Below are 120827 nucleotides of genomic sequence, written 5' to 3'. Positions count from 1 at the left end.
AATGTCCGTGTTGATTCGGTCACCCGAGATAGAAATGGAAAGGTCTAGAGAGGGGAGGGAGGAGTCTGAGACGGTCCAGGTGAATTTGAGGTCGGGGTGGAAGGTGTTGGTAAAGTGGATGAACTGTTCAACCTCCTCGTGGGAGCACGAGGCAGCGCCGATACAGTCGTCGATGTAGCGGAGGAAAAGGTGGGGGGTGGTGCTAGGGACTAGCAATCCTAAGTTTCAAAATAATTATAGAAAAGGATAGGCCTTCATGAACGTTAAAATTCTTAATTGGAGTAAGGCAAATTTTAGTAGTATGAGACAAAAAGCTTTGAAAAGTTGTTTGGAGGAGTAGACTGTTTGGAGGTGAAGTGATGCGACAAAAAAAAGTAGATGCTGGAATCTGAAATAGGCAGAATTGTGGGCGGCACGGTGGCACAGTGGTTAGCACTGCTGCCTCACAGTGCCAGAGACCCGGGTTCCAAAAAATGTGCAGGTCAGGTGAATTGGCCATGCTAAATTGCCTGTAGTGTTAGGTGCAGGGGTAAATGTAGGGGAATGAGTCTAGGTGGGTGCGCTTCGGCGGGTCGGTGTGAACTTGTTGGGCCGAAGGGCCTGTTTCCACACTGTAAATAATCTAATCTAAAAAGACTGGAAGAACATAGCAGGTCAGGTAGCATCACGAGATGGAGAAGTTGACATTTTGGATGTAACACTTCTTCAGGACTGGGAGTGGGTGTTGGGGGGATCACCCTGCCCCCGCCATCCCCTTTATCTGCAGCTCCCCCCACACCCATCCCCAGTCCTGAAGAAGGGTTACACCCAAAATGTTGACTTCTCCACCTCCTGATGTTGTCTGGCCTGCTGTGTTCTTCCAGCCTCCTGCCTGTCTATGCAAGTGAAGGCATGACTTGACACCTGGGAGGCTTTCAAAAGTGTGACAATGAGAGTTCAGAGGGATTATCTTCCTGCTAGAGTCAAAGGTAAATCTGGTAAGATTTGGGAGTAATGCCTGAATAAAGATATTGAGGTTACAGTCAAGAATAAAAAAAACAACTGGGATGAAATGAATCTCAATTATGAAGATTGCAAGGACATTCTCAAGAGGGAGATCAGGAAGGCAAATGGAATATGAGACATCGTGAGCAGAAAAGGTTAAGGATTATCCAAAGAGATTCTACAAATACAGTTAGTTCTGCTGTAATGTGTCTTTCATTAACACAAATTGGCTGTATCGTGTTTGGTGAATTGGGAGCTCTGTTTCTAAAAGGCGAACTTGTAAATCATGTGTTGGCTATAACCCAGTTAGATCACCAGCACTTTGTGTTATTTGTATTGCACAATTTTTGTACAGCGTGGAGTCGCACGAGAACTGAACTATTTCATTATAGCAATGACTCTACATCAAGAGCAACAGAATGACTCGAGAGAGTAGGACTCCTTTAAAAATCAACAAGGTTGTCTTTGTGTTGAACCCCAGGAGATGGGAGAGATAATAAATGAATATTTTGCATTAATTATTATGGAGAAAGAAATCAAGGCTTGAGAACTCATGAAAGTAAATATTGATGTTTTGAAAACAGTTCACATTCAAGAAGAAGTGCTGGATGTATCAGAAAACATAAAGGTGGATAAATCTCTCGGACCTGATCGAGTGTATCCCTAGGGAGCACATTGTGGGATCCCTTGCAAAAATATTTGTATTATCTACAACCATGAATGAGGGCTGGATAACTGGTGGCTGGCTAATATTGTGCCTTTATTTAAGAAAGGCTATAAGGAGAAGCTAGAGAACTGTGGACCTATGAGTCTGATATGGGTGGTGGATAAGTTGTTGGAGTTGATTCTGAAAGCTAGAATTTACATGCATTTGTAGAAGTAAGGAATGATTAGGGATAATCAGTATGGTTTTGTGTGAGGGTAATTGTCTCTGTCGAACTTGATTGAGGGCAGAGCGGTAGATGTGATTGACTTGATGGTGGGAGACAGAGGGTGGTGGTGGAGGATAGTTTTTCAGACTGGAGGCCTTTGGCCAGCGATATTCCACAGGGATTGATATGGGGGTCAAGGGTGTGTTGCTGGAAAAGCACAGCAGGTCAGGCAGCATCCAAGGAGCAGGAGAATCAACGTTTCAGGCATAAGCCCTTCATCAGGAATGACCAGTCTGGAATACTGTCTGCAGTTTTGGTCACCCAGTTTTGGAAGGAAATTATTATCTTGGAGAAGGTTCAGAAGAAATTTACCAAGATGTTGCCAGGAATGGAGAGTTTGAATTAGCTAAATAGGTATGATACACTGAAATTTTTCACCTGAGGTTAAGGACGATTTGCGGGTGACTGTATAGAAGTTTGTAAAATCATAAGTGGCATAGGTGAGGTGAGTAGCAAAAGTCTTTTCCCTAAGGTGGCAGAGTTCAAAACTAGTGGGCATACTCTTAAAGTGAGAGGGCGAAAAGTTTAAAAAGGACATGAGGGGCATCATTTTTACACACAAGGGTTTATGTGTGAAATGAACTTCATGAGAAAGTGGTGGATGTGGGCACAGATAGAACATTTAAGACATTCTGGATAAGTACATGAATAGGAAAGGTTTGGAGTAAAATGGACTAGGCGCAGACAGATGGGACTAGTTTATTTTGGGATTATGTTTGGCATAGACTGGTTGGACCAAAGGGTTTCTTTTCATGCTGTATGACCCTATGACTCTATAAGAAGACTAAAACTGTACACAATATTCAAAATGTTGTCTCACAAATGTCCTGGAAAGTTGAAGTATGACCTCTTTAATTTTATGTTCAGTTGCTCTCGTAATAAAGGATGGCATCCTATTAGCCTCGATAACTTGCTGTAACTGCATATAGTTTCATGCACTAATATACCTAGTTCCTTCTGCACCTTTGAATTTCACACTTGGTCTCCATTTAATTAACATTGTTTTTTGTTCTCCTGCCAAAATGAACAACTTCATATTTTATATATACTCCAGATACTGCCAAATATCTGCCCATTCAATGAATCTATCTCTATCCAATCGCAATCTCCTTCTGTCATTTTCATTACACTTTTCTACTTGTAAATTTAGCTACTGTGCCTTTGTTCCCTTCATCTAAGTCATCGACATAAACTGTGAGCAATTGAGTCTTAGCACAGATCATTATGGGCCTCCACTTGTCACATCCTGTCAATTAGACAAAGATCCATTTACGCATACTTGTTTTCTGCCAACTAGCCAATCTTCTGTCCATGCTAATATGCTACCACTTGACCATGATACTTTATGTCCCATGATGACCTTTGTTGTGACACATGATCAAACACACTTTTGTCAAAATCGTCTGTGTATGGAACCAGTCCTCTACTTCTGCTCATCAAAGTTAAAATCTGACTGTTATTGTGGAGTAAATGTGCTTCATGGTTATCACAGTTAAATACAATCATTTTCAATTTTTATGCAAAAACCTGTTGTGTTTAATGTGTAATGATACAATTTCTGGACTTCTGATTGAGATTGGTATGGGTGCATTTATGAAGAGTGAACCTTGTGTCTTGATACTATACTTGAAGTATTATAACCTCTGTTGAGTATTATGGACTTTATGAACATTTAAGATAAGGATTATTATCACTGCATGTTAATTTGGTTGCTTGACTGCCTCAATGTGCCACATTATTAATCTCTTAAGAATTAGTTTGTTAATGTATTGTGTTCTTGAAGTCAATGGTCTTGGAGGAAAAGATTAGTAATGTAGTAATAATTTGAGTGGTTGAGGTATATAGTATTGCATGTAATTAAATAAATGCATGAGGCAGCATGGAATAGAAGAATATCTTGTGAATTGAAGTAAGGTGAGTGAAGGCTTCTGTGTTGCGTGGGCAGCACGGTGGCTCAGTGGTTAGCACTGCTGCCTCACAACGCCCGGGAACTGGGTTCGTTTCCAACGTCGGGTAACTGTCTGTGTGGAACTTGCTTGTTTTCCCCGTGTCTGTGTGGGTTTCTTCTGGGTGCTCTGGTTTCCCACAATCCAAAGTTGTGCAGTTTAGGCGAAGTGGCCATGCTAAATTGCCCATAGTGTAGGTTATTAGTCAGGGGTAAATGCAGGGGATGGATCTGGGTTGGTTACTCCTTGTGTTGGTGTGGACTTGTTGGGCCGAAAGGCCTGTTTCCATACTGTAGGGATTCTAATTCTAATACTGGAATAGACTTATTGGTCTAAAAGACATGTTTAACTGCAACACAACTCTACGCAGTTGTGCAAAATATTGCTTTAAAATAAGGGAAGATAAATTGACTCTATTTTATTTTCAACCAGTTATCCCGAGATTGTCGAGCCGAGATTCAGAGAATTCTTCATCAACGAGCCTTGGATGTGAAATTGGAGCCTGCATTGCAAGAACGTTGCATCATAGATCTCGGGAAATGGTGCAGTGAAAAGACCGATCCTGGGCAGGTAACAGCAGCCTGAATGGTACTCATCTGCATTATCACGATGTGAGCCAGAGGGTTAAGTCTGCTGGTTGGGAGTTGCAGTTGTAATACTAACTAGGTATTGAACTGGCTTCAGTCTCATTGCTCAGAGGAAGTGCTACGTTCATTTGACAAAAGTAACTGCAAGTATAGCAAACTTACTATTCCTCATACTTGGTTGCATTTATGTTTTGTTTTAATTCACTCATGGGACATAGGCATCGCTGTCACAGCCTGCATTTATTGCCTGTCCCTGGTTGCCCTTAGAGATGGTGAGAACTGCAGATGCTGGAGAGTCAGAGTGGATCTGGAACAAGCACAGCAGGTCAAGCAGCATCAGAGAAGAAAGGGAATTGATGTTTCAGGTTGGAACCTTTCATTAGGACTCTTGAGATTGCCCTTAAGAATGTGGTGGTGAGCTATCTTCTTGAACCTCAGCAGTCCATCTAGTGTAGTGAGATCCATAATGCCGTTAGAAAATTCCAGGATTTTGACCGCAGCAATGAAGGACCCATGATATATTTCCAAGTCAGGATGGAGAGCAGCTTGCAGGTGATGGTGTTCCCATGTATCCACTGCCCCCCCTCCTCCTAGTTGGAGGTGGTTGTGGGTTTGGAAGATGCTGTCTAAGGATCTTTGGCGAGTTTCTGCAGTTCATCTTGTAGGTAGTACGCACTACTGCTACTGTGCATCAGGGTGAATGTGGTGCCAATCACATGGGCTATTTTATCCGTGATGATGTCAAACTTTTTGAGTGTTGTTGGAACTGCACCCATCCAGCAAGTGGGCAGTGTTCCATCACACTCCTGACTTGTGCCTTGTAGATGGTTGATAGACTTCGGAATGTCAGGAGGTGAGTTGCTTGCTGCAATATTCCCAGCCTTTCACTTGCTCTTATAACCACTGTATTTATATGGCAAGTACAGTTGAGCCTCTGGTCAATGGTATTCCCAAGGATTTGATAGTGGGGAATTCCGTGAAGGTAACGCCATTGATTGTGAGGAGGTGGTTGTTAAACTGTTTCTTATTGGAGATGGTCATTGCCTGACATTTGTGTGGCATGAATGTTACTTGCCACTTGTCAACCCAAGCTTGGATTTCCTTGAGGTATTGCTGCATTTGGACATGGACTTGCTTTATATTTGAGGAAACATTGTACAGTAATTGGTGAACATCCCCACTTCTGACCTAATAATGGAAGGAAGGTCATTTCGCATTGCATTATGCTTGTAGTTGTGAAGGCAGTATGCCTTAGACATCTCTGGGTCGTGATGGTAGTACAACCAGCATCTTACTGATGCACTTTCGACTTGGGTTTGTTTGGAGCTGATAAATGACAAACACGTTTTGAATGGAATGCTTGGGGAAATAGGGGTTTGAATTCAGGCAAATGTGCATTCATACAGTTTATAAGACATGCTTGCTAAGCCAATGTATGTGACTCAGTTAGAAAGGAATCCACATGCAGGCTGTCTGTGGAACTTTTGCTGCCTGTTTCCCAGTGTTACTGTTGCATCTGGAATGGGCACAAGGCCAGTATTTGTCTTAATTTGTTCATTAAATGATGGTCATTCCTGGTTTGCATTGCTTTGTTTTTAGGAACTGGAGTGTCTCCAAGATCATCTTGATGATTTAGCAGTGGATTGTCGGGATATCGTGGGTAATCTGACAGAGCTGGAGTCAGAGGTGAGTGAGACCAGCTGCAAGTAACTTGGAAAGTGAGCATATAATTCCAGACTCAGCCACAAGAGAAATATCCATTCCATGCTCTCCTTGTCAAGACCAGATTGATCTAATTGTAATGGAAACACTATATTCTGAGACTTTCACAATTAATTTTCTATAGCTATTGCCAAACATATTGGTGTGATTAGTATTAACTTGTAATTTTCTTCTGTGTATTCGATATCCACTCTCCATTTTGGAGTGAGTGGTTAAAAATTTCTAGGTTCTCCTCCGATATATGCTCCACCCACTCACTCACTCCCTCCCTCAGCTCATGTAGGCTGTATCACAAAACTGTCTCTTGCACTGTTTCTCTCTGGCTCTTGTGGTAACTGTTTCTTTTTGTTTTGACTATTTGGACAGGTTCTGCTTTGTTTGAGAAGCCTTCCTAAAGCATTGAAGTCATCATCTGAGAATGGATGATGGCATTTTTATAATATTTTAATTAGCATCAGCAACAAAGCATGTCTTTACATCAGTTCATTAGCTACATTCCCAGCTCAGTTTTACCCTTTCTGTTGTTTGAGAAACCTGGCTAATGAGTTCTCTGCAGTTATCCATCAACTTATTGTTCACTGATCTGTGTACACATTGGCGTTTTTACAGTTCCACATCCTGTAAGATCACCCGAATTGGCAGTCTGGTGAATGGGACTCATGACATCTTTTTGCTGTTTAATCTCTCTTTTGAGATGAGGCTATCAAAACTATCACTTAAGGTTGAGAAGTTTTGGAACTTTGTTCCTCAAATGGCAGTGGAAACAGAGTCTTTGAATATTTTTAAAAAGATGGTAGATTGGTTCTTGATGAGCAAGAGAGGGAATGTTTATTGGGTAGTTAAGAATGTGGAGTGATCAGCTATATTTAATAGCCCAATTAGCTGAGTGGCCTACTTCTCCTGTGTTCATCTCCTGCATGATAATGGCAACCCTGATGAAATAATTGCTGACTTTATATCACGCAAACCCATGAATGGCGACCAATCAACCTCAGGATATCCTGGAAGGAGACATTATCTCAAACGTTTGAACAGTTGAAACTTGCAATGTCTTACCGCTACTTTGCAGTAAACATATAAGTTGTCTTGTCCATGGACTGAAAGATGCTGTTGAGCCAAAAATATGCTTTGATTATCACAAATGGAGGATGTGACATGAGTATGATGCTACATCCGAGCTATTTGTCCCAATTAAATAAAATGAAACATCCTTTAGGACGTTTGCAGTGGCCAATATGCTGATCGTGCTCAACCAGCCATGCCTGCAAACTTGAGAGCACCATGTCCAACATTGTATGTGATTTTGCCATTGGACAGCATTTACTAAATGAACCTGACAACTCAGAATTGCATCGAAAATCAATTTAAGATTCAGTTGGGCTTGCAGTGTGATATATTGGCATGAGGTAGGAGCTACATATTGTTACGATATGGGGTTAACTCTCCTGCTTAATTTAAAATCAGCACACAGAAAAGATTCCATGTGTAATCTGTAAAAATTCGAGTGACCAAGAGCTATGTCAAGTAAAAATTGACAACTTTATTTCTTAAAGTATAACAGAGAATAATTAACTCACCACTATTTACAACTTCTTTCTCTAACCTATCTTTTATCTTCCCTTAGAACATAGAACAATACAGCACAGAACAGGCCCTTTGGCTCACGATGTTGTGCCGAACATTTGTCCTAGCTTAAGCACCCATCCATGTACCTATCTAATTGCCGCTTAAAGGTCACCAATGATTCTGACTCTGCCACTCCCACAGGCAGCGCATTCCATGCCCCCAGCACTCTCTGGGTAAAGAACCTAACCCTGACATCCCCCATACCTTCCACCCTTCACCTTAAATTTATGTTCCCTTGTAACACTCTGTTGTACCCGAGGAAAAAGTTTCTGACTGTCTATTCTATCTATTCCTCTGATCATCTTATAAACCTTTATCAAGTCACCCCTCATCCTTCTCTATTCCAATGAGAAAAGGCCTAGCACTCTCAACCTATCCTCGTACAACCTATTCTCCATTCCAGGCAACATCCTGGTAAATCTCCTCTGCACCCTCTCCAAAGCTTCCACATCTTTCCTAAAGTGAGGCGACCAGAACTGCACGCAATTCCCTTCTATAATACTAGTCCGATAAAACTCCCAATTAAGATTTACAAAAACAACACTTCTTGTCTCAAGACCGGGCAACTGTAGGTTCTTGTCTTCGAATCATCCTGTGTCGTCTTTTCTCCTTGTTAGGAATTTCTGCGTCACAGGTTACTGACCGAAAAGGTACTTTTAAGAGAGTTTTTTTTTCAAGCTGTCTCTTACATGTGAGGACTTGGTAATTCTCCTCTTAACTGTTCAATTTTCCCCTGGTCTTATACCCTAGAGCATTGGATTGTGTCATTGGCTTTTAAGATTGTCAAATATACTCAACTCAAACTTGATTGTAAATTGGTATTTTTTCGGGGTGCAATTTAAACTGATTGGCTGAATTTGAATTTGTTTGTGTTTCCGGGCAACAAGCTAAGAGTTGTTTGACCCAGTGTTACGTTGTTGTCTTATTGAGAATCGTTGGTGATGTGTCTGGTAGTTCTGCTTTTAACTCTCTTAAAGGTATATCCACATCTTCATATTAATGTACAAGACTCTGTTATACATAAACAAAAGGGAATAGTCTATATATTACATTTTCATTGAGTGAAAGCCTGTGGAAATTGCTGATCTCTGCTGCATTTCCCATGGCTATGTCCTGACCAGAATCTATCTAACTTGCCTGAGTTTCTTCAGCTAACTCAGGTTGACAACTATGTTTGTATTGCATCTCCATACTAGCCATGGTCCAATCAATCAGCACCCTCTTCTCATGCAATATAAATTGATGTTCTCTTTCCAAGTTTGTCTACTGTGTCAGTGCTCATGAGGCAAAGAAATAAAGACGTTTTTTTCTCCATTCTCTATTGTTCTTGGTAATTAGGTTGTTTTAATTTTCCTCTAGTTACGTAAGTTTAAGAATTTAAACTGAGTAGGCTACTCAGCCCCTCTATCCCACTCTGCCTTTAATAAGATCAGGGCTGATCTCTCTTTGTTTTGAATTCCAGATTCACATCTATCCCAACAACCTTTGATTCCCTTGTCCAATAAGAATATATCTACTTTTGCCTTGAAAATATTCTGTGATTCTACCTCCACTACCTTCTGAGACAGTTCCAAACTTGCGCAATCATCCAAGAAAAGAAATTTAGTTAATTTCTGTCCTAGTAGGACGACCCCTCTTTTTTTAAACAGATGCCCTCTACTTCTGTCCCAGAGCACCTAGACGCCTCTGCGCTTCAGAAATCTTCAGTTTACCACTTAAGTAATTTTCTACTTTTGTAATTCTACCTGCCAAAGTGTACAACTTCGCATTTTCTCACATTATGTTCCATCTGCCAGATATTTGTCCATTCACTGGACCTATCAATCTGTATGGACTCTTTTGTTCTGTTCACCACACAGTTGTACGTTCTGTCTTTGTGCTAGCTGTAAATGTAGCAATTATATCTTCTCTCCTTTCATTTAAGACCATTCATTGCAACCTACCCAATTGGAAAAAGTCCCATTTATGCATATTGTTTTCTGGAATCACCCCAATTTTGTATCTAGTGCTAGTATGTTACCCCTTAAACCATAAGTTCCTTAGTTTGTGTAGTAATTTTTTATGTGTCAACTCAATCAAATGCCTTCTGAAAATTCAAGTACAATATGTGGATGAGCTCTCATTTTTCCATAGCACATGTTCCTACTTCAAAAATCTCTACTAAGTTGTCAAACGTTACTTTCCTTCACAACCATGCTGCCTTTTCGGATTGCCTAGAATTGTTTCAGTGCCCAGCTATAAGTTCCATTAATTCTAAAAGGTTCTGCATGATAGGCATCACGTTGAGTGGCCTGTAGTTTCCTGTATGTTGCTTCCCTTTTTTCTCGAATAGATCAGTTATAGTTCTTAATTTCCAGTCTCAAACAGCCCTTCTAAAATCTGGACCATTTGAGAAAATTAACATCCTCCATCTTTTTGTAAAATCCTAAGGTAAAGTCCATTACGATATGTAGACTTGTCAGCCTGCAGTTTGCTTAATACAACAGTCAAAATTTCAAGTTATTTGCTTTCATCTCCTGATTTACACTTGTTACTGGAAGAGTTCTGTATCCTCTGCAGTGAAGATAGAAGCAAGATACTTGCTTGTTATTCTGCTTACTTTCCTCAACTATTATTTATTCCCCATTCTCAAAATCCAGATGATTAATACTCATTTTACAGAAATTAAAAAGAAAAAAAACAGTTAATAGAAACCCTTGCTATCCGTTTGTGCATTTGTAGCTAGCTTTCTTCTCATATTCTGATTTCATCCTTCTGATTAATGTTTTGGTCATTCTCTGCCATTCCTTACATTCTGACCAAGCATCTAATCTATCACTCATCTTCACAAAGTAATGAACTGTTTCTTTAAGTTTGATGCTTCCCCTAACAACTACAGTTAACCATGAATGGTGGGTTCTCCTCTTAAGTTTTACTTGTAATGGAAATATACTATTTTGAAATATTCTTTAAATGTCTGCCACTGCTTTGCTGTTGATCTATGGGTTCGGTTTTTTATTTTAAAGACCAAACTTAGACCCACTCCTCTTCATTTCAAAGTGGTTCTGATATTTAATCATGTTGTGTTCACTGCTGCCTTGGGGGTACCTTAACTCTGAGTTTGTTAGTTAATCCTGTCACATTACAGAAAAATCAAATAGTTGATTCCAGAATGTCCCTTGGAAAAAATATCGAAAGCATTCTGTGAATGCCTGATCCAGGCTACCATTGCTAATCTGATTTTTCCAGTTCATTTGTCAGTTAAAATCACCTGTGACCTGTGATTGCTGCTGTCCCTTTATCTCAAGCACCCAATATTTCTTTTCCCATACTTACTCCTACATTGTTGTTTCTGTTGTCGGGGTTTTTGAAACACCCCTACTTTTCCTCATTTCTCCCCAAAGCGATTCTACATCTTAATTTCCTGAACCAAGATTAACTCCTTAAATGTTACACCAATGTCATCCTTGATTGACACTGCCACTCCTTTGCTTCTACCTAGCTTCTTATTCTTCTTGAATGTTAAGACGCAATTCCTTGTCATCATGCGCCCATGTCTGTGTAATGGCTTTCTTTATTTCTCTGTATCAATTATTATGTGGAGGTGCCGGTATTGGACTTTGTTATCACTTTGTTATCAATCAGTTTAATGCCACGTGTTTATGTAGCCTTTAGTTTTGTCTTTTTATTATCTTTGTAACATTGACTCTTGACTGTGGTGTATTCTGAGGTTTATTCTCTCTATCTCATTCTGCTATTCTCTGACCTTCATTTTTCATTAAAAGAATCCAAACAAGCTTTCCTTCTTTGCTAAGAACCTCAGTAGCCATGAGTACAGAACAACTTTGGTTATCCAAACATCAATTATCTAAATTTCGGATTATCCGACCAAGATCTCAAGGGCGCTGTACATGTATTTCAATTGAAGTAGGAAAATTGTATTTCTCATCCAGTTAATGCATCATGTTGTAAATTTGAACAGGAATGTAGATGCAAGTATGATTTAATAAATAATTAACATCAAATATATACTTGAGACATGTTGTTAGAGTTAAGTCTTAGACATTTTATAAAAAAGCTGTCCGATACTACTTCTTCCCGAGGACAAAGGTTTGTGACTGGGAACACGTGAGAACAACATATGTGCAAGTCCAAGCTGTGTTCTCTGGCGGCAAGATTCCCTCTCAACATTGACCTTCTCCATTTTGCAAACCCAACAATGTTTTTTCCTCAGTTCATTCTCAGTTTCCTCAGTTCAGTCAAAAAATGTGCTCATACTTTTAGCTTCCATTGCTTTTTCCTCTCGTTATCCCATGACTAATATTTTGTTTTTCCAAACAAAAAGTAGTTCACTATCTTGCAGCTGACAAGAAAATTTAATGGAACTTTTTTTTCATGAGGGAGATCTGAGGTCAGCGAAAAAACCTTCCCCCCCCTCTTGTGTTCTCCCTGTATTTTGCACTTCTCTCTCTCTAAGAGATTAGCAGTTGCTGAGAAGGGAGGGACAGCACTTGGTTAATCTGGACAGCAGGACGACACCGAACAGAAAGATACCAGCTGCTGTTGAGGACCAGGATAACACCAAGGAAATTGTCAGTGAAAAATTTCACAGGCTTCCGTGAAACTCTAGCCAAAAAGTGATTTTATTTGTAAAATATCATGAATTTTTAAGCAATATCCAGTATTTGTATGCATTTTATCAATTGAATGAAATAAAAACTCTGTAAACAGGTTTTTTTACATAATTATGTTCAGTATGGCTTTCTTTGTATATGATCAGATCAGTTATCCGAAAAAAATACACCCTGCCCATCTAATTCTGATAATTGAGGTTGTTCTGTATGTAGTATGAGAGGAGAATACATGCACTCTGACCTCCAAAGGCACTTGAATAGAAATGTCTCAGGATTCCAGCAGAATAGCAGAACTTGAGTGCTAGTCCAAGACCAGAGACATTCCACAATGTTTCCGTGGTCCCTGCACTATGGGAGGTATGTAAGTGCTGATATTCTTTGTGCTTCACCTTCAATCTTCTCCTGAAACAGAAGTGTTCAGAAGAGACTGCATCATTTAGTCTGATGCACATAATTCAGAGGCAGGCTGCATTTCTTTTAATCTTAAATGCCCTTGTCTTTCTGTATTTTCTACTAGACGTGAGGAAGTCCTCATCACTTATGAAACAGCAGGTCTGTCTTTCATCAATTAAAAACCTGTCTCACATTCACTCAACGTCCATTCTTTTGGCTATTAATGCAAAGGTGAAGTGACATGAACTGATTTTGTTTCTCTCACCTTGCTTCTAGGATATTCAGATTGAAGCCTTACTCATGAGAGCCTGTGATCCTGTCATTCAGACATACTGTCATGTGAGTAATTGCAAAGTGTTTTCCGGATGGATATTAGAAGCGAAAAGTCTGAAAATCGTCATCAGCTGATGCTTGAAGTGTCATAATTAAGCCCTGTACACATTACGGTGGAAGTAGCAATGCTGTTAAAATGTGGTTGAGTGTGTCCTGTATAGCTATATATTCCTCATCCATTTAATGCATTATTTTGTAAATTTGAACAGGAATGTAGATGCAAGTGTGCTTTAATAAATAATTAATTTCAAAAATATACTTGAGACATGATGTGAGAGAGTGTTTGGGTCCGGCACGCTTGTTTCTCGTTTTAAACAGTGATCTCACTGTTCCTCTTACAGGAGTTAGCAGACAATCAGATTGATAGCGGAGACCTGATGGAGTGCTTGGTTCAAAATAAACATCAGAAAGAGATGAATGAGAAGTGTGTAGTTGGTGTCACACACTTCCAGTTGGTGAGATAAATCTTTATTATGAGGCTGTTTAAAGAATAAATGGGATAAGTGAAGTTTTTCTCTTCTAAATGATGCTCATTGCTCTATAACTATGGGTGTTTTTCCTATAGATTATGTCTATGTCAAAAACTTTCCTTTGTTTGTTTGCAACAAATTAACTATTGTTGTGACCTATTTTAACTCGCTTCGCCAGGTTGCTTTTCTGCTTCATGGCTGAGTTGCACTTAATACTTATGAGTGCCACTTCCAATTGGTGAATATGAATTCATCAAGTAGTGTAAAATTTAATGTCATCAGAATATGAATCCAGTTCCCACTGTGACATCAGCCTGTGGAGGGCTTGCCATTGCATCAAGTCTTAATGTACCTTTAAATATATTTGTTGGCGACCAATGTTGTAAATTCTTAGTGCTTTCACAAGCCATTTTTAGCTTTGAACTGTTTTATTTTCTGTTGTCCTCTATGCTGCTACGATTTTTCTTTATCTAAGTCTGGCCAGTTGTATTGTTTGTTTCTGAAGGATTTGCAGGCAATGTATCTTCATTAGTTGTGCACAACGATCAAAGCAGTCATGATTTGACAAGAAATTTAACTCTGTCTCATGAGGTTGGGTTAATTAATACAATGTCAAAGTTAGGAGCTCTGTAAAGGGGTTTTTATCCAAAAAGTAAACTGCTGGGCTAATGCCAATGAAGATGAGATTTGTGACTCGTCACAGTGTTGCAATTCTTATTTGCCTTCTGCTCCTGGAGATGAAAGGAAAGTACCCCAGCGAAGGGTTCTGAGAGGGCAGCATTGCTCATGAGTTGACTGTTCAAAACTTATTCCAAACTTCACCATTCATGTTAAAAGCTGAGAAAATCTATCTGCTTTTGATTTGTGTAAAACTAGACTTCTACCTCCTCTTACAGATCCAGATGAAAGATTTCCGCTTTTCCTACAAGTTTAAGATGGCATGTAAAGAAGATGTGTTGAAACTGTGTCCGAACATCAAGAAGAAGTAGGTTGATGCCCTTTCAGAATATTCTCCAACCTGTGCTCACCCCTTGTGTTGATGGAACACCATTTGCCGTACACTGATTCTAGTTTCAACATTATAATTTTAAGGGAACATTTTTAATTTTTCGTCCTGATTCCCCAGTGAGTCAGGCCCAAGAGAACAGGACTGTTTTGGGCCAAGTACTTGGTCTGTACTGAGATTAATGAATGCCAATTGATACTGAAGTTGACCCTCAATTTTAAAATTATTCCCTGGATTAAAGTACAGCTGGTGAAGCCAGCATTTATTGGCCATCCTGAGGTACCCTGAGAAGGTAGTAGTTGGTCCCCTGAAAGCTGCGATTTCTGTGATGATGGTTCTTTAAGATGTTCTCAGGGAGAGTGTTTGTGTCCATTGTAGCAGCTCTTGAAGCCACTGAGAGCTTGCTAGAGGATATCTAAGTGTCACTCAAGTTGATACGGGACTAGCTTTCCAAATACACCAGACAAGAATGGACAGCAGGTATTCTTTGTTGAAGATATTAGTGAGTTTTGATGGCTATCCAACAATGTCATGGTGACTTTTACTGGTGCCAGCTGTTGCAGAATTTTTAAATGTGCATTTCGATTTCCACCTACCATGATGGAGGTTTAATTCATCCTTTGTTATTAGTCCAGTACATAATTGTTACACTACCCAGTAGGTACATCTTAGCAGGCAAATGTGGTCTGAATTACCAGTTGAACGTGACCACATCCTTAATTGTGGATAAATTAGGTAAGAATATGATCCCTCTGTGATTGGCCTACAGGCTATTTGACAGTTGTAATGACGACTGAAATCAAACGGTGCTTCTGGAATTCCACATTGCAAAGATCTGACTGAGAAATTTGGCAAACAAGCATGGTGAGAGGAAACTTCTCTCAGAATTCTGAGCCTTCTCCCTCATGATTTTGTACAGGGTGGATGTTGTCATCTGTCTGAGTACCACAGTTCGGAATGACACTCTTCAGGATAACAAGGAACAGCGTGTCTCTATAAAATGTCGGAAACAGCTGCGTGTGGAGGAACTGGAAATGGTAAGTAATGCTTGATACATACGCATTCAATGCCATTGCTTCTTTCTTGTCTTATATTACAAATGAATAGTCTGTTCATATGAAAGCATTCCAAATACTTCCCTGTGAATTTGCTCTTTGTATGAAGATGTATCCTTGAATTTCATGTGGAGTCTTTCAAAATTGACAATGTTGATGTGATGAGGTAATAACAAAAGAAAAGAAGTAGAATTAGCTTCCTATCCCTGTAGAATAGTATTTGGCCAAATAAATTAACTTATGTTCCTGCCTATTTACCCTGCCTTAGATAATGGATTTTAAACAAATTGACTCTCACCAGTCAGTTTAATGTCCAGGAGGCTAATCCAAAGTCTTCTCGGCAGCTCCAGATGTGCATCTGAAGGGATTGATTGATAATCGATGTGTGGGATTTATTGTGTGGGATGAAATCTGATAGTCTCAATTAAGATCATTGTGAGAGGTCCTTCTACCTGTGGCTGTGCTCAGAATGGAGAGCTTTCAACATGTTCCTGGCTATTAAGTATGTGTTTAGAGATATTTGGGAGAGTACATGAAAGTATCTCAGATTGCTATTTGTCCAATGGTCTGAGAAATTTCTCGAAGAAGCAGGGGGCTAATGGAAAGTAGGATTGATTCTTGCCAAGATAATTTACAATGAATTTTCCTAAATGGAGGCAAATTATTTATTTTTATTTATGCTTCTCTCATCCCTCCACAGACTGAGGACATCCGTTTGGACCCTGATCTCTATGTGTCTTGCAGAACAGACATTGAAAAACACTGTCAAAATGTGCCATTTGGAAATGCACAGGTGAGTAACTGAGGAATCAGGGAAACACTGGAAAACAATCTTGAGTTTGAAAAACCAATACAGGAGAAATGGGAACTACCTTCAGTTGTTAGGAACAATGTGCCTCTAATTCTTAGGGTGTTCACAAGCCACTTTATTTTGCATGAGAGCATTTGTACGGTATTGTAAGGAAGCTGAGGTGTGTATCACCTGCATATTTGGATTGCTGCACAGCTTAGAAGGGACATTGGTCAAGGGCACAAGTTATTCCCTTAACCTTCACCAATGGTTTTGCTGAGCCATAGTCTACGTGTTCAGAATCAATTGGTTCTAAAAGTAGTACTTCATGTAAAGCATTGATAATAAGCAGGGTGTATAGCAAGATATTCTGCTTAGTTCATATAAACAAGATGGGTAGTCATACAGCAAATGTTGAATGCAATGAAATGTGAAGTGATGTCTTTTATTTGGAAGCTTGTGGAGAGCAATGCAATCCAAATGGTAGTTTTAAATGTGCTGTAGCGATTAAGAGATCCTGGGGTACATACAAAACAATAATTTGAGCCTCAAACATGCTAAAACCTAACAGAAGCATGAGAAAGCAAAAGAGGACACCAAGCCTCAAGGTGAAATAATTGAATAATTGGTCTTGAATTTCAGAAAGCCTCTTAAAATAGTGAAGTGTACAGAGGGTATTCCAGAGTTTAGGGCCTAGCCACATTTGGAAAAATCAGTGCATTGAGTATAGGAGTTGTGAGGTCATGTTGCATCTGTAAAGGACATTGGTTAGGCCACTTTTGGAATACGGCATTCAGTTCTGATCTCCCTGCTGGAGGAAAGATGTTGTTACACTTGAAAGGGTTCAGCAAAGAATTACAAGGATATGCTAGGGTTGGAGGTTTTGAGCTAAAGGGGGAGGCTTAGTAGGCTGGAGTGAATTTTCCCTGAAGTGTCAGAGGCTGAGGAGTAATTGTATAGATGTTTATAAAATTATGAAGGGCATGGATAGGGTGTATAGTCAAGATCTTTTTCCCAGGGTAGGGGAGTCCAAAACTAGCGGGCACATGTTTAAAGTGAGAGGGGAAAGATTTAAAAAGGACCAAAGGGGCAGCTTTTTCATGCAAAGGTGGAGCCGAATGCTGACAAATTGAACTAGGTTAATGGATGTGTTGAACTGAAGGATCTGTTTTTGTGCTGTCCATCTCTATAGCTCTACATACTCTTGTTCACACATTTTTGTATAAATACAAGAAACACACTTACTGTTGAGTTTGCAATCTTCATTGAATTGCACCTCATAATTGCTTTCTGTTTTCTTAACCATCCTTTCACCCAAAACTAACCTCAATTTCTCCAATCTTCCTTATTCTTTCTTGCAATGACTACATTACTGACTCGAGGCCACATCTCCTTGCCCATGAGAAGATGGTGCTGAGCTCCCTTCTGAACCATTGCACTCGGTCCATCTTGTGCTTCGTTATATTTCTTTGTTGGTCTTAATACTTGTGTTCCAAGTTTTTGACCCAGTCATAAGGAGACAGTATAGTTTAAAGTTGAAATGTCATGAGACTTGGAGTAAATTTGCAGGTAGTGGTGTTGCCGTTTATCTTTTGTCCATGTCTTTCTAGTTGGTAAAGGTTACAAGTTTGACCAACATGTCGAAAAAATCTTGGTGAATTACTGCAGTGGCATCTTGTGCATTGAACAAGCTCTTGGCAGTATGCATTGGTGAGGACAGTGAATGTTGAAGCTAGTGAACAGGTTGCTTCATCCTGAATAGCTTTGAACTTGTGTGTTTTTGAAGAAGTATCCAATCAAGTAGAAAGTATCCCATTGCAATCTTGACTTAAGGCATTCTATATGGTGGACGGGCATTAGGGACTGATGAAACGTGCTACTCAGCACAGAATTCCATATCTCTGACCAGCTCTTGTAACTGCAATATTTGTATGGCTGGTCCAGTTCACTTTTTGGTCAGTGGTAGCTCCCAGGTAGTTGTAGTGGGAGATTCAATACAAGCTTCATTGCATGTGAAGGGGAGATAATTGCAATCCAGCTTCATTCGATCAGAATAAAAAACTTGTTCAGTGTTATCTTAAGATAAAATCTGATAACTTGTAGGTTGGCCTGGGATATCTAGTTTGCTTTATTTCTTAACCATCAAATGTAATTTAAGTCCAGTTTTGATTTACAAAGAACAAAGAAAATGAATAGCCCAGGAACAAGCCCTTCGGCCCTTTAAGCCTGAGCCAATCCAAATCCACTGTCTAAACCTATTGCCCAGTTCCTAAGCATCGGTGTTCCATTGCTCCCCACCGCCTCATGCATCTGTCCAGATGTACCTTAAATTAATCTACCATGCCTGCCTCTACTACCTCTGCTGGCAATGCGTTCCAGGCACCTACCACCCTCTGTGTAAAGTACTTTCCGTGTGTATCCCTCTTAAACTTTTCATCTCTCACCTTGAATGTGTGACCTCTCGTTATTGAATCCCTCACCCTGGGAAAAAGCTTATCTCTATCCACTTTGTCTATACCCTTCCTCATTTTGTCGACCTCAATCAGATCTCCCCATAATCTCCCTTTTCCTAATGAAAACAATTCTAACCTACTCAGCCTCTCTTCATAGCCAGCACCTTCCATACCAGGCAGCATCCTTGTAAATCTTCTCTACACCCTCTCCAAAGTGTCCACATCCTTTTGGTAATGTGGTGACCAGAACTATGCACAGTATTCTAAATGCGGCCGAACCAAAGTCTTGTACAATTTTAACATGACCTGCCAGCTCTTATACTCAATATCCTGTCCGATGAAGGCAAGCATACCATATGCTTTCTTGACCACTCTATCCATCTGTGCAACCACCTTCAGGGTACAATGGACCTGAGCTCCGAGATCTCTCTGCTCATCAACTTTTCCCAAGGCTCTTCTGTTTACAATATAGTTCGCTCTAGAATTAGATTTTCCAAAATGCATCACCTCACATTTGCCTGGATTGAACTCCATCTGCCACTTCTCCGCTCAACTCTCCAGTCTATCTATGTTCTCCTGTTTTCTTTGACACAGCCCTATGCTTTCTGCTACTCCACCAATCTTTGTGTCATCTGCAAACTTACTGATCAGACCAACAGTGCCCTCTTCCCGATCATTGATGTATATCACGAACAACAGTGGCCCCAGCACTGATCTCTGTGGAACATCACTGGTCACCTTTCTCCATTTTGAGAAACTCCCTTCAACTACTATTCCCTGTTTCTTGTTGCTCAACCCGTTCTTTATCCACCTATCTAGAACACCCTGTACACCCTTCACTTTCTTCATTAGTTGACTATGGGGGACCCTTATCAAACGATTTCTTGTATATGACATCTACAGCCCTTTCTTCATCTATCAACTTGGTCACTTCCTCAAAGAACTCTATTAAGTTGGTAAGGCATGATCTCCCCTGTACAAAGCCATGTTGGTTATCACTGATCAGTCCATTCTTTTCCAAATATAAATAGATTTTATCTCTCTGTACCTTCTCCAGCAACTTTCCCATCACTGACGTCAGGCTCACGGTTTGTAGTTACCCGGAATATCCCTACTACCCTTCTGTACAGAGGGATAACATGAGTAACTCTCCAGTCCTCCGGCACTTCACCTGTCTTTAAGGATGCTCCAAAGATATCTGTCAGGGCCCCAGTTATTTTCTCTCTCGCCTCCCTTGGTAACCTGGGATAGATTCCATCCGGTCCTAGGGATTTGCCCACCCTATTATCCTTAGCCTACCCAACACATCTTCCTTCCTTATGTCAATGTGATCCAAAGTAAACCACCTTCTATCTGGAATCTCAATATTCTTCATGTCCCTCTCCTCAGTGAACACTGATGCATGGTAATCATCGGGAATCTCAGGTTTGACGTACAACCTTCCTTCCTTATCCTTTGGTGGACCAACCCTTTCTCTAGTTACCCTCTTGCTCCTTATATATGAATAAAAGGCCTTGGGATTCTCCCTAATTCTACTCGCTAAAGTTATTTCGTGACCCCTTTTAGCCCGCTTGATTCCTCGTTTAAGGTTGATCCTACTCTCCTGATATTCCTCCAAGGCTAGTTCTATTCTTGGCTGCCTGGACCTTATGTACTTTGATTTGACTCTTTCTCTCTCTTTTCCTCCCCCCTCCCCCCACCTAGTAGCATTACTTTGTCTTGGACCCTGTTGGCCTTTAGTTTTTAATGAAAACCTGCAGTATTTGTGCTTATTTGTCAGAAATGGGTATACGAATAGTTTGGAAGGAAATGGTCCGGATGCTGGCAGGTGGAACTAGATTGGGTTGGGATATCTGGTCAGCATGGACGGGTTGGACCGAAGGGTCTGTTTCCATGCTGTACATCTCTATGACTCTATAAATGCTATAATTCTGAGAGTGCAGATTTTCTTGGCCTTCTCTGACTGAGCAACCCTATTTGTGCTCTTACTCAAAACAGGTTGTCGAATGTCTCAAAGATCTTAAGAAAGTTCTGACCACCCGCTGTCATGACAAAATCTTCAAACTGCAAGAGTCAGAAATGAGTGATCCTGAACTGGACTATACCCTCATGAGAGTCTGCAAGCAGATGATTAAGGTACAAAGACAGAAGTTCAGAGGAACTTTCAGTCTGGAAACTTTGCCAGTTCTTCGAAGTAAAGATGGTTCACAAGGCCCAACTTGGACAGAATCTGGCCCTGATCTTGTTATCACAAACCAATATGTTTTGATCTTGAACGGAACTGCTGTGTTTCTAAAGGTGGTGTTTTATTTTATTTTTAGAATAGTAAAACAAAGTTCATGTCTGGAAATGGAAGCAGATGAGATTGAGGAGTAACTAATTTTTCTCAAAATCTTGAAATGTCCTACTCTGTTGAATATTGATGCTTTAGTAAGATCCACAAAGTAAATGTACAATGATGTACCGTATTCCCTAAACTTTAGTGGCTGGAATGTGGAGAAGATCATAGACAAGATTAGAGTGGTGCTGGAAAAGCACAGCAGGTCAGGCAGAATCAGAGAAGCAGGAAGATAGATGTTTCGGGCATAAGCCCCTCATCTGGAATTCCTGATGAAGAGATCCTGACCGAAACATCGATTTTCCTGCTCCTCGGATACTGCCTGACCTGCTGTGCTTTTCCAGCACCACTCTGATCTCCAACATCTGCAGCCCACTTTCACCCTGTGGAGAAGATCATTTCTACAGTAAATCGATCTGCATCGAAACTTTACTGTGCCTTTGGGTGCACTCAGTCTGCATGTAGATCGTCGCCTTTCAAAAATACCCAAGCAAAAACTGTAACACAAGGAAGGGGGTATGTTCTTGTTGTTGTTTGAGTCTCTTCTGTCGACATTGTATTTTTGTAATGTGTTGATTTTTGCATCGTGTATCTCCTCTGCAACCAAGTCTTCTACTTGGCAGAGAAGGAGAAGATAATTAAAAACAAGTCCATAAAAGGGTGTTTGCAACCCACGTGGTTTGGCTGGGTGGCAGCCAAAGAGCTTCTCAAATTTAAATGTTGCAGGTTCTTCATCTAAATCATCCATGACAGGAAACAGTTGGAGAACATCTGTCACACTGTATTCAACCCAACAGGGTATTTGTTTACTTCTGGTCTTCACCATCTGCTCACTTCAGAAGGCAGCTTTGATGGTCAGATCAAGTGCCGCCTTGACCCCTTCATACATAGTTTACAGATTTCCATTGTCACTGGCAATTTGGTTTTCTTAACATGATTAAGCATTTATTTACACAGTTATCTCCTATCTTTTGCACATTTTCATGACAGCATGTGATGATGGCTGCAATTATAGAATACCTTGATTGAAGAAAGGGATGAAGTAGGTCTCTGTGCTTTGCCTCTGATTTACCTCTTCCTCTCCATGCTCCTGACCTTTGCTTTCATTGCAGATTTGGAGGGAATTATCTACCTTTAATAGGTCAGATTGCCAGTTCTGCAATCTGTCAAGACAAAATGCATTGCATGCTTGATGTTATCAGAGAACTTCTCTTCATTGGTGACACTGTCGTCCACACAGAAACTCTAATTAGAAGACTCATGAACAGTCTTTCCCATGTCTTGAATTTGTTCTTACTGTCAAAGTGGCATGAACTTTTTATCATTGACCAAATGTTGCATCTTTGTCATTGACTCAAAGTAACACCTCGTTGGAAATAGTTAGCAAAATCTGCTAACTTGGGTCCATAATGATTGACAATTTGTTCCTTGGTGCAGAACTTGATACATGCGTGTGAAAAATTGCTACCACCTTTGGCTAAATCATGAAATGCACATGAAAAAACACCAAGCTGATCCATAGGACAATGCCAATGGTAATAAGGCTTGTATTCTCAGCTTTTTTTCCCCTATAAACTGTGAAATAAATGCAACCTTGTGCTATTGAGATAAGCTCAACAATTTCCATCTTAGACTGGGTTTCCTCTCACAGTCCAATGATGTGAAAGTTACGTGGATTGGCCATGTTAAATTCCCATAGTGTCCAGGAATGTGTAGGCTAGGTGGATTAGCCATGGGAAATACAAGGTAGGGTAGAGTAAGGGAATGTGTTTGAGTTGGATGCTGTTCAGAGGAGTCAGTGGGGACTCGAAAGGCTGCTTCCACACTAGGGATCCTATGATTGTATAACTGGTGCGACTTATGTTTCTGTCCTGGCAGGACAAAATCATGAATGTAGCAGAGCTCACATGTTTATTAACATTGTAAAACTAAGGCAACTTTGTTGGTTTGGAGATATCCTCAGGTTGGAAAATGGTTGCATGCTCAAGACTTTGTCTGGTGAGGTACCATGAGCTACTCAAAAAGTTGGATGGTCAAGGCTTTTCCTCAAACATCCTTGTAAGCATGAATTTAGAGACCCTAGAAACGAATGATCTAACTACTGTGAAGAATTGCAAATGGGCCTGAATGCTATATAACGGTCAGTCAAAATCCCCATCTTTGACCTAATGTTGAATTGTAGGTAAGTAAGGAACCAACTGAAGAAATTTGGGCCAAGGCTACTAGCCTCATGCTCCACCTTCAATACCATTAACCCCTCTACACTGATCTTAAAACTCTGTGACCTTCGTCTCTGCTCTGCCCTCTGCAACGGGATCCTCAGCTTTCTGACCCACCGACCGCAATCACTGAAAGAACTGCACATCCTCCACAAGAAAACTCAACACTGGAGCCCCCTAAGTATGCGTTCTCAGCCCCCTACTGTACTCCCTGTGCACCCACGACTGTGTTGCCAAATTCCGAGCGAAAGCTGTCTATAAATTCGCTGACGACACCATGTCTAACAACAACAAGTCAAAATACAGAAGGGAGATAAAGGTGCTGCGGTGCAGTAAGTACAAACTCTCTATCAGCATTGGCAAAACTAAAGAATTGATTATGGATTTGAAAAAGAAAGGAGGAGACCACATCCTATCTACATCGACAGAATTGAGGTCGCAAGGGTGGAGAGTGTCAAGTTCTTTGGAGTGACGATACCAACACGTAGTTGTGATGGTCAAGAAGGCACAACACTGCCACCTCTTCCTTAGTGGGGGTCAGGAGATTTGGCACGTCCACAGGGACACTCACCAAATTCTACAGATGCACATTTGAAAGCATATTGTCCAGTGGTTTGGCAATTGCTAATAAGAAATTAAGGAGAGTGGTGCGCGTAGCACAAGCTATCATGGAAGCCAACTTTCCATCCATGCACTCCATTTACGTGGCTCACTGCTGCGGAAAGGCGGCCAACATCATCAAAGACCCTTCACACCCTGGTGGTGATCTCCTTCAACCTCTTCCATCAGGCAGGAGATATAGAAGCCTGAACACGCACCAATAGGTTCAGGGACAGCTTCTTCCCTGCTGTTATTAGCCTATTTATTGGACTCTAGCCTTAAATAATGCTGATCTTGCTAATGTTGATCTCTCTTGTACGCCCTGTGCAATGTTACCTGTATGCCTCCATCTAAATCTTTTGTTCTGTACATCTTTGCTTACTATGATCTGCCTGTACTGCTCGTAAACAAAGCTTTTCATTGTAGTTTGGTACACGTGACAACTAATAAATCATAAATCAACTAACAACTAATAAGTCCTGGGATTGAAATGATTGGCTTGCAACAACTATAACTAACTTCCTTTGTGCAGTTATTACTCCTACTATTTGACATTTCCCATGATTCCCTTTGACATCATACTTGAACAGATGGTGCCTTGATTCAAAACAAAATAAATTACTTCACCTCCTTCTTCAGCTCTTTTCTGTATGTCTGGACGAAGATTATAATGAGGTCGGTATCCAAGTAATGCAGGCAGACCACAAAACAACCATTTGATAGTACCTTGACTACAGCTTCATCACTTTTAGAGTAGATGAATGGGAGTGGGGGTAATTGGTTGTTATAGCTTTCTGCTCTTTTTGTGAACTGGAGATACCTGGACAATTTTACATTATCACAAGAGTAGCCACAAGGGCACAGCTAGTTCTGAAGCATAGGTCTTCTCTACTTTGCTAACATTCTGTTGTCAGGAGCCATGTTCTTTGCTGTATCCAGTGCCTTCAGCCTTTTCTTGATAGTATGTAATGTGATTTGGATTATGGAAAGAAACTAAGACGAGTTGATTGAACAGTTGTGAATTCTCTTGTGATTACAGCGTTACTGTGCTGATGCTGACTCAAAGTACGTGTTGCAGTGCTTGAAGCAGAATAAGAATGCCGAATTGATGGATCCTAAATGCAAACAGATGATTACTAAGCGACAGATTACACAAAACACAGGTATGTGCTGTTGATCTCCGAAATCCTATCAAAAGTCATGGTTAGAAATCTCCTATGTTGGGCCCTGCAGTCTTGTTTGAGAGCGAGGGACTGGAGAAGAATAAAATTTGACACTTGGTTGCAGGCTTTGTGTAGATTTAGGGAGACTCTGTGCTGGGAGCCCCACCTGCCAGAATCAAGGATCAGTTGATTTACATAGAGTATTTATTGTCAGCATAAGGGAACCTTTTTTCTCACTTTACACACTAGTTCCAGAAGTGTCAAGCCCTGCCCTGCTCTCCCCTTATTCAGCTTCTGGTCTGGCCTTTGCACCAGTTGTTTCATGGACAGATTGATTTTGTGCAATCTCTTAGCATCTATTTCTCCACGCATAGCAAGATGATTTAGTGATCCTTTAGCTTGGGTGTCTGGGTGCCATGTTCTCAGTGCTTTAGAAATGATCTGATTCCAGATTGGAGCTCATGGTATTGTGAATGCTGTTTGTTTCTCAAGTGAGCAATTATTCATTTTTCAGTCAGTTTACAATATTGCTCTCAACAGAATGATAAAGCTGAGTTGGTGAAGTGCATTAAAGTTGCAAGAAAGTTATTCTAGTTAGTCACTGTTCGATTTCAGAGGCATAGTACAACTGCATTTATAAATAGCCAGTTATGCAAAATGTAGGAAAGAAGTGGCCGAATTCCAATTGAATTAAATCTTGGATTATCTGTACATTAATTCCATTCACCAATGCCAGCTCCTCCACCCCAAGGCTTGTCAAAGGAAAAGAGTTCCATATCCATTAATAAACTTAGAACAATCAGTGTCAATTTTGAAATTTTCAGTTGATTCCCAGTCTCAACAAATTTGTGCAGGACAAAATTCCATTAACCTTTGGTGCTTTCACTCCATGCACCTTAAAAACCACACTTGTCAAAATGAAGATATGGAATTAACAAATACAATTGTGGTAGCCATTAAGGGCAAATTATTTATTGGGTTTTTAAGTTGTTTTCTCACACTATTTGGGGTTTTTGGGTGGCACAGTGGTTAACACTGCTGCCTCACAGGGACCGGGTTCAATTCCAGCCTTGGGTGACTGTGTGGAGTTTGCATGTTCTCCCCATGTCTTTGTGAGTTTCCACCGGGTGCTCTAGTTTTCTCCCACAGTCCAAAGATGTTCAATTTAAGTGGATTGGCCATGCTAAATTGTCTGTGCAGACTAGATGGATTGGCCATGGTAAATGCAGGATTATGGGCATAGGATAGAGGGCTACGTCTGGGTGGATGCTCTTTGGAGAGTTGCAAACCCGATGGGCCAAGTGCTCTCTTGCTGCACTGATGCTATAGTTTTCTGTGCAGCCATTCTGTCTCCAGCCAGTTGATACTAGTCTGGCCGAATATGAACTAAATAGCTGTAAATTACCAGAGTAAACTTGATTTCATGTCTTCTCTAGGGAAAGCCCCTGATCTCAAACAGTTTCTCATTCCAGTATAGTTGAAATGGCAACCTAACAAGTGAACCCATGTTATTTTACTGCAGCTCAATATTGTGCTCTTTCTCGGCTTCTGAAAAGATTTTAGCTTTAAAATCTACTGCAAGTGCAGCCATATGACTGACGTTCACACCTTGATTAGTTCAACTTCCATGTATTAGTGTGCATTACTTATTTCAACGTTTTGTGCTTGTTTCAGATTACCGTTTAAATCCTGTTCTGAGGAAAGCCTGTAAGGCTGACATTCCCAAGTTCTGCCAGTCTGTTTTGAATAATGTCAAGGATGGCAAAGAGCTGGAGGGTCAGGTTGTCTCCTGTCTGAAACTGAAATATGCTGACCAGGTACTGACAGGACAGGTGGGCCACCAAGGAGACCATGATGTTGAATCACATATTGGTCATTCAGCTTACTCACTATTCTCTTTTGCTCTTTGTTACACGACTCAGAAATAAAATTCTGATAAATCAGATATGGAAGCTACTTTGGTCAAAAATGTATCTTTTTGATTATTTAAATGGAGGAATTAGGGCAGGGATAGCTGGGAAAGAATTCTCATTGCGATGAGGGACTTTACATTTCCACGATTCTGTAAAGTTCAGCGTTTGCTTGCCATGAGTGTCAGCAGGGTCATGCTGTAAATCCAATGCTATTCTTTTTGTGCTCAATTTAGATGACATACCAGAAACCATTGCCATATTTTAGGTTCATCTTTACACTTGCATTTTCAGAAAATGGTGAAAATATTTTTTAAGAATAGAATTCATTGAACTTTTATATCCATTTTAATGTGAATTTACAGAACAATATCAGATCAATATTACAGAGCAATATTTGTGTATATTGTGTGGTCTTGCCCACCGTATCCAGACTTAATTTGTCAGACCACTTCAAGAACACGGAGTTTTACTGCAGATACTTAGAGTAATCAATATGAGGGAATGCTGCTCACAATATCTGAAATTGCACAACTTTCAAAACTTTATTGTACTTTCAAGCCTGCCTGTGCTATTTCTGATGAACATTTATATGTAATTGCATCATTAAATAACTTAATCCAATAAAAAAACGAAACTAGTGGAAAGCACTTGGTAATGCTCATGGGGAAAGAAACATTGTTTTTAATGGTAGATCACTAATCTGGAGCATAAACTCTTGTTTTTAACTCTCTCCAGGTTTTACTCAAATTGAGTGTTTTGCAGCACTTCGTTTTTGTTTCAGGTTCTCAACAGTTGCATTATTTTGCAATCTATGTAATGCAGGTACACTTTAGAAGTTCAGTTAGAGATAAGCTCAGTGCTGACAAATGTTGCAAAGTTTGGTGAGCAAGTATAGCCTCACTGTATTGTTTAAACAGCAGAGGAGTTTTCTGTGTGTTTATGGCCACCAGATCTTGTCATTTTACAAAAGACATGCAAAAAAAAATATTTTTTTCAAATACTACTTCACTAACAATTACTTTATTAATTCAAGATCCAGTGGCTGAGGGTAGCTAATGTCTTAACAGAAATCACTGGCTGCCATTAGTAAATGGGACACCCTGTTGAATTGAATGAATAGGGCAAGTATGTTACGCTAAAGTTGCTTCAGGCTGGAATTTTCTGAGAAAGGTGATGACTCTTCCAAACTTTTGGCACTGACAAGAGTTATCCAAATGGGCGGATATTGTTTTCACAGTGCTCTTTGAACATGACCTTTTATGGATCTTGCCCTGCAGTAAGCAGAAATATTAAGCTCATTCCAATGGTAGAACTAAACCAAGAACCTTCCAAGCTATATTTAGAGTCAGCTTGATGGTCGCATCTCCTGCTCCTCAGATGCTGCCTGACCGGCTGTGCTTTTCCAGTACCACACTTTTTGACTCTGATCTGCAGTCCTCATTTTCTACTAGTTGATTATACCTTAATACGAAGCTTCTTCCAAGGATGTCCGCCTTGAAAAAGTTCTCCTCCTCCTTCTACAAAGATCTTAGTGAGTCTCTCTCACTGCAACCCCCAGGTCATCTCTTCTGCCCTGAAATTCTTCAGCCACATCCTGAAACCGATTCGCTACTATAGCCACCATCCCACCTTCCGCTCTGACCTATCACCATCACCCCCCAACTTTATTTACCTCTTGCATTCCCTCTAGTCCCACTCCCTTTCATTTATCTCTCAGCCCCCTTGGCCTCCCCTACATTCCTGATGAAGAGCTTATACTCAAAACGTCAACTGACTGCTCCTCAGTTGCTGCCTGACTGGCTGTGCTTTTCCAGCACCACACTTTCTGACTCTGATCTCCAGCATGTGCAGTCCTTACTTTCCCCTCCTTGATAGTGACATGGTTTGACTTAAAACAAATTCATGTTTTTCATTTTACAATGTTATGAGAGCAGGGATTATTGTAGCTTGTGTTAAAGTGGCTGAGGTCCATCTGACAAATTTCTCGTTTCTTGGTAGCGTTTGTCTTCTGACTGCGAAGATCAGATCCGTGTGATTATTCAGGAGTCAGCCTTGGATTACAGGCTGGATCCTCAGCTGCAGATACACTGCACTAAAGAGGTGGGTCAAACTATGCTGACAATAGAAAAGGTGGGGAAATATGAGTTATTGTTGGTAATAGTGTCAAAGATAATGAAGCATAATTTGTTGGGGGAGGTCGGGGGCAGATTATAACTAGAATCATCCTGTAAAATTTGCTTGACTACTTTTTTCAGATTAACACTTTGTGCGCTGAGGAGGCAGCAGCACAGGAGCAAACTGGGCAGGTCGAGGAATGTCTGAAAATCAATCTGCTGAAGATTACGGCTGAACCTTGCAAAAAGGTAACGCTGTTGGATAATGCATTATTGCTCTGCAGGTTAATTGTTGAAGTACTTCAAGTCAAGAGAAAGTTAATCTAAATACAGATTCAAAAATTATTGAAAGTAGTAGTGCAGGTTAATAAAGCCATAAAAATACAAACAGTGCACTGAGATTGAGTTCCAAAGACATACAATTCAAAAGTTATGAATTCAGAAGTTATGTGAAGCTTTTACTAAACATTGGTTAAACTAGACTGAAATTCTGTGTAGGGCTTTTTTGACATACCTAAAAGTTATAGTAGTTTTGGAAATGATACCAAACAAAATTTAGAAAAGTTAGGCCTTTTTCTGAAAGAATCAGCAGGCTACTATGCTATGCATCATTAGTGGTGTAGGGAATTAATATTATAATGCACAAGTATGTGTGGGACATACTGGATGATCTTTTCTGACTGTCATAGTTTATATGTTGGCAACTACTGTGAAAGGGTGTGATGCTGAAATCGCTTGTTGTTGACAAATATGGCACAGCATCCACTATATCGTTGATATCAATGTCCTTTCCACTTTGAAAGTGGTCGGTGTTGTTTATTGTTTCCTGGTGTTTACGGCTTATCATTGCACTGCGTCAGAGCCAATTGAAGTTGAGGTTTAAGCTTTCTGTCAGTTTCAGGTCTTGACTGGAGAGCATAGATTGCTTTTGTTTTATTTAATTGATTTTTTTTCTGTAGGAAGTCTTGAATATGCTGCAAGAGAGTAAGGCAGACATCTTTGTGGACCCAGTGCTACATGCAGCCTGTGGCCTTGATATCAAACACCAGTGTGCTTCAATTCAACCTGGCAAGGGACGCCGTAAGTGAATCAAATTCAACTAGATGATGGTAGCAGGCGCAGTGTTTAAATGAGTAGATTATTCTAATCAGCCTTATAATTTGGTAAAAGGTGAGGTTGCTACAAACCCACCACTTAACTATCATGATCTGTGTTTGTTATGCAGCAGAGAAAGGGTTATAAATATATAAATTGTTATCCATTGAAGCTCGTTGATGAGGTAATGTTTGCTGTGGAAATACATCATTGAGGATTAGTGTGGAGGGAGAGTTATCTTCAATCCAAACCTGGCCTGTCATTTTTGTTGCCTCAAGCATGATATCACCACCTAACATATTTCCTCCCATACCGCTTCCCTACTCTGGATTCTGAAGGAACTCTTTTCAAATCAGTGACATACTTGTATACTCTTCAATCACTCCACTGCCTCAGAAGCTGCATCTTCCTGTCTGAATGCAGGAGAAACAACATCTCTGTTAGCTCTCTCTTCCCATTGCACAAATACAACTTTAAGTTCATGTAACAAGTCTTCTTGAAGCAATTATTTGCTTGTATTTTTGTATTCAGTATATTGTTTTCACTGGTCAGGATATAGTGTCCTCTGTGTCGGATAAACTAAAAGGAGCCTTGGTTACCCCTTTGTGACAACCTGAAAGCATAACCCCTTGTTTTCGGTCACCTGTCATTTTAATTTTAAAGCCTCTCTGCCTCTATATTGCTCCAATGAAGCTCAACATAACTTTGAAGAACAGCATCTCATGTTTGAATTAGGCACATGCATCCTTTTGAACTCCATGCTGAGCTCACAACTTGAGTCCATAATCTCTGCCCCTGATTTTTAGGTATCATTTTGTTGTGCTTATTGACAGATTCTCCCCTTTTTGTTTCTTTGCTTTGTTACCATTCCCTTTTGTTTTGGGCCATCCTCACTGTTGTCACTTAATCTTGCCTTATGCCTTATTCGACTTTTCTCCCCCACAATCCTTTCCTTGTCTCATGTCTCATTTGACTGTCTCCCCCACAACCCTTTCCCTGCCTCTGCCTTTCTTAAAACTTGTTACAGCTTTAACTTTGTTCAGTTTTAACTGAAAATCAAAGATTTGAAACATTCACTCTCTTTCTTAGTGCTGTTTTACTTGTGATATTGTTTCCAACACATTGTGAATGCTAGAAATTTGAAGTAGAAACAGTATTTTCTTTAGTGCATTTAAGAAAAAATTTGAAGGATTATAGAGAGTGGGCAGGAAAATAGATTTGAGATCGAGATGAGATCATGATGGAGCAGATTTAAGAGGCTGAATTGCCTACTGCTGCTCTTAGTATTTATGCTCTTACATTTTTGGGCATCCTGAAGTAATGAAAGATGTTGCATAAATGCCAGTCTTTTCTTTAAATTCTAAAAAGAATGTAAGCCCACTATGATCATGTGTTAGTAACCTCCTCTGTTAGTATCTGTAGGCTCACAAATGTTTGTGTAAAAGGCTATAGTAGGCTCTGGTATTTTCAGTCTTCATGGGACTCTAGGATTCCATTCCTTTTTCATGGTAGCTCCAATGCAGCAGGGAAGATATAACAAGCTTTGACTTTCTTTGCTGTGGCTGGTGTAGGGAATACTTCTTCAGTTCCTGAAATAATAATTTTAGTTAACAAAGCATCATTTAACCCTAATTCAATTTTTAAATAAGTTTTATCTTTCATTCAGTGACGTGTTTTTAATATTTGACAGTAATTTATTAATTTATCAGAAATAGTGTTCGTCCTCCTGGCACCCAGTTTCCCAATCTTGTGTTGTTGTTTATTGAACTATATTTTTCTTGTTTCTGCAGAAATGTCTTGTTTGCTGGAGGCACTGGAAGATAAAACTGTGAGATTACAACCAGACTGTAAGAAGAGACTACAAGATCGTTTAGAAATGTGGAGTTATGCAGCCAGGGTAATGCTCAGCAATTTTTGATGGGATCTTCACCTGTGCCCCATTGTCATACTACTTCTTGGAAGTTTGGATGACTAATGTATCCTGTTTTCCACCCTCCTAATCTTCCACATGCCTGTTTATCAGGTATCGCCCTACCTCTGCCTTAAAAAAATTTAAACATATTGCTTCCTTTTGAGGAGAAGTGTTTCAAAGACTCATATCCCTTAATGATAGAATTGACAGTGAATGGATGGCTAATAGGGTGGTCAATAAGGGTGATCTTAAAGAGTGTGGAACTGAATATGTGATCACACATACTTAGGGCAGGATAGGGCGGCACAGTGGTTCGTGCTGCTGCCTCACAATGCCAAGGAGCGGGGTTTGATTCCAGCCTTGGGCAACAATTTGCACATTCTCTCTGTATTTGCATGGGTTCCGTCAGGTGCTCTGGTTTCCTCCCACAGTCCAAACATGTGCAGGTTAGGTGGACTGGCCATGCTGAATTACCCCCTGGTGTCCAGGGGATGTTCTGGCTAGATGGATTACCTATGGTAGATGTGGAGCTATGGGAATAGGTTGAGGATGGGAGGGGATTTATGGTTGGGTTGAGGGTGGGATGCTGTTCAGAGGGTCAGTGTAGACTCGATGGGTCAAAAGGCCTGTATCTGCGCTCTAGATTTCCATGATTCTATACGGTTTTCTTTTATTGATTTGATTTATTATTGTTACATGTACCGAGATACAGTGAAAAGTATTGTTTGTGAGCTGGTCAGACAAATCATACTGTCTATAACATCAGGGTAATAGAGCAGAATGCAGAATATATTGTTATAGCTGCAGAGAAGGTGCAGAGAAAAATCAGCTCTAATATGAGAGGTCCGATCATAAGTCTGATAATGGCAGGGAAGAAGTTGTTTTTCAATTTGTTGATAATTGTATTGTAATTGCATCTGGTTTGTTATTAATGTCATGTGCATTCAGAAACAAACTTCACTTCTATACTTGTGTAATATCTAGCCTTACTGCTGGTGCAACAGCTTTGGTGCATTCTGTCCTTTCCTGTCACACTCTTGAATTGTCATTTTCCTTGTGTCTATCTTTCTTTTTGCCTGGTCTTTATTTTCACTTCTTTCCATATTTAATCCCTTGTCCCCATGATTTAGTTTAAAGAACTCTCTATAACCTTGCCACACAACTCACTGGGAACGCAGCATGGATTAGGTGAAGACAGTCCCAATGGCACAGCTTCCATTTTACTTGGTTTCACTTCCTCATGAATCAAGACCTATTTCTTCCACATTGATCTTTGAGCCATGCATTTAAAATTAATCTTAACTATCCTATGCCAGTTTGCCATGGCTCAGGTCGTGAGTCAGAGAAAATTACCTTGGCAAATTTGATGTTTAATTGGCCCCTTAGCGGAACTGTCTTATCTTGCAGTCTATGCTTTCGCTCCATATAGGTAGCGAGAACCTTAAATTGTATTGACACTTGCAAAGTCTGAAGCTCCTCTACTTTTACCTTTGTGGTTCTTTTACCTCACTTGCAGAAATTACCATTATGCCCCAACCACTGACCAAATCAGAAGATCTCAACTTTAGGATTGTGACTGATTCCTGGAATAAAGTGTCTAAGTAACTTTCCTTCCCAGGTATTTGGCAGTGTCTGCCGCTCGGTCCTCGGCTCAATGACTATACTCTTCAAGCAGCAGGTGTATTTGCCTTGGAGATCCCATATCCCACAGTTACTACACCACATACTCTGTCATCTTTGTGTTCATTCCTTTTTTATTTTGGTTAATTTTTGGTAATTCTAACAAATTTAAGCTTTATGACTGGAAGAAAATTTTACTAAGAAGGCCTTAGAATTACAGAAAGTTATTGTAGTTTCGTAAGATAATACAAACCAAGTACTTGGCTGTTTACCTGTGACATTACAGTTTTGTATCTTTGACTCTCCCAAAGTAATCAGTCCATAGACATCTGGTCTGTCCTTCTGAACTGCTTTTATAGAACACAGAACAATACAGCGCAGGACAGGCCCTTTGGCCCTCAATGTTGCGCTGACCTGTGAACTGATCTAAGCCCATCCTCCTATACTAGCCCATCATCATCCATATGCTTATCCAAGGACTGTATAATTGCCCCTAATGTGGTTGAGTTAACTACATTGACAGGCAGGGCATTCCAAATGCTTAACGCTCTGAGTAAAGAACCTGCCTCTGACATCTGTCTTAAATCTATCACATCTATACCCCTCAGTTTGCAGCTATGACTCCTCGTACAAGCCAACATCATCATCCTAGGAAAAGGACTCTCGCTGTCCCCCCTAACTAATCCTCTGATCATCTTGTATGTCTCTATTAAATCCCCTGTTAGCCGCTTCTCTCCAAATATGAGCAGACCCAAGTCTCTCTCCTTTCCTTAAGACCTTTCCTTCAGACCAAGCAACATCCTGGTAAATCTCCTCTGCACCTTTTCCAATGCTTCCACATCCTTCCTGTAATGGGGCGACCAGAATTGTACACAATATTCCAGGTGAGGCCGCACTAGCATTTTGTGTAGTTGCAGCATAACATTACGGCTCCGGAACTCAGTCCCTCTACCAAAGAAACCTAACACACCGTATGCCTTCTTAGCAGCATTACCAACCTGGGTGGCAACTTTCAGGGATCTATGTACATGGACTCCAAGATCCCTCTGCACATCCACACTACCAAGAATCTTTCCATTGACCCAATATTCTGCCTTCCTCTTATTCTTTCCAAAATGAATCACCTTGCATTTATCTGCATTGAACTCCATTTGCCACCTCTCAGCCCAGTTCTGCAGTTTATCAAAGTCCCTCTACAACCTGCAACATTCTTCCACACTGTCCACCACTCCACCGACTTCAGCATCATCTGCAAACTTACTCACCCATCCACTGATGCCTGCGTCCAAGTCATTTATAAAAATGACAAACAGCAGTGGTCCCAAAGCAGATCCTTGTGGCACACCACTAGTAACTGGACTCCAGACTGAATAGTTTCCATCAACCACCACTCGCTGCTTTCTTACAGAAAGCCAGTTTCTAATCCAAACTGCTAAATCACCTTCAATCCCATGCCTCCATGTTTTCTCCAAAAGCCTTCCATGTGGAACCTTATCAAAGGCTTTACTGAAGTCCATGTATGTCATGTCAACTGCCCTACCCTCATCCACATATTTGGTCACCTTCTCAAAAAAATTCAGTGAGGTTTGTGAGACATGACCTGTCCTTGACGAAACCACGTTGACTATCTCCAATCAAATTGTTGCTTACTCGATGATTATAAATCCTTTTCTCTCAGTTCACTGTTCTTCTCATGCTACTTCACACAGGACTCATTGCACTTTCTCACTCTGCTAGATCTTGGGGTTCATGCTGCCTTGCCCAGTGATTTATACTGGGTTCACTATTTCCTCTCCTACAGCTTCGCACTGGGTTTGTGCTACCTTTCCCAAAGTCGGCTTTCCACTGAGTTCGCTGCCCATTTTGTGTTACCTTACAGTGGGTTCGTGCTCCTTCTTGCACTGCTTTACACTGCGTTTCCCGCTCTTTTCTTGCTCTGCTTCACGACTCTTCATTTATGCTGCTTTACTTTGGATTCACTGCTTTTCTCTGTACGGGGAGGCCAGAAAACTATAAACTGAAATTCCTCTTTTTTCTCTGCTATGTTGTCAGCACTAGATTCTTTTCTAAGTGTGTAGTGTGTCCCAAAGTGTAGCTCTATGTTTCACCTTGTACATCTTGAATTTGAAAACTGGTAGGGATGTTGGACATAAATTTGATTCATTACAATAATCGTGAGCGATGTTGCTGGAGGGTAAATACATTTTTCGGCAGGTCCCCAAAGTTGGTGTCATGAGGACTGTAGCAGAGTTGTGACAAGTCTATGTAATGGTTTGCTTTTTTGTGTTTTCCTCGTGCACTGCAAGGGTTGATTGAAATTGCCAGTCTAGATATCTTCTAGTGAATTCATGTTCATAAAACTATCAGTTATTCATAAACGTCTATTGCTTGGTTGTCATGGTGTATAATCCTGCTTTATGAAGCTCATCTGTTAACACAGCATTGTTATTTTTCTTATAGGTTGCTCCGGCTGAGGGATTTGCAGACTTAGCCTATCAAGTTATGGCCTCTCCATCCAAAAATTATCTTATGGGCTTGTTGGCACTGGGAGTGTGCATCCTATTTCTACTGGGTATGACCTGTGGCAGGATCACCAAACGAGTGACACGGGAACTGAAGGATAGGTAGAGCATGGCCCAAGCCTGCCTTTGTACAGCCTCTGTATAGTCTCCTCAAATAAGAGCAGCAGACACAGTCCAATCCTTCACATTTTCTCTCTGTTCTGCACAGATTTTACCTGCAAAACAAACATGCGAGCCAACAGCTGCTGCCTTTGTTCCAGCCGGACTCCTCTCTTTAGTTTCCTGTAGACTTGGTTCCCATTGTGTATCTGAATCATGTTCACCCAGATCAAACAAGTCTTACTAGTAGCAGTCTCATCCAACAGAGATCCTCACCTGTAGGAAAGGTATCTGCCACAAATGGAACAACTCCAAAGAACTGTCAGTTCATATAGATTGTAGGTTACTTTCGATACAGTCTGCTTTAGCTTCTTGTTGTATTCCTTTTTGATGTTTGTACAAAACTTATTGGTCTTGCTTTTTATTTGAAGAGTTGTATTTTCACATTTTTGGTGATGGTGAGGAGGTGGAGAAGAAAAGCTAGCTACTTTTCCATCCATTGTAGTCCACCTTGGAAATTCAGTGCTGAATATTGGTGGCTGAAAAGGACCTATCTCTGCAGTTTTAGAGAATTGAGCTATCCTCTAAGATGCCGAGAGGTATTGAACTGAACATAATTTGCTGTTTATTTGAGATATTTGGCATTATGTGAAATTGTGATAGCCATTCACATATCCTATGTTTTGATGGTTGACGGGTGGTAGGCTACCTGTCCTATGGCTTCACTTCTTGGGTTGATGACACTCACTCTGATGTCTTTTTTTCCCTTTGTTTCTCAGTTGAAGTATGTCAGGGGGCTGTCTACAAAGTTCGATACCGAATCTCTAAGACAGTTTACCCTGCAAATGTGTAAAAGATATGTCACTTCTGATGTCCTTGGTGAGGCTAGGAACTGACCTTTTTCTGAAGTAAGCCATGGTTCATGAAGATGTACATGTATTTCTCTACATTTGTGCACTTTTATTTCACAGCTGTTTTCTGCTTACGGTACTCTGGGAAAAGTTTGATTAGTAGGAAATAAGGCAGCTGGAAATTGTTGAGTTGAATTTTAGGAGAATGAGGTAATTTCATATAATTGTGTAACTTAATTGTGCAGTCACGTTGGTACATGCTAAGGTGGCATAGGGTGTACAGCATTAAACATTTGCATAGTGGTGTGTTGTAAGAAATACGCTGATTTGGTCTAGAAATACTTCAACAGAATAAACTTCTGAGGTAGTATGTTTGCTCATTTTAAATATTGTATTCAAGCAATTGCCAGAATCTACTCTTTTGAAGTATCTTTTTTCAAGCTGCAAATGTCATTAATGCAGGTTAGTTTGCACAAGTTGTTTTAATCAGCCTCAGTCATCAACAGGATCTCTGTTGGATGTGCTTAGGATGCTACCAATGATCAATACCATTTCACTAAACTGTGTTGTAAATCCCATTGGCCATTGTTCTCTTGACAAATTGCTTCTGAATAACAATCTAATCAGGAAATGTACATTTTAAATACTGATCTCTTGACTGCTAACAGAAGTATCATGCACATTTTATTTTCTCCTTGAATCTTCAGCCTTATTTATTGTTTACTAATAAATTCTAGTAGGGTCACAGCCTGTAATTGTTGACTCTTTTCTGTTGCCTTCTGTTTTAAGTTCTTGTGTGGATTTGCCTGGTTACTTTGGTGACTGCCGTTATGGTGAGGGGGTGGCCTGCATGTTGCAGACTTGAGATGATCTGTTTTTTTTATTTCCTTTGTATTAGGGGTGTTTAAAATTTTTTAATACAGAATATCTGTAGTGAAATTGTGTACAGTGAGACTCTTTGGCATCACCCTGAGTGTTGTACAGACAAGATGCCAAAAGTCGTGCGTTGTACTGCTATAGGTGTTGATGTCACTTTGAAGTAAAATTTACAAACTGTCAGGTTTTGTAAATTTTTTGTGTATAAAATCCGCTTCATGAACGTACAAGATACTTGTTCCCGATCATGCTGTGTAATTCAAAATGTTAATGAAATCCTAACATACAGGCTCATTATTCTGTACAGAAGAAATGGCAGAATTTATTAATAAAATGGTCTGCAGGTTTTTAAACTTTGTCTTTCTAATTTTGAGTTGTGTTCATTGCTGCATTTTTCTTGAAATGGAACCCTCGTGGACTTTGAGCAGTTTTCTCCAAGTAAGTTTCTCTCTGCTAAAAGGATGTGTATGTACTAATGACAATTAGAAGAGGAAAGCCATTTGCCCCATCTTACACTGCAGAATAAATGAGAATTTTAGGACCACAGTGATGTGCTTAGCATATAAATAAATCGGTGGCTGAGTGTTGTGGTCAAGCTACTGCAATGTGATACCTCAAAATAAGGTTATCAGAACAATAGTTGTGCTCTATCACAAGGAGGGTATTAGGTTCAGCAGTGCATGTCTGGTACTCTGTGATAGCATACAAAACCATGGATGTACATCCAATCCATGATGGTTCCCTCCAAAGCTCACCATTCTTAACTTAATAGTTAATCATGGATTTGCTGTTTAATGAAATTACAGAGATGAGAGCATGAATACAGTGAGTTTGTACACTACATTGGTTTTGCTCATGCTGGGTATTAGGTCCCATGCAAGGACTGCACAAAACACTACATAGGACAAACAGGAAGACAGCTAACGATCCGCATCCATGAACACCAACTAGCCACGAAACGACACGACCAGCTATCCTTAGTAGCCAGACACGCAGATGACAAGCAACATGAATTCGACTGGGACAACACTACTATTATAGGACAAGCCAAACAGAGAACAGCCAGGGAATTCCTAGAGGCATGGCACTCATCCACAGATTCAATCAATAAGCACATCGACTTGGACCCAGTATACCGACCACTGCAGCGGACAGCTGGAACTGACAACCAGAAGCGACAGATTCAAACCACTACAGATGCCGGAGGAAAGATCACAGAAGCGCTTCACAGGAGGCTCCCAAGCACTGAGGATGTCACCTAGACAGGGGACGAAACGTCCGCAAAATTCCCAGCTTGGCGAACAGAACCACAACAACGAGCACCCAAGCTACAAGTCTTCTCAAAGACTTTGATCAGGATTGGTCTTCAGCCAATTGAATTTACTCCATGTGATATCAAGAAATAACTGAAGGCACTAGATACTGGAAAAGGCTATGTATCCTGATAATATTCTGGCAGTAGTATTGATGATTTGTGCTGTAGAGCTTGCCACGCCCTTAGCCAAGCAATTCCATTATAGCTACAACAGTGGCATCCACTGGGAAGTGAGAGAAATAGTCTGGGTATATCCTGGACACAGCAACAGCCCAATTCAATCTACTCTGGATCATCAGTAATGTGATGGAAAAAGTTGTCAACAGCGCTATTAAGTAGCACTTTCTTAACAAGAACCTGTTCATTGATGCTTGATTTGGGTTCCTGACCTCATTGTGGTCAAAGAAATGGACAAGAGAGCCAAAATCCAAAGGTGAGATGCCCTTGAAATCAACGCCACATTTGACTGAGTGGGCATCATGGTGCCCGAGCAGAATTAGAGTCCATGGGAGTTGTTATGGACCAGGCCAGATCCCCTCAAAATATTTGAAGAAAATAGCCCAGACCCTAACTTTTCTAGTTGTTTTAAGCAGGTGTAACATGGATATTCCAGGAGGGATGAAGTTGGTCAAACCACTTAGTTTTAAACAAAACAGAATTTATTTATAAGATTACCAAATGAAACAAACAAAAGAGAACAGAATACTGAATAATTTAACCTATCCGAAAACCCAACAGATCATCCCAACTTGATGATGCTGTTCCAAATACTTGCAACAATTCCCATAAACACCCTTTGGCATAAAAGGTAAAATCAAACACTGGGTCTTACAGGAGAGATGTCAGAGAGGGAGAGAGACCTGCTTCTTTGGGTCCAGCAGTTTTTTCAAATGCCTGACTGCTTTCATTGAATAGCCAGACTAAACCAAAAGAAAGAAAAGCTGAGCTGGGAGAACTGGCAACTCCCCTTTCATTGTACAAGTGTTTTTTTTAACTTGAAAGTCTTTTTTCCCTGAGGCAATTTCTGTTTGCTATAATCAAATTGGCCCTAAAACCCTTCACACTTGGACTTTTCGGAGTCTGTCTCTTTTATGACCTGTCTGGGGAGAAAAATACCCGAGGACACCATAACCTTATTAAAGGAGCAGCATCATCACATAATTGTGTGTAAGTTCTGGGGTGGGAGGTTGGACTGTTAGTTTATGGAATTATATAGGGCATACAGGATGACTGTTGTGGTTGATGGTCAGTCTTCACAGTTCAAGGACACCACTGATGGAGATCTTCACACTAATGTCCTCGGCCCAGCCATCTTCAGCCACCCTTTCATCATAAGGTCAAAACATTGGGAAGTACAGTAATGATCACCATTCCTCACTCCTCAGGTTGTGAAGCCATCTGTTTCTAAATGTAGCAAAGCCTGGATGACAATTGGCAACTAACATCCACATCACGTAAGTGCCAGGCAATGACCATCCGCAACAAGAGAATTTTGAACCATCACCCGTTACCATTCCGTGGAATTACTATCATTGAATCTCTCACTATTAATATTCTGGAGATTTCCAATTGTTAGTTCAGTTGCTGATTAAGTAAATACCCTTTACAAGTGGCTCAGAATTTTGCATTGAGGAGCTTGCCACCTGACTCCCTAATACCTGTCAACAATGTACAGCGCACAAGTCAGGAGTGTGATAGAATAAGTTGAAACTTTATTGCTGGAACAGCACAGCAGGTCAGGCAGCATCCAGGGAACAGGAGATTCGACGTTTCGGGCACAGGCCCTTCTTCAGGAAGGGCCTGTGCCCGAAACGTCGAATCTCCTGTTTCCTGGATGCTGCCTGACCTGCTGTGCTGTTCCAGCAATAAAGTTTCAACTTTGATCTCCAGCATCTGCAGACCTCACTTTCTCCTCGTGTGATAGAATAATCCACACTTAACTGAGCGAAGCTTGATACCATCCAGGATAAAGCAGCTCATTTGACTGGCATCCCTAACTGTTTGTGCAAGTGTGGTGGACTGTCATTTTGAGTCCAATCATGAAGTAATGATGTTTTGGGCATATACATTGCTCTCTCTAACCTTGCTGCCTTTAGAGTGAATGTCTCCATAAAAAAAAACTCCTGCTGTTTAATGCCTTGGCCTCCTGATCCTCCTTGAAACCTAACATGAAGAAAACTGGTAGCGAGGATCAAGATTGCTTCAAGATCTACTGGATCCTCACTTCAGATCTTGAAGGCACTTCAATGAGAAAAGAAAACAAAATGTCATCGCTGTGCCAAAGTCAGCCAAAAATGAATTCATCCTGGGGAAGAGTGAACAGTGCAGAAAAAGCTCACCATGTGTTCCATCTTGAAGAAACACTGAGCAACGAGTACCCACGGTCGAGGGAAATGTCATCAGTGAGGGGTGTAGACTTGGAATGAAACAGGTAGCCTCAGGTATAGCTTCTTTGAAACAGGAAGACGTGAAGTAGTGCTAACATTTTTGTGGTACATCATGTTACGTTGGCCCTTCCCATTTAAGGAAAAATGGTGGGAACCTTTGGTGCTGGAAGACTGAATAATGAAAAAATACAGAGCTGAAATTCCTGCACCCGGAGATCCGATTATTTTTGTTCAAACAAACAAAATTGAAGTTTATGTAGTCATCTCTGCGTTCCTGACTGTTAAGGGGGTAAAACTTTTCACCACATGATGAGTGTGATGCCAAGTTCCAAAACGTAGGAATCTTCTCGAACTATTTTTCACCAGAACTATTGGTAATCGTTGAAAGAGCACAGAAACAACCAGCATGAAGGAGCATTGATCTACCAGTTTGTCGAAACTTTAGAGCAATTGGCTGAATTCTGTGACCACTTAAAAGGTGCTGTTGGAGACAGACTGATGTCTGGTTTAAGATGTGAAGCAATCCAGAAAAGATTACTAATGGACAGGGGCCTAGATGTGAAAAAAAAGCATTGGAAACAACAGTCTCACTGGAACTAGCAGCCAAGGACGTTCAATAGCTAAGCTCAAACATGAGAGTTCACAAATAGGCAGCTGAGAAATGAGCAACACAGACTCAAAGCTGCCATCAGTGTGAAGAAACTGGTCACAAAGCAGCACATTGCTGGTATAATGAAGCCATATGCAGAAAATGTGGCAACAAAGAGCACGTTGATTAGGTGTGTTAAGGAATAAACATGATCAACATACAGCAAGAGTACAAAAACTAAAGAGTAACATGAAAATATACATGGAACAAGAAGGAAATGAGAAAAGCCCAGAGCCAATCCAAGAAATTGCAGTTATTAAATTGGCCATTGCTGGCGACACTAATTCATGTTGGGTCACTCCTTTTCTGTTTAGCAATGTGGATCTGGAAAGCATGGAAAAGCATGCAAATTGACAATTGAGGATGAGAATCCAGCAAAACATTGCAAGGCTGTGAGAGTGCCTCATGGAATCATCATTGGTTGAGGCCGAATTAGAGAGGCTGATCATGACTGGATTCCAAATGTGAGTGATTGGGCCATGACTATTGTACTAGTGATGGGAAAAAATGGATTGGTACCAATCAGTGGTGACTTTAAGGTCACTATTAATCTGATACAGTGTGCTGAGCCAGTAATCAATGCCTTATTTGCTGGATTAGCTGGAGGTCAGATTTTCAATAAAATTGACCTTCGATAAGTCTATCTCCAGATAATGTAGATCCTGAGTAACACAAATACTTGACAATTGCAACACAAAGGAATATTCAACATAAACTTCAATTTAAAATCATACCTGCACCTGCATTATTGCAATGTGTCATAGACCAGATTTTAATTGGATTGGAAGGAGTTCAATAGATTATGCTTTAGCCATGGGGAGAAACACAATTCAGATACTACTGAAGAGTGAGGAAAGACAAATGTGATTCTTTTTTATATCTTCCACTGAATATTTAAACCATGTCCTTGATGCTAAGAGACTAACACAAGTCACTTTCAAAAGTAAAAGCCACAACTGAGGCATCAACACCTAAACATTTAAACCAACTATCATTTTTGAATTTGTTAAATTACAACAATGGGTTTGTAGCAAATCTTGCAACCATTCTCGAACTATTGCACAATTTATTATGTCAAAATAAGAATTGGAAATGGGATGATCAATGTGAACACCAATGAAAGAGAATGTACTAAAGTCTGAAGTCCTGATTTATTTTGAACTGGTTAACATTACAACTAGCATGCGATGCACTACTGAATAGAATGGAAGAAGTTGTTTCTCACAGAGAACTTTGTGGTGAAGAGAAGCCAATAGATTTTGCACTAAGATTGTTAAACAAAGCAGAAATGAATTATGCACAGATAGAGGCTCTCGGAATCATTTTTGGCATTAGACAATTCCACTAATATCTGTATGGCTGGGAACTTACCCTACTAACACCATCAACCACAATATTTGGGCATCATGTTTTACCAACTTATTGTATATAAATTATTGTAAATATTAGGAATGTTTTCATTACATGAACTTCTGATGTAAAGGGGGCGGTGTTTTGTGCATTTGTGGGAGTATGATGGACTGTCACTTTGAGTTCTATAACTTGATTTAATATCAATGTCAAAATATCATAAACTTTGCACTTTTAAACTTTTTGACAACTTCTCCACTAAATCTTCCTTTCCATCATTTTTGGTTGAGACAGGAGACTGAATATTCATCTGCCTCCACAATTGAATCTTGAAAGATCCCATGGCACAGTATGGAAAAGAGTAGCACAATCCCTTCAATCTGATCATATCCCTCAGTAAAAATGATCTCCATTTACTTGACATCATTAGTAACTAGAAGGTTGTCAAGCTCTGTCTTGAAATTAATGACTGATTTTATACAGCCACCTGGGAAGGAGAATTCCAAAGATGTAACACCTTCTGCATCCAGCACATTGATAAAATGGCTTTTTACTCTGTAATTATGAGCTATGTTTCTCTTGTGCCATGGTTTTGCTACCTTAGACTAAGCAAGTCATACGATTCAAGTAATTCCATTTTGTTAGAATTCTTTGTAAAACTGCAAAACCAATAATAAACTCAAAGTTTTTAACTATATATAAATTGACCTTGGGATACTAAATGCGTTGTATTGTTTTAGTGTGACTGTGTTGAGACAGATCAAAAACATTGAGGTACCACCTCATTATGCGGCAGCCCAAACAGTATCCTGCTTAAATTCCAGCTGTGCACATTTTAAAGTAAACTGATACTACCAGAAAAGAACTCAGCAAAGGCTGGTGTTATTCTAAGCTGCAGAAATCTTTGTTTGTTTATACTTTTTCTTCAAAAAAAAAAGTAAGAAATATAAAGTTATGCTGATTGGAGAGAAGACAGATGAAAGCAAAATCAAAAAGAAATACTCAATTGAAAAATCAATCATTATTTCTACCAGAACAATTCTAATCCAGCCTCTACACTTTAGTTCTTCATCCCTTGTAAAATTTGTTTTGATCTTGGAATGGACCATTAATGTTTAAGGGAGCAATCTAACCACCTAATTGACAGAATCATGCCATAAAAACATGCTGTTAAACAAACTTTATATAAATTTAAACCAAGCAAGTTGCATAAATGGCAACATGTCTTACCATATTTCCTCCATAAACCCAGTTGTACTTTCTACTCTCCTGCAAACTACCCTCCCTGCCTAAGACTTGCCTGATCTTATGAAGTTTGGAAAGTTTTATTTTATAGAAGAGGGAAGGCAATGTATTGGCCTAGTGGTATTATCACTGAACTGTTAATCCAAAGACACAGGTAATGTCTGGGGACCTGGCTTGGTTCCCAACTTGCTCATGATGGAATTTGAATTCAATGAAAGTCTGGAATTAAGAGTCTAATGATGACCATGACTCCATTGTTGGGCGGGGTAGGAAACCCATCGAGTTCACTCCTGAGTTTCCCTCCCTAAAACAACTATCCTTCCTTGGTCTGACTGACTTCTGACTCCAGATCCACAGCAATGTGGTTGACTTTTAATTGTCCTCTGGGCAATTGGATCAGGTAATAAATGTAGGCCTGGTCCAGGACACCCTCATCCCGTGAACGATTAGATTAGATTAGATTAGGGAACAAAGTTTTTTTAAGATTAGATTACAATCCCTACAGTGTGGAAACAGGCCCTTCAGCTCAACAAGTCCACACCGACCCTCCGAAGAGTAACCCACCCAGACCTATTTCCCTCTGACTAATGCACCTAACACTATGGGCAATTTACCATGGCCAATCCACCTGACCTGTATATCTTTGGAGTGTGGGAGGAAACCAGACCACTCGGAGGAAACCCACGCCGACACAGGGACAATGTGCAAACTTCACACACACAGTCACCCGAGGCTGGAATCGAACCTGGGTCCCTGGTGCTGAGGCTGCAGTGCTAACCACTGAGCCACCGTGCCGCCAGTAAAAAGGTTCATTCACTTTTCTTAGGAACAACCCGGGAGATATGCCACAGCCGTCCAGAATTTACTTGAATTCTCCTTAGTATTTTCAGCTAGTTATTGAGGGAAAATTATCATGATCCTTCTAGTAGCTTTTAGCTGAGTGATTCTCCAATTTGTCTTGGCAGATGTCGTGGTTACCAATTGCTCAGCTCATTGTTTGGATTTGGATATTTTTTTCTGTAGACAGCTTCTACAGCTTTTTAAAAGCTGCTTCCAGGCCACTTACCTGCACCGAATCTAGTCTACTGCATTCATTGCTCACAAGCGTAGACGGGGTAACCAGTTTGCAGAATGGCTGCATTCTTCACCTGCAAGAATGATCCTGAGCTTCCAGTTGCCTGCCACTTCAACATACCACCCTGTTCCCTGGCCAACATCTTAGGCTTGCTGCAGTGCTCCAGGGAAGCTCAACATATGCTGGAAGAACAATACTCATTTTCTGCTTGGGGATCCTGCAGTCTTCTGGACTCAATATAGAGTTCAATAACTGTAGGGCTTGAACTCTCCCATATCCTAGCCACCACCTCCACACACCAGGTCTTATTATCTCATTCTGCTATGACATGCAACCCATTGTCAGCCACTAACTGTCTCTATTAACAGCTAATCACCCTCCTAGCCTATTGTTATCCACCCCTTTTTCTGTCCAACTGTTCTTATATCTCTTTGTATTGTTTACTCTTTACCCCCTCACCCCACCTAATCTTCTGCATATAAACCAACATTTTCCTAGCTACCATCAGTTCTGAGGAAGGGTCACTGGACCCGAAACATTAACTCTATTTTTTTCTTCACAGATGCTACCAGACCTGCTGAGCTTTTCCAGCCATTTCTGTTTTTGTAACTATATTTGCTGACTGCTTTCTGCCTTATGATACTGTGAATACCACTAAATTCCTCCCACTAGCTGCAAATTAGAACAATTGTTCCAGCTGCTTTTCTTTCCCAAAGTCCAAACTAAACTACGTGCTTCTGTCAGAAAACATAAAAGAACTTTCTAACCAAAGTTTCCACTTGAAATCTCTATGGTAGCCTGGCATGCTTTGGGATGATTAATTTCTATCTAATTGATTTTAAACTTTTTCTCTTTCACAGAATAGCTAGCTGTTAGCTTCTTTATAGAAATAACAATAGACACACTGGCTTAACTTTGAGATCCAGAAATGGATCATCTGTTGCCGATTATTTATGTTTTTAACTCTCAGATTGATAATTAACATAGGTTAGCTCGAAATTGTAATTAATGTCAAGTTTGTTGAGAGTGCTTTTATTTCAGGCTTACTATTAATTTCAGCAATTGGTGCACTCATTTTATACAATTTGAAAACATAGTTTTCTGAAATAAATTAAATATTAATAAATTGATTCACAATTAAAATGTGTTAATTATGAGTTATGAATAGTTACAACACTTTCCAGTAAATCTCTTCTGCACTGTCCTTAATGTTGTTCCAAAAAATCTGGTACCCATAATTTAACAGTGCTGTGACTGAATTCTTATCAGCAATTTATAGAATTTTAATGTGACTTTCTTGCTTTTTTACTTTTGTCTGTTAATAATGTTAGGGATCCTAAACAACTTTTTACAGTGTTTTCAGTCAGAGTCACACAGCATGTAAACAGACACTTCAGTCTAATTAGTTCCCATACTAAACTAGTCCCACCTGACTGTGTTTTGCCCATATTCTCCAAACCTTTACTTTTCATGTACCTATCCAAATGTCTTTTAAACATTGTAACTGTACCTGCATCCACAACTTCCTCTGGCAGTTCATTCCAAACATGAACCATTCTCTGTGCAAAAATCATTGCCCTATGTCCTTTTTAAAGCTTTCTCCTCTCACCTTAAAAATATGTACCCAAGCTTTTAACTCTGCCACCTTATGAAATAGATAAGGTGAATAGCAAGGGTCTATGTGCCTCATGATTTTATAAACCTGTACAAGGTCACCTCCCAACCTTCTACGTTCCACTAAAAAAAGTTTCAGCCTATCCAGCCTATTTTTATAATTCAAACCCTCAATTCCCAGCAACATTCTAGTAAATATTTTTCAGAGTTCTCCAGTTTAATAATATCTATAACAGGGTGATCAGAACTGCATGCAGTACTACAGAAGAGGCCTCACCAAATTGTTCTGCCACCTTCCAAGATTTGTATACATGAACTTCCATGTTTCTTTGACTCAGCATTTTATTTAAAATGCTCGCTTTTTAAAAAAACCCATCTCTTCTGACTAAAATGAAATATTAAATCCTTCCGTACAAAATTTCATTTGCCTCGTCTCTCTCCATTTTACCAGTCTTTTTGTCCTGTTGTCTGCTACTATCTCCTTGACTTTTGTTTCAATTTTTAAAATTCTTTGCAAATTTTTAATGTTCTGCATAACAAAGTCCAGATTGTTATACATCAGAGCAGAGAACCAATACTGATCCCTGAGGAACAAGTCTGAAAATTACCTTGTTGGACTGGTCCCCTGTCTGGTTATAATAAAGGAGCTCACCTAAAACTCTGCACTCAGTACCCAAGCATGAATCAAATCTTTTCACCTGTCGTTTATCTACCTGCTGACCAAAGACGGCTGCTAATCTGAAAACACTTCAATTTTAAAATTCTTGTTGTGGAATTCATTTGTGGATTAGCTCCTTCCAATGTATGTGAAGTTCTCCAATCCAAAAGCCCCTCTACCTATCTTTGTATTTTGATGTTGGTTCTTCCCTGATTTTGATTGTTCACCAATAGCAGCTTTGCCTCCAGTTGCCCCATGGCTGAAGCTCTAGTATTTCCTCCCTCTAACCTTTATTATTCACTCAGATCTTTCAGGATAGTTCCAAAGGCCACTTTGGCGAAGGCATCTGGCTGGGTATATGAATAAGAAGGGTTTAGAGGGATATGGGCCGGGTGCTGGCAAGTGGGTCTAGATCAACTTGGGATATCTTTTCGGCATGGATGAGTTGGACCCAAGGGTTTGTTTCTGTGCTATGCATCTCTAGGACTCCAAAACAAACTTTTCACTGTCTACGTGACAACAATAAATCAAATCAGATGGACGTGTTGGTCACTTGTTGTTTGCAAGTGGCTTAATGTCAAATTTTGTTTAATAATTTGGACAGGGGAGCCTTAGGTGGTTTCATAAATCTGAAGCTGCTGTACAAATGTTGTTATGATTAGTGTTAAATCCCCCACTCTTGATTTGGATTCCACAACCACCTGATGAAGGAACAGCACTCCGAAAGCTACTGCTTCCAATTAAACCTGTTGGACTATAACCTGGTGTTGTACTTTGTAACTTTGGACACCAACTCCTCAGTGAAGTCCTGCGCCTGTCAATCATTCTCTACCGGGCCCGGAGGGAAGGGCGGGGTCTCTGACCACACCTCCGCGCTCATTGGGCGATGCGGCGGTGCTGGTGATGCGCGATGACGTCAGTACGTCCTGTAGGTAGAGGCTTGGCTAGGCCCGGCCTGGCCGCTGGTAGCCCCTTGGATGTGACCAGGGGCTGAGGTTGTCGGCGAGCGGCAGGCACATATACCCATAAACACACACCAGCAATCGCGGCCTCGGCCAGTGAACCCCTGGTGAGTGAGAGACCAGCCCAGAGGAGGTAAAGGGTGCCCGGTCTGCCGAAGGAGGAGGCCGGGGTCAGTGTGAAGGGCAGCGGCTGGGACGGACGGACGGAGGGAGGGAGGACCGGGGATACCGCCAGCCTGGCACCTCTGCGAGTTTGGACCTTGTCGCCCGCAGCAGCTCCACTCGGGGTTGGGTTGACGAGCTGCCTTCCGTCAAAAGGATGCCGTTCGGCCCCTTGTCTCAATGCTGGACCTCTCCTGGAGCGCGCGCTTCACCAAAGTGTCAATCTCCTGACTTTTCCCTGTGGTTCTGCTAATTCTTCCTTTTCAGGCGATGATCCAATTGCCCTTTGAAAATCTTAACGAATGCTTTGCTGTTCCTAACTATTTGCTATGTGAGCAAGGTTATCTTCTTATCACTTGCTGCTTTTCACACTTACAAGAAATTTGTATCCTTTGGTTTGCAATCCTTCCACAAATGGGGATAGTTTCTCCCTATCTATCTTATCCAGACTGCTGATGGTTTTGAGAACTTTATCAAATCTCCTCTCAACCTTGTCCAGGAAGAGCAGTCCCAACATCCCCAATCTTTCTCTAAGAAAAGTTCTTCATTCATGGGGCCGTACTCATGAATCATTTCAGTACTGCCTCTCAAAACTTCACACCCTAAAGTGTGGCACCCCCAAAACTGGATGTAGTACTCTGGTTGAGGCTTGAATAATGTAACTTTCTCACTTTGGTATTCAGTGCTCTTATTGGTAAAGATGAGGATGATGCATATTCTTAACAACAGTCTTGAACTGCCCTCATCAAAGATTGATGCACTTGTACATCGAGATCGCTCTGCTTCTGCACCCCCTTCAGATTTGTGCTCTTTGCTGTATAATACTTATGTTCTTCTTACAAAATGAACTTTCTGAACTATCCTCATCATGGATACAGATGTAGTATCTTCTGGATGTTTTGAATTTTTTTTTATATTCCTGATGCTGCATAAGGTAAACAAACAAATGAGGTTAACAGTGTATTTTCACTTTACTAGGTTTTTTTAATAGAATCGGTCAATATCTCACAGAGCTGAGTTTGTATCACATTGAAAAGTACCATGTTTCCTTAGATGAATACTTCATTTGGAGTGCTGTATAGACTTGTTTTAGTTTCAAACCCACAATGTCCTCACTTCTCTTTACCTCTGCAAACTGCTTCAGTTTTCTGAAGTGCAGGGATTGCACTCCTCCAACAATGTCCATTTGCTTTGCTCAACCAATTCTGGTCATGCATCAGCGTACAGTCAAGAATTGCTTTCTCACTCTTCTTTAATATCACTCTTCTCACTCATCCTTATTAAAGGATTGGACACTCTGGAGGCAGGAAACATGTTTCCGCTGATGGGTGAATGCCGAACCAGAGGACACAGCTTAAAAATACGGGGTACACCATTTAGGACAGAGCTGAGGAAAAACTTCTTCACCCAGAGAGTGGTGGCTGTTGTGGAATGCTCTGCCCCAGAAGGCAGTGGAGGCCCAGTCTCTGGGTTCATTAAAGAAAGAGTTGGATAGAGCTCTCAAGGATAGTGGAATCAAGGGTTATGGAGATAAGGCAGGAACAGGATACTGATTAAGGATGATCAGCCATGATCATATTGAATGGTGGTGCAGGCTCGAAGGGCAGAATGGCCTACTCCTGCACCAATTGTCTATTGTCCTTTTAAGACTAATTCACTGTCTGCCCCTTTGCTCACAGCATTAATTACATCTCAATCTGCATCAGTATTTGTCCGTTGATGTGCCTTGGGATGCTGTATTCAGTTAAAGTTGTAGAAATACAAGTTGTTCTTAGTCTATGTATCTAGAATTTGTATTTTGCTATTTCAGATACTATCTATCCTGTTGGCTCTTTCTTGGTGAATCATGAGGAGCTGCTCTGTACCCAAGCGGAGCTGCCTTTGGGCTGAGATGTTCCCTCGGCTACTATCAGATGTCATCTGCCCTTCACAATGCCATTTGCCCAAGACCTGTCGGAGGCGAAGCTCAACAGCACCCGTTTCGAATGTGAGGCCATTACCTTCTCAGGCTCATGTTGTGATCTGTGGAGGAGGGATTGTAGGGTCATCAGTGGCATATCACCTCTCCAAACTGGGCTGGACTGATGTCGTATTACTGGAGCAAGGGCGGTAAGCACTGATCAAAGGCTGTCAAAGTATTTGGTGAAAATATTTTTGTTATCTAATTCTCTAAAGGTAGTTTTAATTAAATGAATTATGATAATTTTGATACCTTTAAAGTGAGGAAAAAAAATCAACAAGGCATGCAATCTGCCATACAATACTTCAATGTAATTGTAACGCTGTTTATATAAGAACAGGTTCAGTTTTGTCCTGTTGGGCTCTTGTAGATTTGCACTTGAGCAATAACTACTTGAATGAACTTGTAAAGTGTGTTAGTGCTTTTGGGAAATGTGCATTTCTTGGAGTGGAGGGAACAAAATACAAAAAAAATCAGATATTCAAAGGAAAGTGTACATCATACACTCAATAATGCCAGGGTTTTACATCCTTTTTGTTATCATTCCAATTCAGATACTGCAGTGGAGGTGAAGTGAGGAGGAGGAAGCAATTATAAATGCAAATGCATTTTTTCTGTCCAGACTAGCCTGAGGATGTTAATAATGCAACATTCTGCATGCATTGTGATTTCTAATCCTCTCCCCGATTTCTCTTGTATGTGGATGGTTTTGGAATTCACACCAGGGCACCACCAGCAAGTGATGTATCACAATGAGGGAATTGGGAAACTGGCAAACTCCTCCTTTGCCCTGATCCAACTCTAGTTTTGTCCCAGGCCTCCCTTCATTTAGTGGGATCGAGGCGATTTCTGATGCTGTCATCACTGTGATTGGCTTCCCTCTTTTTATTTTTAACCTTCTCTCAGGTGATGGCAAGAAACATTTTTATTTTCTTTAGCACATAGCTGAACCACTTCAATTGAACGTGTTAACCAGATCAGAAATGAAGGCAAACTAATTCCAAGGTTTTCCTGAGTAAAATAAAGCAGAGTCAGAGAAGAAAAATGCAACATATGAAACATTAACATCACCCAAGTAATGAGCTTAAAAAGAGCAGTTGCAGTTTAAATTTTTTCTGAATTCTTAAGTTGCAGGAGTGAATCCTGAGGTCCACTGTTTAGTTTTTCTTTGAGAGCAGTGAAGATGGCAGATTTCTTGGCAAAATGTTGCATTTTCATTAGGCGTTGACATTTACAGTTGAGAGAGTCTTCCAATTCTTGCATACACATTGTTTTTTCCTTATCTCTGTCCTATGACCCAGACTTAGCTGTTGATATATGTCTGTTTGTACGTCACCACTCTGCTATTGTTTTTCAAAACTGTGTTATCTGCAGCTAAACTTCCATCTCAATGTATAACTTCCAAAAAGATATGAATCAACCCTGATCTGAGTTTAGTGTCCCTTAAGATTAGATTCCCTACAGTATGGAAACAGGCCCTTCGGCCCAACAATTCCATACCAACCCTCCGAAGAGTAACCCACCCAGACCCATTCCCCATGTTCACCCCTGACTATTGGCAGTTTAGCATGACCAATTCACCTAACCTGCACATCTTTGGATTGTGGGAGGAAACCGGAACACCCGAAGAAAACCCATGCAGACACAGGGAGAATGTGTAAACTCCACACAGTCAGTTACCCAAGGCAGGAATTGAACCTGGATCCCTGCACTGTGTGGCAGCAGTGCTAACTACTGATCCACCGTGCCGCCCGATATTGTCAATTTAATCAACCTGTTCAAAGATGTTAAGACATACATCAAGGGCAGGTGAGATTTGAATTTGGGTCTCCTGGCTCAGAGGTAGGGATACTACCAGTAAACCACAAGAGTCTTGCTGTCCTTTTTTGACATTGCTAATTTTTCTCAGATTGTTCCTCATTGCCTTTTGGTTTGACAAGCTTGGCCGAACTTTGTCAGCTGATCATAACAGTTATTTTGGGTCAGTATTTATCCTCTGTTATCCAATTTTTATTCCATGAAGGTCTCATGTTCAAATCACAGGGACATCGGAACAGGAATGGGCCATTCAACCCCTCAAGCCTGTTCCAGCATTTGATGAGGTCATGGTTGGTTTGTGGCCTAACTCCATATATCATCCTTTGGCTCATATCCCTTCATACTTTGCTTAACAAAAATTATCTATCTCAGATTTAAGCATCCACTGCTGTTTGTGAAAGTGGAGAATTCCACTCATCAACTCCCATTTGTTTGTGTGGAAGTGCTTCCTCACATCTCCCACTAAATGGCCTGGTCGTGATTCCCTAGCTCTAGAATGAAATTAGATCATGGAAGTGAAATATTAACAACCTAGGTTTACCAACATCCTAATTTCTTTTCATTTTCCTTATTAACTTAGACCTGTTAATATCATAACTGAGAGTATATAGATTCAAGAAAATATCATGCAGTCATTTTATGTGCAACAAACTTTGTTTGAACTGGCACCTCAAGAAGCAGTACTCAAACTGGCAAGTTTTATACCTAAACTACCACAAAGTTTTCTGTATTATCGTGATCTTCATGATGTTTGAGTAGTTAGTTGAGGGTGCAATTGAAATAGGATTAGATTTTATTGTCATTTGTACTCAAGTACAGGGGTACAGTGAAAAGTGTGCAATGTTGCCTTTCCTAGTGCTATCTTAGGTACACACATATCTAGGGACAAAATCTTAAATACACAGTAGAAAAATAAGGAAGTTAAAAGTTCAATGTTACATTCTCTCTGCTAGTAAGGTTTACTTAAGACATAATTATTATTTAAGTGATTTATGCTGCAAATAAAGTAAAATAGTATTGTGTATCCCACCTTGCATAACATTTCTATTACTTAGTGTGTGTTTTTACATTCAGTAAGTAGACCTTTTGATCAACTGGCACACTCATGGTCTCATAGGTGCTGGTTCATAAAAAGTTTGTTATATTAGCATATATGGGTGGCCTCTTGAATGTACCATGGCACAGGAGTGAAGGAAGGTGGTCGTGACAGATGTGATAATTCCAGCATTGATACCTTCTATCATCTCCCTTGGTTTTGTTGATGTTAATAGGTTAGCTGCAGGAACTACACGACTCTGTGGCGGCATTGTAAGCACGGTCAAGCACATCAGCATAGAAACAATGATGGCTGACTATTCAAACAAACTTTATCAGCAGTTGGAGCAAGAAACTGGAGTCCAGACAGGTAAGAATTTTGCAATTGCTTGTTTTTCCTGTGGGTTGGACCATACAGACGCCATACGTTTTGATGTCTTGGGCAGGAGTACTTTAATAGATCATAATTGATTAACTGGATTAACTGCTCATTTATCAAAGCTCTTCAACTATATTTGCAACAGGGAATGGTTATAATGTATTGGTGTTTACCTGAGGAGTGGTTACAGTCTTTACTTTGCCATGTTTACTTAGGAAACAGTGAGAGTTACTATTGACCTGGAAAGGGTCAGTATGGTGCTTGCCTGTTGACATGAGTGAACTTCAAGCCATTAGATAAATAAGTTAAATGAGCTTAAAATTGTTTACACTCATTTGAGTCACCAATATTAATACTTCAAGGTTCCAGATACTTGATCAAAGAATTTATGCTGAAATTCCAGTGTAATACTGAGGCTGTGCTGCACTGTTGCTGGTACTGTCTTCAGGATGATGAGATAAAGCAGTCAGTTTTCTGAAGGAAAAAAAGATGGACAATGGAACTGAGAAGAGCCATTGTTCTGGCCAATATGTATCCTTCAGTGAGATTATCGGATTGTGATTGCTTTTCTCTGTCGAGTCTATAGTGTATGAGTTGACTGCAGAGTCTCTTATATAGCACCGATGACTGCATTTGAAAATGTCTTTTGACTGTAGAGTGCTTGACAATGTCTGAAGTTGTGCCATTATAAATGCAATTTTCTTTCTATGGGGAGAGGTTTGTTTCTGTTTACATGTGTACGTGGGTGGTTATAACATTTGCAAGTTGTGCATCATCAAAGCGCACAGTGAATGTGCACAGAACTGCAGCTTAAACTAGGTCCACTTGTATTTACCAGGTTACATTCAGACTGGTTCAATCTCACTGGCTCATACTCAGGACAGGCTCATATCCCTGCGACGTCTTGTCTCACGATTACAGTAAGTAAAATTGGTTTCAGACCTGTAAGAATTAATTTGAAGTCCCTTTGGACAGTTTGTTCAGTGATTTGAAGGAGATTTCATATTTATAACAGTTTCTTTATTTAAGCATAAGTGAAAGTTGTTACATAAAGTATTTGAGCTTCAGCGTCCTTGAATATTTTTAAAGCAGGTGGATAGGCTCTTGTTAGGCAGGGAAGTCAAAGATTATGAGAGGAAGATGGGATCCTGGAATTTGAAACCCAAACGGTTGGACCATAGAATTTGCAGAACAGGTTTAAAGGGATGCGTCATCTGTTTCTGCTCATATTTTATATACATGTAAGTATGATACGCCAAATAATCACACCTTTGCTGAAACCTTTCGATGATGACTTTCTAGCCACTTGAGTGATGGCAGCAAAAACAATCAATGATTTTTTTTTTGGAATGAATGAATGATTTTTTTTGCCACTTGTATTTTAGTGAGAAAACAGTAAAATACAGCAAAGCTTTTCTACTGTTGCCATGATCCAGCACAATTTTGAATAGTTTTAAGCATAAGAAGAAAATGGAAAGATATAGCTTAAAGAGAGTCCATCAGTTCTGAGCCAGTTCATCATCAACGATACCTGCGCCACTATCCCTTCTCCACTGCCCTGTCTCTGGCTACATGGAACCAATGATTTCTAAAGGAAATTGGTTGGATACTTGAAGGAAATAAACTTGCAGGCCTACGTTGATCAAGTAGGAGAATAGGAATGATTGATTGAATCGATACGAATTCCCTATGGATTAATGGGCTGAATAGCTTCCTAATGTGCAGTAATTGACTCTATAAATACTGCTAGGCTTGGTGGTTTCACATTAAAGATTTATTTGCAAGCAGTTTCCATATCTCCTCTTCTCAAGCACTATGTCTGAGAAGGTAGTGACTCCCATGAATGGGTTAAGGTTACTTCTTTGACAGGTAAAGCTTGGAATCTAAATCTTCACCATACTGTGACATTTGACACCTAACATCCTCAGTTAAGTTTGTAAATTCTTAAACCGGAGGGTTTCTTGCTGACACAGTCAACCACCAGGCAGTCTGGGAAACCATGGGTCCCTGTTTGTATCAAGAAGGATAGAGAATCCATTATGACATTGCTTAAGAGCCCAAGGGGTTTGTTTTCAGTGTGTGATTTTCTTATATCACTGTGAGCAAAGATCCAGTTAAGAAACTTTAATGACATGAAACATAATACAAAATATTTTGCTTGTTTAATTTTTTAAACAACTGTCAAAAATGTTTTTAGATGTCTTTGTGACATTTAGTGTAAATTAAGCCATGTCAGTTTCAATAAATGCACAAAGTGCCAATTTACCTTTTTGTCTCTAGCCTTTGTACCTTTTAAAATAGCTTTTACAATAAATTTAAACTCTTATGTCCAGATTTTGAAACACAAACCATGATGGCACAAAAATACTACCTTTTTTTATCCCTGCCAATGAATTAAGAATCAGTTTTTAAAATAACCAGAATTATTACCATCGCTACTAAGAACTTTTTCAGATCATTTCCAAATTATTGTATAGTTGCATTCTCCTTCATTCACACATATCAGTACCAACAGGATAATTCAAGAATTGCTTTGAACCCCATTCAGTTTTTGTCATTCATCAAAAAAGTTAAATTTTTGATTTGTATGTTTGATGGTCTCATGTTTGGAATCAGTGATCCTGAAACAACTTAGAACTAAACTCAGTAAGCAGTTTTTACAATTTATTAGGTTATTTAATATCTACTAGCAGATTTTTTTAAATTAAACACAAATCGAACTCATTCTTCAAGTGTCTTTCCAAATGATTATAATATGGCTGAAGAAATGGCTAACCTTTAGAGATTTTAAAAAAAACTCTGCAGCCATAGCCAAGGGGATCAAAGCAGACATACAATTATTTTAAAGAGACAGTATACTGAAATCTTGCTGCTTTCAGCAGGACGGATGGGATCCTTCCTCTTCTCCTTTAAACACTCAGAATAATTTCGGTCGCTGTGATCTGATTTTCGATGTCTGCTGTTTGCTATCTAACCTCATTTGGAAAAAGCCGATTATAATTGTGACACATTAGTTACCTTTTTGAGACCTACATAAAGGGCAATGTAATCAGTCAACAAATTTCTATCTACTCTACAGGTCCTCTAATATCTTAAACTTTTCAATTCAAAAGATCCAGACAAGGAATGCAGCCAACATTTGTGCAATTTCTGTCCTTGCAATTTAATTATTGAATTCAGCAAGCCATGTTGCACTCCCTTTGACTCCATAACATATGTTCTAAAGTGTGCTGTGATCAAGGCTTTGTACAGCTTAAGAATGACTTCTACCTTTGAGCCATAAAGCTCAAAGTTTCATTCACCTTTTTGATTCCGTTTTGTACCTGTTCCTGGGTATTTTAAGGATTGTGTACCTGAATCTCCAATATTTCTAAATTTTCACTATTTAAAAGATACTTTGGCTAAATTGAATGATTTTACATTTGCTGATGTTGAAATCCATTGTCTGTTTTGCCTGTGCTTTTACCCAATCACTTAACCTGTCAATATATCAGTGTAATTTTGCGTTTCCATTATCATTTGCTCTTCGGGGGGGTCGGTGTGAACTTGTTGGGCCAAAGGGCCTGTTTTCACACTGTAGGGAATTTAATCTAGATTTCTTAGTGCACAACCTATCTTTTTGTCAGTGGCAACTCTGGATTGGTGGCTTTCTAATCAATTATTTAAAAAGTTAATAAATAACCAAATTGGTGAGGCCCAAACACTGGTCTTGTAGGACTCCACTAATTACATTAAGCCAATTAAAATATCTTCACATTTGATGTACTCTCAATCTCATACCATTCAACACATTTTTTCACAAGATCAAGAATTTGCTTTAATTATATGTACGTTATCTTCAGCTAATTATGACTTAGGAGAAATGTGATCACTTACCTTCTGGAAATCTGTGCAAGTAACATCCTTGGATATATGTCTATTCAGTATTTTAGATTCCCCTTCAAAAACTTCAGTCAGATTCATCAGGCATGGCTCAATCCATGCTGGCAGTCACTGCTCAGCTGAATATTGCCTTGAAATTCAGTCACCCTATCCTTAATTGTAGATGAAGGTAATTTTCAAATAAGAAATGTTAGGTTAACTGCTCCGCAATTCTTTTCTTTTATACCAAGTATTCTGAACCCCTCCAGAGTAAAAGTGATGATACCCTGTCACCTGCACCATTCAAGCACTCAGTGCAAAAAAAAATGAAACAATAGGGCTGCTTTCCCTGGAGCGTCAGAGGCTGAGGAGTGACTTTATAGAGGTTTATAAAATCATGAGGGGCATGGATAGGGTAAATAGACAAGGTCTTTTCCCTGGGGTGGGGGGAGTCGAGAACTAGAGGGCATAGGTTTAGGGTGAGAGGGGAAAGATATAAAAGAGACCTAAGGGACACATTTTTTGCGCAGAGGGTGATGCGTGTATGGAACGAGCTGCCAGAGGAGGTGGTGGTACAATTGCAACACTTAAACGGCATCTGGATGGGCTTATGAATAAGAAGGGTTTACAGGGATATGGGCCAGATGCTGGCAAGTGGGACTAGATTAGGTTGGGATATTTGTTCGGCATGAACGAGTTGGACGAAAGGCTCTATTTCTGAGCTGTACATCTCAATTACTGTAATCAGTTGCTGTTGGCCAAGTGAGTAACCAAGGTGATACTGAAATTTGGTCATTTTGATGTTGCCTATACCTTTCAGGCATTTTTTTCATTGTTTTCATTGTTGATTAGCTTACTGTAAATTGGTTTAAAACAATTTTGCCCATTAACCATATTTCCTTTTATTGGAAACTCTAAAACATGGGGTCACTATTTAAAAGTAATTCGTCACCCATTAAGACAGAAATGAAGAAATTTTTTGCTCTGAGGGTGGGGAATTAACAAATCAGCCAGCATCATTTTGAATGGGGGATCCAGGCTTGAGAGGCTGAGTGGCCTATTTCTCTTACTAAATTTAAAAGGACATATCCACTTAATCTATCAATATCTTATTGTAGCTTTTTACTTCAATCTGTGTTGATTACAATACTTTGTGTCATCAGTAATAGTACTATGTAATGTTCAAATTGGTTTAAAATATATTTGCAAGTCTTCAATTGAAACTGCATAAACCTGTATTTTAAAACTCTGAATTAATTATGAAGATTTTGAAGAGTTCAAATTCAGTTTCTACCAGGTGATTGTAACTTCACAATTGAAATTAGTCCTTTAAAACGATTTCTTTGCCTTTTACAGTTAACTGAATAAACAAGTCAAAAAATCATAGCGGCATCTCGAATATTAAATGTAATTCACAATTTTCTAATTGTACAATTTTAAATTGAAATGAATGTGTTCAATTAATCATATTCATTCTTCTATGCACCTTGGAAATATTGATCCATTTAGTTGTGTTGCTGACAAAGGATGTATTTCTGAAGAAAAGAAAACCGTAACTTTATAACCATTCTAAGTGAGGAGACTCGCACAAACTAAAATTCCTGGAATTTTCTTTCAGTCAGTAATTTTTTCTGTTTCATTTTCTTGGCACAAAAGCAGGTTGTAGTTCAGCACTGGTTTCAACTCAAGTATTTTTTTCACATTTTTAACTGTTCAGTTCACTTTAGTTCTCTAACTCTCTGCTCTTTACTTTTATCTGCTGAGAGGTGAGAGCCACTGGAATTGGGTTAGCATTCACCATTCCTGCTTTCTGGTTCCTGGCCTCCTTTTTCCCCTCAGTCTCTCTCATTGCTCTGAGAATTTTTATCATTTTGTTGAGGGCAAACATGATCTGCATATTATAGCAGCAGCCTGCTGTTACTGTTCTTGCTTTTGTTTGGAGTTATTTGGCCCTGGTTCCAGCCTTTCGATCTGAGTCACCTTTTGAATTGTGAGAAAGAGGCCATTGTTATCTGTCACACATAACATCTTGCATTTCTTCGTTTTCAACACTGTGTATGCCATCCCTATCTGTCAATTTTTGATAAGAGGCCAGGCCTCAACTGCTCTGAAATGACCAAGTCTGCCACATGAACTTTTCAAATTTTTAAAATGTTGTTTGTTTGACTCTATCTTCCTGAATTAATTTCCCTAATTGTTCTGATGCACGCAAGTGACTTATGCTCATAGAGTCATACAGCATGGAAACAGACCCTCGGGTCCAACTTTGAGCTGACTAGGATTACAGTGCAAGATATTTTCCTGTAAAGTGATGTTCCATGATTGTTTGGCAGACTCATACAAGAGTTGTCCATTTTGTCTTTTGAGCCTGCTCCTCTATTCTAAATGTATAGCTGATCTGCCTCAATGCCATTTCTTGCATTAACCCCAGATCCCTCGATGTCAATAATATCTATAAATTTATTGATCTATATCTTGAGCACGTTCGTTGACTGAGCTTCCACAATCCTCAAGGCTACACGTTTAATCTTGAAATCAACTTTGAGCAGACCTGACTTCCCAATCTGACCTCGTTCTGTTTGCCAGCATTTGGCTCATAAAACCTCTAAACCCTTCCTATGCATGTACCCATCCTAATGCCTTTTAAGTATTGTAATTGTAACCACCTCCACCACTTCCTCTGGCATCTCATTCCATACAAGCACCACTCCCTGCGAGAAAAAGTTACCACTCAGGTCCTTTTGTTATGGACCAGACCAATCTCCTTCAAAACATGTCAAGGAGATAGTCTGGACAGTATTTTGTTTTCTTATTTTTAAAGGCAAATGCCAGGCGTTGCATTCCAGATGCAATTCGATTAAACAAACTATCAGACTTGAAGCAAAACACACTTTATTCATACACTATAGTTAAAATACAGATAAATAAAAATAAAAGAATTGGCTTAACTGTCAGTCTATCAAAATACTTAACAAAATAATAAACTGCCCATTAACCCTTCCAATATAGTAGTATCTCATAAACACATTTTTGGCAAAGGCAAAGTCAGTCAAATAGATTGTCTCACATGTAATTCTAACAGCAGGAATAGAATCCCAGATTTTAACTGCAACAGAGAGAGGAAAAACAGTTTCTACACCCAGCAACTGCTACTGAAAGCTAAATTAAACATCCTGGTTCTGTGGGAGCTTGACCCCAACCATTCAAGTTGCTTCCATTGTTCCACCTTTTTTTTTAGAAATCCCAAGGCCTCACAAACTGTTTACTTTACTGGCTCTGAACACACAGCTCTATACCTCTGTCTCAACCTCTTTTTATTAAACGTAAAGGACAAAATATACCTCTTAAAGCCATGGTATTTTCACACTTTTTAAACCTTTCTCCTCGCACCTTAAACTGATAACCTCTAGTTTTGGACTCCCCCATCCTCAGAAAAAGACTTTGGCTATTCACCCTATCCATGCCCTTCATGATTTTATAAACCTCTATAAGGTTTCCTTTCAACATCTTACACTCCAGTGAAAAAGCCCCAGCCTATTCAGCCTCTCCCTATAACTCAAACTCTCCATTCCTGGCAACATCCTTGCAAATCTTTTCTGCATCCTCACAATTTTAACAATATCTTCCTATAGAGGGGCAACCAGAATTGTACGCATTATCCTCAAAGTGGCCTCACCAATGTTCTGTACAGCTGTAACGTGACGTCCCCTTGAAAGTTTCCTTAACTGACAAGGAACCTACTTAGACCGAAATATGTCAAGAACTATTAGTCAGCTCTGAGTAGGTCACTGTGTTTGGGCTACCTTTGTTCTGTCTTTTGGACAGGATCATAGCTGACTTCATGTTTTATCCAAGCATAAATGAAACTTGATGCACATTGGTATTTAAGCATAAGCTTACAAAGTACAAATGAAAACACGTCATTGACCTTTTGGTTGTAGGCATGGCCTGATCCTCATTTCTCCCACTGACACATTGACCCCCATTTGGATCAGTATCTCCTCTGGCTCTACTACACTGAGAATGGCCTGACCCTTCTAGGATAATATTTTCCAAACTTGTTACTGATGTGGCCTCATCTTACTATTCATAAATTTGTGTGATTCCCCAAAGTGGGAGTGAGTGGAGGGTGGATGGAAGAGTTGTTGAATGGGTAGTTGGGTTGTCATTGAGCGAGGCAAATGATTTTATACAAATCTTCAGATGAAGACTTCCATAAACCTTGGCGACAAGAATGATGCGTGCGAGTAATGGAGCTTTTGTGCCAAACATTGGGCTGGGGTGTCCCACTGTTTGCCATTGCACTCATTCAAAAAACTTCTCCATTTTAAATACATCATAGAAGTCCCTGATTAATTAATTAGAGAATTGAAATAAAGATTGATCAGGGTAGCACAAAGCTGAATCATTGACAAACCAGTTGCCATTGCAAAAAACACAGGTCAGAATAACATAGGAAAATGTACATCCACATAGCTGTTAAGGAAAGAAAGATTTGCATATTAATAGCTCTTTTTACAATCACTGGACATTTGAAAATGTTTTATAGCCAAGAGAGTACTTTTTTTACAACAGAAATTATAATGTGGGAAATGCATAGACAATTTACGTTTAGTAAACCCCATTGATGTTGGTTAAAGGATGAATATTGGCCAGGACATTGGGAGTAACTCTCCTTTTGTTCTTCAAAATAGTGTATTGAGTGTGAGTTTTAAAGTTCTTGTATTACTATCACAATAGATGCTCCCCTATATTCATAGCTAATTGATCATGAATGTGTTACATTTGCACCAGTCTGTGATAAGAATAGGCACAGATCTTTGAAAAATCTTATTGTGGCACAACAATTCTTTCAGTATAACCTTAACTGCACAGTACTAAATAGGTAAGTTCAAGAACACACTCTGCTAAACTTTTGATTTCGTTGTGCATTTCCCTTTGGTAAGGGAAAGAGGACAATTAGGCAAGTATTTCCCACGGTCATACTTGTACAAGTAATTGGATTAAATGGTGTTCAAACAAAGCACATCTCTCTCAGCTGTAGAGCTCTGTGGGTCATGGGAGGAGCTGAAAGCAGATGTCCAACTGTTGGGAAACAATTCAAAGGACTCTGGCGTAGTGAACATGTTAGGTTAGGTCAGTGATTGTTGAAGTTTCGGAGGATGCAAATGAGAGGATTGGATGGGTATGTATAGTGCATGTACACAATTTCAAGATTTACAAAATAGGGCAAACTGAGTCCAGTTTATAATCAATCTGGGACATGGACAATTGCTTCAAATACAGGAGAAGCCACTAAAATTCGAAATGGAGCAGAAAGAGATACCTAACTTCTACTGGGCGGTAATGTACAAAAACAAACAACATGCAGTGGGTAAAGGCAGCAGCTGTGAAATCACATTTAAAATATATGGTTTATGAACATGCAATCTTTATAGCAGTGTTTATGACATTCTGGCATGAACTAACAGGCCTTACTTGAGCAGACTGTGGCAAACCAGCACCTTGTCGTGAATTTTTTCTATATCTATTTATTGGACGTAGGTGCTACTGGTTAGAGTAGGCCATTCCAAATTACCTTTTGAAATGGTAGTGATGAGCTGATTCTTGAACTTTGTAGTCCACAATTAAATATTGAAGGACTATTTTGTTGGTGATCATCTTGAATTAATTGTATATCCCTGAACATCATTCAGAAGCCTTCTCAATGAAATGCAATGGTCTGTGGTGATATCTCCTGTAATTGTCATGTAATTTAGTTGTATTGATGGCATTCATAAGTAAATGCCAACTTCACTTACCCACTTTGTCTTACAAAGCACAGAATGTTAAGTGTGTTGTTCCATGTATTATTAGGGTAATGGGAATCCCTTGTGACATCATCAGTCCGAAACAGGTAGCCCAGCTGCACCCTCTGGTAAATATCCATGACCTGGTTGGAGCAATGCATGTCCCAGGAGATGCAGTCATCTCTCCACCAGATGTTGTCCAGGCACTTGTGACAGCTGCTGTACACAACGGTGAGTTTCCCTGCTGTTGGATAGCATTTAAATCTGATAAGTTTTAAATGGCAAGCAATTGTAAAACAAAATTGTACAAATCTCCCTGATATTCAGTTTGCTTTTCCCTTACCAAAAGCCTTGAGTATTTACAATTTTCTGACTTCAGTTTACATTGTGTGAATATGAAAGGTCTTACAGATTGATGCTTTGAGCAGGGTTGAACGTGCTGCTCCCTCACTATGCTTTTTACAACACTTGAATCCACCTTTATCTATATAGCTAGTGAGCTTAGCAGCAGACTTACCACATGATGTAATGCCATGGTTTCTCTAATCTTCAACCTTTAGAAGTTACATGCCTTTGAAAAGAAGTTTAGCATTTTTTAAAATTACCGTCAACATGAATAACCTCAGACTTGCCCAACTATTGTTCCACATGCTTGACTGTTTATCTTTGCAGACTCTTTATGTCCTCTTCACAGTTCACATTGCTACCTAGCTTTGTATTGTCAGCAAACTTGGATACATTGCTATTTTTCAACAGACTGGCCACGTGTTGTAATGCTATGGTTACTAAGGGTTTGTTCAGCATTGATAGAGCAAAGTTCTTTGTTACAGTGTTGGTGGACCTGCTCGTTATCCTGATGATTCCATGCTGAGGAATTACACAGGAAATAAGTACAAAGTACAGCTTCATGAACTCCACTGTTCATGCAATTTTGGCTGATCTTCTGCTTCAGTTTTATCATCTGCCACCAAATACCACAATTGCCTAAGATCAAAAGTCATTCATCCCAGCGTTAAATACGCTCAACAATCGACCATCCTCAACTTTCTGAAACATTGAGGAAAGAATTTCTCCTCGTTTCAGTCCTAAACAATCAATTCTTAATGCTGAAAGTATGCTGCTATGTTGCAGATTCCCAAATTAGTGCAAACAACCTCTGAGTTTTCCCTGTCCAACCCCTGCAAAATCTTGCATGTTTCAATAAGATCACCACTCACCTAAAGTTGAGAGTCAATCAGTAAAGGATAGCTTTCATATTCTATGAACAAATCTAGTAGCTTTCACTGTCAACTTCATTGAGCATTTTCTTAGACATGGCACATAGAATGCCCAGGTATGATCTTAGTCAAGTAAATTGTCGAATATTTCCTAATTCTTATACTCCAGTTGTCTTGCAGTAAACACCAACATGCTATTTGTCTTCCTAATTGTTGTTGTACCTGTATGCTAAATTTGTGTTCCTTTTAAGGTACACCCAAGTTTCTCTAATCTTCAACCTTTGGAAGTTACATGCCTTTGAAAAGAAGTTTAGCTCTCTTTTTATTACCGTCAATGTGAATAATCTCATACTTGCCCAACTATTGTTCCACATGCTTGACTATTTATCTTTGCAGACTCTTTATGTCCTCTTCACAGTTCACATTGTTATCTAGTTTTGTATTGTTAGCAAACCTGGATACGTTGCTCGTTTTCATTAATCTAAGTATAGATTTTAAATAGCAGATGTTCCTGTGTTGATTCTTGCAACACTCCACAAGTTGAAAATTTGCCATTATAAAAATGACCTATTTATCCCTTGCTTCCTTGGCATTAACCAATCCTACAGAGCTTTTTTGAGATCACACCAGTGTACAGTTGTGGTCAGTTTAGAGAAAGTTCACTTAGGTTGTTTCTGGGATGAAAGGGTGTCTTCTGAGGGAGGATTGAGAAAGTTGCTCATTGGAGTTTAGGAAAATAGAAGTGATCTGTTGAAACAAAAAAAGATTTGAAGGGATCTTGTGACTCTACATACTGAAAGGATGTTTCATCTTACGCAGGATTCGAGAACTTGAGGGCACAGTTTCCAAATAAGAGATCTCATTGAATGTGGAGATCAGGAGGAACTCTTTCTCTTAGGCTTTTTAATCTTTGGAATTTGCTATCCCAGGAAGCAGTGATAACTAAGTAATTTGTATGCAAGATTGATTTGCACAGATTATTGATTTACAAGGATATCAAATGTGATGGTGAACAGAACACTGAAATTAAGACCATTTTCAGATCAACCAGCATCCTGTTAAATGGCAGAGCAGGTTTAAGGGACCAAATGGCTTTTTCTTGCTTCTACCTCTTCAGTTCTTAATAGACTGTGGTTTTGGAATTGCTTGTTAAATTTCCTCCTGTGTAGATTCCACCATTTTCCCAATAACTTTTGTCAAGGCGAACTGATCTGTTGTTCTCTTGTTAGATTTGCTAGCTTCCAAATCACTGGGACCATTCTAGAATCTGGGGAACTTCAGAAAATTACAAGCGATGCTTCATCTATTTCAACAGCTGCTTGTTTTTGAATCCAAGAATTAAATCACCATGTTTTAGGGATTTGTTGGCTTTAGTTCCTTAACGTTTTTTAAAAACTTGTTCTCTGCTAATAATAATGACTTCTAAGTTTCTCACTCTTATCATCCCTATAGTTATCCTATAATTTAGATTTTGTTTACTGCAAAGGCAGACTCAAAAACGTATTTTCAATACCTTTGCCATTTCCCATGGTAATTTTTCCTGCCTTTACCTTTAAGAGGCCAATGTTTACTTTAGCTTCTCTTCTCTGTTTACTTATTACCCATTTTTCTATATTCCTGACTTCTTGTTTGCTGTCTTTTTGTTCAACTTACTACTGTCCTTCTTCATGTTCTTTTAATCTTATACTGTCCTTATCTTCCCAGATAAATCTCAGATAGAACTTTGTCGCTGAGTTTTTTTTTTAAGAACAAACGTTTGTTAACTTTTTAAGTTATTTAAATGCCACAATGTTTATTTGCTACCTGACCATTTTGTTTTTCTCTGTGTTCCAAACTAAACTTATCTCGGTATGATGAAAGAGTTGGATAATTTGTTTACGTTTAAGAATCTTGTTTTGAGCTCAAAAAAATAGCTGTTCAATCTTTTTCCCTCCCAAACCCTCTTTTATGACTTAAGACCAATTTATTTGACCAAGCGTTTTGGTCATCTTTCTGAATTTCTCTGTCTTGGACTGAAGTCTGTTTTCCTCTTGCTTCTTTGAATGATATTCTTTATTAATGACGCACTTTACTTATATACTGGCATTATGCCAGAGGAAATGCTGGCATTTCCTGTCTAATTTTTCTTATATATATCTCTCCTTTATCTGTAAGTCATTCCTTCAAACCTACCAATTCAATCAAGCTTTTGGTCACTTTCTAATATTTACTTTTATGTACCTTAATGTCACATTTTGTTTGATAACACCCCTGTGAAGCATTTTGAAATGGTTTTACTGTATTAAAGGTGAAATGAAAATTATTGAAGCAGATTTGCTATCTGAATGTAACTTGCTAAATTTTGAGCTCTATTAAATGTTGTTTACTATAGGAGTCCAGATATACGAAGGGGCCAGTGTCAATCATGTGATGGTCGAGAAAGGCCACGTGACTGGAATTGAAACTGACAGAGGCCATATAGACTGTGAATACTTTGTGAACTGTGCAGGGCAGGTAACCAACTCAATCCTTGTAACACTGTCTCAGCATTCTGTCATTTGTGCCGACTGTTCACCATATCTACTCTCTCCCTGCCATTCAGAAAAGCAGCAGCGTGAAACAGAATGCAACCCAGTTTTGAGACAAAATGTTAAGAGTTGTCTTTCTTAAATTGTTGAGATATTTACATTGTTTTTTGCTTTGTGAAGGTTAGCTGAATGTTGCCTTTTAGTTTCCAGTGGATTACAGTACAAAATATTTTCCTGCAAAGTGATGGTCCATGATTGTTTGACAGACTCATACAAACAAGAGTTGTCCATTTTGTCTTTTGAGCCTGTTCCTCCATTCTAAATGTATGGCTGATCTGCCTCAATGCCATTTCTTGCATTAACCCCAGATCCCTCGATGTCAATAGTATCTGTAAATTTATTGATCTCTATCAATAAATCCTCAAGGCTATACGTTTAATCTTGAAATCGACAGTAATATTGTTTCTTTGTAATGTGAAGATTTGTGATGTCAGTACAGTTGGTCATTCCTCTAGCAATTCTGAGATGCTTTCCTGAGCTAGTGCCCACTGTCCCAATATTGTATGTATAGGGCAGGTGTTTGAGGAGATCCTGAAGACCGTGGATTGTACACCAGGGCTGTCCTGTTTAATTCAATTCTCCTACTTACAGAGATGCCTACTGCAGAATAGGACTGACAGCTTCATGGTGATTCTTTCTAATATATAGATTAGATTCTTTTGCCCCATGCCTCAACCTCTCAATCTAGTGTTAAATATTCTGCATTTGATGACTTCCATTTAACATTTGTGGTTGTTATAAAAATCACTTATTGTTGTTATAAAATCGCTATTAGAGCGGTTTTATTCTTTGTACTTACACCTTGGCTTCATACTGTCCAGCATCAACAGTTTAGGACTAAAGGAATTAACACCTACAAAACTGGCTAATATTTTTAATTCTGTAGAACTGAAGTACTAATACACATATTTTGGTCTTGAGTTTGGTATCTGAAGCTAACACTTTTTCCACTCATTCTCTTTCCCTCCGCCTACATGCATTAACCAACTGCTCATCTGTGGCCAGTGGGCCTATGAGCTTGGTTTAATGAGCGAGGAGCCTGTATCTGTACCACTCCATCCATGTGAACACTTTTACCTGGTGACCCGACCACTGGAGCAGGGATTGCGCCCTGATATGCCAGGTGAGGGAGCAGCATATTTGGCTGGAATCAATTGTTTGTTTACACTATTACAGTTTTACAGAATGAATCAATGTGTACTTCCTGAAGCAAGTTGAACATGTTTTTAGGAAAAGATGAGTCTGTTGCTTTCAGTCTGTTGGAGCAGATACCTTAGCTCAGATAATAAGATTCAAATTGGAGATCACAGTATCAGTTTGATAAAATATCTCATTAAGAGCAGGACTGAAGGCAAAGGGGTTCCTTTATTGCTTTTCAGTGATTATGTCAGCAAACCCTTCTTTACAGCCTCCAGGGGATTTCCTGTATGCACATAGACTCTGTTGTTTGACCAGATCATAAGGCACTTGCAGTTGTGCTTCCAGTGGTCACCTGTCAGTGATACATATGTTATGGGGTAGGGGGGTTGCCATTCATACCTGAGAATTGCTACCTAGCCATCCAGGCCAAAACACTCCCAATATCCATGATCACATTGCTGGAGTGGTTGGCACAGATGGGACTCAAACTGTCTCCTTAAGTTTATGAAGCTAACTTTAAGCAAGTGAACATAAAGTATTAATCATAACGTTAAGCTTGTGAGGCACTGATAAGATGCAAAAATCTTCGAGGAGAAAGTGAGGGCTGCAGATGCTGGAGATCAGAGCTGAAAATGTGTTGCAGTCCCTCCTCCCTACCTTTTATCTTAGCCTGCTGGACACACTTTCCTCATTCCTGAAGAAGGGCTTATGCCCGAAACGTCGATTCTCCTGTTCCTTGGATGCTGCCTGATCTGCTGCGCTTTTCCAGCAAACATTTTCAGCACTGATAAGATGCACTCTAGCAACTTCACCCATGCTGACCTGAACAATAGTTTATATTCATGATGTGCCTTCAATGCAGTAAAATAACCAAAGGCATGACACATAGATATTATAAAACAAAGTATGACACCAAGTTACAAAAGGAGATATTGGGTCCGGTGTCTTAAAACTTGATTAAAGAGATCAAAAAGTAGTGTCCCACAGGAGGAAAGCAGGGTAGAGAGATGCAAGTAGGTATTCTAGGGGTTAGGGCTGAGGAGCTGAAGACTCAGTCAGCATGATGGAGTGATTAAAATTGGGGCTGTTCAAGATTCTAGAGTTAGAGGTGTATAGGTATATCAGAAGCTCGAGGCAAAACAAGAATGAGAATTTTAACATTGAGGTTTGAATGACCTCCAGTTAAAGGAGGATAGGATTTGATTGGCTGACTGGTGTGAATTTTCATTTCTAGCAGTAGCAAAGACAGGAGGAATGATGATTTCAGAACAAAGAAAATTGCATCACAGGAATAGGCTCTTTGGTCCTGCAAGGCTGTGCCGATCCAGATCCTCTACCTAAACCTGTCGTCTATTTTCAAAGGATCTGTATCCCTCTGCTCCCTGTCCATTCACATATCTGTCTAAATTTATCTTAAATGACACTATCATGGCCACCTCTACCACCTCCGTTGGCAAACACCACCCTCTGTGTAAAGAACTTATCTCCCTTAAACTTTTTCTCTCTCACGTTGAACTTGTGACCCTAGTAATTGAGTCTCCAACTCGAAGGACAAAGCCTCTTGCTATCCACCCTTTCTATACCTCTTATGATTTTGTAAACCTCAATCAAGTCCCCCACCTCTGTTTTTCTCATGAAACTAATTCTAATCTACTCAACCTCTCTTTATAGCTAGTGCCCTCCATACCAGACAACATCCTGGTGAACCTCCTTTGCACCCTATCCGAAGCATCCACGTCCTTTTAATGATGTGGTGACCAGAACTGTATGCAGTATTCCAAATGTGGCCGAAAAAAGTCCTATACAACTGTAACATGACCTGCCAACTCTTGTACTCATTGCCCCATCTGATGAAGGAAAGCATGCTGTATACCTTCTTGACTACTGTATCGACCTGCATTGTCACCTTCAGGGTACAATAGACTTGAATACCTAGATCTCTCTGTACATCCGTTTTCCTCAGGGCTTTTCCATTTAATGTATAGTTCTCTCTTGAATTGGATTTTCCAAAATGCATCACCTGGTATATGCCCAGATTGAACTTCATCTGCCATTTCTCTGCTCAACTCCAATCTGTCTATATTTTGCTGCATTCTCTAACAGTCCCCTTCACTATCTGCTACTCCACCAATCAGTGTCATCTACAAATTTGCTAATTAGACATCACAAATTTCAATCACAAATGAGCTGAAAAATGGGTGGAGTCAGGCAGTGTTACGGAGATGCTAATGTATAATCTTTATAATGACGTAGGTACATGGTTTAAAGCTGTTCTTGGGGTCAAGCTGTGACCAGTCTATTCAGTCTCTGACATTTGCTGGACAAGAGAGAGGGAGAGATGAGTCTCACACAGTGGTGGGTCCACTGAGTCGGCCAAGTTCCTCCTCCATGAGGCCACTCCCCACTTGAAGGGGTTGATTACATATATTGAGCAACTAACTCACCTCTTGTGGGTGAACGGGTTGCCTCACAAACCTGAAAGGTAGGAATTTATCCTAATTGAAAACAAATATAGTTTTCTACAGACTGCAAATTATAGTGAAATATCTTTTGTCTGAGGTCCAAGAGCATAACTCTTAATCTTCTCCTCCCCACATCTTTCACAGGGCTGTGTCCTTTCTGATGAACTATGTTCCTTCCTTTCCCAGTAATCATGGATCTGGATGGTAGGATCTACGTTCGCAACTGGCAGGGTGGAGTGCTCTCTGGGGGCTTTGAAAAGAACCCAAAACCTATCTTCACGGAGGGCAGAAACCAGCTGGAGTTCCAAAGTATGCTTGAGGACTGGGACCATTATGGTATGTGATTGCAGGGAATGGGATGGGAGAGGTCTCCTAGGGTTTGGAGACTGCCAATTGTGCAAATGCAGGCAATTGAAAGTTGGAACATGCAACTTGGGTGTAGCTGGTTCAAGACTGGAGCTAGTCACACCAATGTATGTATGCTTTAGCTAGCTGTTGCTTCTATATAAGAGTGTTTAGGCTGAGATACAGACAATGTTAAATCAGTTGAAAGTGGGAAATTGTGACAGGCATTAGCAAGTAGCAGAATCTTTTATTTTTGGTCTTTTTGAGATGGGATTAACTTTGGATTCACTGCTGCGGATCCACTGCCTTGATTTTCTGTAAATAGAGAAAGCATTAACAAATCCCCTTCCCCCACAAAATTTCTTCTTAGCTGTGCAGAGTTGACATTCTCTCAGATATCCATTGAGTTATAGTGATGCTGCTGTAGAATTGATGATATTAATTTTGCAATGTTGTGTCTGCGTTTGGGACTGTTATCCTGCAATCATTACAAGTGCTGTGAACATATGGGATAAGAAGCATGAATGGTCAGTCATCCTCCTCCTACCCACCAGCAGCCATGTAAGACATGAAGGCAAAACAATAATACAAGCTCAATGACAACTCTAAAACTAGTCTGTTTGTCAGGCCATATTATGTAATATTTCACTTGCCTTTTATAAGATGTCACTTTTGCCTCTGCCAGAAACTGGACCAGCATTCTTTGGAGGTTTCCAACATGAGCCAGAAAGTATTTTTTGTGGGTCCACTATCCTCTGAACACCAAGTATTAAAGCCAAGTTTGAATTTTGCACAGCTTCAGTGCCTCACACTAATGGGAAGATAATCTTGTCCTTTTATATATTCTATCAAATCTCTGCAGCTATACATCTCCATAATAATTACACCCAGTCTTGTAGGCTGTTCTGTGCATTTAAAGTTATTTAAACTGCCTTTCATCCTAGCGGTCCTCAATCATTCACCTGTCACTAATGCTTGCTAGGATCTGGATCAGGATTGGCCCAAAGTGTACATATAGTTAGGTCAATGTTAAGTCACTGAATCTATCCTCTGCAACATATACAAAGGTTTAGCTTCTCTGAAGGCTTCAGTGGTAAATCAGCACTTGAAGAGGTACTGGAAATCATTGCAGGTTTGATTCCCAATTCATGCTGCAGGTAGCTGATTTAAACCATGCAGGTGGCTGATTTGGACTATGCAGTTGGTCTGAGAGCATTTGGTAGAGAAGACGAAAGATCAGCCATGGGGGTGCTGCTCCTAATTCTCATCCAATGACTACATGGTGAATAGCTTGATAATGGCTTCTTGATAGGGGTAGTTGTACTATTGGAATTTTATCACAAAGACCCAACCTATTTAGAGGGTGGGGTGCTTCGAAATGAATACAAGCACTGTGAAACGCTTAACTATCAGACTGCAGTGATATGATATTGAAGGATGAATGCAATTAATTATCCTATTTAATATTGTGATTATCCTGTGTTGCCAGAGCCACTCCTGAGTGCGTTGCTGCGACGGATGCCTTCCCTGGAGTCAACTGAGATCCTGCAGCTTGTGAACTGCCCAGAATCCTTTACTGCTGACATGCGATGCATCATGGGAGAGTCAGCAGCTGCACAGAACTACTTTGTTTTGGCAGGAATGAACTCCAGTGGCACGTCCTTTGCAGGTGGAGCTGGCAAGTGAGTAGCTCCCCGATGCTGGGAGGGCTACAGTTACTTTGTATGAAGATAAATGGTTGTAGCATCTCATAGCAAGTGTGACCAGATGTGGTTGGATACTGGGTTTACTGGGAGGGGTAAAATTCAGAAATGTATTTCTTCTCTAGTCTGCAAGCTCTTTCTGATGAGCTGATCATATGCTTCACAGGCAAGTATAGAAACTAGTCCTTAGGTCTGTGTCAGAGAGTTGTATGAAGTACGTGGTGGGAGTGTTGGTAAAAGTGACTTTATTGTGCATTTTCCCCTCCAGTAAAACCCTTGACTCAATTAAATTCAAAATATCCTGATTGCTACTGAGAGTTTACATTTTGTGTTGTGCACAAGTGTCAAATTTTTAGTCCTTACTAAATTGTACTCTTTTCCCTGTTAGAAACTGTGCATTATATTTCATTAAAGTATGTCTGGACATCTGACAGAAATTGGGAGGAAGCTGAAAGAGGAGGAAAATGCAATATCTGTCTCTAGTTTCACAAATCTTTTCTTTCTTATCGAGTAGATATCTTTTGCCAAGAGTGCCACCATATCATTCATTCCAAAGTTTGTTAAAGTAAAATTGTGTAAATTATAGTGGCTTTTAGTTGTCTTGAATTCAGTGCAAAGTTAGTGCAAATAGTAGAGGTCTGAGATGCACTGTATTAGATTTACTCAGGCCGACCTGTTGTTCACCGTTCAGCTTGAGGCCTGAGATGCCTCCATTTGAATAAAAGGTGAAATGTTCAGATCCGATTAGTTTAGCAAGCTAACTTATTTGAGGAACCTTAATTTTTGTTTCCTGAGTATACATGTTAGAATTGCAGAGGTTACTGGGTTGTGACACCTACTACTGTTCCTCCTGACACCCATATTGGTATTCTGTCCTGAGTGTGTACAGTTGGACTTAGAGAGTCTCTCAGTTACTTGTGTGCCATGTGCTTTGGCTTGATAGAGGTATTTTCTCTCTGTTCAGGTTGCTTAGTTGCAACAAGAATGTTTTATTCACGGGTGTTTATTGTGAAAATGGTAATGCATCCCAGACCACTGTAGTTTTTTGATTTGTTCATGTTGATGTTCACTGATGAGATATTAGGATGTAATGTTGCTGATCATTTGAATAGAGTTGAATTTCTTTCTTGACTTCAGTTATTACATTGTTTTGATTTTCAAATAATCAATTACTGGAGACTGAATATAGGTTTTTGTGATTTGTTTTATTTGAGTGAGGCAAGTTATTAGATTGAAGTAAAACTCTAATGCTCACAGAGAGTTGAGTATTTTATGCTATTAGCATGCTCTTATCCACATTCCAATCTCTCTTCGTACTCAAAAAATAAACAGATGCCCCTTTGTGTTATAGGTTAATGTGTCAAGTCTCTCTCACCCAGCCAGGATGTAAACAATGAATTTTGCCCTGGATTGCACACTCTTAATTATCAGTGTCTGTCAAACTATCTCCCATCCCACTCTTAATGTTTTCATTAACACCGTCTCCAGTTTACAGGGATCCCACTGACATTAGACTCCAAGCTACATAACGTTCACTTCATATAAAGATTAACCTGCCTTCTACTTCTGAGATGGAGTATTATTTAACCTTAGAGTCTAAAAATCTTAATTTCCTCAAATAATTCTGTGTTAGATCCTGTTCTCTATGATTTAACAGCTTCTGCAATATCATAGATGGGTTTGTGTTTGTGACCACTAACTGAAAGTTTTTGACTGTTCAGACTTGGTCTTCTTTCCTTCTGTAGATACTTGGCTGAATGGATGGTTCATGGATACCCTTCAGCTAATGTCTGGCCATTGGATATTAAGCGCTTTGGGGCGCTCCAAAGTAGCCGCACATTCTTACGTCATCGTGTCATGGAAGTGATGCGTAAGTTTCCAGGAAACTGATATGTAAAGAGATAATGACTGGGAGCAGGAACTGATGGTGTTAAGTATGTAAGTTAGCTCGCTGATCTGCAAGGTTTGTTTTCAGGTGTTTTGTCACCATACTAGGTAATGTCATCAGTGAGAGTCTCCAGTGAGCGCTTCCAGCTCAGCGAGCTAACTTATATACTTATCATCAACCTGAGCTACAAACCTTCTCAAAAATTGCTGACCTGATTGTGCTGGTGACCTTTATCTATAATGAATATGCCACATGTAGGAAACTGAGTACTGGCAGAGTAATGAGGCAGAGTAAAGAGATACAGGTTACTGCCAACTAAAACTGAGATTTCTTTAAGACTGGTGACATTGTTGTTGCAGCTCCTGTTGATTTGGATGACAGGTATCTTTGTAGAGCGACCAGAAAAATGAGAACTTGGATGGCAATGATGCATTTTCTTGTTTGTTGTTTCTCACTTCAACCAGGGTCCCATTGCCCACAAGGAGGCAAGACCAGGAGCGTATTGGGCCAATCATCATCTACTTTCTCTCCATAGGGCAGTGAAGATGTGTCTCTGGACTCAGTGTTTGGCTGCGTACATGGACAACAATGCTACCCTTTCTTCCTGGGTTGTACATGGATTTTGATACTGAAATTGGAAAGAAAGAAATGAAAGAAAGTAACACAAAAAATAGCCTAGTTCCTTTCCATAATAATCCGGTGCAATGCTGTTTGATTTGACACCAGATAATTTGACTTATTAAGAAATTCAAAAGCCATTGCTTTATCAGGCACAGTGTGTGTTATTTAAACTGTTGCTCAGGTTAACGGTTTTTTCCCTCTTTGGAAGATTACTAAAAATTTGTAATCTTGTTGCTTTGTTCACTGCTTCAGTCAGATTGAGAGAGAAGCTGTATATCTTGGTATCTGTCATTTTCTTTTCCCCCAGCCACTTTGATGATCAGTGCATTGTGACTGACCGAAGTAATAGAAAGAAGCTTTAGGTCAGATACACCTTGATAAAAAAACCTCATTTTTGTTTCTCTTTCTGACTGTAGCTCTAATTTATGAACTGAAAGTTCCTCGTTGGGATTTCCAGACTGGCAGACAGCTCAGAACCTCTCCTCTGTATGACCGCTTGGATGCCCAAGGAGCACGCTGGATGGAGAAGCATGGTTTTGAGAGAGTCAAGCACTTTGTCCCTCCTGGAAGAGGTCAGCTATGAACATCATCATTGTGTAAAACAGCACAGTTTGCTAATGTTGATATTGTGGCTATCAGGCCTGGCTTTGAGTGATTAAACAAAATCCTTGAACTAAATCTGCACCATCAATGGTACAGGTTACAGCATGATCAGGATAATGTTGCTGATCATACGATGATAGACTGGAATAAAATAATGTTAAACTTGTCTTTCATGACCTCAAGATGTTATAGCTAATGGAACACTTTGGAAGTCTATTTGCTGTTCTGTTGGAGGATATCTACATATGTTGAATCTTCACATCCATTCTTGTTCCAGGTTTCAGGTCTCGCCTCATAATTGCAGTTTCCCATCATTGGCATTATGCTGTGGAATCCACAATTTTTGTAGGTTCAATACCTTTTCTACAATGCAGTTCCCAAAACTGTATGCATGAGCCAATGATTTGTACAAATTTCTAATTACTTTCTAACTTATTTATAAAAGCCATTACATGACTTCTATTTTTTAACTTGTTCTTTCAATTTCTGATTGTTTGTTTATTTAATCGTCTAGATGCTTTCGATCTACTCCTCTATTTTAATGTTTTTATCTCAAATTACATTACTTCACATGAATCCATATTAATTTGCACCTGTTTTCTTACTGCCGAATTAGCAAAACAGTCTCTCTTGCAAAGTCTTATTGTCATCCTGGCTACTTGTCAAATATACTACTTCTATCTTGTTAGGAACATCAAAGTGATGCAGTCTACACCCAAATATAAATCCTATATGTATACTGAGAACAAAATGGGGACAAGCATTGACTCCTAAAGGACGCCACTTCCAACCCTTCACAAGTCTGACCAACATGGTTTTGATATCCATGTCTTTGTCCACTTTCCTGTTGTCTGCCCCACATTGGCCTGTGGTCTTTGGCTTATGCACCTTCTCCACTTATCTATTTACATTAATCTGAAATTTCAGCCTCTGAACCTCTACCTTTTCTCTTCCTAGATTTGTTGGAGTTGGACCAGAGTAAGACCTTCTACAAACCAGACTGGTTTGATATTGTGGGAGCAGAAGTCACGTGCTGCAAAGAGGCTGTTTGTGTCATTGACATGTCATCTTTCACCAAATTTGAACTCAGTGTAAGTTTCTGCCAAAACAGAAATCTGTGTTTGGCTGGATCAGTACTCATAGTCTTCAAAAATACTTCTTAAAGTTAAAAGGTATCAGTGGCGGTAACACTGCAGTAGGACAGTGTGTAACTAAGCAATGTGAAGTGCAGGGTCAGCACTGTTAGAAACTCTTCAAAAACACTTGAAAAATTAAAGAATATCAATGACAGTAACATTTTATATAACTCAGCGATGTGAAGCACTGGAATATTTCTCAGTAGATCTGGGAATGGGAATTGAAGAGTGTGGTGCTGGAAAAGCACAACTGGTCAGGCGGCATCCGAGGAGCAAGAGAATCAAAATTTCAGGGGGCAAGGTAGCTGGGAATGTGATAGGTAGATGAAGGTGGGAGTGAAAGTGATAGGGTGGAGAGGAGGGTGGGGCAGACAGGTCGGAAGGAACATAGGAAGGACAGTTCAAGAGGGCAGTAACAAGTTGGAAAGTTGAGACTGGAAAAGGTAAAAATAAGGTGGGGGAGGGGAAATGGGGAAACTGGTGAAATCCACATTGATCCCATGTGTTTGGAGGGTACCAAAGCAGAAGATGAGGCGTTCTTCCTCCAGACGTCAGGTGGTTAGGGTTTGGTGACGGAGGAGGCCCAGGACCTGCACGTCCTTGGCGGAGTGGGAGAGGGAGTTAAAGTGTTCAGCAGTGGGGTTGGTTGGTGCGAGTATTCCAGAGATGTTCTCTGAATCGATCCGTAAGTTGGCATCCTGCCTCCCTAATGTAGAGGAAACCACAATGGGTGCAACGGATACAGTAGATGGAAGTACAGGTAAACTTCTGGGAGTGGGAATTCAAATATGACATTGTGAACAGCTAGACGTTTCAAACTGTAGATCTTTACCACATCTGCACTACAGAGATCATTGAGTTGACAGCATATGGTTTAAATTACCAAAGCTGTTATAGAGACTGTAGGGCGAAAAGAGCACATAAATATAGGCAAGAATAGGTTCGCTGGCCCCTTGAGCCTGTTTGGCCATACAGGAAGATCTTAGTTAATCTGATTGTGACTTTCGATTTTACTCCTCATTCCCCATAACTTTTGCAGATCAAAAATCTGTCTAACTCAACCTGAAGTATATTCAGTAGCAGCCTCCAGTGATCTCTGATTAGCGGCCATCTGTGAAACTAAATTTTCTTTTTCTTCATTTCAAATGGGAGACCGGTTTTGTTTTGAAACTCTGCCCCAGTTCTAGCTTCCTCACAAGAAGAGAAGTATTCTCACAGCTCTACCCTGTCAGGCCCCATCAGAACCTTGTGCCTCAATAAGATCACCTTTCATGCTTCTGAATGCCAGTTAACGCAGTTTAAACCTGCTCAGTGTTTCCTTGGAAGACAGCACTCTTCATCCCAAAAATTAATCTCTCAAACTTTCTCTGAGCTGCTGCCAGTGCAGGTTGAAGATGATTGTCGGGGGTGTTTGGGAGTTTCTGAGACATTAGAAACTTGGTGGCTATCAATCACTAAGACAATGGCAAGTTCTAAGGGTTACACCCATATGAATTAATTCACTATAGTGGGCTACACTACAGTGCATGACACTAAATGTTATGAAACTTAAATAAATTGAAGGATTTAGGAGGTGAGGTAAGTCCACATAGTCTCAGTGATTTAGGACTCACCTTTAAAATTTCTGAAGATGAAGAAATATGTTTTGCAAACAAACACACAGTTAGCAAGTGAGAGAAGTGAGTGAGGAAATTATAGAGGTTCTGATGAGTGTTTCGATTCTACTTGAATATGGAGGCTGTGCCAGAGGACTGGAGGCTTGCAAAACCTTTATTTTAAAAATAGGAGGGGGATAAACCTGGAAAGTGCAGGCAGATGCAGTATTCTTGCATTGGTGATAACTAAACCTTTAGAGTCAATAACAAAATTAATTCTTCTTTGGAAAAGTATTGTCTAAAAAAATTAAAGTCAGCATGGGCTTGTATATGACTAATTTGCTTGAGCTATTTGAAAGAACAGAATTAATGAATGTAATGTGGTAGGTGTTTTGTATATTGACTTTCTAAAGATATGATTAATAAAGCACCACCTGATAGATTTGTTACTAAAATACATGGGATTAAAGGGATATTGACAGCGTGGATACAACGTTCACTAAGGAGAAGAAATCAGCGGGTAGCAAGAGTTTATGTAATAATCCCAGGGCCTGGTATTAGGACGACAGCTCTTTTTACACCTGGAGCAAACTTCAGAGATCACATGAACCTCATACAGAGCAAACATTGAGAAGAATCAGGGTATTTGGAGCTTAAAAGGCTATTCTGCCCATCAAATCTTTACCAGGATCCCAAGGATGAATCCAGTGAGTTACCTTGCCCCAGTTCCCATTGCCCTGATAGTTTAGTTCTTCAAATGCCTATTCAGTGTCTTCTTGAAAGCATTGTTTCCACTTCTACCTCTCCACGTAGTATCAGTGTTCAGTAAGTTGGAGAGACAGGTGAAAGAGGTCCACAGCAGAAATGTAAATTAATGATTTTCTTAGGATTGAATAAAGAGCAACTGCTTACAATGGCAAAAGGATCGATAGCCAGAAAGTAACTTGGAAGAAACTGGCATGCACAGCCTGGAGGACTGTTGTCCACTGAGTCAATGGCAACATTTGAGTTGATGGCAAAAGTATGTAAATCGAAATATTAATGGAGATATTGTGCTGGCAACTAATTAATATTGTACTTTGCTCTTTTCCCAAAGAGCCTGCAGTGACTCAGTGTCCTCTTTCTATTCTGTCTACTGTTTTTGCATTTTACTGTTTTTTTTTAAATTGCCATTCTTGTTTCTTCCTTGTCACTCTGCCAAGGTTCCCACCTCCCTGCCATTCTGTTTAAGTTCACCCCAAACCCACCAGCAAAGCAAATACCATCATTCCTGGTCCTGCCCAGGTATAACCTGTCCATTTTATACTGGTCTCAGCTCCCAGAACTGGTCGTAATGTCCCGGGAATCTGAAACCTGCCCCCGTTCCAAATTTCCAGCCGTGTGTTCAACTGATGAATCTAAAATTTCACCTTTGATTAGCAAGTAGCATTGACAGTAATCCGAAATCACTATCTGTGAGGTCCTACTTTTCAACTTACTTGCTAATTCCCTCTTTTTGCCTTTTGGGACCTGCACTGTCAGCCTAGTCCTCATAGGCTGCCTGGTGGTTACTCCCTTTCTCCCTGTGGATTCTTAGCTTGTTGTGGACCACCTGTCTGACCATGCTATCTCTGATGCTGTCACTTTCACAAATGCTCCACAGTGACCCAGCCACTGCTCCAGCTCCGAAACCCAGGTTTCCTGGAACTGCGGGTTGGACATGCTTTTTGGTAACATGTTGCTGTGGGCATCATAATGTGCCCAGTCTCCCACATAGAGCAGGAGGCGCAAACAGTTTTGAGCTCTGATGTCATAGCTTAGCACTTTGAATTAAACTTTTAAAAGGGCTCTTAAAATCAAATAATATTGATTACTTTCTTCCCTTGACCTTGTCAAACACTTAAGTCCTTAAAGAAAACTATAAAGCACAAAGCAGACTTGACAAACTATGAGCAATAGTAATTGTACAAATACTCACTTTCTGTACTCCCCCAATCAGCAGCTTCCATTTTTTCTGGGTCACTTTTGAATCTTGATGTCCCCTCAGGAGCTCTACCTCTGGATTGAGTGAGGTAATGTAGAGCTGCTACCTTAGATGTTTTCCTGCTGCTCTGCTCAGGTCCTCCTTACCTGATTTGTTCACTCTCTGACCTCCAGTGCTCTGTACAATAAGAATTTGTGAAGGACACTCTTTCCCCTTGTGTCTCTAAGACCTTAGTTTGATGATAATGAGCAAAGTCCTCACTGATGAGCGAAAAGGAGGGATTGATTGCCCCCTCCCTATTCCACCGAATTCCTTGTTTTGCCAAATTACCTCAAAAGCTTTCACTGTTCCAACATATAAAGTACATAATTGTTTTTTGCTTTATTGCTCTTGGTTGTTTCACATTAAGCCAAGATTTTCAGAAATGCAACCATAGCATTAAGTGAAACATTGCTTTCTACAGGAATCAGTGTTAAAACTGGAGGTTCTTATCAGAAAAAGACAAATGTCAAAACATAATACAGTCGGTTCTGATATAATGCGATAGTTCTGTTCTTGTGCAATCTCACATTATAAGAAAATCATGCAATAACCGCGCCATTTAAACTAATGGGGCCGGAATCAAGCGATAGCCAGTACAAATAAGGAAAGTTCACATTCTATAAGTAATGGACTCAATTCTTCTATCACATTAAAACCAATTCGAGTTGCAGAAACCCATGTTACAGCAGAATAGTCGTTACCTTTCTAAGTTCAAATATTTTGCAACAGTGACTGAGATGAGAGGAGTGTCCTATCTTTCTCCAGTTCCACTACTCCATGGGTCACTTAGGTCCCAGTCATTATCATTTTAATTTCAAAATCAATCCATTTTTTAAATAAATAAAATATATGATAAATCAAAGGCTTTTCAACAAAGGTGTGAAATTTGTTAATACACAATTTATAACAAGAAGATTGTGACAACTGCCCAAGGCCCAAGGGGAATCACTCATTAATCTCCTCATGGAGTTTGTGGAGTATGTGTTCCCTTGGTTACAGACAATGGCTTGTCCAGCTGGAACTCATCGCCTAACCCCATTATGGCCCTCTTGTGGTACGGTGGTAGCTGAGAGACCAGGGTTCAAGCCTCACCTGCTCCAAAGATGTGTAGTAATATTGATTAGAAAAACAGGATAAAACAGACCCACCTGTCTTCTGCAGTTATGTTTGTGCCAAGGTGTTCTTAGAGAGGGAGCATGCTGTGTCAATCATTGCTCTTGATGTCTTTAGAAAGAGTGGGTGCTGTGGGAGGATTCAGTACTTTATTTCTCCCTGCAACTCCATTTTGATTTTGCCCTTTCCCTCTTTCCCTACCCACCCTCACTTTTGATGGTTTGCAATACCCACGATGGGCTTTGCATGTAAATATTTAATTGGCTGCGTTGCTGATTACTGTGGTGGTGGTTAGTAATTTACAAAACAAAAAATCATTGTGATTTTGGTGATGGGTAGTTTGCTCAATTCTGTGTGATAACACTTCTGAGTATCTTAAAGGAGACCCATCCCTCTTCCATGGTTATTGTTCGTGCCTGGGTGACCTTGGAGAGGGAGCATACAGTGTCCATCAGTGCTACCGATGCCTTTCAAGAGTGGTGGGCGACACAGGGTTTACAGTGCTTTATTTCCTTCTCCAACTCTGTTTTGACTGAGTCCCTTCCCACTCTCCCTACCCACCCCCTCACTTCTGATGATTTGCATTGGCCATTATGGACTTTGCTTGTAAGTATTTGACTGGTCAAACGGGTGATCGCTGATGGTGGTTAAAAGGAACAAAAATGAAAAAAAATGTCACTGTGATTTTGGCGGTAGGAAAGCTGCTCAGTTGTATATGGAGTAGGAAAAATAAAAAAAACAAACAGGCCCTTGTGATGCAGTGGCAGACGCTAACACTGGGCTACAAGATCCAGGTTCAAGACCCACCTACCCCAGAAGTGCATAACATTTCTGAAGAGGTTGATTTTAAAAATATATATGTGAAGCAGACCCACAGGAAAGGTGGTGGTATATTGGCAATGTTACTGAACTAGTAATCCAAACAAACTAGTAATCTAAACTAGACTTCAGGCTGAAGTTCTGAAGGGTTCTTTTAGTAAAGTGATAGTGTCCCAATCGCTGAGCCAGAAGATTTCGGTTCAAAGCCCCATCTGCTCCATCGGTGTGTCATAATATATCTGAACAGATTAATTTTAAAAAAAAAATTAAAGCAGAACCAGTGACGACAAAAAAAGCAGACCGGTGGCCTCTTGTAGTGCAGTGGTAGTGTCCCTATCGCTGAGCCAGGAGACCCAGGTTTCTGTCCCACTTGCTCCAGAGGTGTGTAATAACATCTCTGAGCATTTGATCAGAAAATATCTATAAAGCAGACCTAGTGGGGAAGGCAATGGCCTAGTGGTATTGTTGCTGGACTATTAATCCAGAAACTGAGTCAATGTTTTAGAGCTGTGTAAGAACATCTGTGAAAAGATTGATGTATTTTTAAAAATGTAATAAAACAGACCCAGTTATAGTGATTTAGTGAGTGGGAGAAAAGAAAGTTCAGTTGTGTATCATAGTACTTATAGAAAAAGAAAATAAAGCAGACCCAAGAAGAATCTGTCGAACTGTTCGTTCTGAGTTGGGACTAGCCTGTACATGTTATGAGTATTAGAACACCCACAGTGTGGAAACAGGCCCTTCGGCCCAACAAGTCCACATCGACCCGGTGAAGAGTAGCCCACCCAGACCCATTCCCCTATCTATATTAACCCCTGATTAATGCACCTAACCTGCACATCCCTGAACACTATGAGCAGTTTAACATGGCCAGCTCACCTAGCCTGCATATCTTTTTTGGATTGTGGGAGAAAACCAGAGCAGCCTGAGGAAATCCATGCAGACACTGGGAGAATGTGCAAACTCCACACAGCCCGAGGTTGGAATCGCACCCAGGTCCCTGGCACTGAGAGGCAACAGTGCTAACCACTGAGCCACCGTCCTGCTCTGTTTCAGTGTTCACCAATAAGTACTGTTTATTTTCAGTCAAGCTTCCAGAGTTATTACAAAAATACAAAAAACATTTCCCTCTAAATAATCAAAATACCAGTGTATACATGGTAAAGGGGAAAAATTGATGGTAGTCTGCAGAAGTTCACTCTGAGGGGAAAACAAAAGCACTTCTGTTCAATAATTCTTAGTTCTTGAAGGCCGAATGGACAAGGTGTGAAATGATCAAATTATTGCTGTTCTGGCATGTGTAGAGTGTCACCAGACATTGGCACATGTCTCTGGGATCTTGGCAAACACGGCTTCCAAGGAAACTGTATCAAGGAATGTTTCACAATCTGTTCAAGAAAATAGTCATGTTCCTCCTGGTTTCACGACATTGGATTTTATAAAAATAGAAGAGCCAGTGAGACTGGGCACCCTGTCCTTTATCAGCTTCTGGTCCTAACTGAAAATGTAAAAATATCTCCTACATGTCCACAAAACAGACCAGCTATAAAACCCAGTCATAAAAACAGTCAGGTGTTTTCCATTAAGTGAACTCAAGCATACAAGATCGGCAATTACCTGGAAGCTTGTGGTTTCCAAGAAATTCCTTGTCAAAAAAAAGGTCCAGTGTGTCCTTCTGTTGACCTTTTCCAAAAAATGAATTTCAGGTATCTGCAAGTGCACGAAAATTGTTATGATGGCTTCATAATTTCTAAAGTGAAAACTTTTAATCAAGAGAAATAATTTTAATATGCAAGTTAACATGTAAGAAAGTAACTTGATGTTTAGACTGCATGTGCCTCTTAGAATCCTTACAGTGTGGAAACAGGCCCTTCAGGCCAACAAGTCCACACTGACCCTCCAAAGAGTGACCCACCCAGACCCATTTCCCAACCTTATTACTCTACAATTACCCCTGACTAATGCACCTGACCAACACATCCCTGAACACTATGGGTAATTTAGCATGGCCAATTCAACTAACCTGCACATCTTTTTTGGATTGTTGGGGGAGTGTGCAAACTCCACACAGACAATCACCAGAGGCTGGAATCGAACCTGGGTCTCTGGTGCTGTGAGGCTAACCACCGAGCCACTGTGCCACCCCCGTTTGCTGGCAGTCCTGCTTGCCCATCCACCATATCCCTAAGCCTCAAGATTGCTGCAGAATCCTGAGTTGTAGTTTCACCCTACTCCTCAACGTTCTGGATTGTAGCTTCTTTCCCATGCCCACACCTCCTGAGTAGTGGCCTCTTACTATTTCCTAACTTCCAAATTGGTCCTCTTCCTCCTCCCTTACTCACCTCTCACCGCTTCCTTCTCTTCCACTTGCATTCTTTGCTCTAGAACCAGATTAAACCTGAAACTAGGTTTATATCCACTATTTTTGAAGAGAGAGCCCTCATGGTTCAGAAGTGTATAGCTAGGGCTTTTACAGTCTGTGTTTTATTTAAATGCTCCCAAGTGCATGCTGTGAGAGAGGGCTTGGGAGAAGAGTAATGAGGCTGGAGTAGCTTTGAAAGATGCACAGAATTGTGGATTGCAAATACCCCAGCACCTCAAAACCATTTGGACCTCAGACACTGGAGCTGCAGTTTCAGATTTAATCTGGAATTTTAACTGGAAATCAAATCCAGGAGTGGAAAGTGATATGAGAGAGTGAGAGAGAGAGTCCAAAAAGGAGAAGTGGCTGCACCTTGGAGCATGGGCAGGGAGAGTAGCTGCAACTCTTAAGTCGGGGAACGGCGAAGGTGCCTATCGCATAATCCAGGAATCCACATTAAAATTGATCTCATGGCACTCAACAAGATGACAAGCCCCATTATTAATTAACCAGCTTTAAAGCAAAACGTGTTAACTTTAAATAAAGAACTAGCTGTGCACTCATGGCTTGTTCTGTTCTTTCACTCTGTTGAGGGTCTTAACTGTTAATGATGTCTTTGTGAGGTATTCAGAAAAAGTGTCATATTGGGTTTGAAACATTTACTGTTTCTTATTCCACAGATATTGTCTTTTTACAGTACTTTCTGTTTTCATTTCTTTCTCGTAACCATTTTTACTTTTTGCCATGATGTGGAGATGTTGGTGTTGGACTGGGATAGACAAAGTCAGAAGTCAAATGACACCAGATAAGAGTTCAACAGGTTTATTTAAAATCACAAACTTTCGGAATGCTGCTCTGAAAGCTTGTGGATTTTAAATAAACCTGTTATACTCTAACCTGGTGTAGTGTGACTCATGACCTTACTTTTTATAAAATTGAGTTGCCTCTTCAAGCCACCTGCTCACTCCACTAAACTGTCAAATCTCTGCCCTGTTCCACCAGGCTGAAAAACATCTTTTTATGCCTGGGGCTATCTTCATTCATTTCTTAATACGGTCCTGCCCAGTATGTTAGCCATTTGAGAATTCAGATATGACTAATTGCATTTATGATAAATAAATTGATGCTATTCAGTAGGGCACGTGTATATTTATCATCAACTTTTTGTATGTCTATGGAAAAATAGTAAGTTGAAAAGTAAAGTGTATGTCTTTTAAAAATGAGTGTTTATTTCGTGGTGTATAGAATGGTTTTTTGGTGTTTAATAAGTTATTGAACATGAATGTTAATCTGTGTGTGTGAATGTCCTTAACTATGTTTCACAAGTATTAGAATACATGGTGAAAACAATATTTTTGCAGCTATATCTGTGGCCAATCAGTTTTTTTTGGATAAGACTGTGTTAATCCATGCAGTTTACATTCCCTTTAATACCTGTGCCTAAATTCCTTTGAACAAGGAATCAGATCAAATACCTTCTGAAAATCCACCAGCACACCATTTGTCATATCCACTATATCTCTACACTCTGGCCTTTTCTTGGAGAGTTCATTTAACTTATTTGAACATAAGCTATCCTTCAAAAATCCTTTTCAGATGCCCCAGCTTAGCTTCTCTGTGTTCACTCATTTCAGAAATTTGCTGACACAGAGAAATCTAACTGCTGTTTGATTTCCTGACTCATCCACTTCCCTCTCCTTTGATGTCCATTTCGGTAAGTGGATTTGCCTGAGGACCATGGAGTGGAATTGATATTTTTCATTGTCAACCTTAATTTAGAACATTAAATCCAGACTAAGTTTGAGGGATAAAACTTACTCAAAACAAAAACAATTGAAGTCTTTGAGTATCTTTTCATGCCATTCTGTTCACTTGTAGATTTCTTTGTGTCACACCTTTTTCTTTTTGGGACAGGAGCAACCTCTTCAGACTATGACGTACAACTGATCAAGTGTAGATCCAAGTTATGTGACTAAGGAGGCCTATCTCTGTGGATTCTTATTACATCCCAGAAGTGTGAGAATGCTCATTATATGCAGTGCGTTGCTTTGAAGCAACTGATGTGGGTAAAGATGGTAGTCACTTTATGAATAGGAACTTCCCACCGCATATGCTCGTGGTCACTTCTTTACCCTTTTGTGATACTGATGTGACTGTAGTTAACCTGTTTCTATTGCTGGTGCTGAGAGATTGATGTTGGCCAGAACTTTTGTTGCCTTTGTGTGGCTTCATAGTTGTGCAGAGGCCTTGAACCTAACTGTACAGGGACAAACAAACCATACACAAGAAGCTGATTCTTTAAGTGAATTGCAGCAATCAGAAAGGGATCTTGCATCAGTGCAACAAGCTGTACTTTCAGGAGGCTGTGGTTAGCACTGCTGGCTCACAGTGCCGAGGACCAGAGTTTGATTCCAGCCTTAGGCAACTGTTGTTGGGGTTTGCACATTCTCTCCATGTCTGCAAGCATTTCTTCCGGTGGTACAGTTTCTTCCCATTGTTCAATGATGTGCAGGTTAGGTGGATTTGCCCTGAGTGTCCAAGGTTTTGCTGGCTAGTTGGATTAGCCTTGGGCAATGCAGGGTTACAGGGTTAGGGTCGGGAGTAAGTCTGGGTGCAGTCCTGTACGGAGGGTTGGTGTGACTTAATGGACCAAATGGCCTCCTTCCACACTGTAAGGATTCTGTGATTAGAAGGTACATGTGAAAGATTGGTTGCACAGGTCTGATAATTTCAAAACATCAGTAACCATTAACAAGTTTGGCAGTTTTCAGTTAGGTGCTAAATGGAAAACTTGGGAGTTTATCAGATGCACATCTGTTTAAAAGTGAGTCTTTTTCTCCAGTGTGTACCTGTGTGTTGATCAGACTTTCTGCTTAAGTCCTCAGGTGGCCAGGCTCTTGAGATACTGCAGCACCTCTGCTCTAATGACTTGGATGTTCCTGTGGGACATATTGTACACACAGGAATGCTGAATGACCGAGGTGGCTATCAGAATGACTGCAGCGTTGTGCGCCTCAACAAACGCAGGTACCATTCACTTCTTTGTCTGGAGTGCAGCAAAGCTCCTCACATGGCAGTATATACATTGTAAAATAAGACCTGGCATTAGAATATCATTACAGCTTCCTTTATATACAATAGCTGCAACAATGTTTACTGAAAGAATTTTAGCAGAAAGTGAGACTGTTTCTGCTCCAAATCTTCTGTTGTTAAATCTCTCAAAAAAACAATTCTTGCCTTGCTTGAGCTCTATATTTGCCATGCTGACAAAACCCATCATTAACTCTCTTGATCTTACTGATTATAAATGATCAGATTTTAAAAATCTAACATCTAGTACTTGATGAGCAAAAGTTTCTTCCATTTAAATACTGTGCAGATACCTTTGTTTGTTTCTGCCATCGGTTCTGATCCCTCACCATTAATTCCTTCCCTTTTCCTAGCAACAGTCTAAAGCTGAATGACCTTGTTCCACAATTGCTGCTCTGCTTTAGTCTCACTCAACTGCTGAAATCCTCATCCGTGCTTCTTGACTACTTTAAGACATTTCTTGCTATCTTCTCTTTTGTCTTTCATAAACTTGGAGTCACACAGACTTCTCCTGACCCATCCTTATTCTCACTAAGTGCCAGTCACCCTTACACCGACTCATTGATAGCTTTTAGCTCCTATTTGAGTGATACATTGGTTTTAAAATGCTCTGTCCGTGTCATCAACTCTAACGCCACAATCGTTTGATGTCTGCACTTTGCCAATTCTATAGTCTTTAGAATTCCTTATTTTGAATTGCTGCTCATCGGTAGCTGAAGCCACCTGTTCTCTGGAATTCACTCCCGAAATATTAGGTGTGTCAAAATCTGTCTATTCTCATAAGACTCTCTTTAAACTTGCCTCTTTTGACCCAACTTTTTGACTATCTTTCTGAATATATTATATTTGGGTTGTGAATTGCTTTGATAATGCTCTTGTAAATCACTTTGCAATGTTTTATGTACACACTTTTGCTTGATGTTAGAAGTAAAATGTGACACAGCACTCTGAGGATGGGAAATTCATCCTAGTTTGTTTAATGAGATCCAGTCAATTTTCAGAGATTGGCTGCAGGTTGGAATAGTGGTGTATTTGACTAATGCATGCCCAGGGACTGTTGATATTTTCTCTGATCCCCAAGATCCACTGTGCAATTTTAGCAGAACTTGCTTGCCATGCTGGCATTGCCTGCTAGATGAAGGTGTCAGTGGAGACTCTATTTTGAGCTGGGTGCATCTGTGGCTAGATCTTTCAAACTTACTTTGCTACTTGGTCACACTCCAGTCAATTATGTGGTGATGTTTGACGTTATAGAACCAGACTGGATGTCATTGGGATGCTGAATTAATGTGAAGAGAGTTTAGCTCTCTCTCACCAAAAAAAGATGAAAGTGTATCATTGTATTGTTTAATGTATCATGATGTTTGGCTTTGTTGTCACATATCAAATAAACTTAAATTTTCATTAATTTATTACCCAGTTTTGTTGATCAAAACCAGTTGTACTGTAGCAGTATAATATCAGTACTGTACCAGAGTGTACCATCAAGTGTGTACCAGTTCAAATGTCTTCTGATTTTGCAGAGAATTCCTGTGTAGTGTGTTGCAATAAAAGCAATTTTATCTTCTGGTTTGTGAATGACCTGCACAACTGGTAGCAGTAGGAGAAGGAAGGTTGCTTCAAAGAAAAGTTATAATGACTGACATTTAAATAACAGAGAAAAAATCCCAAATCAGAGGTTCCTTAGAGTTGGAAGTATCGAGGAAATTAAAATCTAATTAACTTTGTCCTGAAGCTTTTCTCCGCACGTTTCGAGTAGTGAGTTGTTGGGAGGTGAGTTGTTGGGTTGGCAATCTTCTCCACAGTAAGATCGAGCCTTTTATGTGCTGTCTCTCATATAAATGGTGATGGGATTAACATGTACTTTTTTCATTTCTCAGCTTCTTTATCATCTCACCCACAGACCAGCAAGTTCATTGTTGGTCCTGGCTCAAACAGCACATGCCTAATGACAGTCAGCTACAGCTGGAGGATGTTACTTGGAAGTACACAGGTATTGCACACTTAGGGTCGCATACTACATCTAATATGGCTGTTCCTATAGGCATAAATTACACCAAACTAATTTAAGGACAGGTATTTCCCTCCTGATTTATAGATGTGGTTTTCAGAATGGACAGCTTCCAGGTTTAAAAATGGCGTGCAAGAAATGTTCTCAGTAACTTCGCAGCACAGTACTGATTTTTTTGGAGTGCCTGACACTGAAGAAGAGATAAACAGAGCAGTTGAGGAGAAAGGAATTCCTCAAACTTGAAGTACGTTTTTTTTCAGTTAGTGACTTGCCTTTTCTCCTGGAGCTTCTTGAAGTTGAAGGGAGTCTAGTAGTTGCATTTGAGGCTGGAGTGAATGATATAGTATTCTTTCTTTAATGAGGCGCAGGAGTCTGTGGCGATTAAAGATCTAGTTGATCCAAGAGTTGACTTAACCAGTTGTTATAGCCAAGTGCTTTAGAAGTCAATTACATAGTCAACTCCAGTCATTAGGAATTAATCCAGATTTTTCAGATTGTGGACTATTTCTTGTTCCACTATAATCCTGTAGTTATAAAATCTAAAGTTCCTGCTTCTCCATATTGACAAAGTAATATAATCAAGCAGCAAAGTTCCAGATTCCACCAAGCATCTTGGGACCTGTTACACGGCATGTTTTGTGATGGCCAGTGATTGACTGTTTTAAGCTTGGTATAGTTGCTGTCATTTGACCCTAAGATATTATAGCAGAATGAGGCCGTTTATCAGTTGAATCTGCTCTGCCATTTAGTCATGGCAGAAATGTTTCTCAACCCCCTTTTCCTGCCTTCTCCCTCTAACCTTTGATCCCTTGACCAGTCAAGAACCTAACTATCTCTGTCTTAAATATACTCAATGACTTGGCCTCCGCAGCTTTCTGCAACAATGACTTCCATAGATCTGCCAACCTCTGGCTGAAGAATTTCCTCCTTATCTCCATTCTAAAGGGTCATCTGTTCACTCTGAGGCTGTGCACTCAGGTCCTAGTCTTTCCTACTAGAGGAATCATCTTCTCCAGATCAACTTTAACTGAAGTTCTGTAAGTTTCAATGAGATCCCTACTCAACTCCATTGAGTATAAACTCACAGTACTCAACTGCTTCTCATATAACAAGTCCTTCATTCCCAGGATCATTCTTGTGTACCCCCAAGAAGAACCCCATTCTACACACACACACGCACACATCTTTGTATTCTAGCCCTCTCAAAATGCATACGAACACTGCAGTTGCCTTCCTCACCGCCAGCCGAACCTGCATAGTAACCTGAAGAGACTCCTGAACGAAGGCTCCTAAGCACCTTTATGCTTCAGATTTCCAAAGTCTGTCCCCAATCCGAATATACACCGTGCCTCTATTCTTCCTTCCTAAGTGCATAACCTCGCACACTGTGTTTCAGCTACGTCTTTGCTGACCCTACAAGCCTGTCCAAGTCCTTCTGTAACCTTTCAGCCTCCTCAACACCACCTGACCCTCCATCTATCTCAGTGTCATCGGCAAACTTAGCAACAATGCCTTCAGTTCTTTTGTCCAGATTGTTAATGTATAATGTCAATTGTTGTGGTCCTTACACTAACCCCTGCAGAGATCCACTAGTTACCAGCTGCCATCCTGAAAAAGACTCCTTTATCTCTATTCTGCTTTCTGCCAGTCAGTCAATCCTCGATCCATGCCATTACCTTGCCATGAACACCATGGGCTCTTACCTTATTTAGCAGCCTCCTGTGCGGCACCTTGTCAAAAGCCTTCTGGAAATCCAAACAGGTACATCTTTATGACTCTATGTCCACAGGCTCTCCTTTGTCCAACTTGCTCGTTACCTCCTGAAAGAATTCTAACGTTGTCAGGCATGACCTTCCTCACTGAAGACGCTGTGCTAACTCTATCCTATTTTGTCGTGCATTTTCCAAGTACTCTGCAATCGCATCCTTAATAATGTACTCTGAAGTCTTACCAACAATTAAGGTCAGGTGATCAGCCTATAATTTCCTGTCTTCTGTCTCCCTCCCTACTTAATCAAGGGTGTTAGCCATTTCCAATCCTCTGGGACCTTCACTGACTCAGTGAGTCCAGAAAGATGGCCACCAATGCCTCTACAATCTCCTCAGCTGTTTCCTCCTGAACCCTGGGGTACAGTCTATCATGTCGAGGTGACCTATCCACCTTCAGACCTTTTCAGCTTCCACAGCACCTTTTCTCCTTAGTCTTGGTTGCTGCTCTCAGCTCTACACCCTAACTGTCTTGAAGTTCTGGTGTACTACAGGTTATCTTGCAGTGTGAACATAGACTCAAAGAACTAATCGTGTTCCTCAGTGTTTTGTTTCCATACTACTACTACAGCAGTCCAACGACTACTTTTACCTCTCTCTCACTTTTTAGATATCTAAAAGAACTCTTGCAATTTCCCTTTATATTGGCTAGCTTGCCCTCATATTTCATCTTCTCCCTTTTGTTTAGTTGTCCACTGCTGGTTTTTAAAAGTTTCCCAATCCTCTTGCTTCCCATCAATCTCCATCATTTTGTATGCTTTTTCTTTTGCTTTTATGCTGTCCCTGACTTGCCTTGTCAGTCATGGTTGCCTCATTCTCCTTCCTTACATTTCTTCCTTGGGATGAATTTCTGCTGTGCTTCCTGAATTACTCCCAGAAACACCTGCTGGTGCTGCTGCACCATCTTTCCTGCTGGGCTCCTCTTCCAGTTAACTTTGGCCAGCTACTCCATCATGTTTTTGTAGTTATCTTTACTCAATTGTAATACCGTTACATCTGATTCCATCTTTTCTGTTTCAAACTGCAGGATGAATTTGATTATGTTATGGTCACTGTCCCTTCAGGGTTCCTTCACCTTAAGCTTATTAATCAAGTCTGTCTCATTTCACATCACCAACTCAGAATCATCTGTTCTGTAGTGGGCTCTACCACACACTACTCCAAAGAACCATCTCGGAGACACTCTGTGAATTCTTTTTCTTGGAATGTGCTACCAACTTGATTTTCCCAGACCATCTGCATTTTGCAATATCTCCCATGATTTCGAAAAGTGCCTGTGGCTGCATGCATTTTTTCTTTAGCCTTCTTTTTGCCAGTCACCTTAAATCTGTGTTCTCTGATTCTCAACCTTTCCACTCATGGGAACAATTTCCCTCTACATAGTCTGTGTGGACTACTTGCTGCAGAGTTCCCAGCTTCCCAACTCTTTTAGTTACTGTATTTATATGGCTAATCTAGTTCAGTTTTTGAACAATGGTAATCCCTAAAACATTGCTAGCTGGGGATTCAACAATGGTGATGCCTTTGAATGTCATGGAGTGGTGATTAGATTCTCGCTTGTTGGAAGTTGTCATCACTTAGTGCATTTGTGGTGTGAATGCCACTTGCCATTTGTCAGCCCAAATCTAAACCTTGACCAAGTCTTTCTGTTTATAGACATGGACTGTTTCAGTAGCTGAGGAGTTACGCATAGCACTAAGCATCTATGCATGTTCTAACTTTTGATGGAGGGAAGGTCAATAATGGAAGAAGCTGAAGTTAGTTGGACCTAGAACTGTGGAACTCCAACATTTGGCTTTCTGGGACTGAAGTGATTGTCCTCCAACAGTCATAACTGTTGGTATTTCTTTATTCATTCCACATTGCATTAAATCCTGAAGGTTAAGATCTGTAAAAGCATACAATTATTTTGATATTCTCAGGCATACATAATGCTGCACGTTGATCACCTTGCACAAATTGAAAGCAATACATCTGAAAGAGAATTGGGGTATCTGTGTGGGATTAATCAAACAATGTCATGTTTTTTAAAAAACTTCGTTTTTCTTTTCCATTAGCATTGAATTTGATTGGTCCCCGTGCAATGGATGTCCTTTCCGAATTGTCTTATGTGCCAATGACTCCAGATCACTTTCCCTCATTATTCTGTAAGGTGGGTTATGGAATTGTTTTGAAAACAAAGTAGTGCAGCTGCTGGAAATCTGAAATAATAGCATTAAGTGCTGGAGAAAGTCAGCAGGTCTCATCTGGTAATGTGTGGAGAGATAAATAGTTAACATTTTGAGTCCAATGACTCTTCTTCAGAACAGTCCTTACAGAATTGTATTGTATTGTCAGCTCAGAACCATTGTGTACCTTATACATATGAAATTACAAATGTGTCATCCTAGTAATTGTCGGATATCCTGTGGTAGAGGGACTTCCTCAGACTGATCTGTGTTCCACAATAACCTGCATGGTACCCTTCTTAGTGAGCAACAACAAGAAATTCCAGTTGGTCATGTCAATATCCATCCACTTTCTCCTTGACTTAGTGATTTAAGAAACAGGAGGCTTCACCTTTGATTTCTATAATGTTTGGTGTGCTTATTTTGATGGAAATAATCTTCCTAAGTTTACCTCTGTGCTTTTACAAGTGTTTTGCGGACATCCAGTGATCTCTCAAAGCAGTTGTCTTGTTTCTATCTAGTTCTAGCAGAAACGGGGGACTGGGGAAAGTCTCGTCTGCATTGTTGCAGATTCCTGTTCCTGTAAGATTATTGATACTGGGATTTCTCATATCTGGGCATCAGAAACGTAGCTAGGAAAATTGACAGCAGTAATTTCATGAGAATTCCTGCTGGATTGAGAGCCACTCACAATAGGAATGGACCTGCAATGTCCAGTTCAATCGTGGCAGAATTTATTGCTCCTAAAAGAGGGCAAGAGTTGTTTGATGGATGTTTTTTTCACTATTCCTCTGACTCGGATTCTACACTCTCCTGTCACACTCTATTCTCTGTCTGTTCAGTGAATAACATTCACCAATATTGAGAGAAAGGATGTGGTGATACCAGTAATCAATTAGTCCCAGTCCATAGAACAGTGGTGGATGGTGATTTCATTTTATCAAATGGCTACACAGATCCTGTTTCGTTCAAATCTGTTATACTGAACTAAAGAGCAATATCACTGATTTTTTGTTTGGTCGGTTGCAGATATTTACCCAGGTGGTGAGGATGTATGTTTTTGTTTGTTTTGGAGAGAAGAGGGTGTGTGTATGCGTGCGTGAGTCCACATACTTGTGGGGGATGGAGTTGAATGTACTCTGTATACTGAGAGGATTGATGAGTTGATATTTACTATGCGTCTCCAATTAACAGGAGATGAGTGTCGGTTACGCTAATGGCATCCGGGTGATGAGTATGACACATACAGGAGAGCCTGGCTTCATGCTGTACATCCCCATCGAGGTGAGTATTGCACTGAAATTGTGTTTATTGCCCAATTCATTAACTGATCTTGAATTTTGTGTTAGTTGTATGAAATTCTCCATTATAACAGATGTGTAACGTGCTTAAATTTAGGTTTCTCAATTAGTTATGTTCAGGGGAACCACTGATAGTGGCCAAATGGTTGCAGTTCAGCTACAACACTGGCATCTACTGGCAATATAGAAAAGTATCCAGATGTGTCCTGGACATATACAGCAAGACAAATCCAACCCAGCCACTTAGCATCCCATCAGTTGAATCTTGATCAACGGTAAAGTGTGGTCAAAGACTTTATCAATGGTTCCAACAAGTAGCAGTTGGTTAACAATAAACCTGCTCACTGATGCTCAGCTTGGGTTCTGCAAGGGGCACTATCCTGGTTACAGCCTTAGTTCAAATATGGACAAAAGAGCTGAATTCCAGAGGTGAGGTGAGAATGGATAGACCTTAACATCAAAATCCCATTTGACCAAGTATGGCATCAAGCCCCCCCCCCCCCAGCAAAACTGGAGTTATTGGGAATTGGTGAGGGAAATCTCTCCACTGGTTGGAGATATACCTGGCACACAGGAAGCTGGTTGTGATGGTTATAGGTCCATCATTTCATTCCAGAAAATACCTGCAGAAAATCCTGTCTTAAACCCAACCACCTTCAGCTGTGAAGTGGAGATGTTTGCTGATTGTTGCACTATGTCTAGCACCATTTGTGGTTCCTAAGATACTAAGCAGTCCATATCCAAATTGCAGTAATACCTGGACAATATCCAGATTTGGACTGACACGTGGCAGGTGACATTCGGTCCCCACAAGTGCCAAGCAATGACCAACTCCCCTTGGCATTTGGTGTCATTGCTACCACTGAATTCCTCCATTGTAAACATCCTGAAGATTACCATTGACCAGAAACTTAACCAATCTCGCCAAATAAATACTGCAGCTACAAGAGGCTCGGAATTCTGCAGTGAGTGACTCATCTCCAGAGGTAAAAACAATGACTGCAGATGTTAGAAACCAGATTCTGGATTAGTGGTGCTGGAAGAGCACAGCAGTGCAGGCAGCATCCAAGGAGCAGCGAAATCGACGTTTCGGGCAAAAGCCCTTCATCAGGAATAAAGGCAGTGAGCCTGAAGCGTGGAGAGATAAGTGGTGAGGGAGTGGTGGTGAAGGAGGCCCAGGACCTCCATGTCCTCGGCAGAGTGGGAGGGGGAGTGGAAATGTTGGGCTACGGGGCGGTGTGGTTGATTGGTGCGGGTGTCCCGGAGATGTTCCCTAAAGCGCTCTGCTAGGAGGCGCCCAGTCTCCCCAATGTAGAGGAGACCGCATCAGATAACAATAAATGATATTAGTGGATGTGCAAGTAAAACTTTGATGGAGGTGGAAGGCTCCTTTAGGGCCTTCCTTTATTCCTGATGAAGAGCTTTTGCCCGAAACGTCGATTTCGCTGCTCCTTAGATGCTGCCTGAACTGCTGTGCTCTTCCAGCCCCACTAATCCAGTCTCATCTCCAGAGCCTGTCTACCATTGACAAGGCACAATCAAGGAGTCTGACGGAACATTCCCACTTGCCTGGATGAAATTGACTCCCAACAACATTCAAGAAGCTGGATACCACCCAGGAGAAAGTAGCCTGCTTAATTCGCAGCACATTCATATTCACTCCCTCCAGCTGTGACATTCAGCAGCAGCTACAAGTGCATTACAGAAATTCATCAAGACAGCTTAGACAGCACCTTCCAAACCCACAATCACAACTGAGAAGGTCAAAGGCAGGAACACTGCCTTTTTCCTACTTTCTTTGACAAGAGTGTACCAGCAAATAGAATAGGAGATTCCCCTCCTTCATTTACTTAACACCCTGACTTGGAAATTTGCCACAGTTCTTCCTTAAGTATACTGTATAGGTCTAGCATATTTGAAATAAGATGATGAAATGTGTAATGGGCAAAGCATTGCAAAGCAGTTCAACTAAGATCTGTGCTGTCAATTTCCACTGAGCTGGCATTAGAAGCACTGCTGTTCTTAGATTCCATGCTTTGAGCTGGAGAGAGTTAAAATCAGCCAGGAATGTGCCTGACTGATCTCCAATGAATCCCCCTGGTGGTTAGATGTTTTACTTTAGGAACTCTCAGGATTTGACTGTAGTGTTCTGCCTGCCAAATGTTTATGCTGCTGGCAGCTCTACTTGGCCAGGTTCACACAGATTGAAAACCACTTGTGTGAACTACTGGAAAGTAGCTTCAACAAACCTGAGCACATATAGGACATTGCAGTAACCAGGCTGATGGATAAACTGTCATGTCTTTGACTCTGCTGCTCCTTTTTCAGTATGCTCTTCATGTCTACAATGAAATTATGAATGTGGGGCAGAAATATGGAATCCGGAATGCTGGGTACTATGCACTGCGCAGCCTACGTATCGAAAAGTTCTTCGCCTTTTGGGGTCAAGACCTGGACACATTTTCAACACCACTGGAGTGTGGACGTGAATTCCGAGTAAAGTTTGATAAGGTGCTTGTGTGTTTGGAGTTTAACTGGGAAGAATTCATATTAAAGAGGAAACCATATATTCAATTTTGCAAAGTGACATGGGTGGAAGAGTGGAGTTACGTGTGCGCGTGCACGTGTGTGTGTTTGTGTGCGCGCATGCACCAATACGTTTTCTATATTTACCTTCCTTTCTTGCTCTGCTCCCCCTCAATCTCACCCTTTTTGCTCTTGCTCATTTTATATCTGCTGATACACTCTGTCAAAGAAAAGGCAGTGGAAAGGCTGAGTGGATGGGGTTGTGAGATGACTGGGAGATTGAAAAGGAGTCCTGTGTCTTAATGGATGGGTTTGAATATAATCTATTTGTGGAGACTCATGTAAATTGATTTATATGGAGCAGTGGACAATAATGGTTCTGAAATCTACATATCAAGTCACATATGTTACTTTGGGCAGAAAGTAACGCTGCTCGTATTGTGTCCGAGGGTTTTCTGTTTTTATGGGTTAACCTTCTCTTTGTTTAATTGTAGGGGACTGATTTTATTGGCCGTGATGCTCTGTTGCAACAAAGGCAGGAGGGAGTTTGCCGTCGGTTTACCATGTTTATCCTGGATGATCATGACACTGACCTTGACCTTTGGCCTTGGTGGGGAGAACCTATATACAGAAATGGGCACTATGTTGGCATGACAACTAGTAGCGCTTATAGTTACACATTGGCTCGCCATGTATGCCTGGGCTTTGTTCACCAATATGAAGAAGGTACTGGAGCTAAACTGGTGGTGAACCCAGACTTTGTCAATCGTGGTGATTATGAGATTGAGATTGCTGGACAGCGCTTCCGGGCAAAGGCCAAACTTTATCCATTCAGCTCCTTGTTTACACAGAAGAGGAGAAAAGATGAAATGGAACTGAGTAGCTTTCAGGGGAAATAAGAGCCTCAGCAACATCTTTGAGTTGAAGGTGGCGAAGGGTCAATGATGCAGTTCCAAGAAGGGAGGTTGGGGAACGCAAACGACCATTATAATTGTTGATGGTGTGCATAGCTATATTTTCTATTCTGCACAGACACTTTGTGTATATAAACACGGATAAAAAAAATTGTTCTGAATGTCTCACATTCAGCCCTACATGTGAGCACCACTCTTGTCTTTTCGTTTATTGTATAGAGGAAAATGCTGCTGTCCTCTGAGGAAAAGCGAGTGTCATTCTGAAAGTGGACCTCAGGATCATTGCAACTTCTTTGTACCCCATCTCTCAGTTGAGTTTGGAAAGTCAGTATAGACATGTGCTGCTACCATCTAGATGACATGACTACAGATCTAACCTTTACTGATTACACAGGCATCGCAGTAACAATGCCTTATCATGCCTTCAACTTGCAAGTGAATTGGCGAAAATTAAGTACCCCAGCCAAACTGATCTTTTTCCTCTTCCCTCGTTTCTCTGCAGAATAATACCAGCAGAGTAGTCGTTACCCAGCTTTCCAGGAAGGAGCCTGAAACCCTAGTCTAAGATCCTGCCAATTTTCACTGAGGGTTTACAATTGTTTTTGTCAGAAAGCTTGATTACAAGAGTATTGTTGAAGGAAAACACGAACACAGTAGTGTCCAGCTGATTGCGAGTAACCCATTCAGATTAGGATGTTTCTTCTTACATTGAGTCTGAAATGAAAAAGGCAATCAATATAATAATTTTAAAAATTATTTGGTGCATAATAGATTGAATATGAGCTTGAATGACTGTTTTCTAGTGACTTTGTAGGAGAGAGAAGTAAATGAAAGATTGCTTCCCCCATTGTTGCACCTGTTTCATAACACTGAGATGGACTACAGTTTAACACAATTCAGTGCTGTCACTTTTAATAAAGTTAATACTTTCCTTCAAAACAACATTTCAAAAGCTGCAATCAATGACAGGAATTAAATTCTGGTCTGTTGCTCTATCCATTACAGTAGTGTTTCTCAAATTATTTTTGTTCTCATACAATTATTCAGAATTAATAACCTACAGGTTCTGTTTGTACCGTTAATCTCATCTCTGTTAGTGCTTTCAATGAATTCACACTTTGTCTAAATGGGTCACTCTGCAGCATGATGTAGTGGAGACCAAGAGTATCTCTTATCTAAAGCATGTAAGCTAATCCTAATTGTGGTAGAGGTCAGTACTGTAGATTCGGTATCATTGGCCTGTTTTAATAATACCAGTGTGAGCTGTGGCATAGTTGTGATAGCCCTCTTGCCTCTGAACCACAAGGTCCGAGGTTCAAGTCCTACTCTAAGCTTGAGTGCATAAAAATCAATGTTGACAGTCCAGTGCATCACTGCAGGAATACTGCAATGTTGGATATGTTTTCTTTTCGATGAGATGTTAAACCAAGGCCTCATTTGCCTCTTAAAGTGGATGAGAAAGACCCCATGGCACTAGCAGATGAGTTATCCCTGGTGGCCTAGTCAGCATCACAAAAAAAACAGGTTATCTAGTCATTATCGCATTGTTAACCACATACATAGTCCATCAATATTTTAAAAATTATCTGTTAGTCTGTGATGCTGACACAAGAAATTGTGTGTTTGGATAAAACCAGGCTTCTCCTTTACTGTTCCGGTTTGTGGTGACAATGAAAAGACTATTTATTAGCAATCTATATTTCAGGTTTCATACAAAGATAGTCTGTTGAAATTTCAAGGTAAATGTTTTCATTTTCAGTGATATTGGATATGGTGACAATGCAGAGGGTATGTATTCAGCCATCCTGGGGTAATTGTCTAGAAAATTCTCGCTTCCTTTTTTTAAAATATGAAGATCCTCTGAATAATCAGAAAATGTATATGAAATCACCAACCGCCACCATTTACGACCAACAGAGTTTTTACTTTTTTGTAGAACGATAAAAACTATTGCTAGCCAAAGTGTATCAGTTCAACTTATGCAATCAGTGCAAATCTGGGTGGTACAGATTCATTCTTTTGGAAGGAAGCATTATGAACATGATCTTCCAAAATCATGGATCAGGAGGTAAATTTTCAAAAAAAAACTACTATGGCAAAATCATTCATTTCAATTACTGAAGCAGATATGAGCTGTATTTAAGTTATACCCGGTAAAATATTACAGGGCAATAAATAGACTTAATAGTAATAGATAGATATCCACCTGACACTTAACATAACAGTAATTTCTTATTGCATTTTCTTTCTTAACTATCCTAACGATCACAGGTTTCATAGATATTTTAATTACATATAAACATTTGTCTATATGAATATTTTTATGTATTATTGTCAATGGATTGTCTTGTTGGAGAGTATCCTGAGGGACAGGATTTACATTTATTTGGATAGGCAAGGACTGATTAGGGATAGTCTACATTGCTTTGTGCATGCAATATCATGTCTCATGAGTTTTATGAAGAAGTAACAAAGAGGATTGATGAGGGCAGAGCAGAGGATGTGATCTAAATGGACTTCAGTAAGGTGTTTGACAAGGTACCTCATGTTAGACTGGTTAGCAGGGTTAGATCAGATGGAATACAAAGAGAACTAGCCATTTGGATACAGAACTGGCTCACAGGTAGAAGACAGGTGGTGGTAGTGGAGCCTTTGCTTTCCAGACTGGAGGCCTGTGACCAGTGGCATGCCACAAGGATCGGTGCTGGGTCCATTGCTTTTCATCATTCATGTAAATGATTTGGATGTGAACATGGGAGGTAAAGTAAGTAAGCTTGCAGATGACACCAAAATTGAAGGTGTAGTGAACAGTGAAGAAGGTTACCTCAGATTACAACAGGATCTTGATCAGATGGGCCAATGGGCTGAGAAGTGGCAGATGGAGTTTAGATAAATGCGAGGTGCTGCATTTTGGGAAAGCAAATCTTAGCAGGACTTATACACTTAATTGTAAGGTCCTTGGGAGTGTTGCTGAACAAAGAGACCTTAGAGTGCAGGTTCATACCTCCTCAAATATGGAGTCCCAGGTGGATAGGATAGTGAGGAAGGCGTTTGCATGCTTTCCTTTACTGGTCAGAGTATTGAGTACCCCAGGAGTTGGGAGGTCATGTTGCGGCTGTACAGGACATTGGTTAAGCCACTTTAAGAATATTGTGTGCAACTCTTATCTCCCTCCTTAAGGATGTTGTGAAACTTGAAAGGGTTCAGAAAAGATTTACAAGGATGTTGCCAGGTTTGAAAGGTTTGAGCTGTAGGGAGAGGCTGAATAAGCTGGGACTATTTTCCCTGGAGCATCAGAGGCTGGAGGTGGTCTTATTGAGGTCTATAAAATCAGGAGGGACATGGTTGGGAAAATAGACAAGGTCTTTTCCCGGTGGCGGGGGTATCTAGAACTGGAGGGCATTGATTTAGGGTGAGAGGAGAAAAATTTAAAATGTCTTAGGGCAACGTTTTCGCACAAAGGGTGGTGCGTGTGTGGAATGAGCTGCCAGAGGAAATGGTGGAAGCTAGTATAATTACAACATTTAAAAAGGCATCTGGGTGGGTAAATGAACAGGAAGGGTTTAGAGGTTTTATGGGCCAAGTGCTGGCAAATGGGACTAGATTAGGCTGCCTGGTAGGCATGGACGAGTTAGACTTAAAGGTCTGTTTCTGTGCTGTACATCTCTATGACTCTCAGTACTTTGTGGGGTGAACAGCAACACAATCCTTGACAGCTCTGTGATTGCTGAGGATACTGTGTTTTGGACCCAAAAATCTGCCAATTTCTTTTGATCAAATCGAACTTGAGCGGCCGCTAATTACATAGGTTCTCTTCTTTCATGGTTAATTCTTCTTATGATTTGGGAATTTCAGGAAAATTTGAGGAAGGGTAGTGAACCCGGCTCTTTGTTTTCTCTCTCAGAGAAATATTCATGTAACTGCAGTACCAGTTCAGTGATATTTTGCTTGAAGTCCTCACTTAATGTTATAGTTATTCCTAGAAACTGCAACATTTTAAATGGATTGGCATTAAGTGACGTATCATTCCTTATTGGTTTATTATTGAATCAAGTTTCCTGCAAGACTGTTTGCTCCAGTCAAAAGCTGTTAAATAAGTTAAATACCAAACTATACACGCACAACACTCTGCATTTCTAGGAGAAAATCTTGCAAAATAAATTTGTCCCTGAATATAAGAGAAATACTGCATGAGTTCAAATTAAATAATGTACACCAGTCTCTGTTAAGTAGTCCCAGTGGCTCAGAGATAATTTGCTTCCAATCCAGCTGATGGGTTCTGAGGTGGTTGATAAGGCCGGATATTGCTCAGAAAGTCATTGTGGAGATGTTTAATGTCTTTGTAAGTGCTTGAGGACATCCTGGATGTGGCTTTGAGTGATTTAAAGCCTGGGTAATGGGCATTTTGATTTAGGTGAAGATCTTGATGTTGCTGTGGATATTGAGGATTGTTTGAAGACCCTGCTGGCTTTGAATTAAAAGCAGCATGCAATAGCAAGTTGCTAGTGCAATTAATGGAATGAATAGCTGAAATCATCACAGCCTTAAATTTATGCCAAAAATATTTATTTTCATTTTTCCCACTAGATTTTTTAAGAGTTGATCATCTTCAGAAATGCTTGAGACATCTAGGCAAGGATGGTATACAGCGACTGTTCCTTGGAGTGACCCGTCAATGCTTGAGGCATCTTGGACTAATACACCATCAAGAGCTTAAACTTAAAACGCCCAGCATTCTCACCAAGCAAAAGAGTTAGGCAGTCTTTGGCAACTATAAATTATGGTGCCATCTTCCCTATGAAATGGATATTCACTGGAACATGCATTTCCAAAAAGGCCTCATCTCATCAACATTGGAAAATTTGCTCTGCTAAGTACCCATCTTTTTCAATGACTCTCTTAACTGGGCAAGGATTTTATCAGCTGGTCCTGTATCAGTACTAGATGCATCCCAGACATCCTACTGTTAGGTAGTCAGGCACACATCTTTAAACAAACAAACCATCCTGACCAACATTTAAGTTCTGACTGTGAGTTCTTACCGTGTTCATTCTGTATGACTATGCTTTTTCTTGGGTGACCGTCCCCTAGAAGAACCTAATAGTGGATTTTACCGAGAATCCCCAGGGTCTTTCCAAGTTCTCCATGATGCTGCTTTTAGTTCAGTAAATGAATCGAGGCTTACAGGAAAACTGCTGGAAGGTGGGCATGTGGAATGTCGGATAAGCCACAATCCTAGATCTAGGATGTCACCTTGCCAGCACTTCAAGATACCTGGGTTTGATTTTTTTTTTGCCATTATCATGGATTGTTCCAAATGTCATAAGGAGGAGCCCCAGGCCTCTAGTGATATCAACTTTATTCTGCCAGTTTCAATTTTGGGTTGATGACTTTCCTTGATTTCTACAAACAGCAGATCATTACCGCTACTTGCTGGGTGTTTCCAACTCATGTGAAAGAACTTTGCAGTACTAAATCATGTCGTAAAAGGGCCTTATTGCTCCACTACACTGTCTGCTCTGTCAATGGCTTTAAAATGGCTCCTGTTCCTTATTTGTAGAAAGATGCAGTGAAGCATTTTTCACGCAAACAAGCAATTTCACTTTGTGTCCAGGAAATGAAATAACCTAGAATCAAAACTAGCTTAAGTGAAGAATAGTGAAGCAAGGAGGGGGTTTCTTGCTTGCAGAAAACCATTTTTAAGAATGAAGTTTATAGAGCAAGTACCTCAAATACAGTACAGCAGACAAATCTTTAAACAAAATTAAAGTTGCTGTAGTTTCTCAACTACAGATACTGTATAGCATTGAACCCTAAAGAAAAATAGTTTATTTCAGGACCAGTCTATGCAGCACAGAACTATTTAGAAAATAATTCCAAGGTGGCAAATCACACTCCAGTTCCCAAACTGCTCACTTTTTTATGTTGAGAAAGAGCTCTGTTTCTGACAGGAGATTCCGATGAGGGTTCCTCCAGCAATATGGAGCATTCTTTAAATTTGATTAGTTCAGAATAGGAGGGAGATGTCCAACCATGCTCGCATTTCATACCAGTAGCTGCCATGTTTTGTTATTTAAATGTCCAACATGACAGTCACACTGACAGTACCTGTGCAAAGTAAGTGTGTAAGATAAATAAGGTTAGGACGTCAGGGTGTTAGGTAAGTGACTGTATGGCAGACAACTTTAAAAATGTTTTTTTCGATACTGGTTCATGCAGAACAGAACTGACTAAAACATAATGTTCCTTGACTACAGGGTGCAGACTCAATGGTGCCAACTCTTAGTTGAAACTTTATTGCTGGAACAGCACAGCAGGTCAGGCAGCATCCAGGGAACAGGAGATTCGACGTTTCGGGCACAGGCCCTTCTTCAGGAATGAGCAGAGAGTGTTCAGCAGGAGAAGATAAAAGGTAGGGAGGAGGGACTTGGAGGAGGGACTTGGAGGAGGGGGATGACCTGGGGTGTGCAGTGAGAGAGGGACTCACTGAAATCTTTGTAGAGAGAGGCAGAGAGCTTCTTCAAGGAAGGCATCCTTGTAAGAGGATTCGCAGTAGGTTGAAATCTTCGAGGAGAAAGTGAGATCTGCAGATGCTGGAGATCAAAGTTGAAAATTTATTGCTGGAACAGCACAGCAGGTCAGGCAGCATCTAGGGAACAGAAGATTCGATGTTTCGGGCACATGCCCTTCTTCAGGAATGAGCAGAGAGTGTTCAGCAGGAGAAGATAAAAGGTAGGGAGGAGGGACTTGGAGGAGGGGCGTTGGAAATGTGATAGGTGGAAAGAGGTCAAGGTGAGGGTGATAGGTCGGAGTAGGGTGGAGGCGGAGAGGTCAAGAAGAAGACTGCAGGTCAGGAAGGCGGTGCCGGGCTTCCTGACCTGCAGTCTTCTTCTTGTCCTCTCCGCCTCCATCCTACTCCGACCTATCACCCTCACCTTGACCTCTTTCCACCTATCACATTTCCAACGCCCCTCCTCCAAGTCCCTCCTCCCTACCTTTTATCTTCTCCTGCTGAACGCTCTCTGCTCATTCCTGAAGTAGGGCCTGTGCCCGAAACGTCGAATCTCCTGTTTCCTGGATGCTGCCTGACCTGCTGTGCTGTTCCAGCAATAAAGTTTCAACTTTGCTCTCCAGCATCTGCAGACCTCACTTTCTCCTCGAAGATGCCAACTCTTATCACAGTATCTGATGAAACTGCTTGTGCAATGATGCAACCAGGAAATGAAAAATTGAACTCTATGTTAAAAAGGTGAACGTGACTTTCATTGAGAAGCCAGGCCATTTAAAGAATGCTTTTATTCTGAATTGTGAAAATTCAAATTCACATTTATTCCAAACCATTTTATGGCTATGACAAAGACATGCAGGTTACTTTAATTAGTGTTTGAATAACAGAGTTTGTCAATGATTATAGATCTGTGTCAACATCTTCATCTAGAAGAATATTATCTTTATTTGGCAGTCACGATTAGTTGGTTATCAACATTGATGCTATAGCCACCAGTAAACGTTCTAAAAATTTACATGTAAGGTTTTGATTTCACTAAATTTTCCATGTCTGTCCATAACTATTACACCCCTTTAATCTGAAGATTTCAGTGGACAACTTACTGTACTTCACGTTCTACTTGTAATGAGAGAAGTTTACAGTATACTTAAACAATAGAAATGATTATGTGAATCTGCATTTCTGAAAATTAGCAACACTGGAGAGATGTTCTACATTTATCACAAACCGAAACATTCACTTTGAATTTGCATGCTCTGTAAATTTGCCACAAGACTGTGATTTAATGTTAGATGTATGCTAGACTCCAGATATACTTTTTATTAGTAACTTTCAAAATGTAACTTCATTAATCTCGCTAAAAAAATAGCAGGTTCAGAGTACCAGGAGGGACTGGTACTTGGCTGTTAATTCAACATTGCACATATTTACTTATTTGCTGCTTTTTGATTTCTCGGGTCAAAATTTTCATCAAAGAGGATGCTATTGTATTTCGGTATAAACTTCATTAGTAATCTCTTAAAATGTTAAACCAGTGCAACTGTACATGTTTTTCATCGTAGAAGAAACTCCTAACAATTTATTTCAGGAAACATTTGACCTACTTTTCTATTTAATGTAAGGCCATTAAGTCATACGATCAAAAGAAATGAAAGTAGTACAAGGCCATTCAAGTCCTCTAACATGCTCTGCCATTCAGTGCGATCATGGCTGATTTGGTTGTGGCCTTAACTTCATTTTCCTGCCTATTATCATAACCTCATAACTCATGACTCCTTTTAAAGAGCAAAAATCTGAGTAAATCAGTCTTGTGTATATTCAGTGATGCAGCATGTGTTTGTCACAGCCATAAAATGGTTTGGAATAACTGTGAATTTGAATTTTCACAATTCAGAATAAAAGTATTTTTTAAATGGCCTGGCTTCTCAATGAAAGTCACATTCACCTTTTTAACATAGAGTTCAATTTTTCACTTCCTGGTTGCATCATTGCACAAGCAGTTTCATCAGGCACTTTGTTAAGAGTTGGCACCATTGAGTCTGCACCCTGTAGTCGAGGAACATTATTTTTTAGTCAGTTCTGTTCTGCATGAACCAGTATCGAAAAAAACATTTTTAAAGTTGTCTGCCTCCAGTGCAGTCTGTGAAAGAGAGTTCTAAAGATTCAGAATCATTTAAGAGAAATAAATTCCACCTCCTCTCCACCTTAAATGGGAGATCTTATTTTTAAGATACTTTCTAATCAGCCTCTTGAGAAACGTTATGATACACTTCTGGAGCAGGTGGGATTTGAACCTGGCCCACCTGTCTCAGAGGTAGAGACACTACCACGTCACCACAGCCTTTCAGGCACAGTTTTTTTTAAAAAAAAGTCTTATTCTTCTAAATTACCCCAAAAGAGCAAGCATCCTCTCAGCATATATTTGTGAATTCCACTCAGAATCTTTTATATTTTAATAAGATTATCTGTCATTCTTCTAAATTTCATTGAGTAAAGCCCCTACCTACTAAGAGAATGTTTCCCAATATGGATGATGTAGGGGTGCACTGTACAAGTTATAACAAAATGGCCCATGTCTGCTCAGATAAAATGGCCGACAAATAAAAAGGCAGCCTGTCCAAGCTCTAAAACACAAGATGGCTGATAGGAGGCAAATAAGACGAAACGTCCGTGCTAGCCTTTAATTAAAAGACACACAGCACCTTTGAACAGAGTTACACCAAGGTCATGAGTATGCCATTCCAGAAAGTTTTGATAAGAGCATGTGACTAATCTTGGTTTTCATTAATGTTAGAATAATTGTCCCAGTTGTGATGATGCTGCTCCTTTAACAAGGTTGTGTTGTTCTTGCTTTTTTTCAGAGGGGGTCATAAACCCAGAGACTCCGGGAGGTCTGGATTTGAAGCGTTTTAGGACCAATTTGCTTATAACTAACAGATACTGCCTCGGACAAAAGGGTTTCAAGTTTAAAATAGAACACTTGTATAATGAAAGATGAGTGGACAATTCTCCCAGCTCAGCTTTTTTCTGGCTTGGTTTGATTTTAGCAGGCAGAGTTGTGAAGCTGCTGGACCCAAAGAAGCAGGTTCATGCTGATCTTCCCTCTCTCTGACATTTCTCCCGTACGACCCTGTGTTTGATTTTTCCTTTTTTGCCAAGGGGTGTTTATAGGGACTGTTGCAAGTATTTGGAACAACATCATTAAGTTGGGATAGTCTGTTGGTTTTCGGATAGTTGTTATTCTGTATTGTGTTTTGTTTGTGTTTTATTCGGTAATCTTGCAAATAAATTCTGTTTTGTTTAAAACTAAGTGGGTGGGTCAGCTGCATCACTCCTAGAATATCCACTATACACCTGCTTAAAACAACTAGCAAAGTTAGGATCTGGAGCTACTTTCTTGAAATGTTTTGAGAGAGTCTGGCCTGGTCCATAACACAGTGAATGAATAAAACAGGTACAGGACACAGCCCAGTCAACTCCCCAAGCGGCTATCAGAACAACATCTAAGGTTAGTTTGTAGAAAATAGTTATTTTTAAAGTTACTCAGAATATTAAAAAACAGGTTCTAGATAAAGGTTTCAGAATCATAGGGGTAGTTTGAAACATAAAATAGGTGTGTGTGTGTATATATACAACTCTTAATGAAAGTATTAAAGAAAAAGCATTTAGACCTCTGTGAAGCTAGCTAGCTTTAGGAAATGTCTTCAAGATAGATTGTTCATGACCCATTAATTACAGAATCCTGACAGTAAGAATAGCTGTATAATTTTACACAGTATAACTTTATAACAGATGTGCATATTATAAACCTTATAGCAAGTAAGTTGAAACTACCTGTCTTTTGTATTTCTTTTTACACATATAATTAGGACAGTGGAAAATATAAGAGTAATTGAGTTTGATAAAATGAAATACAATGAATAACAGAATTCAAACTGTCCTTAGAGATAAGCTAACCTGAGAGACTGGAATGAGTGTAGCAGTTAACTTTGGAATGTGAATGAATAGGATGCATAGAAAGATGCCAAGACCTATAGATCATAGTGCCTGTTAAACAACATGAGATCATGGGAATACCCATCATTGATTAGGTGCCCCATGGGATTGGGTATACAAAGTAAGGGGAAAGGACATAGTGACCACGTTGTATGTGATCACTAACTCAAAATATATAAAAACACTTTTTTACTGTAAAGTTAGTGTGTTATTGATCTTTCTTCCAATCTGAGCCTAAGTGAATAATTGAGGATGATCCTTTCCCTGCCTTAACCAGTTTCTGCTTGAATAAACATCTTCCACTTGCCTGAATTCTGCCTGCCTCCCGAGTTTTCATCCAAGGTCAGTCGGTGGCGGGGGGGTTATGCTCCTACAAGCGAGATTGGAGCCAAAGGATGCAATTTAAAAATAAAGGGCCATTGCATTTCAGACAGAGATGAGGACTTTTTTTTTCTGTTTATGTTCATACAGGTTATATGAGCTATGCTGGTTGGGCCAGCATTTATTGCTCACCCCCAGTTACCCTTGAGAAGATGGTGGTAAGCTTCCTTAATTAGTGTTGACTCCAGTCACTATATGTTCAAATATATTAAATTCAAAATTGTGTGGAGATCCTGAATACCTTCATATACAGCATGGTAATTATGTCCTTCCCCCTTACTTTGTATACACAATCCCATGGGGCACCTAATCAATGAAGGGCATTCCCATGATTCATGGTGTTTAACGCGCACTATGATCTATAGGCTTTGGGATCTTTCTATGCATCCTATCTTACACCACACACCTCCCATACTTAATTATATTACTGCCACCACATTCCAAGCATTTACTATTTGTTTCTTGCTTGAACAATGTTATAGCCATGGCACAACTTGTGGATTTTCCTTCATTTCAGTCTCCTTGATGACTTGTGCAAAAGTCTCTTACAGATAATAAGCATTGAAAATGATGGTAATATTTTGATCAAGAGGTTGGATCAAGCACATGGTGCTTTTTGGGGATGTGTTCTACATGGCCTTCATAATAACAAAACTACCCCATTTGGGACTACTTAAAACAAAGTATAGCAATACACAGCTGCATACTGACATGCAGAGAGTTTACCAGCAGGTGTGTACTCTGCATTATTGTAAATGAGCTCATTAGTCAGTTCACTTTCTGCACTTCAGAAAAGCTATTGCATGTTGTGTAAGACCAATGATCACTTTGAGACCTTGTTCAGGCCTCAATAAGATTCCCTGATCTTTGTTCAGAAAAAGTGAGGTTTTGGCTTTGCCATTTATTAAATCCAACTGACTAAAGAATACCATAAAAGTCCAAATTGACATGAGTTGGTATGATTTTTTTTCAAATGTAATTTCTGTATAAAACATCAATTCCTTTCATGAGAGATGGAGGAAACAAAGGAAAAAAACAAATAGACCCTTAAAAAAAACCATTCCTACATCATAGAACTGCATGTGCTTCATCGTTTTAAAGAAATTTGGAAAATGGATATAATTGAGGGAATAGCACAATATTTGAAATTGGAAGAGGACAAAGCAAACCAAATGATAATTTAATTGAGATGGGAGTGTTCAATTACAGATGAAGCAACTTGAAATGGAAAAATAAACCTTAAAAGCAGAATTCTTTTGAGAGGAGAAAGGAAAGCAAAGATCAATTTAGACAAGAAGGAAGCGAATTTAAGTTACAGCTAGAACTTAAAGTGAGGGAAAAAGACTGTGATATAAAGAGGAATGAGAGAGAAAAGGCAGGAGAGTGGATTTGAGGATGGTTAATTCAACCATAATCTCATCGAATGGTGGACAGACTCAACTACTTCTGTTACTATATCTCACAGAATCCCTACAGTGTGGAAAGAGGCCATTTGGCCCAAAAAGTCAACCCGACCCTCCAAAGAGTATACCACTCAGATCCATTCCCTAACAAATACACATACCTGAATGCTATGGGCAATTAGCACAGCTAATTCATCTAACCTGCGCATCTTTGGACTATGGGAGGAACCCATGCAGACTCGGGGAGAATGGACAAACTCCACTCGGGCAATCACCCAAGGCTGGGAATCGAACCTGGTCCCTGGCGCTATGAGGCAACAGTGCTAACCACTGTGCCACCTTACAGTCTATGAACCCAACCCAGTTTTTTGTCAAAGCCAAGAACGAGAGAATGTGAAACGGAGAGGCAAGAACAGCTTGGAATAGTCCAGGATCTTCTCAAGCCAGAAAGGAAGGTGCTGAAAGTTGAAATGATGTTTGAAGCCTCAAATGTTTCCTATATCATAAGGTGGGATAACTTTGTACAGATTGCTGGAAGCCACTCAAATTCTTAAGTTACCAGAATGTTAAGATTTTAATGAATGGCATAAGTGAGGGTAAATACCTATACCTTTGTAACAGGTGCACCTGGAGTTTGACCTAATGTCAGGAACAGTAACTATAAGGATAGTCCTTAATTTGCCTGTAGATTGTGGTGACCTCCTGAAGAATGATTTGATTGAATTGAAAGTTAGTAGCTTCCCAATCTTCACGGAAGGCCCAGTGAAGTCGAGGTGACAGAGCAGGTAGAGGAAAAGGTTCCAGGAATTTTTCGATCATGTGTAGTGACCAAGTTCTTTGGAGGTCACCACAGACAGATATCTGAAACTTTCTTGTGGATTTGGATAATCCAAAGGAAATGTTAAATAAATCTCTATTTGAGGCTCGGTAAGCCAATCCAGAGATAAATAAAATAGGTCAATCAGCTGAAATAAAAGTTGAAGCTGAGGAATTTCAGCAATGCTCTGATATTAAAAATGGAATAATGATGATGACGTTTATCCACAAGTTGGTAAGGAGGAATCCTTCGACTTTGTAAATCTTATCCTTAGCAATGTGTTTGGGTAAAAACTCTCAGTAGGCCTTATATTTAGTCCCTCCTAGTGCAGCTTGATAAAGTGGTTAGCTTTGATCTGGTTATCCAAAGGTGACACTGCTTGTGGACAGGTTTCAATATTTGCTGGTTGCTATATCCGACTGACCGAACATCTATTGAACTGCATGATTTGCAGCTCTATCTATCAGAACAAAGCAGGATCTTTTCAAGCTTTGATTTTGATTGTGGATGTTATAAGAGCTATTGGGATGAAGATTTTTTTATTTGATCTTGAAGAAACTCCAGAATATCAGTTAAAATAGTTGGGAAGCAGGAAATGTTTGTAGTCCATGGAAAATTTGAATAAACTTTTAGAGTTGCAGAAATAGTCTTTCCTTTTGCGGTGGAGGGAAAGGCATCTGCTTATATCCTCATCCTTTGGCATTTATGAAGTGAACAATTCACTGGAGCTGGAATCTGCATTAACCTTGTGTATTCGTCTGTGTTAGCACTCAAATGCATAACTCTAACACCTATGGGACTTAAAGTACACTCATGGAACACTGCTACACTGATATTAAATATAAATTACAGTTCATCTCACTGAAATATTATATGCACAGGTTTTGGATTATTTCTGCAAGTTTTCTGTTAAAGCTGACTTACTGCCCTCTAGTGGACCATGGATACATGTGCTGCTGAATGAAGAATCAGACTGTACTGAGTAGAACACACTTAGATAATTCTTTGTTATGTTGAAATTAGCTGACCTTGGGTCAGTCTGTATTTGACTTCAGAATCTCTAAAACATGAAGGGTACTGGCCTTGCTCACTGTCCTGGAATGTTGCTTATAGGCCAGGACAGCAGCTTTCTAAGTTTTGACGCCTTTGTCATTGTGCCAGAGTGCACTGTCCATGTTGGCATCTCCAAAGCAATATATTTCTAACTTAGTTTTTGGTAGAGCGCAAGCTAACAAAAATATTTTATTATGGAACTCCTTTGTTCATGTAGGGAATTCATTGCTACAGTTATGTGCTGCTAAAGATGTGGTTACCCAGCATCCTACACTATAGAAGAATTAGACGACTTTATTTCCTATGTAAAGTGGATCCCTCTTAAACCCTTATTTTTCCTTCAAGTTCAATTTGAAAGCTAATTTCAAAGATTGCTTAAGATCTTTTCCAGGGGTGGGGGGGGGGGCTTTGGTGAGGATATGTTCCCTATTTTTAGATTTCTCCCAGTTATCCTCTAACTAAGCTATTACTTCGACCCTCCACTTCTTTTTCAAGTGGGGTATTCAGCTTATATTGAGAAATTGTGTACAGTCTTGCACTCTGCAGTGAAATGGCATGTGAAAGTGCCGTCTTACCCTGTATAGTCCAGTATAAAAATGAATAGTGCACTTGGCTGGAATGAAGTAGATGGAAACTTCAATTGAAAGACATTAATGAATATTTCACACATTTGAAATGGAATCGCTTTGCGTGTTCCTACAGCAATTCCACTTTAACTCTTTTTACAATATGTTTCTATATTCAAGCTTTGAACATTGATGTTGTAGTGCAGTGATTTTAAATTGACTCATAGCTCTTATTTATAATGTAGAAAAGTGATTAAAATATAAATTGTAAAAAAACTTAAATTAATTCATAACTTCTTAGCTTGGGTGTGCTGCTCCCTTATATTTCTATGAAGTAAATGTTTAGAAAAATATCTGCACCTCTTTTGTTTGACTTTGAAGTAGGGGATATAAATCCATCTGATTTGAAGGTGATTAATACTCTCTTGGAGGTTGTATTACCAATTGATGATCATCATATTGAGAGGAGCACTGTTACAACAGATTACATGATTTATTTGAATTATTGCCACTGTGGACAATTTTTAATCTTGATGGAAGTAAACCAGGAAATGACTGATGTGCACAATAAAGATAGAAGATGGTCTCATGGCTTGTGTATATTTTATCTGAATTAAAACCTGTCGCATGCTACATCATGTATTAATTAAAGTTATGCTTTCTTCTTTGGAGCAGTTGGTGGGAAACGTATTCAAAACTTCCTATAGGAGGTCATAATTGAAGAGGGCTAGATAGTCACATTTGACAAAGCTAAAGAGACAGTCACATTTGATCTGCTATTTTCCACAGGAAGGCCTCAGATATGTCCACCCTTTTCCTCAACGAAAGATTTTCCTCTACCATGGTTGACAGGGCCATTAGCCATGTCCAACGCATTTCCTGCACTTCTGCCCTCAACCCTTCCCTTCCCTTCCCTTCTCACTCACGACACCAAGAGGGTTCTTCTGGTCCTCATTTTCCATCTACCAGCCTCCATATCCAAAGGATCATAAGCCGCCAGTTTTGTCACCTTCAGCAGGATGTCATCAACAGATACACATTCCTTGTCAGCATTATATAGGGACAGCTTCCTCTGGAACACACTAGTACACATCTCCTCAAATCCCAATACCACCCCACACTCCCATGCAATTACAAAAGTACCTGCTTACCTCCTCCCTCCTCTCCATACAAGGCTTCAGACACATCTTCCAGGTGAAGCAGCAATTTACCTGCACTCTACTCAATCTAGTATACCCTTGTACTGTGTTCGCTGCTCACATTAGGCGGACAAAACACAGTAATGTGTCCACTTTGCAGAATACTTATGTTGTGTACATAAAAATGTTCCCCAAGCTTCCAGTTACTTTTTACTTCAATACAGTGTTCCCATGCCAACATTTCTATCTCCGTCTTGCTGCAGTGCTCAAAGCAAGCTGGATGAACAACATCTCACCTTCACCTTAGGCACCCTGGTAGCCTTCAGGACTCAATACAGATGAACCTCAATTATCCGGCATTCAATAATCTAAATTTCCTGATGCTTGGCCAAACTGTGTTACCTGGCATTCGATTATCCGAACATTTGATTATTCGAACAAAACACTCCCCGTCCATGTCGTTTGGTGGGTTTGACAATTTCAGAACACATACACTACCTTCATTACTCCACAATCCTAGGTCTCATCGTGAAATCAGTGCTTTCAGCACATCCAGCCCATTTTCAATTACTCATTTTCCCCATTATCATCTAACTTCTTGTTACTGGACTTGCTGAGTTTCCCCAGCAATTTGTATTTTGTTTGTTTTGAGATCATATTTTGTTAAAATTGGATTGAGATCTTCAGGATGTGTAATTTTCTTAGGGTTACTTTTGGATTGTGTAAATATTGTTCGATTTATTTGCTGACCAACCTTTGAATATGTTATTCACGTATTTGAATCTTGCAAAATCAAAATCTTTTTAAAGGTACAATTTCTTTGCCAATGATCTGGCAGAAATAAATCTGATTACACTGCAGTTAACACACAAGTGAGGGACACTGGAGCAGTACACACCTCAGAACTGGTAATCTAGCCTAATATTAGCAATCAGTTCTCCTACAGTGTCTGGATATCACCTGCAAATATTTACATAACCTAAGAAGATGACGTTATTACAATATCTCAAATGAAAGTTGGCATCTTGTAATCACAGAATATCCAGAGCCAACAAAAGCCATTATGGCAGCCAACCTGTGTGCAGTAAACTGTGACAAACAGCAGTGAGAAAACAACCAAACATCAGCCACAGTTAGAAAAATTCTGTTCTGGAAGAATTGGGAATGACCTGTGTAACCATAATGTCTCTCCCTGCAACTGAATGAAAATTGTCTTGTGCTGCCTGACAGCATTGTTGATAACTATTCCATCATTTTGATCATCTCTAGCCAGTTGTCTAAGAAGTGGAGAGAGGCCTTGCAACAATTGATCCCAAGCTATTTATAGCACAGTACAGTCCTGTGTAACGAAATGCCATCCTGTTGCCCCTGCTGCAACAAGTTGCTGCTGGGAGCTGGTGAAAACCTGGTGGGTAATAGCGAAGAATCAGTCAGGACAAGGGAGTGAGTTTATGTGTGGAGCCAGAGGAAGTAGGTGAGGTTATTAATGAATATTTCGCATCGGTATTCACCAAGGAGAAAGACAGAGATGATGATAAGTGCAGAAAGGGGTTTGTTGATATTCCAAGGCATGTCGATAGCAACAAGGAGGAGTTGTTGGACTGAAAAAGATTAAGGTAGATAAATTCCCAGGGCCTGACGGGATCTATCCAGGATACTGAAGGAGACAAGGGAGAAAATTGTTGAGGGCTTGACAGAAATCTGTGTCCTCTTTCACCACAGGTGACATCCCAGAGGCTGAAGAATCACCAATGTTTTTCCCTTGTTCAAGAAGGGCAACAGAGATAAGTTATAGGCCGGTGAACCTTACATAAATAGTAGGGAAATTATTGGAGAAGATTCTAAGGGACAGGATTTGCTTACATTTTGAGAAGAATGGACTTAGAGTTATAGAGTCATAGAGATGTACAGAACGGAAACAGACCCTTCGGTCCAACCCGTCCATGCCGACCAGATATCCCAACCCAATCTAGTCCCACCTGCCAGCACCCGGACCATATCCCTCCAAAACCTTCCTATTCACATACCCAGCCTTTTAAATGTTGTACTAGCCTCCACCGCATCCTCTGACAGCTCATTCCATACACGTACCACCCTTTGCATGAAAAAGTTGCCCCTTAGGTCTCTTTTAAATCTTTCCCCTTTCACCCTAAACCTATGCCCTCTAATCCTGGACACCCCACCCCAGGGAAAAGACTTTGACTATTTATCCTATCCATACCTCTCTTAATTTTGTAAACCTCTATAAGGTCACCCCTCAGCCTCCGATGCTCCAGGGAAAACAGCCCCAGCCTGTTCAGCCTCTCCCTGTAGCTCAGATCCTCAACCCTGGCAACATCCTTGTAGATATTTTCTGAACCCTTTCAAGTTACACAATATCTTTCTAATAGGAAGGAGACCAGAATTCCAACAGTGGCCTAACCAAAGTCCTGTACTGCCGCAACATGACCTCCCAAATCCTGTACTCAATACTCTGACCATAAAGGAAAGCATACCAAATGCCTTCTTCACTATCCTATTTATCTGTGACTCCACTTTCAAGGAGCTATGAACCTGCACCCAGATATTCAGCATGGCTTTATGCAGGGGTGCTCTTGTCACTCAAACTTGATTGAATTTTTTGAGGAAGTGATGAAGATGATTGATGAAGGTAAGGCACTGGTTTTCCTGTACACGATCTCTACTGTGACCTGTGGTGTTTCACAAGGATCAGTGCTGGGCCCTCGGTTTATAATATATACATGAATAATTTGGATGAAAACGTCCCTGGCTTGATTAATCAGTTTGCAGATGATATGAAAATTGGAGATGTAGATAGTGAGGAAGGATATCCTCACATATCAGCTGGAAAGTTGGGCGGAGAAATGGCAGATGGAGTTTAATTCGGACAAGTGTGAGGTGATACATTTTGGGAAATCTAATGCAAGAGGAAAACTTATGATAAATGGCCGGGCATTTAAATGCATTGATATATAAAGAGATCTTGGGGTACAATTCTGTAGCTCCCTGATAGTGGCAACACAATCAATAAGCTGGTAAAGAAGGCATACGGCATGTTCACCTTCATCAGTTAAGGCATTGAGTATAAAAGTTGATGTGTCCTGCTGCAACTGTATAAGACTTTGGGCAGGCACATTTGGAGTATTGTTTGTAGTTCCAGTTGCTGCACTAAGGAAGGATGTGAAGGCTTTGGAGAGAGTGCAGAAGAGATTTACTGGGGTGTTGCCTGAATTGAAGTGTATTAGCTAGAAAGAGAGATGAACAAACTTGGATTGTTTCGTTAGAGTGTCAGAGGCTAAGGGGCAATCTCATAGATGTATATAAAAATATGCGAGGAAAGAATTGGGTAGATAGTCAGAATCTGTTTCCCAAGGTGGAAATGTCAAATACTAGGGGGCATAGATTTCAAGTGAGGGGGGGGGGGCAAGTTTAAAGGAATGTACAAGGAAAGCTTTTTACACAGAGGGTATTAGGTACCTGGAATGCATTGCCAGGAAAGGTGGTAAAAGTGGATAAGGTAGCAAAGTTTAAGAAGCATTTAGACAGACAAATGAACAGGGAAATAATAGAGGGATATGGACCATGTGCAGACACATGGGATTAGTTTAGAATTGCCTCTTGTTTGGCACAAATATGGTGGCCTGAAGGGCCTGTGCCCGTGCTGTACTGCTTTATGTTTTATTGAATATGTGGAGAATCATCACGAACATGTGGTATAGTGTAGTGCCAATAGGAGGGCAAATGAATTGAAAAAAAAGGACCAATTGTTTTTTACATGACAGAATTCTCTTCCAAAGAGAAAAAACGTTGATGCAGATAAACTATGTATAAACATGTGCATGCAATACACACACATCTATGGGAAAAGGATATCTGGTTTGAGAGTTAAAATATAGAAACAATGTATAGAAAGGAAAATAAAGCTAGCATCTCTTCCTCTTCTTTGATCTTCATTTGCATTTCAAAGTGTGTATTTTCTACAAGTGAAAAAGAGCAAAGTCAATAGCCCAGGAGTCCAACAGGAGTTTTCTTTGCCAGACTTATTTGGGGTGAAAGTCTCCAACTTTGGTTCTCCAGATTCCTCAGAGTTTGTCTAATGATTAAAACAAGCTTCGAACATTCCAGGTTTGATCACAGGTGAACTGATTTCTGTCACCGCATAAAGGATTTGTAGATTTATCAAAGTTTCCATTAAATAAGTAGTCAAACAGGTTCTTGGGGGTTGAATGGCCTACTGCAACTTCTGATAGAAGTATGCAGGATATGCATGTTAGGTCAGGATCATCTCAGGAGAAATTGAGGACAGCAGATGCTGATGAAGCTCTTTCTGATGAAGAGCTTATGCCGAATCATCACCTTTCCTGCTCCTTGGATGCTGCCTGACCAGCTGTGCTTTTCCAGCACCATGCATTTTGACTCAGGATCATATCAGCCTTTGCTGCAAATCCTTTCAAGATCAAAAAGCTTGCCAATGCTTACTGTCAAGGTTTACAAAAGAGGTACTTGCGTGAAAGAGGTACTTGGAGACTCTCGGATGGTTTGTTGCGTCCCGGGTGCCAGGGTCCGAGACGTCTCGGACCGTGTCTTCAGAATTCTTAAGGGGGAGGGTGTGCAGCCAGAAGTCGTGGTGCACATTGGCACCAATGACATAGGTAGGAAGAGGGGTGGGGAGGTCATTCAGGAGCTCAGGGAGTTAGGCTGGAAGCTAAAAGCTAGGATGGACAGAGTCATCATCTCTGGGTTGCCAGTTACACGTGACAGTGAGGCAAGGAATAGAGAGAGAGTGCAGTTGAACAAGTGGCTGCATGGATGGTGTAGGAGGGAGGGCTTCAGGTATTTGGACAATTGGACTGCATTCTGGGGAAGGTGGGACCTGTACAAGCAGGACGGGTTGCTCCTGAACCAGAAGGGCACCAATATCCTGGGAGGTAGGTTTGCTAGCACTCTTCGGGAGGGTTTAAACTAATTTGGCAGGGGGATGGGATCCAGACTTGTAGTCCAGCAAGTAGGTTAGCTGTTTTTCAGAATGTCCAAGAATGTAGGGAGGCTGTGGAGAAGGTAGCACTGACAGGGAATACTTGCGGACACAAAGATGGGCTCAAGTGCGTATACTTCAATGCA

The 120827-nt window shown here is 40.2% G+C and overlaps 2 protein-coding genes across 3 annotated transcripts in view; both read left to right on the top strand.

Moving 5' to 3' along the window:
• The window catches only part of LOC122558539 (Golgi apparatus protein 1-like), a 140147-nt gene extending 101562 nt beyond the window's left edge, over positions 1-38585 (top strand). The window contains exons 12-26 of one of the 2 annotated variants that reach the window (XM_043707238.1): positions 4295-4432; positions 6049-6135; positions 13080-13142; positions 13478-13591; positions 14503-14591; positions 15532-15649; positions 16368-16460; positions 20909-21046; positions 25107-25230; positions 26905-27047; positions 29142-29243; positions 29399-29506; positions 30217-30337; positions 32143-32249; positions 36345-38585. In XM_043707238.1, coding sequence (XP_043563173.1) covers positions 4295-4432; positions 6049-6135; positions 13080-13142; positions 13478-13591; positions 14503-14591; positions 15532-15649; positions 16368-16460; positions 20909-21046; positions 25107-25230; positions 26905-27047; positions 29142-29243; positions 29399-29506; positions 30217-30337; positions 32143-32249; positions 36345-36512 — 1713 coding nt within the window. In that variant the 3' untranslated portion in view covers positions 36513-38585. Of the gene's footprint in view, positions 1-4294; positions 4433-6048; positions 6136-13079; positions 13143-13477; positions 13592-14502; positions 14592-15531; positions 15650-16367; positions 16461-20908; positions 21047-25106; positions 25231-26904; positions 27063-29141; positions 29244-29398; positions 29507-30216; positions 30338-32142; positions 32250-36344 lie in introns of both variants that reach the window. The other variant, XM_043707237.1, reaches the window with a different exon arrangement.
• A 10838-nt stretch (positions 38586-49423) lies between these two features.
• Positions 49424-100842, top strand: pdpr (pyruvate dehydrogenase phosphatase regulatory subunit). The gene is made up of 18 exons (XM_043707236.1): positions 49424-49594; positions 51460-51758; positions 54699-54832; positions 55680-55761; positions 64559-64722; positions 68080-68201; positions 69281-69398; positions 72064-72213; positions 73712-73904; positions 75671-75795; positions 76851-77006; positions 77995-78128; positions 88946-89094; positions 91038-91150; positions 94992-95086; positions 96297-96386; positions 98732-98914; positions 99424-100842. The coding sequence occupies exons 2-18, from the start codon at positions 51496-51498 to the stop codon at positions 99826-99828; spliced, it is 2676 nt and encodes an 891-aa protein (XP_043563171.1). The 5' UTR covers positions 49424-49594; positions 51460-51495; the 3' UTR covers positions 99829-100842.
• Positions 100843-120827: the final 19985 nt, after the last annotated feature.

Source organism: Chiloscyllium plagiosum, chromosome 17, assembly GCF_004010195.1.
Source record: "Chiloscyllium plagiosum isolate BGI_BamShark_2017 chromosome 17, ASM401019v2, whole genome shotgun sequence".
Lineage (NCBI taxonomy): Eukaryota > Metazoa > Chordata > Chondrichthyes > Orectolobiformes > Hemiscylliidae > Chiloscyllium > Chiloscyllium plagiosum.
The sequence above is the reverse complement of the archived record's forward strand: the minus strand, read 5'-3'. Positions and strand labels throughout refer to the sequence as shown.

Coding starts and splice junctions, on each gene's coding strand:
- pdpr (XM_043707236.1), top strand. CDS start 51,496: ATGAGGAGCTGCTCTGTACCCAAGCGGAGCTGCCTTTGGGCTGAGATG. Junction 54,833..55,679: donor AGAAACTGGAGTCCAGACAG/GTAAGAATTTTG, acceptor TGTATTTACCAG/GTTACATTCAGACTGGTTCA. Junction 98,915..99,423: donor TCCGAGTAAAGTTTGATAAG/GTGCTTGTGTGT, acceptor GTTTAATTGTAG/GGGACTGATTTTATTGGCCG.